The following is a 144179-nucleotide window of genomic DNA, read 5'->3' as shown; positions in this document are numbered from 1 at the left end:
CATTTCCGGTCACAATAACAGCGGTCTTAGGATATTTTCCAGGTACGCGTAGCTCATCTATACCATTTTGCCCTTATCATGCAATGATAACATACTTTCTCTCATTAATCAGTTGCTTGTCATTATTTGCCGTTACCATTGAAAGATATATCTCTGTCGTTTATCCTCTGCGGTATCCATTGATCGTTACTGTACAACGTTCCAAAATAGTGGTTTTATTATTATGGTCATTTATATGCGCGTTTTTCTTCTTTGGCATATTATTGACTTACTTAATATTGCCTCCATCAGCAACTGATTCAAGTATAGACCCCGATTACCTTATATGTTTTCCGACGTCGACGGAACGAACACAGGAATCAGTACAAGGCTTCTTCTGGATATTAGCCGTTTGTGGTTTCATTCCAGTCTTGAATGTTGTTTTCATGTACACCAGGATCTTATGTATTGCTAGAAGACGTATATCTAAAATTCCAGTGGGTAGAACTGGCCACAGTGAGATTGCTGCAATGACCGCTAAGAGACAGGCGGCTTCTGAGCGACGAGCAGCCGTAACTTTCCTGATCATAACAACCGCAAGCATCATTGCTTGGTTGCCAATTACTGTAGTAACATTTCATGAATACATTCTGCTTCGCATTGTTGGACCTCACTGGAAATTCCTTTCCATTCTTTTTCTCTTTAGTGGCAGCTGGTTTAATGTTGTAATATATTATATTCGAAATGGGAGATTTCGTGCAACGGCGAAGCAAATATTGAAAACGTTGCAGTGGGTGAAACCAAACTTTACATAGAATTATTGTCCGGTCATTTACGAAATGAGCAGAGCCGCCTTCATGTAAAATTTGCCTTCATGATCCACTGCTTAAGGTGGTACTACACCCCTTGATAAATTTGTGACTATTTTTGCATTTTTCTCAAAAAACAATAACACACTGGTAACAAAAGTTATGTACATTATAGGGGCAAGGAATCCAGTGGAATCTACACTGGAATTTCAGTGACTCAAGACAAGCGGTACGTTATTTATGATAAGAAAAGAGGTACCGCTAGAATGTACCTCATTTCTTAACATATAGTTAGTCACAAAATTGATCAGGGGGTGTAGTACCACCTTAACTCGACACAAATATGATCCTGAACGTCCATCATGATCCAGCATACTTTGTAGTTTCTTTTCTGACGAACCCACGATCCAGCTTGACTAGAATTATGGACCACTACAATTTTGAAAACAGTTGAAATAAACTTTAATCTTATTTTGTGATTCCGATTCTGAATTGTTTTCAAAACTCCAGCGAGGAAACACAATGTAAATTGCCAAATTAAAATAAATGTGATGCTAAATATGGAAGACTAGTATGGAATTAATATAATAGTGTATAATAGTATAATAATAGAAAACATTTCTTGAACTGCTTGTTGTTTTGAACAACATAAAATGTAATATGGAAAATAGAATATTTCAAATCTCAGATTGGCCCTTCCTTTTAGTTAAAGCTGATGTTTTAATGTCCTTGGGCAAACAAGAATGTTTTGAAAGAAGAAAATAAGTTGATCACATTCTAAATTTAATTGACACATATTTTCAGTTGCATTTGGAAATATTTTGTTATAATTGATTCAAGAAAACCTACATTTCCCTCGCAGCACACGGTAAACTAGTTTACTTATTCAAAATTAATATTTACGGTTACACATCAATGTTTCTACCATAGTAAATAAAACAATGTGATCAAATTACTACAATAACTATTTTCATGTTTGATATCAATATTGCCTGCTTCTCGACCATTTATTTGAAAAGCATTTAGTTTTCACACGTTCTGTTTCACAATCTAAAAAGAGTCATTTGCCATATAAGGCGCACAATTTCTAAGCAGAACGTGCTATTTCCGTGACCTAAAACTTGACATTCCCATGACTTGATGTGTTAAAAAAATCCCATAATATTGGAACATGGTATTAGCAAATTTTGGCAAATTGGCAAAAGAGAGATTCTTATCATGTTGATACAATTTGTACCAGGAATGTGAAACCGGCGTGCAAAACGATGAACAAATATTATGACGTTAATGAAAGTCACGTTTTAATTTGCCTATATTAGCGCAAGCATTAGCACAGGTAATACTCATTATAGTTATTACCAAGCAGGCTACTTGGTGTTGATCAATCGATATCACAACACAAATTACTTGAAATACAGACTTCGGATGAAATTATGTTCGTCAGGTCATGAACCTTCATTTTTAAAACATTTCTCTGTGAGATTGGTCTTCTGATCGCTATAACAGACTCAAGCAAACAAGAAGAATGACAGCCGTAGCCTGATCATAAACAAACAGTGGAAATAATAATATTGAATGTTTTTTCTCAAGAATAAAAAGCTTTTTTTCGTCAATGGAAGTGGTCTTTATCACAATGGAAGCCAATGAGAACATTACGATATCTACTCCGTATGTTAATCGTGTTATCAGATCCTGTTTCATGACAATAGTGACACTGCTGGTCATATTTGGCATTCTTATTCAATGGGTGCGTCTTGTAAAGAATTCACGTAATTTGATTGGTTTTCTGGTGTATAATATCTCACAATAGTTGATAGTGATATTAGTCAGGGCGCGCGCCGCCACGCAACGGCGGCACGCTTGTTGCTCCTTAATATTCGCGCGATAATGCGTTCGCGTAATACACGTGCGAGAACTAAGAACGCGATTCGGCGGCTTAGATGTTCGTAATGGTTTCGTTCATTTAAAACGGGGATGTCCTCACAAAAGTAACTTTATTTTTTCTGAAAAAAGGCAGTTTTTCTCGCAAGTGACGGTAATCCACTACTCAAAATATTGGCCAGCCCATCCATTATGACACGATATTGGATAGGCAAAAGACAAAATCCTATCATTTATTCTCTAAATACATTCTGCCTACTCGTTCTCCGACGGGCTAACAATATTGGTATGAGAGATACGACTAAGATTTTCCTGATATCACTAACCTGCGCTGATCTTTCCTTAGGAATCTTCGGAGCGATTCCGGTGACAATATCGGCAGGACTGGGATATTTCCCAGATAGATCGTTAACACGCTTGTCATTTTGCTTCTTGCATTCAATGATCGTTTCATTCTTGTCATTTATCAGTTGTTTGTCATTATTTGCTGTAACATTAGAAAGATATATATCAGTCGTTTACCCCTTATGATTACCGTTACTTGTTACTGTTCCACGTTCCAAGTTCGCTGTTTTATTCTTATGGGCATTTATGTGCGTGTTTTTCTTAGCAGGCATATTCTTAACTTATATCCTACTACCTTCATCGGTTAGAGATCCAATAATTGATCCCGATTACCTTATATGTTTTCCATCGCCGACGGAACGATTGGAAAATTCAGGATTGCAAGGCTTCTTCTGGATAACAGCCATTTGTGGAGTTATTCCAGCTTTGAGTGTTGTCATCATGTATACCATGTTGTTATTTATTGGCAGAAAACGCACAACTAATATTCCAGTCGGGAAAAGTGGTAAATAAATAAATTTCGGAATTTATATAGCGCATTTTTCCAGAGGATTCAAAGCGCTGTAATTTCGCTGCGTGGTGAATCATCACAATCAGATCGCATCAACTAGGCTTGTTGCAGCCTAACCTGGCGCAAACCTATCCGCACTTAGATTGTAACATCCACCCATTTTCTGCATCCCCCCAAATTCCATTGGGTGATAGAAGCTTTTGATAACCAAACAACTAATCACCGATTTTGAAAGCAGGAGAAAACCGGAGATCCCGGAGAAAACCTGCGAGAACGAGCATGGATCGGGATAAACCAAGTGTACATACAGGCGTTGGGCACGGCCGGGGCTTGAACCTGGGACCTCAGTCGTGCAAGGCGAGGGAACTACCGCTGCGCCAACTAACGCACCCCAAATGCGTACAAATTGTTCCAAATAAGTGTTCTAATTGATAATAAACCATCATGACACGGCTGTATGAAGTATTCTACAGTTATCGAATTATAATAACAAAGGTACCTTCGATAAAAGGAAATACAAAAATGAGTATTACTTTCTATGTAATCAAAATAATGTGAAAAACCATATTGAAAAACAATGTAATTGAAAGAAAAGCATTTAGTTCGCTGAACCAATTTTAAAGAATGAACGAAAATGTGTGGCAAGCCCTCAACCACCCGTCATTCTCATCAATTTTGGACGGTCTACTCTATCCACGGGTAAAATGGTAGGATCAGATTAACAGACCAGTTTTGCAGACTTCGAAGTCTGGCAATATGATCGGTTTGACTTTCTTCCAAAAGAGAAGCGTTGCTTTATGCCGTAATCAAGGCATGATAGACCTAGAAAGCGAATTACAAGTCCAGGTAGCAAAGGGTGCGGGTGATATATATGGTAACCTCTTGTGAATTTATGAATTGAGAATAAAAAATAAACTAATGGGTTTTATGGGTCTACTTTTATTTCCTACATCTATAGTGAAATAATTTGCCGAGTCATTGCAATATACTTATGTCAGTAGTGTCAGTAATATCATCAAAAGATCACACACACGTTTGAAAAGGCGAAGGAAAAGGCGAAAGACACCCGATTATTTTTTTTAAAGTAACCATGGTAATGTTGCATTGTTGGACTGTTTGATATCATATTTTGTATAATTAAATCGAAACCTAAACGCTAGTCAGGCCTGAAGCAGATGACCATTGGGGAACCAGCAATGAAATTTGGAAGCATAACTACGTGAAAACTACAAAGTGTCATGTTAATAACAGTCTCGTATATTATTTCTGATGCAAAGTATTCGTGCTAGTAATTACTTGGCAATCACCCAGGATACCATTTGGAATGCTAAACATCTCGTTCAAACACAAACTTCTCAAAATCATACTGCGAACAAGCTAGATTTCTAACCATGATGATCTCCGGTGAAAATGATACAGTAAGCGTGGTTACCACTCCGTATATGAATCGCATCATTCGATCCTGTTGTATGACAATTGTTTCATTACTGATCGTATTTGGCAATGCATTCTGCCTGCTCGTTCTTCGACGGACAAACAATATCGGCTTGAGAGATACGACGAAGATTTTACTGATATCACTAACCTGCGCTGATTTTTCCTTGGCAATCTTCGGAGCGATTCCATATTGCTGAACCTTACTGGAAATTCCTTTCCATTCTTTTTCTCTTCAGTGGGAGCTGGTTTAATGTTGTAATATATTACATTCGGAATACAAACTTTCGTACAACAGCAAAACAAATACTTTCATCCATTCTATAAAAGTGTTTTATATTGCATTGTTCTCTTATACACCAATCCGAAAAGCATTTACTGTATTTGGCCCTCTATTGACGGCAACACAGATGTATCAGACCGGGAGATTTAATTCGTAATTCAATACGCATGATTGTGTATTGAGTACCACTGTTGTGTACAATTCCCGGGTACAATTCTGTATAGCACACAATAAATAATGAATGGAACCCCCGACCTCGGGACACCGCAGTTTTACATCGGGGACACCGCAGTAATGGCGAAGTCGGATAGGTGTATACCGTACGGTATTACATCAAAATGATCAAGAAGTGGATTTACCGATATATTAGTTAATTGCTAAATTTAGTTCATCTAAGGCATTTTATAGATCTAACGATGGGCAGGGTCGATATCAATCACCCTCTGAATGTTTTCTAAAAATGTCCGATATCTATGATTTTGGCACCGATGAATAGGTATGGTCTCCTCTCCCCAATTGATTAAAAAACAACCTGACAACTTCTGATTAACGTCACAATGATGCACAAACATTGAATCTCAGCCAAATGTCATACAAACCTTTTGCATGATGGACTTGTTGAACCGCTTGTTGATCACCAAGGAGATTACTTGGAAAGCTGAATATCATCATATGACCTACCTATTCAAAGATAATAATTTAATAGATAACAATGCCTCAACTCTAGTCACAACAACATGTAAAGTAAACACAAGGAGGTCATGCAAGCTACTAAAAAGAGAAACGCGACGTTAATGAAAATCTCGTATGATACGAAGTCTCTTAATAATGACACACGTGCTCGTAATTACTTGATCTCCAATGAGACCACTTGACAACCTTAACAGCACAGCTCATTCAAACACAAACTTCCGATGGTTTTATAGTCTAAAGGGCTGCGTGAATATGCATCAGGTTACATTGTAGCCCAAAAATCTCACTGTGAGCAAGTGAGATTTCTCATCATGAATTCTACTGATAATGACACAGTAACCATAGCAACTCCACACTTCAACCGTATCATTCGATCCTGTTGTATGACCGTTGTTTCATTACTGATCGTCATTGGCAATGCATTCTGCCTGCTGGTTCTTCGACGGACAAACAATATCGGCTTGAGAGATACGACAAAGATTTTCCTGATATCACTAACCTGTGCTGATCTTTCCTTGGGAATCTTTGGAGCGATTCCAGTAACAATATCCGCAGGTCTGGGATATTTCCCGGAGAGTTTATCAAAGCCTTTTTCATTTTGCCTCTTACATGCATCAGCGGTTCACTCTCTATCACTTATAAGTTGCTTGTCATTGTTTGCTGTAACCATTGAAAGATATATCTCTGTGGTTTACCCACTGAGGTTTCCAATACTTGTTACAGTGGGCCGTTCCAAACTTGTAGTGTTACTTTTATGGACATTTGTAGGCGTGTTTTGGTTGATAACCATAATGTCACCCTACATGTTGTTTCCATCGGCAAGGGCTTTGACTATGGATCCAGATTATCTCGTGTGTTTCCCATCACTATCGGACCTACAAGATTCAAATTCAAATACAATTCAAAGTTTCTTTTGGATAACAGTCATTTGTGGTTTTTCACCAATCCTAAATGTTGTTTTCATGTATACCAGGATGTTATGTATTGCTAGACGTCGCATAATTAATACTTCAACGAGAAACACTTCCCGCAATGAGATTGCTGCTGCGACCACAAAAAGACAACTAGCTTCTGAGCGGAGAGCAGTTGTAACTTTCCTTATTATAACTACCGCGAGTATCACTGCTTGGTTGCCCTTTACTTCAGTAATGTGTTTAGAACTCGTTGTACTATATAATGTTGCGCCTTACTGGAAATTCCTTTCCATTATTTTACTCTTCAGCGGAAGCTGGTTTAATGTTGTGATATATTACATTCGGAATGCAAGATTTCGTACAATGGCGAAGCAAATCATCTCATCCATTAAATGAATGTTTTCAAACGAGATCAATTTTTCCATGTCTTCAAGAAAAGAACATTGGTTTAAAAGCATAACATACATTAAGATGCTCTTCTTTTGTCACAACATTATTGCATAAACATGAGCTATGCTAAAGTTGCTAGTATCCATTGCAAACGTACGCAAACACATTTTGCGATTACAGTTTAAAAAGCTTTTGCAGAAACTTTTTATCATATCTCAACTTAAACTTCAGACATTTTGGGACCATTTTGAGCCCAATTTCACGACGTCACAAATCTCAGGTGATATATCTTAATGTCTTATATGCCATATTATAACCCCTGATCTGTAGATTTAAAAAAAAGTGTATAATTACGCTCTGGTTTCCTTTGTAACAGAGATATTCCTCTGATTAGCTAAACACGGGAACAAACGTAGCTTAACAACAAGAGGCAAACTGACACAGATGTTGAGTCGATCAATACCTACAATATGTACAATGAAGATCTTTGAAGATCCGAAAAATGTTGCGTTTAAAATAACCACTAACCATGGTGTGTTCGTCCCGTTGCCTTAATCTCCCCTAAACACAACCCCATGTGTAATTACGTTTTGGAGTTACGTATGTTACCGTATTTAGTCATTCACATGCCTTTCTCCGTTACTAAATCTAGGCGTGTGTTTAAAATAATAAAATGATCCCCAAACGAATGCATCATAAAACAACATAGGAAATAAACATATTCATTAAGCTATGTTCAAAAATTGCCGCTTAGCTAGCTACAGGTAGAAAATGTTACTCTGTGTGTATGTTGGGTGTGTGTGGGGAGGTACACGTGTAATAGGTTTGAAAACCATAAAGCATACATAGTAGTCCTGTGCAAACTTCACTGACTGCCAGTTTCCTATCCCATTTATCCCAAACTGAGGAATGCGCTGCCTGAAATATGTGACGTGTCATGTCAAAAGGAGACACTTTTGGGCAGGTTATCAATTTTGAGGTTTTTACATATCTTAAATATAGAGATATTTTGCTCCACAACGCCGATTTCCCCAATGAAATCGGACATTCCTAAGCGAAGATATTGAGTTCACAAGTTATGGTATTAGAAAGTTGGAAATTGAGATATCGGCATTTAAAAATATTATTAACAATGTTGAGAGAAGCAATTACCTTGAAAATGTCTCAAAAATACAAGATGCCAGTTATATTCCGGTCTGAAACTCTCAGACAATATTTTTAACAATAATAACATCACAAATTTGCAACAAACCCAAATTGTGAAAAAATCACCCCTGGGCAGTTTTTTGGCTATTTCTCCATTCACAATCCTGCCCAAAAGTGTCTCCTTTTGACATGACACGTCACATATATGTAAGGAAATAGGGAGAGTTTATTATAAACTGTTAAAAAGCCACCTGTTCAATATTGTATGTGCCTATTTTTTCATCTTATGTACTTCATTCGTATTGTATACGTTTTAAAATGTAGTTTTCCAAACGTAGCATCGAACGTACGTGGAATCTATTCAAAATCCCGTCACAGGAGAATAGATTCCACGTACGCTCGATACATACGTTTGGAAATCGAAATCTCTCTAATGTCTTTACCCCCGGGGGGGCACTCAACTTAAATTTTGGTAGGGGTGTGCGGCGCGGAGCGCCGAACTTTGGGAACTAAGAACTGATTTTCGGGCAAAATAGGGGCTTGAAGAACTGAAATTAGGGCCAAATTATAGGCTGTTGAGCTAATAATTTCTAAATTATTTCCAAATTTGAGCTTAAAGAGCTACAATTTTCAGAGTTTGAGGCTCACAGAACTGAAGCAGATCCAAATGTGGGGCTTAAGGAACTGCCGGAGAGCCTGAAAAAGGGACCCTTGAGTGCCCCCCCCCCCCGGGTCTTTACCCAATACTAATAATTGGGTCAGGCATATTTCAATAAAGTTCTGTCATGAAATAGAAACAAAAAAGAGTAAACCCTTTTCCCCTTTTTAAACCCTAAAGACAAGACTTGTTTTGTTGTTCGCTGAAATTTAATTCTGCCTGTAGATATGACAAATCACGCTTGATAATTATTTTTTCTTACATATAAGGCATAATGTTGTGATTACTGGAGACTTCCTATAAGTGACTACGATCAGTGTACTTCGGTTATATATATATAAATGCGCTTTTATAAATGCGCACGTGACCACCTCCGCCCTGCCATAACAGCTTATAGACAGTAAGTCTCGAAGTGACTTTCTACATAGCGAGTGCAAAGGCGGAACAACATGAGACTGCTGTGCAGCAAAATTGTCTATTTTGTTCAACTTTGTGATTATATTATAAACGTTTCCGTCGTTGAACATTTTTTCCGTCGTCAAATACTTTCAAAATGTTGTTTTTGATAACATTACAAATTCGGAATTGTAAAATGTGTAATAATTTTGCAATTCAATTAATACTTAAATTTGATGGTATTTATCAACAGAGTTCCTATGCCTTTCTGTATAGTGGTCAATGCATGAGGATTTGGTCACGCTTGCTGGTCTTGGTATGTCGTGCCCATGGGTCACGTGCGCATTTATAAAAGCGCATTTATAGATATAACCGAAGTACACTGACGATAGTAAGCGAGTTTTCTTTCATTTTACCTTATTAGTTTGGCAGTTTTCATGGTTTTACTAATAATATTTTTATAATTATTTTGGCAAAGAATAACTAAAATAAATGGGGATAGAAATCGTATATTAAGGCTTTAGTTCTCAATTCCTACCTTCCCTCACTTGAAGATAAGACGTTATATTTGACGCATCATTATACGTACTATACAGTTTCGCGAGTCGTTGAAACTCAATGCCAAAAATACCTTTTCCCAAATTCACTTCAGAATGCACAGTTTATAAGTTAATAATATCTGAATCTTGAATGAAAAGTCAAGTGTGATTTAACATTGATCTTTTAAATAAACATAAATACGTACAATCATTTAGAATCCGTCAAATACATAGATTTAGGAATATTACACTCATATATTCCTTCATACATAGAATGTTTCAGTTTTTACCAAAAAAATGAATTGAAACCCCTTGACACACTCAGTTATTTCTAAAAGATGAATTAAATTAGCGTTATTCTATTTGATTCTAAAAACACTTTCTAGAAAATAAGAAACAAATCATTTTGGCGTTTCCTGCTGTGGTTGAACATTCCGGTTTTCTGGTATAACTAAAACTCGTGATTATACGGAAGTGGGTTGAACTTAGACACGTTTACTGATTGTTTGAAGGTTACTTCAGTATTATGGAATATGGACAACACACGGTGCATCATGTTTCTATTACTAATATTTCTCTCACAACTTGGTATGATTTTACCACAAAGTGTTGATCAAGAAATTGGTATTGTTGACGTCTTTATTGGGGACACACAGCAACTCTGCATTGTGATCTACGGAATGTAAACGATTCTCAGTATATTATATGGTATCACAACAATCGGCAGTTATATATTAGTTATAACGAAGTCGTGTGGTCCAACGTGCCTGATGATATCCGCCGTCGTTTCTCTGTAGTTTGTGGTCTTATAGAAGACTTGTGTTCTTTACTTATTACAGATGTAGCTCTTGAAGATGCTGGGACATATAGTTGTGGATATGGACATTATGATGCTACCATGCAACTTGTTGTGAACTTTTTAGTGACTGGTACCTTACAAGTATCATCGGGAACCCCGCCATCAGCGGAATCGCCAATTTGTGATATATATACTACTCAAAATGGTGATTATATTGCTCAAATTCCGGGTCAAACTTATTCTATAGGTGATAATGTATATCTACATTGTTCCGTAGCAGGAGCATCTCCAAAAGCATCAATGTATTGGATGAGGAATGGCACGGCCCTAAGTGTATCGGTAAAAGGGTTATCAGTATTACACAATGTTTTATTAACTTGTGAAGATATTGATGTTATATTTACATGTGTGATGAGTCATGCATTAATCACTGAACCAAGATCGTGTACATTGATTCCTTTACCATCGGAAATATTCTTAACTACGTCATCATCTAGGGAAACAGAAAAGTCAACTTTGGCCCCGACTAAACTTATTTCACCGCGGGTTTATAGTACGCACAAAGGCGTCACAATCAATAATCTCAACCAATGGTATCACCATCCGCAAAACAATCTCTAACGATTGTGATTGCACTTGTTCTAGTTGCGATAGCTCTATTTGTTAGTGTCTTGATTATAGTGGTATTGGTGTCTAAAAGGAGAAGAAACAGATACGATGCCACTCCGAATCAACCTGACCAACATCGCGTCACACATGTTAGACAAGACGGCACTGACAACACAGAACTGAATATGGAGACTGTAGCTGAAAAACAAGAATACGAAACATTAAAAACAAATACTAACGAAGACGAACAACATGACTACGCATATGCTGACTTGAACGGATGTATAGAAACAGGAGACTACGAAGTGTCGGTAATAACGCATGATAAGCAAGAAGCAGTCAGTTCTCCAGCTAAATATTCAAATCTTCAACGTCCAGTGAAAGCACAAAACTTCACTAACTAAATATACATTGATGTAAGAGAGGTCAAAATGCTGAATAGATAAAATATAGTTTAGACTTTCTTTCTACAGTTCACTAATATTGAATAGACATACAATATAATAAATGACTTGCTACTATAAATGCCAAATTACAAGACTACTCCTCCGGCGACTTACTTTGGCGTGGGACTATTGAAAATGAGAGTAATTCCTTTGAGGCACAAAAGAACAGCAAATTTATGAATATTGACCAAATAAGGCCACAAATATGACTTTTCATAATAATATTGTACAATTTGCCCAAGATGCATTATGGGGATTAACTAGGATTGCCAAATTTAATATATCAAACAATCTATTACAAACATTGCCGGTACACATTTTTGGAGATCTGATAACCCACTATCTCAACTCAGTGAAGACGGTTTTATATAGTTTGCTCAACTTCCCCAAGTCTTGGGCACAAAATGCTCTGGCGATTTCACTCCGTATTTGTATAGGAATCTGAGCCAAATATACACCTATGAAACAATATGTTGGTGTTTGTAAATGAAAATATCTTTGAAGGGTTATTTGCCCTTTTTAGTTTTTTCGACACTTTATCAACTAAACATTAGCAATAACCTACTAAACACATTGCAATTTAACATAATAACATATAACCTGAAACGACTTATCCTTCATAATATTAATTTGTTCTTATTTTCCAATACAAGAAACCTGGGCATATTGATTCTTTCTACTGATAACTAATAACGTATATTGTATAGTCAAACATTTACTTATCTACAGCTTTACGACAATTACCTATTTTCACCACCATTTCGTGTCCTTGGGCAAGGCACTTTATCCTCATTGCCTACTGGGGGATGGGGTTGGGTTGGATTGGATGTTTGTAGCTGTTTGTATAGTTGTTTGTTTCAATGTTGCAATATTGGCGCTGATTAAGCTGCTGCCTGCAAATTGCATTGTGTCTGTTTAGGTGTGTTTAATGTACAATTCTAGCAATTTGACCTGCGGGTCACCATTAGAGTTTGAAATATAAAAAAACCTTCCTTTTTTTAATTTCGACTTTTAATGACCTAGAAAGTGTGCAGTATTTGAATTGGGAAACAAATCTAATAACTTGCCGACAATACCTGATGAAATATTTACGAATTTGAACAAGATAACCTATCTGGATCTTGCTGAATATTATCTGACTACACTGCCAATACAAAATATTACATGACCTGAGACGTCTAGAACATCTGCATTTGGAAAGAAATGGTCTCCTTGTGTCAGAAGATTGGCCATCCTAAGAAATCCTCATCTCAATGAGAATAACTTGTCGGCTTATTTCACAATCTAGAAATTTAGAAAATATTTAACCATAACTTATGGTTTATCATGTTTACATAAATAAACATTTACAACTTCGATCAAACTTGACATATCACACATTGGACGTAACCACTTTAAAACTTTACAAGAAGGGGTGTTTAACAATCTTAAATAAATGACCACATTATAATTACTTGAGTTGCAATCATTTGGTAGCCTTAAATGATGCACTACCGTATTTGAAGATGTAACAAATCTGAGGATGTTGAACATAAAGTTGAACAAGTTAGAAAGCTTATCCGCCGGCATGGTTAAATATTTACCGATCTTACCTGGGTTGAATAGATTGACGTTTATCAGTTCTAGCAACATGTTTCAAAATCTAAATGAGTTACTTTGACTTTAAATGATAATATATTTAGTCAGTTCGTTTGTCGGTTTGAAAGAGCTGACAGTTCTGATTCTGGCAAAAAATTCAGAAATTAAATTTGAAAAAAAGCTCGTTACAAGGGCTAACACAACTTCAGTCTCAAGTTTAGTCATGATCAGGTGTAAAAGAATAAATCAAATGTTTCCCAGCAAGTCGAAATTTTTCATTCCGAATGTAGTATATCACAACATTAAACCAGCTGCCACTGAATAGAAAAACAATGGAAAGAAATTTCCAGTGAGATTTAACTATACGAAGTAGAATGAATTCTTGAAATGTTACTACAGTAAACGGCAACCATGCAACGATGCTTGCGGTTGTTATGATGAAGAAAGTTACGGCTGCTCGACGTTCAGAAGCCGCTTCTCTTTTGGCGACCACTAACAAAATCTCGCTATTTGGAGGATTTGACACAGTTTTAAAACTAGATGAACGTTTTCTGGAGATGATAAGCATTCTAGTATACATGAAGATAACTACTACTACAGGAATGAATATAAAGACGGGTATAAAAACAAAGAAACCAATCAAGCCGTAGTATTCAGCTCCTGACACTTCCTGTCTGGTTATTGAAGGAAAACACATTAGATAATCTGGTTCAATGGTTGAATCTGCTTCGGAAAGTTTCGGTTGCAAAGAAGAAACAAGCGATATGATGAGCACGCATTGGATTGCCCAAAAACATGAAACAACAATCTTAGAACGTAGCACAGTAACGATTAATGGATATCGTAAAGGATATACCACCGAGATATACCTCTCTGTCGACACCGCAAGTAATGAGCAACAACTTGTGAACGACAGCACGTAACATAAAAGTCCTTGATATAAACAGAATGGTACAGGAACTGCTGGAAAATTTGGAAAATATCCAAGAGCTGCTGTAAATGTCACTGGCAATGCCCCAAAGATTCCTAAACATAGATCAGCGCATGATAATGACATCATGAAAACCTTTGTCGTGTCTCTCATACCAAGCGTTTTTACCCGACGAAGAATCAGCAAACAAAAGGTATTGCCTAAAATGACAAGCAAAGAAACTATAGACATACAACTGGATCGAATGACTCGGTTGATGTACGGGGTAGATATTGTGACATTTCCATACGTCATTTTGAAAATTGCAGGCCTTTATAAATGAGGATAGGATAAGGTTCTTCGCACCTCTTGCCTTATCTGAATAACACTACAAACGGAATAAGCAGACTGTCGCTCTACTTGTTGAAATAACGGAATGAAGAACATCGCAAATCATGATAGCATTAATTGTGTCACTCTAATTGGTCTATAATCAAGTTCATATATAATAGCTGGTAAAAGTTTGTATCTACATAGTCGTAATATCAAATAAAGTGCCATCCAGTCATCTTCTTTTCAATTCAATCCAATAACATGGTGAGTGATGTATTCGGATATTTACCCTATACACATTTACCATTCGAATGTAAGTTCATACGTGCTGGTAACAAACAATTTAAAAGAATAAACCGACTTTTAGCACATGAATTGAAAATTTCGACTGCTCAGTGCCAGAAGTGGGTAAATGCAATAGCTGCCATGAGTAGATGAGTACAATATACTGTGTGTAAATTGCCAAATGTTCACAGGGCAGCTATTGCACTTATCCACATCTGGCATTGAGCACTCGAATTAGACGTTGTGACACACGTCAAAAATTCAAGGGTAGTTGAATTTTAAATTGCTGTGTTGAAATAAGTTTAAACTCTTTAGACACATTTACCAAATATCGTTGTGTCACGATTTAGTGAAGTGGGAATTTTATCTGTTGAATATCATCAAAGTGGCGTGGTACACTCTTCATTGAATTAGTATGGGCATGAATGGTACACAATCTAATAAAACATAGTGACAATTGCAACGTAAATTCCACCATGGAAATAATGGATGAATGATTCAATTTTAGAAGCTTTTAGATTTGTGCTAGGGTGTGTGTCGCTAACTTTTGGAATAGCAGAGAATGGTTATGTTGAAGATCTGTCTATAAAATTAAAACCTTCATAATTATGAACCATGGAGGAATTCAAAGATAATATCCTTTCCTGTATGAAATAAATGATGTATAAAACACAAATTTTGTCTTTTCGACAGGAAAAATCGGATGACAAATACAGTTTTTAGGTCCTATGATATAAACATAATTTTATACATGCATAGTATTGAACAATGTACCCTATTTTGACCTGGTAAATATCGTCAGCCTGCTACGCTAATTGCCTAAGTCATTTTTACATGTTTCTCATTTGCAGTTTTGATTTTCTGAGTAATAAACCCATAATTAATCAAATTTCTAGCAGCATTTTTCATTAACTTGTGGAATACATCTCTTTTGATGTATATTCCACAAATTAATGAAGAATGCGGCTAGAAATTGGATTAATTATGGGTTTATTACTCAGAAAATCAAAATTGCAAATGAGAAACATGTAAAAATGACTTAGGCAATTAGCGTAGCAGGCTAACGATATGCAATTATGATCTTCATATAATGGCGTTGTCTTTTTAAAAGACAATTCTTATCTATACGTAAAAGCTTTTAGAGTGCTGGGTGATGGGTGGCCTCTTCCGCAGGCTGAATGGTTATGTGCTGTTGTGGGTTTCATGGTATACTTCTGCACTGGAATTAGTGTTTACACACTGGCTACAATTGCGTTGAACAGATTCATTCTCATAACAAAATCACTTACAACGTACAAGAAGATTTTTTCACCTATAAACATTAAATTGATGATAATGTTCACTTGGTGTGTCCCGTTTGGTTTATTTCTTAGCCTAATGCTAGCCGAAATTGTTGCATTTGGATACGATGTGGGCTCCTCTACTTGCAGCGCTTCCAATATCCATCCAGGCGGTTCATTCCATACCGTGACAAGCTTGTTTGTTTATCCAATACCATTAATAACTATCATCACATGTTACATACTAGTGTTTACACACATCAAGAGACAGTTTAAAAAGAAGAGAGCAAATGAACTAAGAATAATCGCCTCAACTGCTTCAACATCTCAAGTCGAATCTGTAAAAAGTTGCCGACCGATTCCTGCAACTGAAGCGTCAACATTTGCAGAAGCAAGCAGTATTGATCAATCCACTCGAAGGCGCGCTGATGGCATCAGTCAAATGGAACTTAGTATTACTAAAAACCTATTCCTTGTAGTCGTTGCATTCTTTGTTTGCTTCTCACCAACTGCCGTGGTTATTTTGGTTCCCGGGAGTTATTATTTGTTGCTTTATGCCGGAATTATAATGTTTTCTAATTCAGCAATTAATCCTGTCATCTACGTACGTCGTCATCCGCACTTTAAAATAGTTCTTATTGCTCTCATCAAATGTCAGTATGATAAGATCCCAGAACCAACAGATTTCTTGAAAAGATTTCTTGCAAGAAGAGTTCATCCAATTCCATGACATCATAAAAAGCATGAATTCTGCACCATTTTATTGACAATAATGTATTACCATGTAAATATTGCAATGCATTCATAACTTCATATCATGAGTATACACGGTGCACATCAATTCGCTGTTACTTGCACGGTTCCGCCATTATGCACTATGTGCGGGAGAGCCTCGAACTGGCAGCATACATGAAAGGAAGAATTATGTAACCTTACACAGAACGTTATGACTAGTTCAATTCCCATTCATGTATGCTGCCAGTTCGAGGCTCTCCCGCACATAGTGCATAATGGCGGAACCGTGCAAGTAGCGAATACCCGGGATCGATACACGTGAATGTGCTATGCACGATTTGATATTCAGACGATAAATCTTTGGATACCGAGGTAGAAAATGATGAATATCTCCCGTATTTTTTTTATTCTAAAGAAGCCAGATTTGGTTCCTTGCACTTGAATATATGTGTTGAACGGATATGATAGTCGTTAGCTTGCGTCTTGAGAAAGAACCGTGCGTCTTGAAATCAAAAACTGACAAAAATTCTGATTTTATATGTGCCGAACTCACTCGTGGAGGCATGTTTTTATTTTAAAAGACCTCCTGACCTTCGGGGATGAAGGTTGCATAAATCTTGGATCACGTGTCCCAGTGTTTTTAAATGAAAATTGTCGAATTTGCCAATTTGCCAATTTTGACATTTTTTTGCATGAAACCAAAAACATGTATTTCTAGTCTCAAATTAAAAATTAAAAAAACTCCGAAATGATTTTGCTCATAACACTTAAACTGTATCATCATCATCTTAAGATTATGCTAGGGTATGTAAATTGTGCATTATATCATAAAATATGCACAACCTTTCTGAATCGTTATGAGAAGAGCAGTACATTGGTATGGTTTTTTTTTAAAGATTTGAGCCGTTTTGAAATCTCACCCCCTGCATTAGGCCAATTTTGTATTTGTGCAAATTAAGCACTGTTCGATTACTTTGATTTTCGGGGACTTTTGATGTGTTATTAAACATGTTAAATATGCTTTTCTGAAATGAATAATGATAAAATAGGTTCTGTTGCAATTAGTGGTGAGTTTTATTTGACTAGCCTTAATAGTTTTGAAATTAAGCGTGTCCGACGTAACAAAATGCAAAAAATTTTTACAGGTCTTAAATATATTTCAGTAGTAATATAACCTTCCAGGACGTTCACTTCCGGGTCAAAAGGTTAAATTTCAAACCAACGTCAAAGGCCAAGAGGTCCCATCCGTGTCATGGGAAGTGATCTGACATTTGTTGTACCAAAGTTTAAGCAAAGAATTTATCGACCTCTGTCCAAAAATATATACAAGTTTGATTCGATGATTGGTTGCTATGGAATGTTTGATAATTGACTAATCACGTGACCTACCAAAAAGAGGAATTGGATCAAATTGTACCAAATGCCTAAATAGATTCATCAGGTTTGTAGATATACAGTAAAATAATTTTCTTTTGCACAAAACCAAAATATTTTACTCACTTGACGGTTTCGCCTATCATGGTCGATAGGCATCATCAGAATGATGTTGGATGATCCTTACTTCCGGTAGGACGTATCCCGACTGTAGAGGGTGTATTTACAGCCAGGAGAGAATCCCTTGAAGTCATTAAAACCCGACTAGAAAATGACACCACCTTGAAAGAAAGAACTCTACTCTCGGCTACAGATGTGATGACATTGCTTCGGTTTATCCTCACTACTACGTATTTTTTGTTCCGCGGGAAAATTTATAAACAGCGGTTCGGCGCTGCTATGGGCAGCCCGGTTTCCCCGGTGGTGGCTAATTTATATTTAGAGTTCTTAGAACAGCATGCCTTAGCCACAGCTCCGCTAGATTGTAGACCTAGACTCTGGAAAAGATACGTCGACGACATATTGGAAATTGTTAAGGAAGACCAGGTCGATAACCTCACCAGTCATCTAAACCAGAGCGATCCAACAGGTAACATAAAATTCACGTATGAAAAAGAACATGAGGGCACTATTCCATTTTTGGACACTCTAATAGTCAAAAAAGCAGATGGCTCGGTCAAGCTGTTAGTCTATAGAAAGGTCACTCACACTGACCAGTACCTAAATTTCGACTCTCACCATCCCATACACCACAAACTAGGTGTAATTCGCACTCTGTTAGACAGAATGAACAGTGTGGTAACGGAAGACGAGGACAGAAAACAAGAAGAAGAGAAGATCAAGCAGGCGCTCGGGCGTTGTGGCTATCCTAATTGGTCCTTTAAGAAAGTGAAAGAAAAATGGTTAACAAACAGAGCAAGCCCAACACCAAGAAAGATAGTAGCGATCGGACCAAGGGATTTGTCGTGATCCCGTACGTAGAGGGTCTCGCAGACAAAGCCAATAGGATCTTCCGGAAACACGGAATTGCCACTGCTATGAAACCTAACACCACGCTCCGAAAAATACTGGTTCATCCCAAAGACAAAATAGACCCACTTAGCACAACTGACTGCGTTTATGAAATTCCATGCGCAAATTGTAATCACTCATATGTTGGTGAAACGGGAAGAAAATTTGAGACTCGTCTAAAAACACCAGAAAGAGACAGACAGGGTGTCAAAACCCAAATCATATTACACCCGGCAAACCCGAAAACAATCAGCGAGTGAACAATCCAAGTCAGCTATAACAGACCACGCAGTGCAACAAAATCATATCATCAATTGGGACAATGCCAAAATTCTTAGCAAGGAGTGTGATGCAAATGCCAGATATGTCAAAGAATCTATATGGATCAGGAGACGAGGACCCAATGTCATGAATAGAGACGAGGGGCCCACTACCTCAGTCACGTGTATGATCCTCTCCTGGCTGTAAATACACCCTCTACAGTCGGGATACGTCCTACCGGAAGTAAGGATCATCCAACATCATTCTGATGATGCCTATCGACCATGATAGGCGAAACCGTCAAGTGAGTAAAATATTTTGGTTTTGTGCAAAAGAAAATTATTTTACTGTACCAAATGCAGTCTACATCACTACCTTACGACAGCCCGTCTCCCATTTTGAATCACTATTTTACCAATTTAAAGTTGCAGATCATTTGTCCATTCCGGCATGATCGTTTTGAATCTTTTGACATCGAAGATTTTCATAAAAACTATCAATTACGCTATCTTGGCATAAACAGTAGTAATACCAATAACGTTGCACGTATATTTAATAGGTTGGATTCGGAGATCCATCTTTTTATCATTCTGGAATATTACCTGGAATCGCTGGTTCTTCTAAAGAAACTTTTGTGTTGGGAAATAGATGACATTGTCTACGTATCACAACAAGTTAGGATAAACTCTAGCCGACATGGAGAAATCTCCGAATCTCTAAGAAGTAAAATTGAAAATTACAACTCCGCTGATATAAAGCTTTATGATTATTACAATAGAACGTTATGGAAAAGAATCGCAGCAGCCGATCAAGACGGGTTTTGGCGGGACGTTAACGAGCTTCAAAAAAGGGTATCAGCAATGCAGACAATGTGCATTGACAGTACAGGAGTCGCGTATGGAAAATGGATTGAAAACATTGCTACAACTCATAAGCAAAATTGTGATGATTATCTGCGACTTGTCAATGTAAATATCAGATTAAAGAAAGAAAGAATTGACGAACTTGTAACAAGCTGCAAAAAAAATAGCACATTATGAATGCGGAATCAAAAATGATGGCAAACTATGATCAAAATTAATGTATAGTTTATTTGTTGTTCAATGTGTTGTTTGTACTGTTTAACCTGACTGCTCATATTTATAAGTACCAGACTTGAGTCCTGTTTATAAGGGAAGCTCAGTGGTTCGAGCTCTCGCCCCGCAAGCGAGAAGTCTGGGATTCTAGTCCCCGCACAGGCAGGTATATCATGATATATGTTCGGAGTTTTTACTCCGGTATATCTGCCTATGCATGTCATGTTTCCATTTGTAATGTCATGTTTAATTGTACTAGTATGCGATGCATAATTCTTGTTCCCCTGTGTATAATTTATAGCTAATTATTATTTTGTATCCAATGCTGATAAAGGATAGTTAGATTTTTTTAAAGGGGGGGTATTGTTTTGAGACTTAGCCGTGTATCATCTGATAGAACACAGGAGGTACCTCCTTTCCTCCTTTTTTCCCAGGTCCTGTTGTCTGCACTTTAAGCTGCGGATTTTCCTTACCTTGGGATATGGTTGCAGGAGGAAGTCCCGCACCTTGGTTGAATATGTGTGTTTTTGATATTTTAATATATGGCATGCATTGTTTTGTATTGATTGTAAATTTCACATCAATTCAGCTTTTAACTGCGGCTGTGTCTTTTTAATAAACCATGAATCAATGAATGAATACTGGTAACACTGATATCTTTTAACTATCTTTTAGTATCTTTTAATTGGCTACTTGGCTTGGCGAAAGTCCCTATGGCTACCGGTCGGTGATCGTGTGTTTGGCACGCGACCTCGGGTCTATAAAAGTATATACAAAGTGTTTAAAAATGCTGCATGCATATAATCGCTGTAAAAAAAACAAAAAACAATAAACAAAAACACAAAAGCAAGCAGTGTTTAGAAATCGAGAACAGATTGGTTTTTAGAAAGTTAAATGTTAGCATATAAACATTTCAATATTTAAAAACACTTCATAAGATTATGTGTTTAGATGTTTCGGTTGTAAATATTAGAGTGTCTGCGTGCTAGCCATGCGCTTCAATGGAAAAAGTTCAAGTTTTGAAATATTTTCTCAAAATATCAAGAGTTATCTTAAGAACTACTGAATCAATACTGGGCTTGTTTGTACTCATTTTAATGCATTTTTCATGCTGATTCCAAATATGGTCATGAAAATTTACATTTCTGAAATTTTGAATTTCTAAAAATTTTTTTAAACTTGTCGTATGCAGTCGACACCCGCGTGAAGAGAGTTAAATGCGAAATATTTAACTTTCTAAATACAAATCTGTCGCCGATTTCACCCCCACACAGCTCTTAACGCTATGCTATAACGACAGCCTTTACAAAGTCCGTCCGAAAATATCAAGTTCCGTTTGCCGGCGTGCAGTGACTAGTCCCCCACTAAAATGCCCCTGTAATAGATGATGCTGGACTTTATACTCTGTGGAGAGTAATCGAAGTAAATGTGACAATGTTGTTAATAAATCATTAATAACTTTCAGAAGTAACCGAGTAAATTATCTTCTTCGCTATAAATCTATACCGTTCGTTTCTAACGTAATAGATCACTACATTGAACCAACTTCCACAAAAAAGAAATGTTACAGAAAGAAATTTCCAGTGGCCTTCAACGATGCGTGCCAGCATATATTCTTGAAATGCTACCGCAGTAAACGGCAACCATGCCATGATGCTAGCGGTTGTTATGATGAGAAAAGTAACGACCGCTCTTCGCTCTGAAGCCGCTTGTCTCTTGGTAGTAGTAGCAGCACTAAAGTCACTCTGTGACGTCTTCGTCACCATAGAAGATGCGCGTTTTCCAGCAATGATCAACATTCTTGTGTACATGAACACCACGTTCAAAACAGGAACAACAGCAAATATTGCCACCAGACTGAAGAAGGTTGGAACGGTATTCCTGTCACCATTGTCATTAATCACGTGAGGAAAACAAAGCAAATAATCGGGCTGAATGTCAGCATCGCCTCCTGACAATTCTGGCGTTAAAAAAGCCATAAAAGCAATCATAATTACACATTGACTTGTCCATAGCAATGTCACAACGATCTTGGAACGACGCACAGTAACAATCAATGGATATCCTAAAGGATAAACCACTGAGATGTACCTCTCCGTTGTTACAGCAAACAATGACAAAGAGCTGATAAATGACAGAACGTAACATAAAAGTGCTTGGTATAAACACAATGGCACCGGAACTAATGGGGAACTAGGGAAATATCCCAATATTGCGGATATCGTTGCCGGAAGCGCTCCGAAGATACCAATGGAAAGATCGGCGCAGGATAAAGATATCATGAAAACTTTTGTAGTATGTTTTATACCAATGGTTTTTGCACGACGAAGAATTAGCAGACAGAAAGCGTTGCCAAAGACAACGAGAAATGAAATGACTGCCATACAACAGGACCGTATGACTCGCTTAACGTATGGCGTAGAAATTGTGACATTTACATCCATCGTTTCTTGCGTTTACCTAGTCAACTAAAGAACATTTTGATACAACAACTGAAAAACACAAGGAGAGCGTAATTTGTATAGCCATTAAAGCCACGTTGTAACATTTGCATAAAATAGATTTGAATTTCTTTCCATAAAATGTTAACTTTTACTGACAGATTTTTTAATTGTGAGCCGAACAACGGAATTAAAGCCATTATGATATTATAACATTTCTGTAAAAATAGATTAGTATTTATTTTCCATAAAATGTTAGCTTTTACTGTCAGATATGTCCCCTTTTAATTTTGAGCCGAACAAGTGAGGTAACGCATAGAAAATTGGAATTTACTACTAGCGCCCATGCATGTTACTCCCGCGGTTGTAATACGGTACGATCCTGGGGTGTGTGTGTATGTGTATCCCGCACGCCGTGTACATACTGTGCATAGGTGTTCGACTAATATTTCCATCGTAATAATAAAACGTCGGTTCCATCGTTCCATCGTTTTATTCAAAATCTCTGATTTTGACAAAACTACAGCACCTAAAGTCTTGATTTTTGCAGAGTACTAGTATCTTTATTGACTAATGTACATTACAATCGTGTAATCAGAATTTAAAATTTTTTTGAGGGCATCCTCCTCAGCAAATGTTATAATGTGGCTTTAAAGCAGAGACAATTGCAATTTAATTCCGGCGCCGATGTCGTCAAAGCGTGTCACTCTGTCGGTCGTGCTAAAGTCGGTCCACTGACTTGTGTTATGACCATCCCGTACGCAATGTACGCACAATGCACGAGTGTTATGAATGAATAAAAAAGGAAAAGTTATAAATGAATATTACTTGCGGTCGACTATTAAATAAAACGACGGGACACGTCGTTTTATTAAAACAATTCGGGTTTTGTAACAAATACAGCACCTAAAGGCATGATTTTTGCAGGGTACGTCATTAATGAACATTACAATCATGTTGACCAAACTTGAGGGCGTCCTCCTCAGCAAATGTTACAGTATGGCTTTAAGTCGAAATCATTGTCTCTTGTGTTTTCAACAAAATGATAGAGGAGTTCAATTCAATCTATTGATATAATGTATCGCTTTTATTAAATTGCTTGAAAATAAATGGATGCTTTTTTCAGTGTGGCACGGTATTGTCGTCAAATGAATGAAACAGGCAAGTCGTTGCAATTTAGATAATTTAATGATTTCCTTCTTCCAATAGAATTTCTTTTGAATCTAACACGCTCTGCTAGCTGTTAAATATCATAATAAAGTTACAAGTTAAGTTTAAAAAAATTTAAATGAAGTTTTTTAAATCGAAATGATACGTGCTCTTTATGGTGAGTACTACAAGTGGTGACAAATTTTGCTGTGGTATTCATTTTGTTTCCCCGAGTTCTTTTGTTATTGCGACTTATTTAGATTATTTCTGGTTCGATCAAGTAAAATCAGTCTGAAGTCGAACATATTAAATTTTCATTTCATTTTTTATAGGTTTTTAAAGTGCATTTGCAAAGCTACATTTTGCAGAAAACCCCATTGAATGTGGACAACCAGTTCAAAAGATATGAACAAGTGAAGAGTTTCCAAAACAATAGGAAACAAAGGGAATTTCCTTTGTTTGGATATATCTCCAAATCAATATTTCCGAGTTCCGACTGATTTTGCTTGATCACATCACATTTGACCAGTTAGGACGCGGGACTACCGATTGTTATTGTTCTGCAAGGCTCACTCAGTCATTTAATAAGGCAATACAAACGATCGAATTTGGTATTCAAATGAACAAAATTTTGAGTTACACCTTTTCAGTGTAAAATTTTTTTTTCTCGGCCAAATGAAAAGCAATAATTTTCATTTTTTCAGTAAATGTCAGGAAAAACTGTAATGCTTGATACTGTATTTTTTTTCAAATCTTTTTGTTAAACTTAGTCGTAAATTTCAGCCACTTAGTGTTTGATGTTCGATCTTGTTTTGCTTCAACTCTGCCCGCGATCCTTTTTTTGGATCAATCTTTTAGCTTTTCAAAGTAATATAGTTCGCTAAAGAAGGATTTTCCCAACTTTCTAACGCACATCACCGTGAGCGATATATCATAGTTTTGTCAGAATTTCCGTTTTGATTCCATAATTTTTGACTACCAGCTGAAAAATTTTCAAATCCACGCGTGAAATATTAGGCTAATACTAGCATTGTGGATCGATATCTCTGGGTGCCCGGCCTGGATACAGTGTTGCCAGAACTTCAGTATAGCAAAGAAATTACCTACTGTTTCATTAATGAATGTGACTGGGTATAGTGCCTTTTGTTTGTGTTTGTTTGAAATTGCTTAAACCCACCGAAAGTCATAATGAAGCAGCCAAAACAATACAAGGTTAAACATGGAAGTTTATAACAACCTATTATAATGACCTAAAGGAAAAATCATTTATGGCAACAATGAGCCTTGCATTGTAAGTCATGCAAGTCATGGTTAAAATGTGTTGTGTACCCACCCCACCCCCATAGGCCTACATAATATTACATACCGGTACCTTATAATATTTATATAGCACGGCTATAGCTATAGCCTACATTTAGAAAGTAGGTCCTATAGCGCTAAATTATGACAAATAGGCCTACACAAACCCGAACGCAAGTCTGAAGGGTGTAATGAAAATGCCAACCCGCGATGGGGGGGGGTCATTCAAAATTCACCTGGAGATAGGAGGGACAGAAAATTAAAATCCCCTCTAATAACACGCGAATTTTTCTAGGTTTGGACAGTGGATTTTCCCAAGACCTCATCCTAGGTAAATAAACAAACAGACAAAATGGTTTTCATAATCATGGAATCCATAGCCCCTATAAATTGAAATTGCAGGCTATCACGGGAGCAAATTTCCAAAATTCACCTCATTTACCAGAATTGGGGATTTGGGCTACCAAATCGCTGGTCAGGCAATCCTGGTTTTCAATGGAAAAGGGACCTGGTTGACAACAATTGAAATATCGATTATTTCTGCTGGTTGTTCTGGAGATAAAGTACTGAGTTTGACATTTTCGGAGCATGAAGGAAAAAGGGTAAAATAAAAACGGAAATTCTGACAAAACTATAATATATAGACCCACACGATGTGCTTTACAGAGGTGGGAAATATCTTTCTTTAGAAAAACTATATTAGTTTGAGACGCTAAAAAATGAATTCCGTAAAAAGCTCACGGGCGAACTAAAGGCCTATAAAAAACAAAAATATCACACTAAAAGACAAAATATGATGCTTGAATTTTAACACCAGGATTTAAAAAAATGTATATCCAAGCACTATGTCTTTAACTGACATTACTGAAGAAAAAAAATATTGCTTTATATTTGACCGAGAAAATAAATTTCATAGCAAAAGGTGTATCTCTGAATTGTGCTGATTTTAACATGTATCGATCGACTTTTAGCGCGACTATGCATTTCTAAAGAATTGGTAGTCCCGCATCCTAACTGTGACAGCTCAATTATAATAATTGTCATGATCACCTCATATTGACATGACGACTACCATTCCAACAGTGTAAAGTATCCGCATCCGGATGCGGATACTTTACAGTTGGAATGGTAGTCCCTTTGTCTTATTGAACTACAAACATGACAAAGGGGACATTGACGATCGGTGCAAATACAAGTTTGCCCTCATCGCTTCTCGAATCACGTAAGGGACAAACCATTAGACACACAGGTGAGGGTGTAGGAGCTTTACGCAGTGACATAAATAAGACGTATAAGTAAACACGTATATGCGTAGAGTAGATTCTTTATGTTTTCCACAAAATGTTAGTTTTCACTATCACATGTCTCCTTTTAATTTCGAGCCGAACAAATGATATTTAACAAAAACAAATCATCAATGCGTGTGTTAGCTCGCCGATCGTTAGTGAGGAGTTTCACGCAGTGACGTATAAAAAGAGGAAAGTAAGGACCAGTAACGGTATACACACAGTTTATACGTCAATGATTCACGCATGTACGAGACATTTCCGCCGTCAACAACATTTCGATCTGTGAACACATTAAGTAAAATAGGATCAAATTTTATTGTAATTGTAATAAAGAAGTATTTCAGGCTTAGTCTTTCACATGGTATTTTCGTACACCATTACGCATTACATTCGTGCAAACAGTTGAAATTCAAGAGAACTTGAAGGCGTCGCTGTGGAGCAAATCACACATTAGGGCTTTAATAGGTAATAGGGACATTTTATAGTAAACTGTTATTCAACATAATGCAATTAAATAACGACGATGATTGAGGGTGCAATGTTAAATATACATCAAGTCGGTAACTGTAGTAAATGTAGCAACATCCCAGATCATGTCGGTTATGTACTTTAAAGGGCAGGTCTATTGCAAAAACAACATATCATTGGCAAGCTAATATTATGAGGACAATGAAAATGACTCCTTTTTGAGAAAATAAGACGTTTAAAATTGATATTCCGCAAAAACCAACTTAAGCGGTGAGTTCCTTCGAACGAGACAGATTTGGCCTAGAAAAACGGTGACGTCATGAAATGAGATGTGCCCGCTGTGAGAAAAGGGACTATAAACGCTCTCAATGGACAGAATGTATACTGTCCAAATTAAGTATTACAAATTTAATGGTTTTTAAACATATGGATAAAATCAGCCGCTTCTTTTTTTATATTAGACAATTGTGAAATTACAATTCATATGTATATCAATATCATTAGAAATATTAGGCCTAAAAAATAAATACATAATTTGAGCTTAGAATTTCATCTGAGACTAGCATATAAACCGTGTTAAGTCCACAAACTCTAGTATCTGATTTCCCTGTATATTGCAACGCTATAGTTTCAGTTGGATGAAATATTACAAAGCAACGCATAGTAACAATACTGTGTGGCTTTGTTCCCGAAATGAGAACAATAGTGTGCATATTGTTATGCAGCGTTGTTATGGTAAATGATAGTACAACTCATTGTTTCTAATGTCAAACTTGTCAAAGTGATGTGATTGTATGATGAGAGCACGATAAAGTGCCCGCTTCATTTACCTACGTCATCAGCCAAACGGGGGGAACACGTACGCTTCAAACGGGGGAAGAACACGTACGAGGCTGAACTTTACCCACACAATTTCTCCTTTTCAGGAGAAATACGCACAAAAATTGCAACAAGTGTCAACTTGTAATGTAATAATTATTCTCTTCGAATAGAGATAAACTTGTTTTTGCAATAGACCTGCCCTTTAAGTGTTAGTACGTGCAAAGCAATTTAAAAACAAGCTTACACTGAAGAAAACATTGCTGGAAAATAAAAGAATGAAATAAAAAATAAGAAATAAAATTCAACTTCTGCAATTTTGCACCAGCAAACGTGTAGCATGAATCAAGTGCGCGTGGGGACATGAGACAAAAAGTAGTATTTTTTTGTTTACATGTTACAAATTGGAATGATTGACCAAACTTTTGTTTCGTGCTATAAACCAACTGGCAGCTTTAAAATTCAGGATATCTTCACCGTCACCACATACCCAAGTTGGCTCGACTAAATGACCGTGTATATCTTATATGCTAATTTACGTCATCCTGGTCATAGTTTCAAACCGAGGACGTCCTCGTTTGGAGGTGTGTCCTCGTTTTATGGTTTTGGTAGGGACGTGCCGCTGAGATTTTGGAAGTGGACCCATAAATATACCAAATTTTCAAGAAATTTGGACCCATTGATATACCAAAAGTCAAAATTTTAGGCCGAATTTAACCAAAATTGTCTTAGTTTTTACAAATTTTCCCAAAATTTTGGGAAAATTTTGGCTAGATTTTGGCTAGATTAAGGAAAAATTGGGATGTTTTCCGAAAAAATTGAAAAAATCTTGAAAAAAGGACCCATTCATATACCAAAATAAAAAAAAAAAAAGGGGTCATTGATATACCAGAAGGCCGAAAATGCTACCCATGTTTGCGGCACGTCCCCGTATGGTCATTTGAACTGAGTACCCCCCGGGATCCATATGTAGGTCCCCGTTTGGAGGCATTTACAAACGCACAACCACACCCACACACCCCAACAACTCTTAACGCTTTGCTAACGACAGCGTTAACAAAGTCCGTCCGGAAGCTTTCCGTTTGTCGCCGTGCAGTGACTTAACCCCACTAAAATAGCCCCTGTAATAGATGATGCCGGTCTTTTCTTATTTATCTGTGGACAGTAATCTAAGTAAATCTAAATGTGACAATAATTGTCTTAAATCAATCACTAATAACTTTCAGAAGTAACCGAGTAAAGCATCTTCTTCGCTATAAGTCTATACCGTTCGTTTCTAATGTAATATATCACTACATTAAACCAACTTCCACAAAAAAGAAATGTTACAGAAAGAAATTTCCAGTGGCCTTCAACTATGCGTGCCAGCATATATTCTTGAAATGCTACCGCAGTAAACGGCAACCATGCCATGATGCTAGCGGTTGTTATGATGAGAAAAGTAACGGCCGCTCTTCGTTCTGAAGCCGCTTGTCTCTTGGTAGTAGCAACACCAAAGTCACTCTGTGAAGTCTTCGTCACCAACTTATTAGATGATGCGCGTTTTCCAGCAATGATCAACATTCTTGTATACATGAACACCACGTTCAAAACAGGAACAACAGCAAATATTGCCATCAAACTGAAGAAGGTTGGATAGGTATTCCTTTCACCATTATCATCAATCACGTGAGGAAAACAGAGCAAATAATCAGGTTCAATATTAGCATCGCCTCCTGCAAATTCTGGTGTCAAAAAAGCCATAAAAGCAATCAAAATTACACATTGACTTGTCCATAGCAATGTCACAACAATCTTAGAACGACGTGCAGTAACAATCAATGGATATCGTAAAGGATAAACCACTGAGATGTACCTCTCCGTTGTTACAGCAAACAATGACAAACAGCTGATAAACGACAGAGCGTAACATAAAAGTGCTTGGTATAAACACAATGGCACCGAAACTATTGAGGATCTAGGGAAATATCCCAATATTGACGATATCGTTGCCGGAAGCGCCCCGAAGATACCAATGGAAAGATCGGCGCAGGATAAAGATATCATGAAAACTTTTGTAGTATGTTTTATACCAATGGTTTTTGCACGACGAAGAATGAGCAGACAGAAAGCGTTGCCAAATATAACGAGAAATGATATGACTGCCATACAACAGGACCGTATGACTCGCTTAACGTATGGCGTAGAAATTGTGACATTTACATCCATCGTGTCTTGCGTTTACCTAGTCAACTAAGGAACATTTTGATACAACAACAGAAACACACAAGTATAATAGTAGAGTGTAATTTTAATTGTCATTAAAGCCGCATTGTAACATTTGCATAAAAATAGATTTGAATTTCTTTCCATTAAATGTTAACTTTTACTAACAGATGTCTCTTTTTAATTGTGAGCCGAACAACGGAATTAAAGCAGAGACAATTGCAATTTAATTCCAGCGCCGATGTCGCCAATGCGTGTCACTCTGTCGGTCGTGCTAAAGTCGGTCCATTGACTTGTGTTATGACCATCCCGTACGCAATCACTATGGACCACACTGGCCTCATCCCAATGGCATAGTTCACTAACCTCAATTAAACAATCATAGTGCACAATTTGACCTCAAGTTGCAGAGTATGAGTATATTTTGTACCCAACATCTCAGAGGTCATTCAATTGTTATACAAATGTATTAGAGTTAAAGAACTGTGCCCTGCTAGATGAGCATGTTGTGGATCCTAGTGAAATGGACGGACAATGCACGAGTATTATGAATGAATAAAAAAAAGGAAAATTTATAAAAGAATTTTACTTGTATGCGGTCGACTAATAAAACTACAAGACACGTCGTTTTATTAAAAAATTTCGGGTTTTGTCACAAATACAGCAGCACCTAAAGGCATGATTTTTGCAGGGTATTTCATTAACCCTAACACTTAACCCAGCTTTTTGATATCGGAAGTTAAAGAAGATGTGAAAAAGGAGAGAAGATGAAGAAAGAAGTCACTTGGCACCCCGGGATTCGAACCTTTGACCCCCCGCATGCCAACCACACGATCACGGACCGGTAGTTACACGGGTTAATTATCGCTGCTCGGGCAGCAATTCCGTGAGCATATAACACTTAGGGTGATTGTGTCATCGCAGACCCTGGGATTCACGCATGCGCCTAATTTTCCTTTGACCTCCCGCATGCCAACCACACGATCACGGACCGGTAGCTACACGGGTTATCGCTGCCCGGGCAGCAATTCCGTGAACATATAACACTTAGGGTGATTGCGTCATCGCAGACCCTGGGATTCACGCATGCGCCTAATTTATCATCGTGGTATTCTGTGGTATTTTTGGGTGTTAGGGTTAATGAACATTACAATCATGTTGACCAAACTTGAAGGCGTCCTACTCAGCAAATGTTACAGTATGGCTTTTAGTCGAAATCATTGTCTCTTGTGTTTTCAACAAAATGATAGAGGAGTTCAATTCAATCTGTTGATATAATATGTCGCTTTTATTAAATTGCTTGAAAATAAATGGATGGTTTTTTTCAGTGTGGCACGGTATTGTCGTCAAATCAATGACAGTCAAGTCGTTGCAATTTAGATAATTTAATGATTTCCTTCTTCCAATAGAATTTCTTTTGAATCTAACACGCTCTGCTAGCTGTTACGTATCATAATTAAAATGTTTTTTTAATTCGAAATGATACGTGCTCTTTATGGTGAGTATAACAAGTGGTGGCAAATTTTGCTAGAGATATGTACTAAATTTGCCTCAAGAAAACATAATTTTTTCTTCGCAGGAACGACTCAGTTCTTAGCGACAGCTATGATGGTTGAAATTAGCCCTAGCCTGATCCCACTGACTGGGAAAAGATATAGGTTGACTGTCATTATTTTTTACTACTGGCCCTCGAAGTCTATGATGTCCAGGAATTACCTAATATTAAGGCAAAATCATGCCAGTGATTCTGTATAGAAAAGGCTGCTTAAAATCATTAAAAAATACTCGATCTCTCCCATCTGTGGTACACTTGCAGGATTTGATATTACTAATCATGACCGATCCAAATGTAGCCAAAGTTATGCAAATTTCAGCTCATTTTAATGCTTACTTTAAGCCATCTATGGGTTTTTCTGAGAAATGCATTCAGGGCGTGCAACCATTAATACTATTTGGTGGTGTGAAATCTTAAAGCATCCGTATCCTTTTTGTATAGAATTACAGACACAGAAAAACTTGTAGTTTGCACCGATCGGCAATGTCCCATCTGTCGCTACCCAAATCTCCGACACATGCAGTGACGTATAAATAAGACTTATAAGTAAAGACGAATAATGGTATACGGACAGAATATATTCTAATTTGAATTTCGAGGCGAACAAATGATTTAAAACATTTTTCACTATTTCACTCCCTATAATTATCGTCAATGAGTGTATTAGCTCGCCGATCGTTAGAGAGGAGCTTCATGCAGTGACGTATAAATAAGACGTATAAGTTGAGACGAATAACGGTATACGCACAGTTTATATGTCACTGATTCACGCATATACGAGACATAATTCCGCCATCACTAATATTTCGATCGGCGAACACCGTGAATAAAACAGGGATCAAGTTTTACTGTAATTGCGATTTCCAAACGCCGTGATCGTACGCCCTCCTGTCTGCTAAAAAGTACACTCCTGTGATGGAGCAAATTCACTTATGTAGCCAGTATATTAACGTGCGGACAACGTAGACTATGAACAAAATGTTGGTCTTGGTACCAGCTGGCCTGTGCATGCTCCTTTGTGACGAAAAGGCACAATTCAGCTGTCAGGCCCGTACGCAGGATTTATTTTGGGGTGCAATTTTTTTTTAAGTAGACCTTTTTTCCAAGGGGGTAAACTTGTAAAAAGTGGACCTTCTTCCCAAAAGTTGACAAACAAAGCATAAAAAACCTGATTTGTATGGCTCACTAGGACTCTTTTATACTTTTGTCAATTGGGGTGGGGTGTGCGGCCGCAACCCCGCGCCCCATCCACACCCCTTCTGCGCATGGGCCTGCCATCTTGGAACATAGAATAGTGATATTTACGCAGGTACAAACGCCGTATAAAAGCACGGTCCGTACAGGGCGTGTGGAACATGGCAGCGTCTCTGTTATCTTTGGAATTCCAGTTGAAATTTACGGGCTTCAATGGAAATTTACTCCAATCTCAAATAAATTGTTTTACATTTATTGTTGTCATTGCCGTTACACGGCGAATTTAAACAGATCCTTTAAAAAGTACTGTTTTTCAGATTCCGTTGACTGAATAAAAAGAGTCCATATTAGAAACATTGATCAAATAACAGTTGAAATTGAAAATGTCATGGTTACAGTTAAATTGATTTTGAATGTAAAATCAGTTGCACAACGAATTAAGCAGACATCAAGCACTTTCTCTTATTATTTTGCGTTAACATCATATAAAGCGAACAACAAAATTATTAATAAAAGTGTCCGTGTAAGAAACATTGATCAAATAGTTTAAATTGAAATTCCATGGTCAAAAGTATATTGATATAATGTCTTTAACCGTAGAGGGTGTGATATTCAGTATACAATATGCTATGGTCAAACAAAATGAACCATTTGTGGGGACAAATAATCTTTCTTGTCATTTGAAATTCATGAAATAGATGGTTAAATAACCAGAAATCCACCACACTTATGTGTCTTGGACATACGACTATTGTTATACGTTCCTGAAAACACTAAAACACGAAAGAGCTGCGAGCCACAAAATTTTGTTTGAATGTCGAATAAAATCACTTTTCCCGACATGTGACTTATTTTGTTGAAGTTTTATCACACTTGCACATCTAGTGCTGTCAACCCGGTCAAGTTATACATGTAATACGACATCTGATTACTAGTATTGCCAACACTTATAAACCACCTTTTAGATTGATTACATCGACGAGGCGATTCTCTACTGTCATAGACAAGATAAGAACTGAAACTAGTCAAATTGATGACTTCATCATGGCGACTGGAAATCTAACCGTATCTACCTCATTCAATAACCGTGTCATTCGATCCTGCTGCATGGCAATGGTGTCAATACTCGTTATATTGGGTAATATTTTCTGCTTGATCATTCTTCGACGAGCGAAATCACTTAGAATTAGAGATACAACGAAGATTTTCATGGTATCACTAACCTGCGCTGATCTTTGCTTAGGAATCTTCGGAGCCATTCCAGTAACAATATCCGCAGGACTGGGATATTTCCCGAGTACACCTGCAATTCCTGTACCGCTATGCCTTTACCAGACTCTGTTATGTTACGTTCTGTCATTCATCAGCTGTTTGTCATTATTTGCTGTTACAACAGAAAGGTACATCTCAGTGGTTTACCCTTTACGATATCCGTTGCTTGTTACTGTACGACGTTCCAAGATATTTGTGTCATCTTTATGGTCGATTCAAACACTTATTATCTTAATACTTGCAATTTATTTGCAACCGTTAGAAAGTAATAATCATTCAGTAATAGATCCAGATTATCTGATGTGTTTTCCTCCAATGCCAAGTGAACAGGATATAGAAGGCACGGAAGGATTTGCCAGCTTAATCGCCTTATTTGTATTTATACCCATTCTATCCATCATATTTATGTACATCAGGATGTTAGTGATAGCACGAAGACGGACCTTTGGTCTAAGAGCATCGATGACTGCGAGTGAGTTTGACTCTGCTACTGCCAAAAGACAAGCGGCGTCAGACCGAAGGGCAGCGGTGACATTCTTCATTATAACTACTGCGAGCATCATCGCTTGGTTGCCATTTACTGCGGTAACATTTCAAGAATACATATTGAGTAGGAGTGTTAAACCGAACTGGAAGTTTATGTCTGTAGTTTTTCTTTTCTGTGGAAGTTGGTTTAATGTTGTTATATATTATGTTCGGAATGAACGATTTCGAGCCACTGCGAAACAAATAATTATTGCGTCGGTTTCTGAGACCAACTAAAATGCTCACAAAATGTATCCTTGCACTTCAAAATGTCGCCATGTTTTTAAAACCAAAAGCGTATTGAACAAATTAATAAACTAGTTGGATGTACCATTTTATACTCAAAATTTTCTCGCTGTAAACATGGTAAAAAGTTATAAGCATTTGAATGTCAAAAACAATAACGTTCAAAAACAATATTGTTCAAGTTTGCCCCGCAGGGCTTCAGAGAAACAATATTGCTCCAAAAACAATAGCGATCAAGCTTAAACTATAAATTAGAATGAGGGAAATTAAGAAGTAAAAATATAACTTAAAGTTAAAGTTAAAGTTGAAGTTGAAGTTACGCATTGCTTTCTTACCCTGCGGGGCCATTATATATTGGAACTCCTTTAGTTGTAACTCCTCACTATGGGAGTTTCTGGTCTTAACCTTGCCGGGATGTTTTTTTATTGATACTGGGCCCTCTTATTGCCATTGCTTTTCATCGGTTAATCAGACATACGGCAAACATAATTGCTTTTATAGTTTGAATGAAAAGGCGCACATATAAAGCAAGTACCATTGAAATCGCAATGCTCCTTCGCCTCCTATGCTTAAATATCAATGGCAAGTACCGCATTGGCTATTCATCCAGAAACCTATGCAAGAGTCCCCTGCAATCCGCTTTGCAGGTGGTACTGCAACTTTCAACCATCAGTACCATTCAAATGGTTGTCAGAATGAAGGAATATTGTCAATGAATCCTCCAATTACTGTCTGGAGATCTTGTAAGATTGTCAGCTGCTGAGATGATAAACCGCATGTCGAATACACGAGCTCGTGCTCACAAAATTACCTTAGAGCAGTTGGTTATGTATTTTGATCTCGTGCGCTAGTTTGTAATGTTTGAATGTTTCCTTGTTCCGGTGTATGATGCGTAAGCCTCTTCTTCTGTTTGTATGATTATATTAGGCTGGCGGGTAAGCATCATTCATTGATCTCGTAAACCGGTATGTAATGTGATGTTTGTACTGTTTACCCTTGACTGCTCATATCCATAAGTACCAGACTTGAGTCCTGTTTATCAGGGACAGTCTGTATAGCTCAGTGGCACACCGTCATCATCCCTATATCTTCGTGTTAAAAATTGCCGTGATAGTACGATGAATCCTCACGTTTTTCAACAACTACGCATGGTGAATTTGTTCGAGATAGCCCGTGCGACTCAGGCTAGCATACAATTTGAGATTTTGAGAGCCGGCCACACTGTTTCTATTCTATGTTTTACGATTTTCGCATGATCAATATATGGCTGGCCGTAACCGCCACAACGTGGAGCTGCTACGCGTAGCTTACTTTTCGCTTCGCGGAGCTAAATTGACCAATCATGTTAGATCTTTTCATTACGCGGAGCCAGTGGATGTATCCTCGTTCCAGAGAGAAAACTCTTGCCAAAATTAATGTTTACTATGGGGATTTTAAATGAATCGATTGTAAATAAACCACGACCAGTTGTACAGGATCAATACCATTGTTTGATTAGTGTATAGTCAATGTTACCTTGCATGCATGTGTCATGTGTGTGGCGTGTTTGTTTGTTTGTTTGTTTGTTTGTTTGTCTACTGTGTCAGGCCAGGATCACTGACACCCACGGTACTGATACTCTCATACTATCACGGTGATCATATTGTTGAATGTTGTTGACTTTAAAATAATCATGATGCAGTCATGTCTACAGTAGAACTCACCACGACCTTTGAAGGACTAAACCCCTTTGTTTGTTTGTCTACTGTGTCAGGCCAGGATCACTGACACCCACGGTACTGATACTCTCATACTATCACGGTGATCATATTGTTGAATGTTGTTGACTTTAAAATAATCATGATGCAGTCATGTCTACAGTAGAACTCACCACGACCTTTGAAGGACTAAAAGCTATTAAACCAAGATAACACTCAATGAAAACAGCTCAACTATGTTACATCAGATCTTCTCTGGTTAAATACACACTGCACTTGTGTCTGTTTTACCTGTGCAATGAGCAATGAGCTGGTATTATAGTTTCAGTTGGGTGAACGATTATAAAGCGAACGCAAGGTAACAATACGGTGGGCTTTTATTTACGAAATGAGACAATAGTCTGCTTATTGTTAACCAGCGTTCTTGAAAATGAGAAGCTTAATGACTTAACACGGTTTAGAAATAATTTCTTCATATTTTTTGGTGTTATCTGTCGTTTACATATCCTTCCTAAAACACTAAAGTACCAATATTTCCAAACACCTAAATTAGCTAAAAATTTAGGACATGTTACAAAACTATATTTTCTAGAATTTCAGAGAATACTTTAAATATTGGCCGGTTATTTTTTACACAGTGACGTCAACTAGGCAATGGCCTATACTTCTAACATACACTATTTGTAGAGGTCACGCGTCAATGGTGAGCGCACTGAGTATTGTGTATAGGAAAACGGACAGTAACTACAGTATGTATGGCCTACTACTAGTATATAAAGTAAATCCGAACTGGTTTGCAGTTTGCTGAAGGTCGAATTCCGCAGGGACACCACGCAAGTTATACAAATTAGCTCCCGGCGATACACTGCAGATCGCAGAACTGTGTGCATAGTTTACCACCACTCTGCCTAGCTATATAGTTATGTACAATACTGTATGAGTTTCTTATGAGTGCATGTCCATCTTAATAATAAGTCAGTTCGTACTTTTCATAAAGTACTTTTTGAATCATAACTTTCGTGACCGAGGATATCTTGCAACTACGTGACGCTCGTCTGGCAAATTCTTAATGAATAAATTCGCTTCACGTAATGAGTAAGTCGTACTTAATTAGTCAGTTTTACCTCCGAGTAATGAAAAACTCTAACATGATCATGATTGGTCAATTTGGCTCCACGGAGCAAAAAGTCAGCTACGCGTAGCAGCTCCACGTTGTGGCGGTTGGGGCCTACCATATCAGTATCCCATATGATATTTCTATTGCAAGAACATTTTATTTGTTGTCAGGTTTTATCTTAAATACACTAACTGGAAATTAAATACACTAATTAGTGAGGACCGGTATTTTGCTGTGGATATGTTTAACTGCAATTTGCGGGTAAAAATTTGAAATCCTGAGTAAAAATTTTGATCATATTCAACTCTTTGAGAAAAAATTTATATAAAAGAATGCATGTAAAATCCAGCTGCAATACAATGTACATTATTGACACACTATCACTCTCTTTATCTACGGCAATAATAGAATATCGATTTCAATCGAATTGAAAACGATGCTCAGTTTTGAGTTTGTAGTTGACTACTAAGCGACCTAAGCGATCGATTGCTAGCCAATCAGATAGAACTCCTTTTCTTGCGTTCGGTGAAATACCAGTCGCCCGTCGCTCACCAACGGAGTATTAAATTTATATTTATCGTATAGGAAGTCGACACTGTGAGTGGTAGAGCGCTCGCCCGCATAAAAACACGCACGTCTTTACACCCAAACGACTTAAGACAATCGTAGATTCATCCTTTGCGCTCATTTTAGTGATATAATTTTTACTCCAGCACCTATCCTGATTTTCATTTTCTCTTTTTGAAATTATTCCAAAAGATTTCGACTTTTACATTCTCATAGTTAGGATGCAGTAGTCATTTTCTTCTATATTTAGAAGAAAATCTCAATCTGGCGATATTATGTTGGGAATGTGGGTACTTATTTTGGTATCACTGGATAGAGGAGACCCATAGCTATACATTGGAACCAATAAATGACGTTTAATATAGAAAAGTATAATGGGGGTTGCAATAACAACCCTTCGTACCTTTTGTTACAAGTTTTACAAAATGGCGTAGTAGGACGAGGTTAACAATAAAATGATAATATACGCCTCAGCTTTAAGGGATGGGGTATGAACGTTTGGACAGTATTTATTATGGGACAATAGAGCACATCAGACATATCGAATTGCACTCTGAATACGAAGAATGTCCTTCTGATATCAAATAATTTAGATTTTTTGAAATTCGCAATGTAATACACATTTTATGGCAAATGATTAAAAATTGATATTTTTGATATTTAACAGTACTCGAAGTAAACTTTATAAATCTGATGATTTATACTTTAAAAAGTGTAAATTGATAGATTTTCCATCGTGATATTTATACGCACAAAAATAGAATGAACATTGAGCTGGAAGTGATTCAATTTGAAAAGTCATTTCCATTTAGATAGAAAGGTCTTTCTTGGCTGTAAAAATAATTGCATTGTATTATTTCATCAAGAAATATATCCCCAAGTGATTCTCTATATCCCAAGGGATATCAGAGGTTATATAGACAAGAATATTAACATGCAATTCAGAATTATCCGATTGATTCTGTATAGTATGTCTGTGCTTTCAGAGCAAATTTCAAAAAACCTACGTAGATAAATTTCAACATATGTAGCTAACAATAGAGCGAGCTGTTAAATCAATTAATCAACGTTTAATCATTGCTTATGGGTGGCTCACACGGGAGTCGTGATCTGCATTAATACGCATTCTTGGGATGCGTTTTAGTTATGTGCGCCATACATGCAGTAGTTATCGCACCATGATTGCCCTACATTCGCATGTAACGCACATACAAGTAACGCGCTTACTACGCGATCATTCATATCGATTTGTAAGCGCTCTTTAGCAAAGTCATATATAGTTCATTGAATTTACAACCGTATGACAAAACAGGCGAAATCAGTAACTTTTTGCACAAGATTTGCAATTTAAAGAGAATTGGCCATAGCTCATTCCAATGAAGGTCGTATATGGCCAATATAAGTGTGCCCTTTCATTTAATGATATAAAATTTGAAAAATATTGTAAGGAACACTTGAAGTTTTGACTTTTAAAACCTACATTTTGGTCCAAAATTGTGCTTGGATAGGTCGTTTTAAACAGATTTACCACATTCGCCTTGCTATGCACATTGAATTGCGATATCTGTTGACGTAATTAAAATAAGAGTGTTTAGGTGGAAGTGTTAGGATTCGTTCGATGTAAAAAAAATTATGTTTGGATGAAGGGAACACTTGAGGTTTTGACAAAAAACAATCACAAACAATGCATATTTTCCACTAGATCTCACACAGCTCTTGTGATGCTATGCACTCACCCGTGTATATAGTATAAACACAGACTGCGTAGAGATTAGACTCGCTGTGCTTGGAAATATCTGTGTACTCGGGTGTATCGAGGTGGAAACTGTGCGTAGATGCATTTATAAAAGAATCGTTTTGAAGCCAAACCTTTTCATATATAGTACACAGGCACATACAAGAAACGCGCTCACTACGAGATCATTTCCCGGATGCGGAGTAGACACTTTCTATATAATAGATGCGCATCCCGGGATATCGCGTAAAAGTGTTTTAATGTGGATCGTCACAGTCTCGTATGCAATCATCCAATATGTACTACAACTGTACATGTAACATTTCAAGTACTTATTTCCAATTACTGGCGGATTTGAACAAACTCAATAAATGCCCTTGAAGTCATCAGATGTTACGTATTTTCAACATTGTGGTTATTTGAATGTAAATTTGTGTTGATAGGATGACAGGTTTGACTTCTAATGAATACATTCGGTAAATACAACATTATGGTTTGTTGCAAAACATGCATAAGACGAAGAGGTGTTTAAGTTTCATGAAAACATCTAAGGACGAAGTCTAAGTCTTAGGACGAAGCTGTATTACTCAAGTTAAATGCGCTTGTAAGGACAAGATCAATGATTGCATATGGTAGTTGAATATTTTACTGGCCGCATAGTTATACCGATCATTCATGGAGAAGAAACAGAATACGGGACTGCCAAGGAAATCTAATACACATTAATCGTATCTTAAAGGAGTATCTGTTAATTTTGGAATCCTCTTTTAATGAAATATTTTGGATAATATTCACGAAAAAGCTTATTTCAGTTGATTCTGATTTTGCATCCGTGAGTTTAATACATGATTACGTGTGTAAATACATTGTTTACGATATTTTTTGCCAAACGAAGCAATCTGCAAGATATATTTTGCACACAAACATTACGTAGCTCATACATTTCGTAGTCAGTTGTTTCCGGTGGTATAAAATCTCAACGTTTTAATGCGGGGGATAAAAGTACGGGATGAGGCTGCGGATCACGAAATGCCTCTTTAACATGTTTAACATTAACCCCTATTGCAAGGGTTTCATCCATTAGGCAATACTTACTCAATTTTCGATAGGTGTAGAGGTGCAAGTTAGTGCACTTCCATCATTAAATTGCAAGATGTCTGCAAATGTTTCAATATCTACTCCGTACGTTAACCGTGTGATTCGATCCTGTTCCATGGCAACGGTTTCACTACTAGTCATCTTTGGTAATACAACCTGCTTACTGATTCTTCATCGTGCAAACAATATCGGCATAAGAGACACCACAAGAGTCTTTATGATATCATTAGCATGCGCTGATCTATGCTTAGGAATCTTCGGGGCATTGCCGGTAACAATTACAGCAGCTCTAGGATATTTTCCGAATTCTCCAGCAATTCATGTATCATTCTGTTTATATCAAGCACTTTTATGTTACGTTTTGTCATTCATCAGTTGTTTATCATTATTTGCGGTGACAATCGAACGATACATCTCAGTAGTTCATCCTTTGCGATACCCATCTTTAATTACTCTGCGTCGTTCTAAAATCGCGGTGTTGTCTTTATGGGGAATACAATGTCTTCTGGTAATTATTTTGTTGGGATTCTTGCAACCAAAACTTGCTAACAGTGATCATGGTGAAGTAGTAGTAGATCCAGATTACCTAATGTGCTTTCCCCGTTTGGTGAATCAAGACACACAATATTTTGGCTTCTTCTGTCTAGTAGGAATATTCGTATCAATTCCTATGTTTTCAATCATTTTTATGTACACTAGGATGTTTATTATCGGGAGAAAACTATCAATAAGTTTTAGAGCATCAGTGTCGACACCTTCGCAAAGTGAAATGGCATTTATTACTATAATTAGAAGAATGAATTCAGAAAGACATGAAAGAAGAGCAGTCATGACTTTCTTGATTATATCAACGGCAAGTGTCGTTGTATGGTTGCCGTTTACTGCCGTAATATTTCAAGAATATGTAATGGTAAACAAAGCTCGACCGTACTTAAAATTTCTGTCCATATTTTTACTTTTCGGTGGCAGCTGGTGTAACGTAGTGATATATTACATTCGGAATGAAAAATTTAGGGAAAGGGCGAAGCAGATATTTACATTCGCTCTATCGGAGGCTTGATATCTTATCATCTACAGTAGGCCCGACGGATCGAATTTAAAAGTGGTGCTGTGGAAAGTGGCACTTTTGACAATGAATGTACAAATAAATAACTGTTAGTTAATAGACTGCAGTATTATCACAATTTAACTGCTCACATAAAGTACCGTTACACTTGAAAATGTCGTCATGTTTTAAACACTAAAACTATCAATAAGCTTTAGAGCATCTGTGTCGACACCTTCGCAAAGCGAAATAGCATTTATTACAATAATAAGACGGATGAATTCAGAAAGACATGAAAGAAAAGCAGTCGTGACTTTTCTGATCATATCAATGGCAAGTGTCATGGTATGGTTGCCATTTACTGCCGTAATATTTCAAGAATATGTAATGGTAAACAAAGCTCGACCGTACTTACAATTTCTTTCCATACTTTTACTTTTCGGTGGCAGCTGGTGTAACGTAGTAATATATTACATTCGGAATGACAAATTTCGGGAAAAGGCAAAGCAGATATTTTCATTTGTCACATTGGAAGCTTGATATCTAATCATCTACAGCAGGAATCGAATTTAAAAGTGGTGCTGCGTGAAGTGGAACTTTTGAAAATGAATGTACAATTTTAACTGTAAGTTAATAGACTACCGTATTATCACAAGTAAACTGCTCACGTAAAGTATCGTTACACTTGAAAATGTCGTCATGTTTTAAAAACAAAACCCAAAAGAGTATTAAACAAATTAATAAGCTCGCTGGATGCGCCATCCATCGCAATGAATGTTGGTGTGCCACAAGGCTCCGTTCTGGGACCGTTGAATTTTTTCCGCTTATACTGTTCCCATTGGAGAGATCACCCAGAAACATGTTATCAACTATCACATTTATGCAGGTGACTACCAGACCCTCGGATTCTTGACGACATGCAAACACTTAGGATTTCAAGCTGCATCACTGAACTTAGAGAATGGATGGCTGTCGGACTATTTAAAGCTGAACTATGCAAACACTAAGTTTTTTGATGCTGGCTCTACTCTCGCTACTCTACTCTCGCTAAATGACATTACACTTGAAATTGGTTCATCTAGGATCATGCCTTCCACGCTCATTAGAAATCTTGGCATAATTATACTTTGATAAGTATAATGTCACTCACTTCTCATATCGACAGTCGATCTGCGTCACTCGATCCTTTATCACATCAAGAACATCTGGAGAATCCGAAGATTTGTTGATTCTGACACATACCATCATGTTGTCCGTGCGTTGGTCCTGTCGCAATTAGACTATTGCAATGCACTTGTCACTCACCTGTCATCCAAGAACATGATTCGCTTGCAACGCTTACAGAACAGAGCCGCACGGGTCATATATGCCTTGGGTCGTCAGCCTGAAGCTGCGCCCTTAATCATGTACAAAATTACACTGGCTTCCCGTAGCACCAATATCTTTTAAGATCTTGCTCTATGTGAACAAGGCATTAAATGACCAATCACCTGCATACATAACTCAATCATTCTCTTATTATGTTCCCGGTCGCCCTCTCAGATCTTCAAATGATCATTCACGTCTTGTAATTCGCAGATACAACTCTCTTGCTGGAAACGCAGGTTTCCTGCTACTGCCATGACTGCTATCAAAGCATGGAATAACCTACAACTGCACATTAGAGGTGCAAGATCCACAAACACTTTTAAGAAACTGTTAAAATCTCATTTATTGTGAGCATTCGTTAGTTAACTTGTTCTACATGTTCTTCTGCTTTGATGTATTTGAAGAGCTTTGATGTGTTCTCAAAATTGGGCAAGTGGATGTTAGGGGTTTTGCAACAAAGCTCTTCATTTGTAAACGCAATGTTGCCTTGCGGCGAATTGTATCCTAAATGTCTTGTGTATTGTATAAACTGTGAATTTTTAGTTTTTGACACTTCATTTGTTGCTCTACATATACATGTATATAAAATCTCGTTGAAACAAGTACAAGCATTTGAATGGTAAAGGGTCTGATTTTAAAAGTTGCAGTAGCCCCTATACAAAGGATCCTGCAGATGTTTCTGGATGAGTAATTGTTTTATTGCGCGTACCTCTTTCATTCAAATCAAAATCATTATGATTGCCACATGGTTTATTTAATTGAAGAAAAGCAATGGCAATAAAAAAAATCAATGTCAGTGGGGAATAAGAATCATCTAGATTCACATCAAGCACTACAGAAGCAACCACTAGCTCAGTTCCTGTATGCTTCTCCTGATATATCAACGTCCCAATACATGTATATTGGAGAGCCGTAAATTCCCTAAATTGTATTCTGTCACTAGGAACAGCCAATGTCCAGAAATAGGTAGTTTTTGTCCAGGTCTGTCCAGGTTTGTCCAGGGAGGGGATTATCTGAGGAGGTTTTGTGTCCAGGAATGTACAGAAAGCCAAATTCAAAGCAAATTTGTACAGGTTTGACCAGGTTTGTCCAGGCTTGTCCAGAAAATGGATCAAGGATAGTAACCTTGGAGATACCATTTTCATAACATGCATTAGAGCCTATTGTGATAGGTGACTAACAAATGAATGGCATGGATTTAAGCATGTAATTGGAATTATTCACAGCCGACTGGTTACATACTACTAGACAGTCTTCATCTGAATTTTCTGTGGTTGCTGGGTAAACAACACTAATTCTTTGTGTTTGTTGCATGATGCAGTCATGTCTACAGTAGAATTCATCTCGACCTTTGCAGGACTTAAACCCCATTGAAAGCTATTAAACCAAGATAACACTCATTGAAACAGCTCAACTGATTAAATCGGATCTTCTCTGGTTGTGCACAAGTGTCTGTTTTACAGGTGCGACATCGCAATAAAGCTGGTATTATAGCTTCAGTTGGGTAACCGATTATAAAGGAAACGGAAGGAAACAATGGTATGTGGAGCTTTGTTCACGAAATGAGACAATGACTTGCTTTTTGTTAACCAGCATTCTTGAAAATGAGCAACATAATGATTGTTGACTTAACACGGTTTGGAAATAATTTCTTCATATTTTTGGTGTTATCTGTAGTTTACATATCCTTCCTAAAACACAAATGTGCGACTATTTCCAAACACCTAAATTAGCTAAAAATTTAGGACATGTTACAAAACTATATTTACTAGAATTTCATAGAATAATTTAAATGTAGCTTGTACCGTTTTTTTGTGGCATCCTTCAGAACTGAGCGGTCCGTTACCAATATAGCTCAATTTTTCGGTCAAATCTCCATTCAATTAACACGGGGAGTTGGCTAGCTATGAGCTAGCTATGCCTTGCCCTCACTCATATTTTACGAAAGTGCGACTATTTCTGAACATCTAACCTAGCTGTAATTTTAGGTCATGTTAGAAAAATATATTTGCTAGAAGTTTGGAGAATAATTTATATATTGGCTGGTTATTTTTCACACAGTGATGTTAACTAGTCAAGTGCCCATTCTTCCAACATACATCATTTGTAGAGGTCACGCGTCAATAGTGAGAGCACTGTGTATTGTGTATAGGAAAACGGACAGTAACTGCAGTATGGTGCTTTATATTTTGTCAGACCAAGAGTTCTAAATAATTATATCCAAATAAAATTGAGCAAAGTTGTATACCCGGTGCATGTCTAAATGCTGATTTTAGAAAACAAATGTATATGGATAAATATAGGCCCTAGTTAAGGGCTGTGCAATAATTATGAACCCAGGGGGGGTAAAATTTTCGAACGGATCCCCAGAAATCGCTTGCCCCCCCTCCGCCTGCCAAAAATCGCTTGCCCCTTCCCCTCTCGGCCCGCCAAAATTCTTTGCCCCCCCCCCTTACACATGCCAAATTTTTGGGATCCCAATTTGCAAACCTTAAATGGTCTAGATATATGTTGCGACCGCAGCAAGCAGGAAATTTTGCATATTAAAGCACTTCCGTACTGTTTTCCTAAGCCTTTTTAGAGCGTTTTATTTTAAAGGCGCCCCTTGAATGTGTGCCAAAATCGCTCCCCCCCTCTCGGCTGGGCAAAATTGCTTGCCCCCCCCCTTTTGGCTGGCCAAAAATTTCTCCCCCATTTTACCCTCCCCAGGGTCATAATAATTGCACAGCCCCTTAATTGGTGGAGTTTTACTGTATTTATTCTAAATCTCATAATCTTTTAGTATATTTTGGGTCACAAGCTATATCGATAAACAATTTGCTTCATTAGGCTACTTGTTCCATTTGGTTATGGTTTTCTAAGTTTTATTACGGTACAATATCAATAGATAGACCTAAACAGATCATGTCCTTTACATTGTATTTTGCTGTATTGTCATTTATTGTCATTCAACTTGTTATGCCATTACTTCTAAGTTCTAATAGTAATAATATGCGGACTTGTGATACTACACAAATATAAATACATACCTTGTTCAATAGACCATTCACAATAGGATACAGACCACAAATTTGTTCAAGCTAATTGCTTATAAAGTTAACATAAGAAAATGATATGTCCTTTTGTTTTCAGGTGATTTTTGCCTGATTTGAGGTATGTCTGAGATTGAACTTCATTGAAGCACATCTTAAACTTTAAATTTTATGCATGTTATAATTCAAGGTAATACATAAATATTACATCCTTCAAGTTCAATCAATAGTAAGTGTTGAGTAAGTTGAATGCAAAACAACAATTATAATAGCAGTAAAGCAGATATGGAACCAACACTAGTGATTCACATGTATGTTTCATACGCGCTCGTATATTCCCAAATCAGTTATTGTGTGGTTATTCTATAATAATTAATAGTTCTATTTTTATGCTAGTTGCCTCCAGTTCTGAGTAAACTCTGATCATATGATCTGAAATGTGTAAACAATTTTATTTTTGCATGCACTGTTGGTTACACTTTCACAATAGCTTTTGGTCAAGTGGCCTTGTCACTAGTAGAATGGACTATTATCCAATTATTTCTGAGCCACCAATTTGCTTTGTCCTCGCAAACAATACATTGGATTGCTCTGCACACATTTAGTTGGATATGGCAAGGAACCTAATCCGTATCCTGGACATAGTCTGGACAGACCTGGTGAGACCTGGACACATTTTCTTTGATTTTTGCTGTCTGTACATTCCTGGACACAAAACCTCCTCAGATAATCCCCTCCCTGGACAGTCCTGGACAGACCTGGACAAAAACTACCTATTTCTGGACATTGGCTGTTCCTAGTGTGTGTTACGGTGTAAAATGTGTACGAAGGTCGTATTCATCGATAACTCAAGCTGGCCCGACATCCGTCTTATTTTGATAGTCAAAAACGAATCAATAATCCTATTGTTGAAGTGGATAATAAGCTTCTACCTTAGATGGCCGGCTATAGAACTTTTAATAGCTCTGGTCTTTGTTTGCTTTTGCTAAATCCTGTTCAAGTGGTGGGTTACCAGGCATTGTATTTTGTACAGGTATGCATAACCAACAATTAACAATGAGAGAACTTTCTTAAACCTCGTTGACTTGGGGATGATTTGAAATGACCGCCAATTATGACTGTTTGATATATATTGCCAGCAATGTGGAAAAAGAGACACACGTAAAAACGTAAAAAGCTATAATTTTGTTGAAGGAGCAAAGTTTAACAAACCATAACCCCGCTTCTGGATATCGTTTGAAGTCAAATGATATACCATTTTAAGTTTATGATGTTTATTTTTAAACACGAAATAAAACAAAATTGACCGGGGAGGAATTTACGGCTCATTCGCCGTGGACGGTCACATATTAGAGAATATCAGTCTGACCAACCTCGGACTAAAACCATCACATTCAGAGAGAAACGGAGACTTTCAAGAAACAGTGATGAATTTCAGGTTTCGATGACGGAATTAACCAAACATCAAAGAGAGTTAAAGGAGGACGGATCATTGGCCTTTTAGAAGCAAGTGCTTCGGTCAGAGGACAGTCCGTCGAGTTGTAAATCAACCAACCGGCGAGAGATGGAGAGACAGGTATGAACAAGGATGTTAGATATAGAAAGGAGGGGAAATAGATTACGTAATACTTTGTTCCTTCGATGCCGATTTGATTTTCCGCCAAGCTATTCATCGAAAAGTACCTTTTGTTCGGGACAAAGGGCTTCCGCCATTAAATCGTTAAGCTGACCCGACAGCGTATTAACGCTTTACGTAGCAGGCTATGGTCAATAAGTGATCAAACGAAAGTCGCGTGAAAGCGCCTACTAGAACGAAAAGTACCTTTTGTTCCCATACAACCCAAGGTTGTGACTGAGTCTTCGCCAGCACACAAAAGCACACTTTACCGTCGAGAGCACACAAAGCACACTTTACCGTCGATTTACCCAATTCACCCAATTTCGATAACTGGACGTTGAATGTACACTCTCATGAATATTGATTGGCAACATTTTCCATAATGTCAGCCCTCAAATCGGACACAATAGAACAATAGACCCTGCAGTGCGTTGGGTATGAAGATACAGGCAGTAGCGTAGCCAGCAGGGGGGCAAGGGGGCAGAGTGCCACCCCTGACAAAAAATGAAAGAAAAAGTGCCCCTCTGACAAAAAATGAAGAGAAAATCTGGAGGGCAAACTAGAAAAAAGGACAAGGAGCCCCTTTTTCACCAAAATTCAACCAAATCATGGGCGAAAATAGTGTAAAATACAAATTTTTGCGCGCTGCGCTTGCACATTGCACAATAAAGCCCCTTTCATCCAAATCATAGGCGAAAATAGTGTAAAATACACAAATTGTGCGCGCACATCGTCCCAGTTAAGCCTTTTTGGAAGCTCCAAGACATGTACAGTTTTTTCGTCTGTGCCCTCGAAATTTTATTTTGCCACCCCTGACCAAAAAAGCTGGCTACGCCCCTGGATACAGGAAACGTTGACTGGTTGATGACCACGACCTTCCCAGAAGTGACCGTCCAAGTGTTACTTCTACCATTGTCTGCAGGGCAGGGTACAAGCTTCTTATACTCGTATGTCCGCGTTTCTCTCTGATGAATTCTGTTGTGCTTGATACGAATCCATAGTGATTCTTGTTCGACAAAAATTTAACCAACAAAATAATGTGCAAACACCCCAAGGACACATTGACGGGATGCGACAGCAGGCTATCAAGCAGGCAGGATGATCTACAAATACAACAAAAAACATAATGTACAATATTTTAAAATACAATAGCATATATTAATTAGAATTTAACATCGAAATTCATTAAAAGAAATGTTGAAAATATAGGAGCCTACGTAACGCACTGAATTTTATCAGCTGCTGTCATTTTAGCCTTTTCTTTATAGCCCAACATTAAAGCAAAATTTACTATTTTCCGGACGCCCGCAGAACTCGTGACTTTGGTATATTTTGATGCTGCATGTATTTGTCGTCATTTGACGCTCTATTTAAGGCCCAATATAGAAGGTTAGCATCTAGCGTTTGTATCGTCCAATCATCATCTCATTATAATACATAAATCACATTTTCATTTATTTCTCTATATTTTATCCCCCTCTTTCTACTACTTATCCCATTGTTTTAGCCCTTTTTTGTATGTGAAGATGACTATTTTCTGAACCCGCACACAGAACGCGTGCGCGTGGAGTTAGGAATAGGAATGTCTTAGGGCATATTATTTTTGACACTGCATATTTTTCGCTATTTTGCTGTCTACTGAAGATAGCATTTTGAGTATAAAAGAAGGTAATTCATACACTTAGGGGGCTATATCATTTTCTTCAAAAGTGGGTCCCAAATTTGCAAAAAGTCGACGTCAATAAAATTGCGACCCCCTATTTTGGCAACAAAAATCATGACACCCCCCCCACCGATACATCTTACCCACTAAACAGAATAAACAAAACTGTATGATCCCCCAGTATATTTTCAATACACAAGACATCTTTTGCACTAATTTCTCCATATCTTAATTATATCACTTCCCGTCATCTCTTTCTACTACTATTACGTCCTGTTCAAAATAAATTTCAGCTGCTGTCATTTTAGCAATTTTCTTTATAGCATAATATTAAACCTATTTATAATGACTATTTTCTGAACTCTCGCCAAAACCTACATATTTTGATGTTTTGTGTTTTTGCTATCTACTGAAGATAGCATTCAGCAGGGCATATACATAAAATAACATTTAGCATGTAATAGAACGCGTGTTTGCAAAGTCTTTTGGTATATTTTGATGTTTTATAATTATTTATATCTACTGAAGAGTGAAGATAGCTTTTTAGGCATAGACCAATACAGAGGTTAATTCATACATTTAGCATTTAGCGTTTGCATCGTATCTCGATCGTCGTCTCTTAATACGTATAGTCATACACTCTAATTTCGTACTATTTTTATTTTTTGAATAGAATCCCTCATTTATTTTCATTTTGATGAGATCAACTGTTCATTTTGATTAGGTATATTATCACTTTGAACCTACAATCTTATCAAAATGAATAGTTTCAGTTTTATTTTAACAAGTAATTATTCGAATTGACAATATCTCCAACTCATTATTTGACAAGATTGCTCACATCATTTTGACAAGATTCTGATAAGGCCCACTCTGACAAGACAAACTATTCAAATTTTTTTTTTTGGTCATTCATTTCTATTCATTTTTGACAAGGACCTATTCCTTTTTTAAATGACAATGAAATCTTACCAAATTTGATGAGTTCCTTGTCATTTTGAAGATAAATCTGTTCATTTTTGAAGAGAAATCTGTTATATCCCCCTCCGAATAGTTTCCCTTGTAAAATTTGACAAGTTTCTATTCAAAAATGAGTAGTGTATTTTGCATTTATTTCTCTATATTTTAGTTCCACTAGTCTCAGGTATCATCTCTTTTTTATACTATAGTTATTCCCTCATTTTATCCCTTTCTTTATGTCCAATGACTATTTTCTGAACGCGCACTCTGAACGCGTGTAAGGAATGTATTTTGGTATTATTTTTCCCTATTTTGCTGTCTACTGAAGATAGCATTTAAGCCCTCAAAATGTTCTTCCTGAAAAATTTTCAACATCCACCAATCGAGTCAAAATACATGTTATTCTTCCTCTCAACGCAAGGCTTTCAAATATAGTTTCCAATAATATACCATGTGTGATTTTCCAGAAAAGTGATAAAATAGCAATCAATATCAAATATAAAGTGGATACCATTTCCCACCAGTGGCGGCACCAGGATTTTTTTTTTTTCGGGGCAAAATTGATATATTTTGCACAAAATTTTTTTTGGGGATTTTGCCTCAAAACTGGGGAGGGGGGCAAGATAAATATTGGGGGTGGCAATGCCTCCCTTGCCACCCCACCCCCCAGCACGTACTGCTACTGTTTCCCACTTGAGTGTAGATCTGAGACTGAATACTCGGTATATTGAAATATGATTGTGACACAGGCAGGATACTGGGACACAAGGCAAGCAGAAATGGACTACATAGCAACTCTTTGGCTCTGTAAGAATGTCAAATTATTTATTTCACTGTATTTACACTATAATCTGCAACTAGTTTTTGTATATAACATCAAACTATATAAATAATTTTATACAATAGTTACTGACCCCTGCAAGTATTTTTCAAAATCAAAATTTGTGTCTGTACTTCACGATTCTAATCCAATTCATAAATAACTGAAACTCTTAGCAATAGCATGTACGGTTTCTTTGGAAAAAAATCAATTCCAAAGTATTAGAAAAATAAGAGCATCAGTTGATACAAATACAAAAATCTCAATTTTGATGGGTGGTAATATCTTGTGTGAGCTTGAATAAAATTTTCATCAAAACACAATGTTATTTTTTTAATTCATAATTGAAAAAAAAATACAACTAACCTACCTCCCAATTCACTTTAAGAGGATGATAACTGAGACTCGGTACCATTGTTTATTCTGAGGCTCTGTTGTCATTTTGGCCAAGTGAACATTAGATTTGCTGCACAAGAATTCACTATTCTGTATTAATTAGTCAACTTGAGAAATTTTTTTAGCCCAACTTGGGCCAATATGTGACAAAATGCTTCATTTGGCATAGTCAATTTCAAGAGAAACTGTCCGGTACACACAAGTAAACTCCTCAACAAAAGTTTGGAAAGTTTTTTCAAGCATCTGTATCTCAAACTATTTGTGACATATTCATATCGTGTTGCATAGTAATGGATAGCTACAATACTCCCCTTTACAATGACACCCCATTTGAAATAATAACATTTTTCACGGCTGAGTACACGCCTTGTGAATGTAGTGGGGTCTCAAACAAAATTTGCCAAATTGACCATTATTCTGTGCAGCAAGCTGCAATCCCATATCTTCACAATCAGGGAATTAACACAATCCTCCAAGATGACACCGCTCGCCCCACAGAGCCACGGTAGTTAACGACTTCCTACAGAAATGGGAGTAGAGTCAAAATGGCAGGCCATCAGGCCAGACCCGGGGCCCAGACCTCAACCCGATTGAACACTTTTGGGACCAGCTTTATTGTGCTGTGCGTGCCAGAGAAGCCCATATGCAACCACATTGAATGACCTGCAACGAATCCTAGTTGTTGAAGAATGGAATGCCATGCCACAGTAACGTGTAACCAGGTCGGTGAGCAGCATGAGGAGAAGGTGCCCGACTATTGTGGCTGCCTGTGGTTTTTCCACCCGCTATTGAGGTTAGTGGCTAGCGTTGTTTGAGCACAGAATAATGGTCAATTTGGCAAATTCTGTTTAAGACCCCACTACATTCAGAAGGTGTGTACTCCGTCGTGAAAAATGTTGTTTCAAATGGGGTGTCATTGTAAAGGGGAGTATAATTTATTGATATGCAACATGATATGAATTTGTTACCAATAATTTGAGATACAGATGCTTGAAAAAACTTTCCAAACTTTTGTTGAGGAGTTTATTTTTCATCATTGTGCCATAATTTCCCAACCAAGACACAATAAATGAAGGATAAGGCCAAAAAAAAAAAGGTTTGTCTCAAAGCTTGCGCGCGCGTTTGTAAAATTGCACGATTTGATTTTTTTTTATTTCAAAAAATTTGTTTTTTTTAGTTTTTTCCAGACAAAATCGGCGAAAATCAGACTTTTTTCTCAAAATACCATGAAAAAGTCGGGAATAAAAAAAAAATGGCATTTCACATTTGTTTTTAAATTTCTCGTGAGCTTTGAGACAAACCTTTTTTTTTTTGGCCTAAGAGCATTCATACAGTCAGCACTTCAGTAATATTTATTTCCTCACAGAGTCAACATATTTTGGAAGAGCACCAACTCTGGTTACTTTTAATAGGCATATCACCTCAAAAATAATCGCAGCAGAAACATGTTATTTAATGTTCCTACATTAGTGAGCTTTATTAAAGCATCAAAAATCAAAAAACAGAATTGAAATCGGTCAATGCATTGTGACGTAGTGTCAATTTAAAGATGCTCGTAGATGGAATGAAATCCTGCCACAAATGGCTGTAATGACAAAATTGGCACATTTTAAGATTTTGAAGGTATATTTGGACGCTTGCTTGAAAAAGCAGCGTTAATTTAAATATCACATGTTAAATGCATATCTTTCCTGACTTCGTTACAGAAAACAAAATTAAAAAATCTATCATTGAATAATTATAATAAATTGACCAAATATACTATTTTAGCAATTTCGGCCAATCTGCAGACAAATTAAATCTCAAAAAATGACTAAGTTCAGCTAATTAATATGCAAAATTGATGCCAATAGAAAACCGTACATGATATAAAGGTGCAGTTTTTTTTGCACACATATGTATACAAAGTTCTTTCAATTGATAACAAAAAATACATAAAAAGTAATTAATTATGCAAATTAGGTAATTACAGCTAATTATGTATTTATGATATTATTATGCAAATTAGGCATGAGTAATTTTAGGTTTTTTTTTCAATATTTAATGAACGTCTGTTCATTCATCATAAATTTTTTTAAGTATGATCCTGTTATGAGGTTGAATAAATGAACTGAAGTTAATTATTTAAAAACAATACAAAAAAATAAAAAGTTTGACATTTTGACGGTGTCTGGAATATAATTTTCATTTTTACTGTAAACATGGTATGTGTCACCATTACTCAAAGCCAAGTCCGAAAAGTAAAAATTAAAATTCAGTTGCAATGAGACTTTAAATTAACATTTTGTCATCTGGATTAACATGGGAGGATAATCGGTAAAAGCAAAAGCCATTTTACTGTACCGCGTATACAAAAATAGTATGGCCTTGGACACACACAATGGCTTAGAGCTATTGTTGTTTGGAAAATTACTCCCTAAAAATATCATTGATTAATGTTTTGCTTCAACTAGTTTTAGGGAAGTGTTTCATTCGTTGTCGACGGAATTAATTTACATGCTAAGAAAGATTAGTATTTCAGCTAAATGGTGGTAGTTCCTTTACTTCAATAGGCCTATATTTACTGATTTATGAGCGATCTTCAAAAATCCATAAAAACAGGCAGTAGCTCTTAAACAAAACAATTTTTTTATTTAAGGACCCGATGTTAGCCTCGGAAAGGCTTCACACACCATATATTAAAAATTTAAACAATTTGGATAAATGAAGCATATGAAGAAATTCATTTATCGACATGGATGTTTTCTAAAATTGGCCAAATTTGAAGCGCGCCCTTTTCAATTCACTGTTATGCTAGCATGCACAGTGTAGCAGAATTATTGTGCAGCCACTGTGACATACCTACTTTTAAGTGAAAATTCTTTCAGTTTTTACAATAATTAAACATTTTGCATGATTTTTTGTTTTGTTTTTCACTATATACAAATGGATTGCTATGTGTATTACACATATTCTTAAATCTATATACATGTCAAGTACAGGGTTCACAAGTTCAAAGTTCCTACCCTAAAACTTTTTAAATTAATTCGAAACATCTGTGAATTTTGTTCATTTTGAACAATTCCAAGTAAAAACGAAGTCCCTTTGGTATCCGACTCAAAGAGCACCAGAAAGAGGTGGAGAAATTTGAATCAAAACCATTTACTCGAGCAAAACGCCAATCATCTGTCACGGACATTCACAAATCCGCCATCACTGATCATGTGGCCACCACAAATCACTCCATCAATTGGGAGGACTCAAAAGTGATTGATCGTGAAGCCGACAAGACCACCAGGTGGCTAAAAGAAGCCATCTGGATCCGCCGAAAAGGACAAGACACACTAAACAAGGACGAGGGCGCCTACTCACTCAACAACATCTTTGACCAACTCATCACGCCCTCTACGGTGGTTCCTGTTGCCTATAAAAGCAAGCAGTCAGATGTGATGAGTTGCCAGTCTGAAGAAGCCACTAGTGTAGTGGTGAAACATCACTAAAAACGTGAGTAAACCAACTTCATTTGTACTTGGAATTGTTCAAAATGAACAAAATTCACAGTTGATATCAACATTCTTAATGAACTTGTTCAAAAAAAATAAAAATTCGAAACATGTTTTACAAAATAAAAGAATCATGTGAGTCATTGGTAGTCTATTTTGTTTTACACACCTGGTTCAATTTACAATATTACATATTGTTGAGTTCAGTCGCAATGGCTCAATGTGTAAAAAAAGATAAAGTTTGAAAGTTGTACTTTGGTACATTCAACTCTTAAAATGGATGAAACTTTCAAAATTGCGTATTTTCTTACATAATGAGCCATTGTTACCAAACGCAATGACGGACCAGTTATGACAAACACATTGTGCTACCAATAACTTTGATAATTTTTAATGTATTCTAAAAAGTTATAGCAGGGACTTGGAACTTGTTTTTTTGGTTTGTTCCCTTAGGTCACTCACTAATTATTAATATTCACATTATTTAAATTATGGATATATACATATAATGAAAGACAGATAAAAAGTCTACTTTGCATCTGACGTCAGGGCAAAGGCGCACCATGATTGGTTGCCGACCTGCGCAGTACAGCATTTTATGTCTAGTTGTTAGAATTTCAGACTCGATTTAGTCTTTTTATCTCTGTCTTTCATTATAACAATGCTGGGCAGGCTAAATCTCCGATGTGCATTTTCACTGTGACCCATTTGGCAAATACGCTAAAAAGGTGTTTTAATTTTACAGGGGGGTATAAAAAACACTATTTTTGAACAGTTCTCAATTTTTTGGGACCCCTGCAAAATTTGCCAAATAACAGTGAAAATGAACATTTGAGGTTTTGCCCGCCCAACGACGATAAACAGCACAACCTTCTGTTATAGCATGACAGAAGCATGTATAAAACTAAATTTCTTATGGAATGTTTTGTCAAAAACGGGGGGAAGCCCAGTTATCTCAAGGGAAAAACAAGAAGTCTTTAAAAAGACAGGCATCACTCAGCAGGAGTGTAAATTAACGAACAGTAATAATATCAAATCTAGTACCCTTTCTGCAGAGATGCCACTTAGTACCACTCAAAAAAGTCTGATACTTATGAAAAAGCCTGAAATAGCACTAAAACATGCTGAAAATAAATACAAATGTGGAAATTTAGACTGCAAAAGAAGTAAAAGTGGCATCTCTGCTGCAGAACTACTTTTATACTACTGTTGGCTCTCTACACCTATTTGCCAAAAGCTTCAGATTGACCAATGGAATACTTCACACAAACCATGGATCAGATTAATTTTCTGATTTTTACATAGTGAATTCCAGCTCAAATAACTGTAAAATTCAAAATTAACCATGTAAACCTATGCAGCATATAGGTGACCTTGACCTGTTTGGTCACACAATTAAGATGGCTACATAGTTTACCAGTGGGTACATGTGAAGCGATCAAGCAAAATCAGTCGGAACTCAGAATTATTGATTTTGAGATATAGCCAAACAAAGGAAATATTTCCTTTTGTTTCCTCTTGTTTTGGAAACTCTTTATTTGCTCATATCTTTGGAACTGGTTGTTCAATTTCAATAGGGTTTTCTGCAAAATCCAGCTTTGTAAATGCTTTTTACTATCCTACAAGCACCTGAAAATTTAATATTTCTGAGTTCTGACTGATTTTGCTTGATCGCATCACATGACTTGAAGTGCTAAATACTTAGCACACTGCTACAGTAGCAGTGCTACTTACAACACACACAATACAGGATTTTGAGAAATCTTCTCATTATTTCCAGGGCCATCTCAAGAACCACTGAACCAATAATGGGCTTGTTTAGACTCATTTTAATGCATTTTGCATGCTGATTCCAAATATGGCAGTGTATCTTAATAATTTTGAATTTTACTAAAATACTGAAAAATTTGGAAAGTTGTTGACTTCACTCCGAGGGTTAAATAACTCCTCCTCTGTACTAGCCTTAAAGTGAAAGCCCCACTTTTGGTTCAAGTTCCTTAGGGAATTAGTCAAGGTTAAAATCTATTTATGTGAATTCTGTTCTGTTTGTCATTAAAGTAACAGGTGTAAGTCAGTTCTTCTGTGGAGAACTGGCCAAGCGGGGCTTCCTGTTTAAGACCAGATAATCATGTCAGTAGAATCCCCACAAATTATTAGCAGCATAATCCGGCTCCATTCTTCTCAATGGGCTTCCCCAACTAGCTTGTCACGATGACTCTGACCCTAATGTGGGTCGCACATTTTCTTTCAGCGGCGTGTCCACAGATGAAGTTGAGGACACAGATGACAGATGGGAACGATCAGCAGATTTGTAGTGCCCTAACTCGCGCTTTAGATTGCGAAGTTCAGTGGTTGCTTTGTTCAGGTCCTGCAAGAAAACAATAGTTACTTGTTGTTGAGTGATGAAGTATAGAGTTATAGGAATACAGGAAAAGTGAATCACAAAATGGGGAAAATGAAAGTTTTAATACAGAATTTTGAGAGAGTAAAACAAGATTATTGCCTGACAATCATGACTGACTAACAGTGATTGGATATGGTGGCCTGATAAGCTGTATAGTTTTGTCATATTATTTGCATATTTATGAATATTAATGAGCTGATTTGCATATTTTGCCTATATTTTCATTAATCCATTCTGCAGCTGAATCGTAAAGACAGATCAACTTCAAACTTGATATGGGATTGGATATGGTGGCTGAAGTGCTGTATGGTTTTGTTTTAGGGATCAGATTTTCAGAAATTTTAATGCTTTGATTTTTAAATGAAAAGATGATTGATTATAGGACTACACAAATTATGGCCGGATCAACAGCCCCCCCCCCCCCCATCCCATTAAAATGCAGTTTTTGGTACCTACCAGATGAAAGCTCATATTTTTTTCATAACCCTTGTGAAATTTTAGTTTCACTTGGGTAAATATTTGACCCATGTTTCACTGTTTTATTGTGTTTCTTGCTAATTTACCTTTGAAAATTATAATATAGACTGGGTATGCTACTTACTATACTCAATCATGAACAAAATCTAAAGTTTGTTCGGCTTATAATTGGCAACACTTATTAAATAATAAAACAGCATTTATATTTAGCACATTATGAACAAAAATTCTTCAGTGCGTCAGTCATGCATCATGCAACACACAAATATCAGTATTTGTTTTCATTATTTTTATCACCAATTATAAGCCGAACAATCTTCAGCATCGTCAGGCTAAAAACTAACAACAGAGCTATATGGTATTTCATAATATGACGGTAATGGAAAGAAAGTTCAAATGTTTGTTGTTTTTCGGCTTTTCACAAAATTATGACAAAAAGTGAATCAACTCTTACACAAGTCAATCTCTTTCACAATTAGGGGATTAAACTAAAAATCTAAAAGTTCTATTTTGATTGTTTAACTTTTTCTTTATTTCTCACAAACCATGATTGCTTACCGAGAGAAAGCGTTCATCCAGAATTCTCTTGGATGTCTTCATACCCAATATCTGTCACATGGGGCGCTGTTGGCTATTCTGAGCCATTGACACTATATTTTGATTGGTTACTCAGATGGTTATAATCATGTAATTAACCAATCAGGGGCACTGTTAGCAGAAGTAGGTTAAGCTTACCTCTTTCAGCAAGTTGTTCTCCTGTTTAATCTGGAAGTGTAATTGTATTTTCTGCTTGGCGTTCTGGTGGCCAACGAGCTTTACATTTTCATTACTCAACTCTGCATTCTTGTTTTTCAGAATGTCCATATCCTGCAACAGAATCATTGGTATAATGAAACATTACAATAGATTGGTCTTACAATTGAATACCTGAGTGGAAGAAGGGCCCAACTCCATCAAAACTGTTTTTGAGATATTAAGAAAAAACTAAATATCTGGAAAAGTTTTATAGACAGAATGTTTTCATCTTCAGGGGACCTTTAATACAGGAACATACAATATTACATACATTCGAAATTATATATGATGTTTCCATGGCAACGGTACAGGTCTTAATACGAGCTGGAGTTGGGCCCTTCTTCCACTAATATACTGCAAGTGCCAGTTCTGTGAGCAGATTGCTTATAAATAGCCACAGAAATTTGATTATTATTCATTAATTGCACAAGTAAAAGCATGTAATATGTTGGCAAGAAAATTTATTGTAGTGAAAAGCAGATTTCATGGATGAACAAAATTCCTCTTTAACCCAATATTTGTGGAAGAAGGGCCCAACTCCATGGAGTTGGCCCTTTCTTCTATAAAAACCACGATTAAATGTACATGGAAGACTATTTAGAAAGTGGATTTTGGCTCATCTTTCACACACAAGGAAGAACAGTCTGCTGGCAATAAAATGCTGGGTCAAACTCATTTTTGTAAAAAATTGGAGTTGGGCCCTTCTTCCACTCAGGTATTCAATTTAATACATGTTTGCACAGCTGCCTGTATCAGTAATTAGCTGCTCAAAATTCTAAGTGCTTTTGTGGAGGGTGTCTACCTTTCTTCAAAATACACTCATTTAGAGACAAATATGCTTGTGGATGGAATTCTCCGGTATCCCTGATGAAATTGCTGCACTCACATTGAATATGCATATTGGAATTTTTTTTAAAGCGCAGTGATTTATAGTGCGCTACGCACAGGCACAACAAGCCTCAGCACACTTTACAGGTTGTCGCTGACCACTACGGCCCCACATCATTCAATAAACCATTTAACAACAAATCATGGCTACAAGAGCGCAGACATTCCACAATTAACCATTGCAACCAGGATCAGCTCCACGAGTTTTGTACAGGTTACAACAAGACAATTAACAGCAAGTTCCTTGTCCAGGGGAATTTCAAGCTAATTCAATTTTTCCACGAGAACATACTAGGCACCGCCAGGGTTCGAACCCGCAACCTCTCACACCATAGTCGAACGCCTTAACGATTGAGCTAACTTGACTGCTTTTAATAACAATTAAGGGAAGGGGTATGAATGTTTGGTCAGTATTTTTTCTGAGACAGAGCACATCAGACATATCGAATTGCATTCTGAATACGAGAATGTCCTTATGATATCAAATAAATTTGATTTTTTTTTTTTAATTTGCGATATAATACACATTTTTAAACTTTATAAATCTAATGATATGTACTTAAAGTGTATGTAGCTGGGGTGAAAAGCCAACGATCAATTGAAAATTTTGACCTTTCGTATTGAAGATATTAATTTTTCCCCCAAACAACAAAAAAATTGAAAATGACAATATGAAAGGTCCAAATTTTCAATTGATCGTCGGCTTTTCATGTGTGTGTGTGTGCACGGCTGCACGCCATTCTATATCATTACACAATATAAGTTCATTCAAGTGTGATATATGGGTTGTATTATCATAATTTTGGATATGTAACCTTACCTTTATAAGCTTTGTCTTCTCTTCGCTAATTTCAGCAAGTTTGGATTTGATATCCTCTTTCTCACTGAAGTGAGCATTTTCAAGAGCTTTGACTCTGAAAGAAAATTTTAAAAGGGTAAAAATGACCCAAAAGTACTAAAACATATTTAGGTCATTACAAATCAGCTGACTTTTGGGGGAAAAAGGGGGGGAGTATGGTAGAATTTAACAATGAAAATCACAAAGCAGATATCAGCATCTTATCATGCACTTCATCTAAGGTATTGCTTCAAACCCCACCTGCCAGTCTACTGTCAGTGCCAGATCACACCATCGTTGCATGCCTTCGCGTATATGGACAAAATGTTGCGTGTCGTCACATTTACGTGAAAGACCATAAAAATAAGGGATATGTGCGTAGCAGTTTCGTCTGTCGCACTTCATGAACAGACCTGAAACTGCCCATTTGTGAAAAAAAGAGGAAAATGCTTTAAAAAGGAGAAAAATAGCACAAAATCATGCTCAAAAAGCACAAATTGGGCTAAAAATAACAAATAATGCATAAATTTCAGGAATGAAAAGAGAGAAAATCAACTAAAGAGAGGAAAAGTTCCAGGTCTGCATGGGACAATCGGCCCACATTCTCGGGCGATGCCAATACTTTGACGGTTTGTGGTTAATCTGTAGTAGTCTGTGGGTCTTGCACAATGGAAAGCAGCCATGCAGTACAGAGAGGGTGATACAATCCATCTAACAGGGATGTAAAATTGGCAACATATCCATTTCCTGAAAATGCACCTGGATAGTGGCTCAGGGTTTGTGTGCGATATTGAACATTTAGGGGGGGAGGTTGTCCGTGGAATAGGCTGCAGGGTATCACCACCTCCTAAAATGTTTTTTTTGCTCTTCTTATGACGAATTATCATCATTCAATTCCGGAAATGAAAAAAAAAATCTGGAATGCCAGTAATTTCCAGAAGATTTACATCCCTGATCTCCCTGACTTTTGGCCCCAGGGGTCATTCTATAAATATTTACAAGTTAAATTTCTTACCTCTCTAGTTCTTCTGTTAAATGTTCTTGATTTTCATCTGCCATTTCTAGATTGGCAGTCAGCTGGGCGATCCTGCAATGGAGAAAGCAAGGAAAAAAACATCAAAATGGTTACTAAATAAGTGATGTCATCCTTTTGTTATAAAGCATTTTCCAGCCTGATGTGGCAGTGGCAGTTTTCATTTTTTTGAATTTTGACCAACTTCACCAAAAATATTTGAAATTTGGCCATTTTTGGTGCAAATTTCTCAAAGTTGGTCAAAATTCAAAAAAATAAAAAAACAGTCCCCAGATATTTTTATCTAGTTTTTAAAAATTAATAAAAAAAATTTTTTAGCCAAACAATTTTTTTGTTACGCTATGTGAAAAAATTCGGGCCAAAAAACCTGTTTTTTGTGCTTTTCTCCAAAAATGAGCATTTTAGCCCAAATTGGACCTCACAGATGAATTCATCAAGTCATTTCCATTCTAAAATGTATACTTTTATATTCTTTAGACCAATAATTTAGCAGTTATGAAGCCCGAAAGTTTCCATAATTCCAGGGTTAAGACCAACCTTAAGGTGAGTTTGAGCAGTGCCAGAGGTCTGAAACACAATGAAATGTGGGTCTAATATTTACCCTAGTAAGTCTAAAATTTCACAGGAGTTATGAGAAAAGGTGGGTCCAAAGTTTCCATATTATATTGAGGCCTATCGCTTCGTCGTTTTAATATCAGAAGTAAAAACTCGGATCATACACCTTTAATTCTGTTTAAAAAAAAGGCCCTAACTGCAATAGCTGCCAGGTGTACCATTCTTAAGAAGTGTACAATCAATGTAAATGCAGAAATGTCAAATGTGTATAGGACAGCTATTGCAGAAATGGCCTTATTCCATCCACCAAACCCTCGATATAACTTACTGTGTTTCCACAGAGAGCTTCTGTTCAATGGCGTCATCTTTCGTCTTATTGGCACTGTCAAACGCAGCCTGGAGATTACTCACTTGACTCTCTAACTCATGACAGGTGTATTGCAGCTCGGTTTCTCTACAGGTGGCAAATAAATAGACACAAAAATTATTTTTCGAAATTATTTAGGCTAAAAAAGATTAATTGTTGTCTCGAAGGTTTGGCGCACATTGTTGAAATGACCTGTGTTATAATTCAATATTCTCAGCTCTAGAGGTTTTTTTGGGAAAAACTTTACTACCATTCACAATTCTGACTGGTCAAGTATTCAATCATTCTAAATTCCTTTTACACAAGTGATCAAATTGCAGCTGACAAAATATTTATACATTCATAATAATTTTATTGCTTTTAATCACAATAAAAAAATAATGTGATCCTGCAGAAGTGTGGACTTTGTTTTTGTGGGGTTATGTTGTGTGCACTTGCACTCTGTGCACTTAACTCCAAAACAGTTGAAAGGTACTATATTCAGTTTAGTTTCTCTGTAATATTTAAAATAGTATATCAAATAGACGGTATCCAGCATAATTATATTTGCATGGTAATATGCTTAAATTCCATTTCAATAAAACACTACAGCACTATGCAAATGTTCAGGGTACAATATATAGAGCCACCATTACTCAGCGGAGCACCCATAGTGCTATATATGACCCGCTCTAACAAAACCAGGAAGAAGTCGCATTTCATGATTTGAATAAAATTGTAAGAAATAGATAGTAAGCTTTAAAATGATACCAAAATTATATAAATAGCATCAATACTTTTTAAGATATGGATAATTTTGTAAATAATACCTTGATATTTTTGCCAAATTGCTATTCTGAGTAATGGGCCAATTAGTTTCCTGCCTTACACAGGATTACACAATAAGTACTTTCAAGGATTTGAAAGTCCACTTAGTCCCACAGTCAAATACCATGAAATTAAGAGTTCCAAAATTGGAATTTGTTTTATGGGAATGACATCGAAAATATGTCTGGCGACTTGTTCCTGGTTTTGTTGGAGCTGGTCACATAGGAACACACAATATGTGGTGCCTTACTGTTATCAATATTTATGGCCTTATGCCTACCTGTCTGCAAATCTTAATGCTTCGTTTTCCACCTGGTGTTGCAGGGATGTGAATTGTGATTGAAGCGCTTCATTCAAATTGTGTATTCTCTCGAGTTCCAACTGGCGGAAAAGTAAAGAAGAAGAAAATAAGTTACAACATTGGTAGATACTATTGTGTCATGATGTAAATTGACTGCTCCGTGCCATAAGTGGTTAAGTGCAATAGCTGCCATGTGTAGCTGCCAGTGTAGATGAGTACAATATACTGTGTGTAAACTGCCAAATGTTCACAGGGCAGCTATTGCCCTCCACTTCCTTGTCCACAATTGGGCTATTCCAGCTGAAATCCATACACCCCCTATAGAAAACATGACCTTAATCTCCCACACAGGGGGTGTAGATTTCAAATAGAGTCAACCCTTCAGGTAATTCTATTTGAAATTCACACAAAATTTAATTAAGTCTTAAGTTTTAAAGAGCATTAAGTCTTATTCTTTGGCTTACCTTGTAGTTGTTGATTTCTTGTGTCTTTGTATGCCTCATCTCCTCGTACTCATCATAGAACTCGGAGAATCGAGTCTCGCTATCCTTGAAAGTAAGACAGTACAGTCAAGGAACTCAACATTGTATATTCTTTTCTGAAGTCAAGCATACAGCGATGCAACTAAGCACTGTCAATCAAAAACCTGAAACTTGTGACAAATTCCCAAAACAGGCTGAAAATACATAAAAGTACTAAAATGACCTTTGAACACAATAAAGGCTCTCATAGTGCAGTTATGACCCATGTTTGGTTGCAGTAGCATTTAAACTGTTTATATGAGACCAAATTTTAACCAAAGTCTTACATTATGGTATTTTACAAGTGTGACCTCAAATTATCTTTGACCTCAGTAATGACCTTAACACCACCAAGTTTGATCATCATTATGTTTTGGATCCATGGCAATATAACACTTGGATTCATCAAAACATAATAATGGTTACAGTGGGATTTGCACTATTCATATGAGAACAAATGTTAACCAATGGTCTTGCATATTTTATGACACACAGATATACACACCCATCCCCCCAGTCACACAACTCAATGATGATGACAAAATCAACTCTAGACTTTCATATACCATCACATTCACCATGATAAAAGCAGACAAAACCAGATGAAAATAAGTAGCGCAGTGAGCATTATAAGCCTCAAATGCTGTTTCTTCAGATAAAAAAGGGTAAAGGAGTCGATCCTGTATAAACAGTGATCGGAGTGCCCATCTCTCTTTCATTGGCGATTGGGCCAGACTCCTCCATGTAATGTTGCTATGGGGGATCGCTACACCTCCTCTACAGCGAGTCTGTTACCGTCCCAGCATTTAAGAATGCCGGTACCCATTTAAACACCTGGGTGGAGAGGAGTAATCGAGATAAAGTGCCTTATTCAAGGGCACAACACGATGGTGTCGCCGGGGCTCGAACCCGCAACCTTCCGATTATGAGTTAGTGCCCATTCCGCTAGGCCACCATGCTCCAAAATTTCTTCAGATACATGCTCATATTGTATCTATTCATATGATGACCTTTGAATAAACTCACACACCACAACTATATGTCAAATTTTATTGTAACAAGGTTATGTCATGAGATAAGAAGGTCTATATTTCCTTTAAACATGTGAGTAGTGTAAGTCATTTTCAGTCTTATAAAGCAAAGGATATGCAGCAATCTCCACCATCTTATCCTCCAGGATCAACTTGACATTTTGCAGCTCAGAGTTTTGAGACTCATTTTCAACTACCACTGTCGATATGTTACTTTTGACGTCCTCTATCTGGGCTTCATATCGGCTTATAGTATCCTCCATTTCTACATCTTTCTGGGCAAGCTGAAACAAAAACATATATGAGGAAGTTAGCCAGAAGATGATCCACATAGTGAGTTTTGCAGTTCATTGTTTACAACCACTGTTGATATTTTGTCCATTTCCACATCTTTATGTGCAAATTGAGCCATGAATAAAATACAGTCGCACAATTGATTAGAAACAGGAATTTTATTTTGTGTGGAGGGATCACTTGAAGATTTCAAATGCAAAATAAGTTGGTACTACTTGGGGGGGAACAGAGATACAGAGCAACATCACCAAATTGGACTAAAAAAGCTTACATGACTTATACAAGAAATATGTGACAATTTTGCAAAAAGTTAGTTTTTGAAGTAATAGATGTTTACTTAGCTGTATGCATCAGCCTGAATGCATGATGGCAACTGAGTTGGAGTATACATGTAAACAAAATACATGGCATATGGCCACAGCAGCTTTTGGTGGGGAAATATTAATCTTCATACAGGGTGTTCACTATTCAAATTAAAAATGTCCTCATAAAAAGGTTCACTAGTATATAATAGCATCCACACGTTAAACACTTTTATGGATGAAAATGGTTGGATCTGAGCTGCTGAATTTGGTTTGAATTCCAAAATCTTCCTAAGGGGGTGTGGTTTCAATGGAACAGCACAGTCTTACTTTTTGAGCCATTTCATTAATAGTGTGGTCTTTGATCGTAACAACTTCCTGCATCGCTTGAAGTTCAATCTCATTCTTCATCATTTCTTGCATGCGATCATCGTTGCTTTCTGTCATATCGTCCAGGTCCGCCTGTAACATTTCTTTCTGCAAAGAGATTCAAAGAACGAGACAATTATAACGAGATTGGATGAAACTATTTCCGGAAACATACCAGTCTCTCTAAGAACTATTTTGATTGGTTACAAAATATATTCTGTATTGAGCCAATCACAGGTATGGTTAAAGAGGGTTAGTATGGCTGAAAGGGATTAAATGATCTAAAAGCTTTAATTTGATTGGTTATATAGATGCATATATCATGTATTTAACCAATCGGAGGCGCTGTGAAGTCTAATACGAATATTAATACCCAAAGTGTTTCATTTCAACCCCAATACTTTTCCCAATTCCATTTTCCCTATATGTGACATGATCAAGGGGAATGAGTCACATGTCGACCTTAGTCGGAAATGAGTTTTTACCGCATGTTGATACGACCTTTCTTTGCGAAGTTACATAAATTTATCCATCACTGAAAACAATATAAAACAAAAGAATTTAAACACTTTCTTTGCCAATATCTCAAAATCAATATTATCGACATCCGACTCATTTCCCTTGATCGTGTCACATATAGAAGCAACTGAAATTAATTCTTTTCCTATTGTTTTGGTTAATTCATTTTCATTGACATGTTGAAAACTTTGTTTGTTGTTGTTGAAAAGTAATTATGAAGAATAGCCAACAGATATTGACAAGGTCAATGAACAGAATGAAACAATGGAATTTAACTGATAACTCGTCTCTGATGGGCCAATCAAATCTACTCCCTATTCCAGAAAAATATATAACTAATTTTTCGGGATTAAAAAAATGTTATCCTGTTTTGCCAAATGAAACTTAGCTAAATCCTAATCCTTTAGTTAGTCCTAACTAGCAATAAAGGTCAAATTTTAATATTTGGCCAATTTTTTTGAAATAAGGGCCAAAAACATGCTTTTAGGGTGTTTTTCAGATGCTGTGACAATCAAGCCCAAAGACTTGCACAAAGACTAATTTCAGTTTATGCATTCTAATTTTTGGGAAAGGCATGCTGCATTCTAATAACCAACAATTTAATTAAAGTAACGCAAAAAAGTGAAAATTAGAGCAAAATTTCGGCATAAACTCAAGGTTTTGTGACTTTTTGTGACTCGATTGTCAGAAAACACGCCGAAAATGCATGTTTTTTTCAAGAAATTAGTAAAAATGTGAACTTTTTTTTAAATCTCCAGTTAGGACTAAATGAATGATTAGGATTGTGCTATGTTTCATTTGGCAGAGCTTGATAATATTTTTTTAACCCCAAAAAATTAATGCTGTATTTTTCTGGAATAGGGAGTAAGGTTTAGTGCAAGAAAGCACAATAGAGAATACAGAAATTGTCCAATGTCTATAGGGCAGCTATTGCATATAAGGCTTTCTTGCACTCTTCACTCCATATTATGTTGGGTTGAAGTAAATGGTATGCAAGAAAAACTATACAGCTAAAGTTTGTTCGGCTTATAAGGCAAAAAAAACAACTCATAACACTGTGTATTGATAAAGAATGGTGTGCACGCACTTAGGTGAGTTGTGCGTTGCGTAATGCGCAAACTTATGTGAATTTACGCGAGCATGCGCTGGGACTTTATTGACGCGCGCACTCCGCGCAGCAACAAAAGCCAAATAACTTTTGCCTTGTATTAAGCCAAACAAACTTAGGAGGTGGCATTGAACCTCTGATAAAAGATCATACAAGATAGAATTGATCATTGATCATACATCCATCAGTGTTAAGTTTCTTTCTTGTCATCTCCTCCTTAGCAACAAGTTCCTTATGCAATGGCAGAGGTTGGATGGAACCTCAGATAAAAGGTAATATAAGTCTACAAAAGAAACCCCCAACACCCTGTTCTACGGGCGGGCAGAAGAGGCTAAATGACACTACAAAAATCACCAAAGCTTGGAAAAAAATTAAAAACATGTTTTGACATTTTTGCAACAACAACAAAAAAATCAGCTCAAAATTAATCCACTTTGGCCAAAAAGGGGCTGTTTTTATATAGCTAAAACTTTACTGAGCTAAACAAAAGAACAAAAAATAACAACAGAAAATTTTGTTGTTGTTTCTAAGATAGAATCAGTGTTGTATGGTGCAAAAACTGATAGAGGAGCCAATGGCTCCTAACTTTATAAATTTAGGCGCCCAAATTTTGCTCCCAAGTAAAAAAACTGAGGCGCCAACTCATCGTATTCCAACTGCTTGAAGTCATCACAATCATTTAAATCTATGTTCAATTTTAAGTTTTTTAGGCTTACTTCCATTTACAGTTCATGACCTTACATAACACCACTAGTACTTCTAGCTTCATTAATAGTATCAATAGCTGTTGGATTCCCTGATTTTATTGTTTCATATTCATTCTCCTTGTTCCCCAAAAGTTCATCAAATTCAAAGTTGTTTTTGACTTTGATGCCATCTTGAGTACTTAAAAACAATCAAAACTTTTGACCTATCCTATTTGCTGGCGATTAAAAGCTTCAACAGTTGGTCGCCATTGGCGCCAGGGATTGAAGGTTTAGAAAAAAAAAAAAAAATATAGTCGCCAATGCGACTAAAATGGTTTACACCGTAGAAGGCTGCGATCACATAGAAGTATACTGTATACGATATTCGCTATATGAAATACGCTCGTTCGATCAGGCCGAGTTCAGATAGCATACTCCTATGTGAACTCAGCCTGATCGAATGAGCGATATCGTATAGCTTAATACCGTGATACAGTATACTTCTATGTGATCGCAGCCCAAAGCACTGGATAGAATAGAGGCCGTCAGCGTGACGTCATATGCCGCCATCTTGTGGGTACACAATGCGATGGTCGTTCGATCTCCATGCATGAACAGGAAAATCACAGTGTCGATGCATGATAACAGCTGCATGGCCAGCTGCGTGGCAAGCTGCGCCCTGCGTGTAGTGTCCAATGCATGAACATGTGTATCATTTATACCAACAAGATGGCAAAAGGCTGACGGCCTCTATTGAGAAATAACCTACATCCATCAAGTGTTGAGTTTCCTTTCTTGTCATCTCCTCATCCTTAGCAACAAGCGCTTTCTGCAAATTCTCCAATGCCTCTAGCTGTTCCTCCAGGTTCTGTCTCAGTAAATCACCTTGGCAACGCAGGTCATAGATAACGCTCTTCTGGTGCTCCATGGTTGATTCACTCTCCGACAACTTTGAACGCAGGTCTCTGATTGCTGTCATGAAATTTGAAATAGCATCCTACAAAAAGTGGTATAATATGATTAATATTTTACCCAGTAGCAAGCCAGCTCTCTTCCTGGCTCTGTAGTTATGATATTTTGCTTGTAACCTTGGTTTAATTATTTGCTATGATTTGATTAAATTTATGCTTGCTAATCATTAGTAACCAGATTCAATTCTTTATTGTATATATATATATATTTTTGCTGTTTGTCCGTGAGGAAGGTGGGTGAGAAAAACTCACCTGCCAATTTTCAATTTTTTCCAATAATTTTGTGATTGGGAAACCCCATAGAATTTGTACACTGAGAGTTTTTGGCATGTTGCCAAGTTCATCAGATCAGCTTAAATTAGTTATTTATTCATTTTATTTAAAATATTTTTGATATTATATGAGTGTGCTATACAAAACTGTGACATGTGCTATTGTTTGCTACACAATTTGTGTACATCCATATCAAAACGATGCACTTGTCGGCTGCTACATTTCAGGAATACAGAGAACAATTTGTTAACCATGTGACTTGGGGATCATTTAAGTTACCTCCACTTGAGATGAGTCTGGTATCTAATCCTTCTATTATGTGAAATGAGACACATGTAGCAGCCGACAAGTGCATCCTTTTGACATGGATGTACACATTTGTTCACCATTTATTGTGCCTTGCAGGCAGGGTAACATCATTTTACCTTATCAGCTTTCGCTTCTTTCTCCAACTTCTCAGATTTGGCCATTGAATTTCCATATTTTTCTGCCAAATTTTCCAAGTCCTTACTCTGAAGTGGCAATAGAAAAAACACAAGATACTTAAAACAATCATTTAATTCACTTTATATAGATCTACAAACATTTCTTTGCAAGCAACAAAGTTTAAGTGGTATTGATGTGAATGATGAGTCATAAACCATCTGCTATGGATATGATTACTAGAGGTTAATGACGGCACATCAGTTGTTTTGAGGGTATTATGAAAAATCTAAATATTTTGCCTTTGGAACTGATATTCCATGGTCCAAGCATTTCACCTTGAGTTTGGTAACGTTTTCTTGACACGCTTCCAGGACGTCCCTGTAAAGCACCAACATCCCTATCAAACTTGAGACAAAACAAAGTATAGCTAGTCTCTTTCACATCTTACCTTCTTATCAATATTACCCTGCATGGCACTGATCTGTTTTTGTAGCTCACTGTTAGCCTCTAGCGAAGTCAGCAATTGTTGCTGCTGTTGGTCTGTGCTCTCTCTTTGCTCTCTCATCAGGAAGTCATTCCTTTCTATCTCGGATTCTAACCTTTCTACCAGAGTCTGAAAAAAAAAGTATAGGAGACTTTAAGAAGTTCTATTTTGATTGGTTATAAAGAGGGTTATATCATGTATTGAGCCAATCAGAGATTAGGTAAGAATGCCCAATAGAGCTACATGTAAACAGGATTATGCTCAAGACTTAAAAAGTGCTAAGAGATCTAAAGCTCTATCTTGATTGGTTACTCAGATAATTATATCATGTAATTAACCAATCAATGACACTGTAAGAAAGACAGGAAGTCATTGGGCTGTTCCAGTTGAAATCCACACTACCCCTGTGGAAGATTCTGGAAATATCTTCCACAGAGGGAGTATGAATTTCATATGGAATTAGCACATTAACCAACTCTCTTTGAAACACCCTCCTTCTGTGGGAGATTCAGGTTGAATCTTTCTCAGGGGGTGTATGGAATTCAAAATGGAGCTGCCAAATGTGTATATTCCATTTGAAATTCTTACTCCCCTATAGAAGATATTTCTAAAATCTTCCACAGGGGTAGTGTGGATTTTAGATGGAATAGCCCATACCTTTCAATTTTCATCTTCAATTCTATAACCTTTCTACAAGGGTTGTCGGATAATAAAGGTACAAAATGTTTTAATGACATTCAAAAGCATTTTTGAAAAACCTGCTGCAAAACATTCTATCAATGTTATGTAAGTGTTGACAAAATATTTTGCAGAAATGTTTGCCAAAGAATTTTTACAATAACATTTTGACATTTTTGAAATGTTGTTATATAGTGTTTTTTTCATAACCTTTATATAATCCAACATTTCAATATTATTAAAAGGTTATGACCAAAATCAATCCACGTTTGTAACACGTTATTGGCCCTTTGCATGATCATCTCAAAATGAGGTTCTACTTGAAAAGTGTGTGTTGTGTATGCTTTAATTACCGCGTACGCTTTGCAAAAGCCTTCTGGCGCGTTGCTAGAAAAGCGTGAGAAATAAAAATGCACTTTTTGCACATGCGTTTGCATGGAGAACCTTGTTTGGTAGCAAGATGGTAGATCGGCATAGAAGTGGAATGGTCTCCTCCCCTTCTATGTGCCAGTGCCAACAACCAACTTATTTTCAAGACCGTTGATCAGCCAATTAGCATAATTGTCTATCACTTCTGTGTTTAGGCACTGGATGTCAGCGCACAGCACAGACCACAGAAGTAATAAAATAGTGATGAACAACATATCTACATGTTTTCTGTTGACAAGGGGCAGTCTTCAGTAAACGGCTCTTCTCAGAGCCACCAAACCTTTAAAATTAGCAGATAGGCAAGATCTGCTTGTTCTCTGTTGACAAGGGGCAGTCTTCAGTGAACAGCTCTTTTCAGAGCCATCAGTAGGCAAGGGGTAGCCTACATGTCTCATTCTTAGGTACTTTGTCCTGAAGAAGTCAGAACTGCTCCTGACGAAAGCTTGACAGTTCTAAACTTGTCTGACAGCAAACTCGCTAAAAACCCACTAATTAAACATATCCCATGTTTACTTACCTTGCTTTCTGTTTCCATCAGTGTAATTTGCTCTTTGTCCTTCTTAATAATAAGCTCCAATTCTTCCTGACACTGCACTTTGAAGTCATTCTCTGCTTGCAAAGTCTGGCATTGTTCCTACCAAATTAAACAAAATCAAGGAAAATTTAACAAAGTACACTATGGTGTTTTTTTAACTGAAAAATTAGCCTTATTGTGAAAGGTGTTAACAAGCTGCTAGTCTTAACATCGCCCTAATAAGGGGGGCAGGGGATGTGTCCCCCCACCTTCGATAAAATGAAACATTTTTGTTCTTTTCAGCCACTTTTTATCAATTACCACATTCAAGCCGGATTGGTGCTAATTGAGTTAGCTTGAAATTCCCCTGGACAAGGAACTTACTGCTAATTGTCTCGTTATAACCCGTACATAACTCGGGGAGCTGATCCTGGTTGCAAAGGTTATTTGTGGAGGGTATGCGCTCTTGAAGCAGCAATAGTCCCTGATTTGTTGTTGGAATGATGGTTAATGGAATGATGTGGGGCCATTGTGGTCAGTGACAACCTGTAAAGTGTGCTGAGGCTTGTGGATCAACGTCTGGGCATTGTGCCTGTGCGTAGCGCACTATAAATCACTGCGCTTTTTAAAAAAATGTACACCACTTTACCTGCAATTCTGCTTGCTTTTCTAACAACTGGTCGTACTCCTTCTTGTCCTTGGAGACTTCCATTTCCAGTTTGAGGAGCTTTGTCTCCACGGCAGATAGCTCCTTACTATGTTGACTGCAAACATTGTTGTATTTCTCCTTGGCACTGTTCAACTGCTTATCTGCTGAATCTAACATAACCGTTAGATCTTCTGACTCACTCTTGGCATCTGAAAGCCAAAAACAAAATAACATTAATAACCAAAAATAAAATTGACAGAAAAAAAAAAGCTAATGAAAAAAGCAAACAAGAGAATGAAACTAATGGCAAAATATGCCAATTTTGATTGAAAAAAACCTGAAAAGTAGGTGAAATTGCCTTGAAAATGAATTGATCTCGAAATTAAAATAAAAGTGCCGAAATGTGGACAATACCAAACCTCAATTCAGGGTTAATATGCAAGTCAATAAAGTCCCAACACATAAGCATGTGACTGGCACACATTATGCAACACAAATTTGTTTGGCTTATAATAGACACTCATAGACACCATGTATTGATATAGATTGGTGTGCACGCAGATGGGTTGCAGCACTTACGATAGTTGTGCCTTGCGTATTGCGTGACTGGAATATGCTTATGTGAATTTATGCAAACATGATTTGGGACTTAATACCCACAGTAACAGGAACTGAATAATTTTTGTCTATCATAAGCCAAACAAAATTCAGCATAGGTGCTGAGCCCACTTGCATGAACGCCATTATCAGTCCGATCAGGGTTTACTTTAACGCACAAAACATGCATATTTACGCGTTTACGCACTTTGCAGACCCCTTCAAATCCCGGAGTTCAAAGTCCAACGTGTACAAAATCTTGAAAACGTACGCGTTCAAATATTACAAGATTTGAATATAGAAACACCCAATATTGTTAAAAATGGTTTTCCAAAATAAAAAAATACCCCTTGGGCAATGTTTTGGACCCCTTCAGAGTAAAAATTCACAATTGAAAGGGTCCAACAAATTTGAAAATACCCCTTCAGCAAAATGCTTATTCTGAGTCCGATACCAATTTGTCCCTTTAAAATCACAGTACATCACTATATGGTCAATAAGTTGACTGAATCCTTCATCGTCTGCAAAAGTTACATGCTTGTTAGTGATGAGGGAATAAAACCAATAAAATATTTGAACTTGACTTTTGTTACGAACCATAGCGTGACTTCCGATGTGCTCATGTCTTTTTTCATTGTGGTGACAGGATAGGATTGCATGTCGATTGATATAAAAATATACAAACACTGGTCACATGATTAACTTGCATCAGACACGACTGCGCAGAATCATGCCTCCAGATTCTAGTACTGATGAGACACAGCATTTTACCTGAAAGCTTCTCGATTGTCTGGTTAACTACCGAGGGCCAAAATGGTTTGCTGAGCTCAGCCAAGCTTTGCTGCCTTCACTGACGGTTCAGCTTCGCTAGAACCTTCGATTCTTTCAAGCGAACATTATACCAGTTTGGTAATATGTATCAGAGCCTTCAGCAAAGTAGCAGGATTATAAACATGATCGATGGCACAACCATAATCAATTTTCTTTGTGTTTAGTAAGTACATAACGACACTTATGGGCGACTTCAAAAAAAATGACTCCAAAGTGGGACATTTTGTCCGAAAATTCAAATTCGCTATTCAAGTGATTTTTGTGTGTTACTTTGAAGTTAGTATGTTAAAGTTTGTGAAACAGTTGAGGGGACAGTCTGAAAGCATCTATTTATTTTTTTATGGTACATGTACTACAGAATATACCCACTTTGTAAGAAAAGTCACATAAAACTTATTTGTTTTTTAGGTATCTAAAATAATGGTTATCAACACTACTGTAACATTCAGAGGTAATCTGTGACATGGTTAAAGACAAACAAGCCCTTTAAAGTATATCTTTACCATCAAAAACTGAAAAAATATCATTTTTCATATTAAAAACACTGATTTTTACTCACTTGAGGGGCAGAAGTTTTCATTCTCAAAAAAATTAACTGTAGTTAAACTGTTTAACATATCTACATTATAAACAATACCTGTCAGAAACTATTCCAAAAGTTTCAAGTTCATAGCATAATGTATGACAAGGCACTGCAGGATCCAAAATGTATTTATGCCATATTTGTACATTGGTGTTACACTCCTGACATGCCAACTTTGATAGGAAATTGCTATTCTGTGGATCTCAAAATCCTTGTCTTGTTTAGAAATCAAGTATTTAGATTGTCCAACATATATGAAACATAGAAAAGCTCATTCTACAACAATTATTATGGGTGTCTTTGAAATGTTTTGTCCCTTCTGCAAGAATTTATCTCAAGTTTTTAGTATTTTAATGACAATTCAAAACAAATATCAGTAACACCATGTAAACTTGCCTTTAAAATGTCAACAAAGTCTTGTTTAAACCATTCTGAAAATGTGGAGCTAATGCTTCATTCATTTCTAAGATAATTCAACACCAAGACACATAATGTACTTTGTTCACTTTGTGTTACCCTCCTGACACACCAACCAAGTGGTAAATACTAGCAACTCTTGATGATCACAAACATTTGACATTGTTCACAGAAATAACTGTTAGGGATGTTAAAGTAATGCTGACAATCATAAATATATTAATTATACATAAATTAGTTATAAAAAGTACAAATATGTGGCTAAACATAGTGCCTGTTATGGTACTTAGGCAAGGTGAAGCCCTGTTTTTGAACAGAACACATTAACATTACCACGATTTTTATTTTTGTTGGTTATTTGTACTTTAGTTTATATGATTACATGATATATTATTGATAATATTGCCATAAATTTCACTTTACAATTGTGCATTGATGTTGTTTTGTTGTCAGGAGTGTAACTTTAAAATGGTGTTACACTCCTGACAACCAACTTAATGCACAATGAAGCAGACACATGTAACATAGCATGTCTGTTTCCATCATTATTAGTTTATTTGCACTAGATACAACAACAGAAAAATATGATTGCTCAATTTCATCAGCAATAACATTGTCAAAGGCCAGGATAAAATTCAATGTTACACTCCTGACAGTCGTAGGGTACACAGTTTGAACTCAAATTTATAATAAGAAAATGTAATTTACAAACATCAATTTAGCATTGAATGAAAGGTAACAGAACACCTATTCAAAATATGGAAACTGGAATTTTCAGCTGTAAATAAATATCTTTCTTGAGTGATTTTGTTGCTAAATTAGAATTTGACCCTGTTTTTTGAAAATGTTGACTTCATTGGTAGATGACACATTTTTTGGTACTTACAAAAGATAAATTACACAGATATTTGGTAAAATTATAATATAAGGGTACATGTTACTGGAACAAATATCAGGAATCAAATTGAATAGGTCTTACTTTTGCTATAGCTTACAGAAATTTCATGTTGAATTTCAATGTCCACAAAAAACGTTACCCTCCTGACCATTTTTGGCATCAAAAATTCTCATATTTTTTTTCTGAAGCAGCCATAGAAAAAAATTTCTGGTAATGAAAGGTGGGCATCATAACTCATATTTAAGAATAATTACCTGCTCTAAAAATCATTTCACTTTACAAATATAGGGTGGAAACTGAAAGGAGTCATTTTTTTTGAAGTCGCCCTTATCATAAATGCTCATGTAGTCATTAAACAAACATGTCTGGGGCTGTTGTCTGCGGTCAATAGAAAGACAATTAGGTGTCATGGGGTTGACAATTCAAGCATGGTTGTAAAATAGATTTGATCTGATTTTTTGGTCAATAGTGGTATCGGAGCGGGGGGTGTGTGTGTGTGTGAATTCAGCGAAGCCTGCCAGTTTTTTGCTAAATGCCGGGTACCCCTTTGCTAGAGCGTTACCAAAGGCAGGTTGAGCTCAATAAGTCTACATACTCACAGGTATAGCTTTGGATCAGTTCTTCAATCTTGGCAGTGAGTTCAGATATCTGCTTGACGGCAACCTCTTCATTCTCGCTCAATTCATTTCTCTGACTCTCAAGAAGCTGCAAATATTAACAGGATAATAATATTTATAGGTTAATAAATGTGTATCACTTGTTGGGACTTGGGAGTGAAATTGTACAAAATAATGCATGCATAGGTCGGCATTGATTTCACCAATAACCCCCTTATTAATGGGGTTGTCAATTATTTTAATGAGTAAAATTATTCAATGAGTAAACATTACCTTGTTTTCATAAATTTGGATACTCAATGAGCATACTAAGCAGTAATTAACCCCATGAGAACTACCTGCCGATTGGCCAAAAAGAAGTTCTCATTATCAATTGGACCAATCAGCAACATTGCTAGAAAAATTTCACCATGCAAAAAAATTGGGGTAAATTATTGGCAAAGCTCCATTCTGATTGGTGATTAAAGTGAAGATATCATGTAATTGACCAATCAGAGGCAATGTTAGATCGACAGGTAGTGCTCAGGGGGTTAAGTGTTTTGTTTGAAAAGATAAATAAATAAATAAAATAAAAATGGTGAGAGGCAGGGAATAACTCTTACCTGGTTGACGTTTTCAAGTTGGTGTTCCAACTTGGACGTGTTTTGTTTCATTTTCAGAGTATCCGCATCCTTATCTTGTAAATGCTGAAGCAGAGCCGAGTTCTTGTCCTATAAAACAAATATAATGATTGGTTATAAAGAGGGATATATCACATATTGAGCCAATCAGAGATATGGTAAGAACAGTCAGTAGGGTTGAAGGGTAAAAGGGTTAAAATTGCCAAGAGATCTAAAAGCACTATTTTGATTGGTTATCATATAATTATGCATACATTTATATATAACAACAATTTATTATATAACAACAATAATATTGAAAGAGTAGATGAGTTTAAATATCTAGGTGTAAAATTTGATAGCAAGATGTCTTGGTCAGCTCATGTTGATATTAAATGTTAGTAAAACTATTTCAAAAAGAACTGGCATAATAAAACATATAAAATATTTCCTTCCATACAAAACCACTGTAATGTTGTCCAATGCTCTTGTTATTCCCCACTTTGATTATGGCAGCATGGTCTGGTCAAATTTTAGTGTAGAGTACCATAATAGGCTTCAGGTACTTCATAATAATTTAGCTAGAATAATTCTCTCAGCAGATATAAGGACACCAACTAATGATTTAATGAATACTTTGCAGTGGGTTAAACTTGATCAAAGATGGCATAATACTCTATTAATGACTGTTTTCAAATGTTTCAAGAATGAATATCCATCTTACATATCTTCTCAATTTGATTTTGTTCATGATAACCATAATCATATAACTAGAAATCATACTTCTAATACATTGATTGTTCCAAAATTTAAATCAAATTCAGGTCAATGTACTTTTCACGTCAGGGCAGCCTATGCATGGAATTCTTTGCCACCGACAGTAAGAGCTCAGATGGAAAATATGACTTTAGGCCAATTTCAGTCAAAAATTAAAGAAATTTAGGCCTGTCTTTATCTACATTTTGTTCATTTGCTTGCTTGATTTTTGTATAAATATAATTATTGTATTTCTGTATTTTGAATCATGGTATTTATAATTATCTTGTAGTTGATGATACCATTATACTTATTTGTAATACTAGTATATTGTAAATACATTATACTGTATATTTTTGTAAATATTGTGTATTGTAATATATTTTTGTTGCTATAGCATGTATACAATGAGGGCCTGCTTGAAAAGCAGTGCTTGTCACTGAAGCAGTATTACCCTCAATAAAGAAAGAATAAATAAATAAATAAATAAATACAAATTCAATGCATTTTGAAATCATTAATAGAGTATGACATGAGTACAAATTTATTCAAAACACATAGGCCTACAATTTTTTTTTAATCAACCATGAATGATCCTAGCATTTAGCTCTAGGTCCAGGGACACTCCAAAGCCGAAAAAATAAATAACTTAACTTAACTTTTTTTTTTTTAATTGGGGGGTGGGACTTTACTCAAGGTGGGACTATACTCAGTACAGTATGGTAATATGTCTTTTATACTTAAATAATGATTTGGCTGAAAATGAATATGGGACATGGCCTAGTTAGCAAATGTGGTGTTAATAAAAAGATAGATATGTCATGCCAAACATGATAATTATTAGCACATCCTTACAGGCAGTTTTCCGCAAAGAATACAAATATATACATTTATTCTATGAAACAGTTCAAGAGAAAAGCAATAGAGCAAACTCTCATACCTGTAATTTCTTAACCTCTTCTGCAAGAGCTTCGTTGCACTGTTCAAAAATGTGATCAGGTACTTCTTCCCCAACAATTCCTTCCTGCTCGGGTGATGTGACACCACCTCCCATGGCGCCTGCTACCACGGCATCATCGCTGAACACACCATCGTCTGGACCAGCAGGTGATCCAGGGGCAACGTTACTACTTCCATTTGACAGCGAGACGCTACTCATTGCTATCGGACGCATAGGTGTCCCGTCGTAAGTTACAAGACGGGATCGCAGATTGTACAGTTTTCTCCTTGGAGTTGTGATGGTCTGTGTGAGTACAGTCACAAGTATATAAAATACATCAACCAAACAACAAAAACATATGAAGTGTTATTATTTACAAAAGTGTACCACAAAAGGTCAGAATTTGTCGATGCGTATGTCCTGTTTATCGCGTGAAAAGATCTGGTCAAGCCAGTCGCACGCGATGCTGCATGGCTTAGTTAGCAAATGTGGTGTTGGGTTGTGGGATAGGCTTTTTTTTTTTGGTTTTTTTACAACATGGCATAACTGGGCATTAACAGCAGAGACAAAAAATCATTTAGAAGCTGCTGACGAGGAAGCACCCAGAAAGTGATTAACCTGTTCTCAAAATTACAAAAAATGACTATGGCAATTATCGTAGTAGGCTGTCGAAATATACTAGAATATCATTCCAAACTATCAACTCAACACACATTTGTACCCACCTTAATCGTCTGTACGTGAAGGTTGTTCATAGCATCACGTTCCATCTTGTTTTTAACCTTCAACCCTTCCAGACTTCGCTCCAATTCTTGGACTGTCTTTTTATACGATGCCACCTCTGCTTCAAGCTCCATTTTGGTCTTTCTTCCTACTTCCTTCTGCTCCGCCAGTTCTTGTTTTGACTATGAATTTGAAGAAAAATTGAGAATAAATGGATCAAGTGACAAAGACAGACAAAACCATGGCTCAAAGTCAGCAGCTAAGGGCGATTTAATTTTGCCCCCAAATTTCACAAAGTAGCCCCTGTGAAAATATTTGCCAACAGCAAAAAGTACACATAAGGGTTTACTTTTCATAGCTGCTGTTCAAAACAGCCCTCGTAATGGGCTATTCCAGTTGAAATCCATACACCCCCTATGGAAGACATGACCTTAATCTCCCACACAGGGGATGTAGTTTTCAAATGGAGTCGCCCATTAAGGTAACCTCATTTAAAATTCACACTCCCTGTGTGGGAGATTTAGTTTATGTCTTCTATAGGGTTGTATGGATTTCAACATGAATGGCTGGTTTCAACTCATTTTCAATCTTGGTGCACATGTGGATCAGTAGGGCTATGCTTGGTGAAAATCATCATCATCATCCTTCGGCTGCGGAGCAAGCGATCACAAGATTTCTCCATGCACAGCAATCTTTGGCAAGTGTGGTTATCTGTTCTGCTTGAATGCCTTCATCATACCCTAGTACATGTTGAATGTAGGTTACTAAAGAAGTGCTTGGACTTAAGCACTTACTTGCTTGGACTTAAACTCTTACTTAAGAAGAGTTGGTATGTAGAGAGCATATCTTCTAACAGGCTTCTCCTCTGGAAGACGAATAGGAATCTTAGTTGGCGATTCCTTACCCAGTGGATAAGATGCTCAGTGTTGGTCTTGATATATGTGACCAGCTCCAATAAAACCCGGAACAAGTCACCAGGTATGTTTTTGAGTTACAAGCCTTTAAAGATGACATTCCAATAAAAAAAAAATCTAATTTTGGAATTCTTTTCATGCTATTTGACCTTGGGACTGAGTGGACTTTCAAATCATTGAAAGTACTTAATAAAAAGAGGTTTATTTAATCAATATTTGACAGTTGAACTATGATAATCCGTATTCAATCCTGTGTATAGCAGGAAACTAATTAGCCCATTTTTCAGAATAACAGTTCCGCAAAAATATCAAGGTATCATTTACAAAATTATCCATATCTTGAAAAGTATTGATGCTATGTATATAATTTTGGTATCATTTTGAAGCTTATTGTCCGTCCTGTGCTTACATTTTTATTCAAATCATGAAATGTCAAAAATGCGACGTGTTCCTTGTTTTGTCGGAACGGGTCACATATGTGACCGCTCTGACAAAACCAAGTCACGTTTTTGATACTTTTGTAAATGATACCTTGATATTTTTGCCAAATTGCTATTCTGAGTAATGGGCCAATTTGTTTCCTGCCTTACATAGGATTGAATAGGGATTATCATAGTTCAAGTGTAATTTATTGATTAAATAAACCTCTTTTTAACCCTAACAAGGAACATGCTTTTTTGCTATCGGAAGGCAGAGAAGGAACGAAAAAGGAGAGAAGATGAAGAAAGATTTCACTTGGCACCCCCGGGAATTGACCCTGGGACCCCTCGGGTGCCACGCACACGATCACCAACCTCATGCCACGGGGGAGTCACTTGCCAGGCCAGCGACTTGGTGCCCATAAATGATTTGGGGTGATTGCGCAATGGCATCACGTGGAATGCATGCATGCGCAGTGGTTTTCCTTGTAAGATTTTGTAAGATTTATACGTGTTAGGGTTATTAAGGAGGCTGTGTACTCTCAGACATGCATGTAGTAAAAGTGCAATAACTTGTAATTATTCGCAAGACATATAAAAGTATACACATTTTATGAAGGCAAGACATCAATAAATCTTAATATAAATACAGATTTGGTGTAAAAACAATAATTATGAAGAAAAAAACAAAAAAGTGAGTTTTTGGCAATATTTGTTAGGTACATCATAATAAAAAAACACTCTTTCGAAAATATTTTATTTTGTTTTTAGCTCAATCTTGAGGCTCCAGTTTTTAGTTTTTGATATTGGCCTTATTTTTTGAGATATTGACCATATAAGGCATCAAATTGAACTTTTTAAAATTCACAAACGCCTATTTGCACAAAATGATGCCTAAAATCGGAAATAGACCAAAATATAAAAAATGAGAAAACCGTTTCTTGAGTCGATCATGCTTTTTACGATGATCATATTTGCTTACCTATAGATGCTGCATTTATTGAGTTATCGTGTACCTAAATTGTCATTTTACCGAGAAAATGAACATTGAAATAATGGCCGTTGAAGTTTAAAGTGGTCACATTTTGCACTTTCATCGAATCTCGCAGGAGAATGCGGCAGTTTTTATTTTTCTACCTTACATTACATAAACATCGGGTAAATCCACGACCCCTTGAGAAGTTTGAGCGAAATCCATTCATAACTTGATATTTAAATCGGGGGAAAGAACTTGAAAAAACCCATTTTATCAGCTAATAAAACGGAGCCATTTGACCACTAGGTTTTTGTGCTTCCGTGGTGTTTCCATAAGATGCGCCAGCGCATCAGATAAGCGTCGGCGTATGCGTAAGCGTATTTGTGCGTTAACAAATTGCGCGATCACGCAACGCGATGCGTTGTTGCTGGCGTGTGTACCCTGCTGGTACAACAAAGATTTTCTTTCCTTTTCAATTTCAAACACAAGTGGAATAGTGAAATAAAATCCTTAAAATATTGCAGTTGGAGTTTACAAATCTGGATTTTCATTCCTTGTATTTATAAAAACATAACAAAGTACAAACATATCAAAAAAACTCAATTTAGCGAAAGAAACAATGTCTAGAGTACACAGCTGCCTTAAGACGAGTACTTTCAAGGTTTTGAGAGTAAACTTAGTCCCACAGTCAAATACCATGAAATTAAGAATTCCATTTTTTTTATGGGAATGTCATTTTTAAAGGCCTATAACTCAAAAACATGTCTGGCGACTTGTTCCGGGTTTTGTTGGAGCTGGTCACATATGCTAGCATTTGAAACAAAACACTACTACTCACTGATTCAAGTTGAGCTGTTAGCTGCTTAATCTGGCTCTTGTGTTTCTCCAGTGTTGAGACCGGTAGGTTTTCTGCTGATGCTGGTGTACTTGAAGGTGTTGCACTGCTTGCACGCACTCCTCCTGAAACATATGAATAATTCACATTTTAAATGCTAAAATCTGAATTGGCCTGTAATGTGGATTTCATAAACTGAAGAATGGTTTTCCAAAATTCACTTAGTCCAGAGCTGTAATTCTTTAGCATTTTCATTATTTTTCAAACATTTTCAGTATTCTTTAATAGCTGCTCCTGCTACACTGAGTTTCAGGGTCTTTTATAGCACAGTAAAATCATGAGGGACTCCATATTTAACAAATTTGGAAAATGATGTTGTCCATCTGGACCCATCATTTGAGACTAAAATGTGATAACAGTGTTAAAATTTGTGTACAAAGACCCCCCCCCCCAAAAAAAAAAACCACAATAGTTTGGGACCCCATAGTTTTTCAGTTTGGCAGATTATGGGGTCCAACTGGACCCCATTAGAGGAGGCTTAAATACATTCCCACAATGCACTATGATTGGGAAATTTGATCAATATAACCTAATTTTAAAGGCAAAGTCCCCATTACCACACACACAAAATGATAATTTTTAAATTGCAGCCAACAAGCTAATAGCGGAGACTTACAAAATTAAATTTGATTTTCTTATAGAAAACATTCATATTGTCCCGCTGCATTAATTTTATTCATAAGTCTCTCAATGTTTTGAATGTTAAATAATACCAAGGTCAGAAACCCCATTGGGTTATGGGAATGTATTTAAACATCTCTCTCTGGGACTCAATTATATTTGGACCTATCAGAACCCTAGGTGGTGGCAGCACTGTCAGTGTTAGTCCATCAATCTTGCTCATCCACCAGGGGTAAGTTCTTTAACCTCAATATACTTGTACATTCACAAAATGACCTTCAAATATGTTGGGTACAAAAATTCAAATTACCGCAAGATCCTATCTGCAATAGCTGCCCTATAGACATTTGACAACTTCTGCATTCTGTAAAGTACACATAATGACACCTAAAATGGGAGTTGCCCATTCAGGTAACCCTGAAAAAGCATGTGAACGCAGGCCAAAAAGCCCAAAACGGCCTAAAAATAAATAGAAACATGTGAATTTTGACACCCAAAAAACCTGAATTCAGGTTAAAACCTGAAAAGTGACATCTCTGCCTATTTAAAATTCACACTCCCTGTGTGGGAGATTAAGTTCATGTCTTCCATAGGGGGTGTATAGATTTCAACAGACAGTATAGATATTTGAGAGAGTACACCACTAATGCATTACCCTATAACAGTCATGCAATTGCATGCCTACAAATTTTCATTTTCTTTAATGACCAAGATCTACATAGTCATAAAAGATGAAACATCTATAATGTATAATAAATAAAGGCTAACATTTTCAGATACAAGCTGTCAAATGTGATTCATGTGCTGTTACTATATTATTAAGCAAATTTATTTCTCTAGGAGCCTCAAAATTGCACAAGGCAGGGACTGTCTTTTGGAATTTGCAGGAGAGCATTAAATAGCTCTTCTGGAGCCTTCAAGGAGAGCTGTTTAGAGCATTTACAATATAATGTTAGGAGAGAATGGTCAACTAAGGAGAGCTAAAAATCACTCTCCTATATCAGATTTAAGGAGAGCAGTAGAGAGTGATTGCTCTTACTCTCCTCAAAAGGTAGTCCTTGACAAAAAAGATGATTTCAACTCAAATAGTCCTGGAATAGGCCTTTATTTATGATTTAATAACAAATTACCCAAACCTTCATTTTCAAAGAAAATTTTTCTCAATTTGACCAGGCAACTGCTGCCAGATTCAACAGGCTCAATTGCATTCACGTCGTCTGCTAGGTTATTTTTTATTTAGTGGACTCTTAACAATTTCTGCATTACATATAGTACACAACACCTGGCGGCTATTACCACAGTTCCTGCACCTTGATGGACTTTTCAAGGACTTTCAAGGTCCAAAAGCATGATTTTCAAGGACTTACCACAACACAAAAATCATGATGTGGCTCTCCATGCGGCTCATATTAACGAAATTGCAGCTCCTCTCTATTCCCCCAAATTTTGTCAAAATTATACTTTAGACCTAAAATTCCAATTTTCAAGGACTTTCAAGGACCTTGTGCAAATTTCCAGGACTTTCATCAAGGCCTTGAAAAGGTGTTTTTAAATTCAAGGACTTTCAAGGACCGTGGGAACCCTGTATTGCAGATAGGACCTTCTTGATGTAATACTAATACCTTCTAATTCTGCACTCAATTCCCGGAAGAGTTTCTCCATGTTTTGTGCTTTCTCCCTGCTATATTGGAATCCAGCCTGTACCGTCTGCATGGCCTTTAGTTTTTTGATTTCTTGACGTAAATTGTTGTTTTCCATTGCGTACTTGGTAATGACAGGGTTATGTGCCACCTGATCCTGTAATACTTTTATCTCCTCTTTCAGAGTAGCCTGATAAAATAAACGCAAAAATAAGATATAGCCAAAAATAGTATTCAACTTCCTTTGTATTTTGCTGTTCTGAGCAACAACTAAAATGACCATATCAAAATCGCAGGGATCTTGTCACTTTGTAAAAAAAAAGCTTTATACTTGTCTGTTGCACATTGTTTTAGAGGTTAATGACTGCGCGTCAGTTGTTTTGAGGGTATTGTGAAATATCTAAACATTGTGCTCCAAAGCACAATGTTTAGATATTTCACAATACCCAAAAAATAACTGATGCAAAGTCATTAACCTAATTCATAACCGCCACTTTTCACTTTTTAAATTCAAATTGTCTTCTTTTAAATTTGAAAACAAAATATAATTTTAACTGTATCTTTTGTTTTCCCTGTCGAATAGCCCATTAGGGAAATACCCCTAGTAACCAATCACACTCGCGCCCAATCAGGCGATGTCCAAATAGGGGGCCAGCGCCCGCGTAAATTGTTCGAATGCATAACACGTCACGTAACGGGGTCATTGTTAAGCGTACTTTTAGCTACGTCACAAGATGCAGTCATTATACTTTTTCAATGACCTGCATTTGCGTCCGCGGATTATCTGCCATTGGATTGAACACATCACGCTTATTAATGAGGTTATGAATTGGTCTTGAGGTCTTCCGAGACTTGCAAACTTGCATGTAACTGAAAGTGTTGGGTAAACCTGGTTAGAAGTGCCAATGATATAAATGGTAGATAAAATCACAGGATCTTACTATTGTCTTATCCTTGGCATCTTCTACTGGTTGTTCGCCCTTCTTAGCACTCTCAAAGCGTGATATGGTATTGTCTCTGAATCTAACAACCATCTTCATGGATTGTACCATCTTATCCCTCTTCTGTGCCAGATCTTGCAGCTCTGCACACTTTTCCTTCATAAGCTGAAACAAAGGAAATATCAAAAGATGTTAGGAAATGCAAAAAAGGACATAGGTCAAATATTAATTTCTCTTCTAGCAGTCTGCCACACAGTGTCATCATCCCTGTATCTTTGTGTCAAAAACTGCTGTGATAGTAGACCGAATCCACTAGTTCTTTAACAGCCACGCATGGCGATTTTGTTCGAAATAGGCCAAGGGACCCAGGCTATTGCCCAGGCCCGTGTACGACTAAAAGGTACGCTTCAATGCCACTACGAATTAAGCGTTTCCACATATCTCTGAAATTGCTAATTTTTACGATCTGTACATGCTCATTATTGTGTTTAACATTTGAACTCAAGAAAATTTGATTGTTTGTCAGTTTTTGCTTTCAATACCCTGATTGGAAGTTCAATCCCCTGACAAGAAATTACCATTTTTCAACATACATATTCACCTGCAAGGCAAACAATGGATTTTAACATAGACCAAAAATAAAAGGATATTTTCTATGATTTGAGATTATAATCACACATTGACATATCAATGGAAAATGCACACCATCAACATACATTTTTCATTAGGCCTATAGCTAGGAATTGATACCAGAAATACGCTGTAACATGTTATGAATAAAATTATCGTCAAGTGGCGATCTTTTCAAATCATAAGCTCTTGTATGTATTGTATGAATTAAACTGTGTGTGGTATGTGGCTAACAATTCTATAAACACAATGGAGAGTGCAAGCTTCAATTATCCTGGTCAATAGGATTATGACTCTTGATTAGATGGAAGTTGGGAAGATATCTCTAGAGGTTAATTTTATTAATTCAGTTTATTTGTAATCCAGTGCTTGATGGTGCGTTTACATTTTCACACGATTCCGTCTGTACAGATGTAATTATTGACCTGATGGTGACGATGTGTGCCATCCAGGCATGTTATCCCATTTGCATCAAATTTCTGGCGTGCGCTTAGCAACCAGCTTTGTAATGCGGACACACAGCAAGAATGAAAATTTAAGCTATTCCAGTTAAAATCCATACACCTCTATAGAAAACATGACCATAACTATGGGGGAAAATGGCGTTACCTGAATGGGTTAACTCCCATTTGAAATCTACATCCCTTGTGCGGGAGATTAAGGACATATGTTATTTAGTTGTTGTATGGAGTTCAAGTGTGTGATGTGCCCTGAGTAAATTAATTTAATCATTTAACTTTGTTTACAAGCTGAAAGTATTTCATGAGATGGAAACCCCTTGTACGTGCAAGATAATGGTGCGCAAAGTCATTTTTGGAATTCCCCAAAATTATTGTAAACAAAGTCAGAGCTATGTTTGGAACTTGGAAATCCCCAGTTCATTATTGCACCATCAGGAAAACCCCCCAGGAAGTGATGTAATGTGTAAGGTGAATGTGTATAATTAATCTTGGGAAATCCCAAGATTACAGCAATGTTGTGAAAATGTGATTGAAGTAATGGTTTATTAATAGATGATGGGTTTTTTGCATGAGTACTGATATAAAAAGCTGGAGGTTTTTGTTGGGACTTTACAGAATGCCATGGGAGAGTGAGAAACTCCACATGTGTGTGATGGTCTTCGTGCTTCAAAAAAGAAGTACATTTTAACCAGTTTATATAGCCCATAATTGAGCTAATTTTAATACAGCAACGAAGAAGACAGCGAGCACACACAAAAGTGCTCTTCCTCATCAAAGGATTAAAAGTTCTTCTGTCAAATTGCTGGAGTTTGCTGGGTTTGTGAAGGCCACGCATCTGTCAAAAAACAGCGGAGCTGTGTTAAAGAAACCTGTTCCCTGGAAAAAGAGTGATTGGTGAAAGAAACACCATTTTTGGAGAAAGCAGCGCAAGGAGATATATTTGTGGAGAAAGCATCGCAAGGAGATATATTTGTGGAGATAGCAGCTTAAAGGAGATTGGAGGAAGCATCATCATTTTCGTATGAGGATTTTATACGCAAGGATTTATAAATGCAAGTGTACTATGGACTTCGCTGATTTTCGCAGGACAAGTGAATAAGGATATATATTACATCAGTCGTCCAGAACACTGCAAGAACTCTAGGATCACCAACAAGAAGACAGCTGGTTAAGTACTGATATAGTAAAACTGTCATTGTGTGATTTTATTGTATATGCGATATTGTTATTATATGTACCAATCATACTCTGTTTTCAATTAAAGACTTAGATTTTGTTAGCTTAAACAAACAGTGTATTTGTGTTGTGCATTCGTGTGAGTTCAGGAAAAAGGTGATTTTGGCCTCGAGTCAAGTACGACTCGTAACAAGTGGAATAGCCCAATGCTGACACTGCTTTTCATGACTTTCCACTATGTGTGTGTAATCAACCAGACTAAGATAATTAAAATCTTCAGAGATTATCGTTCAGTTATAAGGCAGCTGTGAAGTCTCAGAAATGCATTTAGTACAAGCACTGTAACAAAAGTATACATTTTTAACAAAAGTAAACATTTTTTAACACAAAAAAATCCAACTTAATTGGAATCAAAATATACAGATTAGTAATAAAAACAACAATTTTGGAAAATATCACAAAATAATTCATTTTTGCCCCCCTTTTTCTGACAACAAATAAAGTCAATCAAAATATGGCTTTTAGGGTTTTCTTATCTGGCCCATACACGTTCAATCTTATTGATCAATATCAAAGACCCTACATACAAGAGTGGATACAAAATCTACCATTGAACATGCACAATGGTAGATTTCGTATACACTCCTGCATCTAGGGTCCCCAATATTGATCATTATTATGTCTTCAGAATCTGGGCTCCTATACTTTGTACATAACCTGGCTGTCTGATCAATTTGTGTATCGGTCACCTGGAGCTACAGGGTTTTTTCATATCTGTAGCCTCTTCATAGAGTGCATAGTTCATATACTTTATGTAAAAAGTCTCTTTTGGTGTGATTTTTTTTGTAAATGTGACAAGCCATGACCAAAAATCACATTTTTGACCAAAAATCACATTTTTGACCAAAAATCACATTTTTTACCAAAAATGTTATTTTTGACCAAAAAACACATTTTTGACCAAAAATCACATTTTGTCCAAAAATCACATTTTTCACCAAATATCACATTTTGACCAAAAATCATATTTTTGACTAAAAATCATGTCAAGAATCATTTTTGACCAAGAGTCGCATTTTGGCCAAAAATCACATTTTTGAACAAAAATCATGTTTTTTTACTAAAAATCATGTTTTTGACCAAAAAAAGATTCTGAAGACATAATAATGATAAAATTGACGGATAATTTAGATGATACCTGAATTTATCAGTCTCGCTAGAGTTTTCAAATATCACGCTCGACTTCGTCTCGCATGATATTTGAAAACTCTAGCTCGACCGATAAATTCAGGTATCACACTCAATCCGTCCAATTTTATATCAATATTTTGATCGTGTATGGGCCACACAAAACACAAATCATTGTTTGATTTTGGGCTTAGCCGATAAATGCCAGGAGGGCATACCATTTTGGTCTCCATTGCATGACAGGCAAAAAAACAATATGGCGAATTTGCCATAGCATTACACATGGGGAAATTCTGAGTTGGTACTCTTTGGGTTTAATCTCTATGGTAGATTTACCATAGTGTTACACACATGGGCATTCTGAGTCAGTTCTCTTCGTGTTTAATCTCTATGGTTGTGGCTCACCTTGACCTCGTTATCACTCTTCTCCCTCAGACACATTGCATCTAAGAAACGATGCTTCCACAGGATTCCGTCCTCACTTGCTTTCTGTGGTACACAGCTTGTGGAAGTAGATGCTGCTCCTGATAATGAAGAAAGAGGAATAAGAGAAGAGAATTAGGAGGGCCTGTAGTGTTGTACATGTAAAATTTACTCTGGTGAATCCAGTTTGCTCAATCGGCGCACGGCACTAGACTGTGGTGCTTGAGGGAAATATTATGCACATTGCCTGGGATCGCAGGTACAGGTGTCACAAAAATCTCTTTACCATTTTAGAGCATCATATCTTTCACAAGATACATAATCAAGATACATATTTGGAAGGAAAATACCAAACATGATACAAATTTCATCTTCATAGAAAAGTATTAGCACCGTCCATTTCCAAATCACTTAGATATTGGGTATTTCATTAAAGTTTGGTGTCCTTTTGAAACAAAGGAAACAACATTTCCTGATATTCATGTCTACGATATAAGCATGTAAGGTTTACCAATTTTTGTTTTTAATTCTGCTAATTAATACCTTTGAAAAGAAGGGTATCACTAAATTACCATCATGTCAGATTATTGTGTACACTCCTAAGTTTAGGCTCAGCATTTAGGCTCAGAAAAGGTGATCTAAATCTACAAAAGTAAATTATGCCATTCAATTCAGTATTTGAAGTGTATTTTTCTTTTAATGACCCATATTTGATGCATTGAAATGGTGCCTTGCCAGTTTACGCAGCATTGCATTCCAAACAGCAAAATTAAGAACAGAAAACTTGCAATTGTTTGCATGGTTTTCTTGATTATGCGATGAAATGTTCCTTTAAATTTTGTATCAAAACTTGACAAGAAAACTGACCCCAGTTAAAACTAATTTGACAAGTTTCCTCTTTGCAATGACGTATTCATATGTGGAAAAGATACAGCATTTTAGAATGGTAGAGATTTTGGGGGCAACAAGGGACTGTCTTTTGGAATTTGCAGGAAAGCATTAAATAGCTCTTCTAGAGCCTTCAAGGAGAGCTGTTTAGAACATTTACAATAGAATGTAACGAGAGAATGGTCAACTATGGAGAGCTAAAAATCACTCTCCTATATCAGATTTAAGGAGAGCAGTAGAGAGTTATCGCTCTCGCTCTCCTCAAAAGGCAGTCCCTGGGCAACCTGTATATTGGCTGATTGGTATGCCCCTTCAAGCACCAGAATCCCTTTTTATGATGCATATGGTGTAGATATGAGTAGAGTGGATCTTGTATGTTACCTTGGATTTCACTAGGCATACTGCCTGATTGGTAGGCCACTAGTTGATCTTTGAGCCTTTTAATTTCGGCTTGCAGATGAGCAACATTACCCTGTGTGTCTTCATTAACAACAGCCTGTAGGAAAAACAAGGTATAGGTATTATTATTTTGCTATTTGAATGCAATGCAACTGCAGCTGATCTACATTTAATATTTCTGCAAGTTGTTTCCCTTTAATTTTAAGAATTTTGTTTCAAGGGTCAAAATTTACGCTAATTTGTATGAATTTGTTTTGTTCAGGAGAATGGGTTAGTCTAGTGCTCTTCTCACTCGCTTCTCACTACTGCAGCCTGGGTTCAATTCCCGGCATTGCCACATGTGAGTTTGATTGCCGATCCATGCTTGTCCTTGCAGGTTTTTCTCCATGTGCTCCGGTTTTCCTCCTGCTTCTAAAATCGGACCTCTTGCCATATTCCTGTCCCGTCATATATTTGCTTGGCATACCTTACACTTCTGGGCACTATTAGGCTTTGCCTGACTTCACCCAAATGTTATAAATAGATATATAAATGTAGCAAATTTTTGAGCTAAAGTACTTTTCCTACATTTATGTTATACGCAAAATGTAAACTCCTGCAATATTGAATTTGGTGTAATATTAATGCTCCTAAATGGGTTATTTATGCTACTTCAGCTACTCGGTGAATCTATACAAATTTTTACCTCCTATATTCATTATAAATTACCTTGTTCTTAATCATCTTTGCTCTTCTGGCGAAATTCAATGTAGAGAGAGTTTCTCCGAAGCATCTGCAATAGAAGCAATACACAAACAATTTGTCGCAAACTCTTACGTACAATGGGTGAGTCCAGGGGTTACAGCTTATTAGCTTGAAGTGTCGTTAGTAAAAAAACCAATAAGGGTCACTATAAACCCAGGTACTTACCCTAAACATGGTCTTAACCCTAACTCTAACACTAAAATGCCTTATAACTTTAACCCTTTCCAGACTTGTGAAACTTTAACCCTTTTCAGACTAATGGGTGTAAAAAAGTTGTTCCTATTCCAGGGAGTAGCCAGTCCTTCACACAAGATCAATTAAATCTCTTCAAGAAGCAATTTGAAACACTAAAACTCTCATCACAAAATAAATTTTTTCACAAAACCTTGATGAATATTTGATGGTGCTCACCAAACACAGTCACACCGTCAAATGATTTGCACTTTATTTGGTATCAATTCATAATTCCATTCCCCGCAAAATAAATAAAATACTAGAAACTTAAAAATTTGCAACTGATTTTGCTTTGATGCATCACCATCAATAACATGCGCTTTAAAACTGTCAGTACATAGAGAAAGTAATTCTTGTCTTGTCCTATCTGGTCCAATTTTACTTGTTAAAAACTTGGGCTATTACCCAAGAGTTGCCTTTAAGAATGTGTGATTTGACAGTAATGATACTCACTTGGAACCTGGATGTACGTTTGCAATGATAAAGGTCTTCGAGTTGCCACCAAGGGCATCCTGGAACAAGAATGAACATTAAAATTGGTGGATGTTACAATTCTAAGTGTAGATAGGTGTGCGCTTCGGCTGCAAGCAGCCTACTTGATGCGATCTAATTCTGATGATTTCCTAAATTACAGCACTTTGAATCCTCTTTAAAAATGCGCTATACATGTATGAATCCAAAATTTATTTATTCTAAAATAAATGTCAATTCCGAAGCAATCACAGTAAAGAAATTACTATAGGTAATTTGGCCATATAGGTGAAAAACAAACCGATGAGACTCATGTGCTGCCCTGATACCAGGCACTATCTGCAATAGCTGCCCTATAGACCTTTGACAATTTCTGCATTGTATGCTTTGTCATTGGACCTCATCATGGGCCTCTATAAGGGAGCCAATAAAGCCTCTTCCTATCCATGAGGGGCTTCACAGGGGTGTAGATTTCAAAATGTATCACCCACTCAGGTAACTCCATTTGAGAAATTCACGCTCCCTGTGTATTAGATTAAGGTCATGTCTTCCACAGGGTGTATGGATTTCAACTGGAATAACCTATTCTCTATTCATTGGCGGCACATTTGAGGTAAAACCCCAAGGAGGATTTAAACAATCCCCCCCCCCCCCCAAAAAAAAAAACAAATCTGATGCCTTGCACTAAACCCTCAATACATTGGGTTGATATGCATGCAAGCCACATTGGGAGGGAGGGCAGTTTACCATTACACCAATCTATAATTTGCCAACTTATATGTATGTTTTTACTTACCCTTAACAAGAAGCTAAGCTTGGAATCTCTGTACGGCACATATCTAGACTTGCCATGTTCAATATCCACCAATGCTGTGATGACATTACCGAGAGCAGACAAACTCCTGTTGATACTACCAGCTTCCTTCAGCCTGGCACCTGATGCCTTGGTATCTTTCTGTCTTTCACTACCGGCTAAATCAACCAAGTGCAGTTGGGAAACTCGTATGTTGGATACCCCAGCTTTCTTTTCCTAGGATATACAAAAAAGTTCACAACAGACATGTTTCATTGACTTAAAATGCTTCAAAACACGTAAAAATCAACATCTGTCAGACACTTTTATCCACCAGACAAATGTAAATTTTAAGGTAGTCTATATCCTAAACCAATAGGGTTATGGTTACCCCCCTTAGTGTTTTCTTTCATATTTTGAATGAACTCTTTCATACAATATTAAACTACACCTAGTGTAGCTTCGACTTTTGAGTTTGGTAGCGATGTCACTGCATATTTAAGGTTGCATACGTAGCCTTGAAATGGAAGCGCTGTGATATACAAATCCTCTGTTGGACACTTAAAAATAATACAAAATTTGTTGACATTTTATAGTCGCTACCTACCTTGGACTCTATTGATACAGTGAAGACAGCATGGCTTCTAGAGCTCTCACGGTTCATTGATGTAGCTGCCACACGACGGTTTACCCATCCAGCTGATAACACCTATGAAGAGATCAAACAAGACCACACAACATAGTTAACTGTCATACAGTCAAAATCTTCCAAGGATGCATTGGATTTGAAATTGAGTGCTCTCATCAATGCTCACAAGACCTGAAATTTAATTGTAATGTTACACTGGACCACATTTTGCACTAATGACTCTCAAATCAGCAACATACAATGCCATGGATTGATGTTGAGGTTGGCATTGAGTCCATCTCACTGACTTTGGTGACAAAATTTCATGGGCCCTGCTGGACCGGCTAACCGCAGGGCTCTCCTTATTTCAAGCACTACGTATACACACTTCGACCCAAATTTATTTTACTTTGACTACTTTGCTTGGAATTCCTTTTGTTAAAGAGTTTTTGTATTTCATCATCCCATCAACCAAAATTGTAACACAATTGCCAGGAATATTTTCTCTTGAAATACAAACTTTTGCTCTGAAGTGCATGTACTTCTTGAATCTGTAATAATAATAAAGAGTCTCGCAAACAATCTAACAAACAACCTGGTCTATAGAGTTCTTATTGTGCAAGCATGTGATGATGTGATAAGAGCAGGGGCCCTGAATGAATCTCAACTCTGGTCCACTGCTCCTTTTATAGAGCCTTTATTATTGGTCAAAGTGTGGATGGAGCCTGTGTTGGGTATAAGTAATCCTGCTATATGGTGGGATGACTCAGCCCCAAAATGGTGGGATCCCGCTAAATGGTGGGATCCACTAAATGACGGCTTGCTAAATGGTGCGATCCCACTAAATAGGGGCCTGCTAAATGGTGGCCTGCAAAAGGGTGGGATCCTGCCCTCCCACCAAATAGTTGGGTTTGTATATGATACAATTTTGATAAATAAACAAATTGTGGGATGGTTTGGACAAAACAACAAGATCCAGGATCTCATCAATATCTACACCACTCTTCATAGAGATTGCAGCAGTTCCAAGTTTCTAAGAATTCTACAACTTACCTCATATGCCTCTACTGCGTTATTCACTACAGTTTCTATGAGCCCATCAACAAAGACTCCTTTCTTGATGTTCTCCCTCAATTGTAATCCTGTTGTAGATGCCTGATCCAACAGATCATATACCTGCAGGAGAAATTTTTTAATATAATCTTTTATTTACACGGATTTGGGATATTAAAAATGTGGGTTTCCACAGAGATTTCACACCCCTGTATCTTGGTAGTTATGTGCTCAGTTCTACAGCCAATCAGTCATAATGTATGTAATGATTTACATTCCACTGAAGGGAGAGTTTCATATGTATTGTCTTTATGCAAGTAACAACAATCAACCTGTTTATACACCTATTCATTGTAGATTTCCAAGAATGACACTTACAGAGAAACTCATATCTTTGAACTTTTATACTACATGTACACTGTGGTTCGTCTCGGTAGTTCGGTAGTGATGTAGGTTCGCATTTCGCTGTGAGCAATATTGAACTGCACAGGTCAAATTAATTGTACACAGTGTAGACGCACACGTACGAGGAACGTTTATCCGCACGCTTGCAACACAACCACAAAAAAGCATTGACATCACTATCAAACTTGATGTGAACTACAGTATAGTCAAATATATCATCTCCCTCTCCCATAATTCCACATTCCCTCCCCATAATGTATCCAAGTTTCCTGATGTAATAACAAACAAACCAATAACACACCTGCTCATGATAGATTTCCAGAAAGGAAACCCTGCACAGAAACTCAAACCGATCTCCTTGCATCTCCCTCTCTCTGTTGACCAAATTGAACAGGTATTCAAAACTCCTGGGGATGACTCCACGAAGCTCATGCTCAAAATTATTGCCTTCCTCTGATGGGCCTGAAAACAAAATTTACAATACTCACTATAAAATAACAGTATAAAACATAGAGCCCAAGATGAAATTTTTAACACTTCCTTTCGCAAATCCAACTTTGTGTCCATGACGCAAGGCCTTCGCTAGAAATTGTGGTTTGCCCATCATTTGAATAAAATTACCTGTCATAAAAAAACATTTACCAGAATTCTACAGCCCACTGGGATTCAAAGAGTTCAAATATGCATTGCTCTGGCCTTGTTTTGCAAATCTGGTCCTCTAAAAAGGCCAATAGCCTTTCGCAAAATCTGTCAGAGGCATTAATTTTGCCGGTCCCAGGAGCAAACTCCCCGTCTAAAATGACGGGCAGACAGGTGGCTAGCTAAGACACAACGCAATATTAAATGTGACCCGGTCACAAGCCCATGGCAGCCATCTTGGATGTGCAGGGAAAATTAATTTCAAAACTGCTCACAATTTCTGGGTTTTTTTTTATTGTGGTGTGGGGTTTTTGGTCCGTAAGTATAAATTTGTCAGTTACTTACCCAACATGGTGAACGTTTTTCCGGAGCCGGTTTGGCCACTGAAAATTGGAAGAAAAATATTGATTTTGAACATTTAACTAGAATGATAGTATTAGTGCAGCAGATCACTTTCTAAACAAAGCAGGCCCTGCAACGCCTATACCTGCGCAGCACGCAACTGAGGGAACAGTGTACAATAAGTACCCTGTGTATAGTCCGATGTATACTCCACTTCGCAACCGCGATTTCGCAGGCCGCAAAGAAATTTGAGCTTCGCGGAGAGTTGGATTTGGTTCAACTTTGGGGGGGTAGGCCAGCAAAGTTTCTATAAGAAAGCACAGGGCGATATTTTGATGAAGTACACATGAATGCCTTGGCGCAAAGCTGCAAATTAATATTTTCAATTTTTCATATATATTTCCCCCCCCCCCATTTTCTTGAAATCACAGCTTCTCGCAAATTGGAGTATACATCAAACTTATTACATAGTACTACTCACTGACATATTGGATTTGAAGCAGAAAAATTGTGCTACCACAGGGATGGACTTAGGGTTGATTACATACTTACTAGGCAAATATGGTACTGTTGTACCCAGCAACACAACTTTCGATTGTGGGCTTACCCACAGCTGCAAAAACCGCTTCCTACAGGAACAAACAAATCATGAAAAAAAAATAAACAAATAAATTATTCACGTGGCAATGACTAATTCAGCCTTTTAATTGTCAAAACTTTCATCATAAAGTAGTGTACCATACATGTAGCTACTTTTAAAAGTTCTAATAAGGGGTAGGTTACTGGGTTTATGCCTGGGATGGGCTTGCATGCGATTTTACAAAAACTTATTCATAACCATACCAAATCTGAGGACGTTATTGGTTGGACATGTCAGAATGTATCATAACAAAGGAGGCGTAAATTATACAACTCATGATGCAAGAAAGCGAGAAGGTCCCATCTGTTATCGCTGAGCAATGTGTCGTATCTTCAGTAGTGTACAAACAATACAGGATATGGTAGCTGGGACTGCCTTTTGAGTAAAGCAAGAGCAATCACTCTCTACTGCTCTCCTTAAATCTGATATAGGAGAGTGATTTTTAGCTCTCCTTAGTTGACCATTCTCTCCTTACATTCTTTTGTAAGTGCTCTAAACTGCTCTCTTCAAAGATTCCAGAAGAGCTATTTAATGCTCTCCTGCAAATTCCAAAAGACAGTCCCTGGGGTAGAGCTCTATTGCAGATAGGGCCTTCATGTGCAGACCTTCATTTTTGAGGAGCTCAATTGCACCAGAGCTCCTACAGCTCTCCTAAACAACATTTCAGGAGTATGATTTACTGAGCTCCTCACTACTTGAATCCCTATGTTTTAATACAGATATTAAAAGATTGAGCTCCTTGTTGAGCACTTAGTAAACTCAGGAAAGTGATTAACACAGAGCTCCTGCAATTTTCAAAAATGAAGGCCTGGATGTGCAAACTCCTTGTCTAAAAAAATTTTGAGAGAATCTAATCTATCTTACTTGTGTTGTCTGCGTGTCCGCGACATGGTCAAATGTGTATACTTTTTTTGTCGACTTGAGTAAAACTGCGTTTGGTGGTTTAACATCGAGGATCTGACCATTGTGATCCAAATCACCCTCTGCTGGCGGACGTATCCGGAGATAGACCTTGATGGCATCACCACTGTCGCCAACGCTGTGTTGTTCTAGAATATGAGAGAAAGGCCGACAGGTCATGTTTTTTGAGGTGGGACTAGGGGTGTGATTTTCGGGTAATTTTTTTGTAGTATCCCTGAATCTAGACCTAAATGCTAGGATCATTCATGGTTGACCTAAAAAAAAAAGAGAAAAAAATTGCATGATGTTTTGTGTTTTTAATTTTCATATTAAAAACACAAATAATCATGTAATTTTTAAAAAAAATTTTTTTTAGGTCAACCATGAATGATCCTTTTTTTTTTTTGGAATTTTGGGCACCCGGGCAGGGTATTTCCTGCCCGGGTAATGTAGGCCTAATCTTGGGTGCGTACCCACGAGCCCACCCGAAAATCCCTGGCTTACTCAATTATGTCACATCTTACTCCCGGGATTTTACTATCCTTATTTTTATAGCTCAATATGTTTTCCACCAAATATGTGGATGAAATTAATTACATTTTTTTTTAATTACAGCATATTTTTTACCACGAAACCTGATATTTTCATATTTTGCTAAATCAGTTTCAAATGTCTGAAAAGTTGCCTAAAGGTGATCGCAGAACTGCCATATTTGGTAAAAAGTAACTTTGACTCATTATTTTCCTATCACAATTAATTTGGTAACTATATGAGCAATATGAACAAATTGTAATCTTTCCTCAGAGTAGGCCAGTGCACATAAATGTTGAAGAAAAAAAAGTGCATCCGGCCAGAATTCAGGGGTGTCTATTCTTCCAGAAAATTGAAATTATTCCCTCACCCTACCGCGCTGTGTCATATACGTCCCCAGATTCTTCCCCAACTGAGATCCCCAAAAATGGACCAAAAAGGGAAAATTTAAGGCTGGTTGGTAATGTATCTACATGTACTTTTCCTTATTTTCTTGTTCTCTCCCTTCCCTGCCTGAATATAGGTGTGTTGTCAGACCCAGAAACTTCTTTATACAATTGTTAGGCTAAGTTGTGAGTTGTTCTATTCTGTCTTCCCTAAAAACAGCAAATTCTTTCCTAGATAACAGTCTGGACACTGAACCATTGCATCTAACATGTCTAAGGACTAATGCTCCAAAGGGAAGACAGGCTGGCAAACACCTCTAGGCTCTTTATTATTTTCAGAACTAGCTGTGATTTATTATTTACAGGGGTGTGAGAGTTCAGCTTTTTTGTTTTGATTTTCATCTTTTTTTGTACCAGTACACTTGCTCTGTACAAAAGTACAGGATCTTCCCAAATGTGTTTTTAGCTTTTTCAGCTCTTTGATGTGGTGACTCACATGCCCCTGATTTATATAAAAGCCGTAGAATTAAAATTCTTCTGTAGTAGAGTTTGGAGCTTTCCACTGAATTATTGCATCTAGGCCTAGAGAAGGATAATCAAGGATTCAGTGGCGTAGATTTCTTTTTTGGGAGGATGGAGTTGGAAAAAAATCTTGAAGTATAGTCAATCCAGCACCTTTTGGCGACAGAATAAGTTTATTTGCGCTTCCATCAGCGGTGTTAAAAGCCAAGGGACCACTACATGTATGCTAATGCTATGTACCCATTATAATTCTTCCCATCTATTTCAATAGCCATAAAACATAATAATACATGTTCCAGTTTAATACATTTTCCCCCAAATTAGTTCATTTTCTTTTTAATCTTCCTTGAAACCTGTTGACTTTCTTCTGTTTTTTTCCCTCTATTTTTTTTCTTTTTCAAAATGCAAAATTTTTCCCCAAAGGGGTAAAATTATTCCCTCCCCTTTGGGGGTGATTAACAGAAGAATAAACGCCCCTGGGCCAGATTTGATCTAGCGACCTAGCACGGACGCTTGATGTACGCTTGTTTTGACGACGATTTATGCTTACGTACGCGTATCAAGCATTTCCAAGCGCGTTTGTCAGGTTTTTACTGTGTGATCATACTGTGTGATGCAATTCTGCATTTATTCAAGATGGTGAATTTCTCGAAAAACGTGATGTACGGTATTTTTATTTACAAATTTACTTCATTTCACAAATTCTTTACCACTTTCCACTGATCTGGTCATCTTTTTATGTGACGGAAGTGATGCTGATTTTATGAAGGTAGATGAATGATTGTTTCTTGCTTTTGACCTTTTCCGATAATTTTTTTATTGTTTTTTGAGACAAAAACTTCCGAGCAGAAGGCGTTTTCATTTCTTTTCAAAATGGTTGTTTTAACAGGTTTTTTCCCCATAATTTCCCTCATTAATCGAAGCCCTACCCTCTGTCAAATGCAACCAGGCATGATGGCAGTGATCTGTATTGTATACATTGTATGATACACATGTACAGTGTATTTGTATGACAGTGTATGCACTGACAATGACTGATGCAATGACAGTGTCAGTGATGTGAATGGCACGACCGACCTGTATACATATGAATGATAATATTTATGTAATGATTGATTTTCTTTAATCTTTTCAATTTCTGAATCTAGCTGACTTAACTCACCTGTAGAAGGCATAATTCCGGATTAATCTTTATTTCTACATATGTTGATTTTCCTTCTAAACTAAATTATAACCATAATAGGGAGGTTGTAGCTTTCCCAAATCGTTGTTTTGCTTTTGAAATTGGCGGATGAAGAGTGTCCATTAAGCGCGGGATTTTGTGAGATTTGGCGATAATTGATCAAAAGTTTTTGGATAACTGATCAATTTTCACACAAAAAACATATTTTTTTCATACTGACATTGATAAAATTATTATTTAAAAAATATTTTTCCATATTTAGTAGAAAAATATTTATGTACGCTAAAAACTTGATGAAAAATACAAAATTAGGTGGGTCATAGTTGAAAGGTCAAGATTGTTTTGCACTACAGAGGTCATCATGAAATGACTTACTTCATGTACTTGGTAGCCTCATTTGACAAGTCAAAATTTTATTGAAAACTATTAAAGTTTAAATAATCATGGCAGGAAGTCGAGGAAGATCATTAGATTATATCAAACCAGCAGAACCTAGCTTTCTGAAGAAATTTAAGGAGCAAGTAGGATACAAAGAAGGGCCAACTGTCGACACAAAAGTAAGCTTTTATTTTTTTATTATGAAAATGTCTCATGAAATCCCGGGGGGTACTCAAGTTTGGTTTTGGTAGGGACGTGCCGCTGCGCTGAGATTTTGGAAGTAGACCCATAAATACACCAATTTTTCAAGAAATTTGGACCCATTGATATACCAAAAGTCAAAATTTTCGGCAGAATTTACCCAAAATTGTCTTAGTTTTTACAAATTTTCCCAAAATTTTGGGAAAATTTTGGAAATTTTGGCTAGATTAAGGAAAAATTGGGCTGTTTTCCGAAAAAATTGAGAAAATTTTGAAAAAAGGACCCATTCATAATTAGACCAAAATAGGCTTTGAAAAAGGGTCATTGATATACCAGAAGGCTGAAAATGCTACCCATGTTTTGCACGCCCCGTATGGTCATTTGTACTGAGTACCCCCGGCATGAAATAACATGAAATAAAGGGTTCACAAAAAATAACTCCCCCCTAATAACTTGACATGCATTTCGTTGATTTGAAAAATCTAAAAACCTGTGAAGTGTGAATAAAGGAATCCCTCCCAAGTTTTTTCCTTAAAAAATCTTTTTGTTTTGGCCAAAAATAATCACATTTTCCAAAAATGATGCTTTCAGAAAAAGTTGCACTTTTCCACATCCTATACATTTTTTGTACATTTTGTAGTCCGAATAATCAGACCCAGAACAAAATATTAATTTCTGACATGATCGTGTTCTGGGTCTGAACTGTTTCCATTCGAAATCTTGATGGCAAATTGGACAAAAGAAGCACATGGTCCTACTTCACAGTTTTTTAATCCCCTATTCATGTTGCGTGAATCACTCTATTGTGTGGACCATCCTTTTGATACTTGAGTATTTGGACAAGCGGAACAGTTTTGACAGACCTTTTGTCTTCCTCTCTGTTTGTAAACAAACGAGGAGGTCGAAATTGTCCTCCTCGCCGAATACGAAAGTCAGCGTAATAGTACGGCACTACCGTATACATTTTGGTGGTACTACATGTATGTACACCCTTTGATAAATTTGTGACTATTTTTGCATTTTTCTCAAAAACTAATAAAACACTGAGTAACAAAAGTTATGTATATTATAGGGGCAAGGAATCCAGTTACTACACTGGAATTTCAGTGACTCTAGTAGTTACAAATGTATTGATTTATTGATCAAATATTGGTTTTCCCTCATTTTTGACAGTAACTCCACAACTGTTGTCTGTGCTGAAATAAAAATTTCCAGTGCAGTAGTTGTTGTCCTTGCCCCTATAATATAGGCCTACATATCTTACTTGTCACCAATGCGCTATAATTTTTGAGAAAAATGCAAAAATAGGCACAAATTTGGCCAGGGGTGTTCAAAAACATTCTCGATATCAATGTTCTGATTTATTTAATGGTGTTTTTGTTTTCTTTAATTTCTATGTACATAGGCCTAGATACGATTACCCAGTCACCCATGCAATCATCTTGCAGTTATAGATGAGTTGACATGTGTTTACATTTTATACGCCCTCTGTTGGTCTGAGATCAAAACTGCCAGGCAAAAAACACTATAGTTTACATGGAAGAAGTTGATTTTTATTCATTAACTTTGGTTTCAAAGCAAATAATACTAAAAATGTTATCAAACTTGTTTACAAATGCATCAAGCTATACACATAATATTGCACAAAATTTCAAAGGTTTTTAAAAGTTGAGTTTTGAAAAGATTTAAATGGTCTGCCATAGACATTCCTGTGTTATTTTGCCTGGCTTGAAACAACGGTCTGAATGTAAACATGTGACATCATAGGTCAAACAATGATTACATGTACATGTAATTGACATGTACAGGGTTTTTCAAAAATGGTAAAATCAATTTAGGAGTTACAAAACATTTCTTTGCATAACTTAACATTCATTTTGTTGATTTGAAAAATTTAAAAACCTGTGATTAGAGGCATCTTTTTGCTACCCTACCAAAGTTAAATCCCTTCTCAAAATATTTTTGTTTTGGTCAAAATAATCACATTTTTCAAAAATGATGCTTTAAAAAAAGTTGCGCTTTTCACATGTACAAAACTTTCTCGGTATCAATGTTACGATTGATTTAATTGCTGTTGTTTTTTCCTTCACTTTTTGTCTCTGAACTCTTAGTCACCCATGCAACCATCACGTACATGTAGTGCAAAATAATGATTTGTTGAAGCTAATTTTGACATAAATGAAGATGTTGAAAAGTGCAACTTTTTCTGAAAGCATCATTTTTAGAAAACATGATTATTTTTGGCCAAAACAAAATGATTTTCAGACGAAAGAAAGTTGGGAGGGTAGAAAAACAATTCCTTTATTCATAGGTTTTTAAATTTTTCAAATCCACAAAATGTATGTCAAGTTATGCAAAAAAATGTTTTGTAATATTAGGGGGGGAGTTATTTTTTGTGAACCCTTTATTTTATATGATGATGATACATTATTAGAGCATATTAGGCTGTGCAATAATTATGAGCCCTGGGGAGGGTACAATTGGTGGGGGGCAAGAAATTTTTGGCGAGCGAAGGGGGAAGTAATTTTGGCAAGCCGAGAGATGGGGGGCAAGCGATTTTTGGCACATATTCATGGGGCGCCTTTTAATATTAAAAACGCTCTAATAAGGCTGCGCCTACGGAAACGCTTAAATATGCAAATTTTCTTGCTCGCTGCGCTCGCAACATGTATCTAGACCATTTATTAAAGCTACAGGTCCAAGGTGGGCAAAGAATTTTGGGTAGCCCAAGGGGCCAAGCGATTTTTGGAAATTTATACCTCCTATACGGTACCACCTTAGTCTGGGCTTGTTTTGAGTTCACAGCACACATAGAGTGATCCTGGTTCACAGAACTTACACAGTGTATTCAAGCATTATTCTTGGAATTTATCTAGCACCTAGTCCAAAACATTGACTGTCCTAGATTAGAAGCAAACTGCCTGACCAAAATGATGGAATTTTAACCAAAAGAGGAAGACAAGAAACCTATTATTATTGTAGTCCTAAAAGATGGCGACTTAACTCAAGATGACCCCTGATGACATTGAAATTACATTTTAAATTTTTGTTTTCATTTATCTTATCTTTTCATTTTGAATTTCTCAAACTTTTCAGAGAGAGACTCCGAATTTAGATGAGCTACAGGATAAACCAGAAGAGGATGATGAGAAACCAGTTGTTGTAGTCCTAAAAGATGGTGACTTGACTCAAGAAGAAGCAGATACACTACTTACAGAAAACAAGAGCCACAGCAAACAAGGTATTTTTGAGGTTATAGGAAAGCCATGATTTCTCCATAATACGGAAAAACAGAAATTAACCTTCTTTCTCGAAATTCATGGTTTGCTCACAGAAATTTGAAAATGCCACGAAATATTGTGAAAAACTGCAAAATGTCTACCTTTTGTGTTGATTGCAAAATAAAACAAAGAAAAGTGATTAGGCCAAACAAAAAAAAGGTTTGTCTCAAGCTTTGCGCGCGCATTTGTAAAATCGTGAGATTTGAAAAAAAAGAAATGCAGTAAATTTTTTTATTTAAAAAAAAAACAAATTTGAGCTTTGTTTGAGACAAACCTTTTTTTGTTTGGCCTTATTTAGCAGTAACCAACCATTAAACAATCCATTCTAGCATTAATTCTAGGCCTTCAATGCAAGACTCTGGCCATACTACAGTAAAGGGAAATCATCCAATTTGTAACACGGAAAAATCATGGCTTAAATTATAAGGAGACAGAAAAAGAAAATCATGTTGTACAGGTGGGCGGTGGGTCGAGCAGGATTTTTTTTTTCAAATGACCCATAAAAAATAGCCATTTGAAATATCTGAAGAAAATTACTTTTGGGGGGTACTCACTTTGCCTCACTTGCAAAAGTAAAAAGCTTTTACAAAAAAAAACCACAAATGCAAATATTGGGGTCGCTTTAGCCAGTAGAACAAGATTTTCTTTTATCGTCACCGAAGACCATTTTCAATGTGTCCCACAATGCACTGTTACAGGATCAGGTGTTCAGTGGAAGAAGTTCCTATCTGCAATAGCTTCCCTTTAGACTTTTGACACACATAACACCGACAGCTGTTGCAGACAGGGCCTTCTTGCATTCCAGAAATTGAAGGTACCCACCCCCTCTAAAGAAGACATGGGATTCCCAAAACTTTTCACCATTTTTTGCTCTGGGAACCCCCCCCCCCCCCCCAAAATGGTCGTTATTTTCCCAACCCTAAAGACGACATTGGAAATTCCCAAGAAAAAGACACCTTTTTATTTTAGGCTTGGGAATTCCCAAAAATTTGGGCAAAAATTTGCCTGTCTTCTTTTGGGACACTGGGAATTCCAAATTTTTTAATCATTTTATTGTCAAAATGGGAATTCCCATTTTTTTGGATAAAATTTTGGTCTGGGAATTCCCAAAAATGTATGGTACAAACTTATGTGTCTTCTTTAGGGGTGTCATTCATTTCTGGAATAGCCCATGAACCCTCAATAATTTGTACACAAGCTCATTTTTAGTGTACAAGCTTACATTATTGTAGTTTAACAAGGTCATATGAAATGATAAAGTGAAGGGTAGTTTGAAAAGGTCTATTTGAACATATGGAAGTTGGTTTTTTAGGGGTTCACAGTAGTGTTCAAACAGAAAGGAGGGGCTGTAAGTGATTGGAAATGTGAAAGCCAGTTTCTTTCATCGTTTACGTAAATAATCAATGAAAAACATGTAGTGTATGCCCCAGGAGTGGTGGCACCTCAATATAAAGTTGATACACCACCAGGTTGATACAGGTGTATTGAGACTTTGGTAAGGGGCATTCAGTGAGAGATACAAATGGGGTTTTTTTATGGGTTCATTTGGTAATATAGAACATAACTATGGTATTTGGGTGCATAGAGAGTCAAAATCAGGCCACAGAGAAGCCTATATTATTGAAATTACTATAAATAGCTTCAAATGGCTTTGTCATTTAAAAACCCGGTAAGAAATTAAAAGCAGGTGCAGAATGGAAGTTGCCATTCAATTTGAAAAAAATAAGTGGTCTTTGGGTGACAGTTGCAAGGAGAAATAAAAGGGTCTGCGCTGTGGGCAATAAGAACATGGGTTTGGGAAAAAAAGGGTCTTTGGAGTTTTGGTGATAGATACTGAAAAGGGGGCCTAACATACATATCACCTCACCGCGGTTGTTTGATGGCATGTAAAACAAAAGTCATTTTTAAGAAAAGTTGAACAATGATGGCGCTATTTATCTAAAATCTTGTTTGCATCTTTACAAGGGGGGACACTTGTAAAATGATATTAGAACATCAGCAAACAGACTAACAAATGACAAGGGGATTTTCAACAAAAAAATCATGAAATGTAAGGTATAACTCAAATTATTTGGCTAATTTAAATTTAAAATATATGTATATAGCGCCCTCAATTTGCACATGAATATACAGTCTATAGAATTAAAATTACCACAAAAAAGCAGAAAAAGGTGAAAAATTTGATATAGAAACAAAATTCTATGTTAAAAATTGCTACAAAATGTATGTGTACACAATATACAGTGTATTAGTGTGACAGCTTTTGGTATTATTTAGGTCTAGAATTGAACATTATAATAATGTTTTGTTAAAAATATAAATAAATGATCACACCAATCACGTCACGTCACTGGATGAATCGTAAATGCTCCCATTTCCTTTTCAGTTTGATTTATACCTAGTTGCTGTGTATTTTTCTTTTTCCATCAAACAGATGAGGAGGAGGAAGACTCGCCCCCAGCAGATGGTAGGATCGTGTTCAAGAAACCAGCCAAAAGATCATCAAGCGAGCAAGCATCAGATCACAATGTTACCTCAAGTAAAAAGAAAAAGAAAAAGGACTCGGATAAAGAGAAAAAGAAACACTCGGGAAAGAAGGTTAAGAACTCCAGTTTGTTGTCTTTTGGAGAGGATGAAGAGGAAGAAACATGATGAAACATGATGGTAGGACAATATGTCTCCTTATATGGACAATCTGTTACCTTAAGGAGAATATCATGCCTCTTCTACCAAAGGCACGGCAAGCACTCCATCAAGATGGTGGTAGGCGGCGTTCTAGTAGCCCAGTGTCAAGTCAATGGGAAAAACACCCAAGATCCGACCTAATATGTTGACACTTTTATTGATTCTAAGGATGGAAGCACCCAATTTGGCTGAGATAAACCACTTACCAGTTATCATTTTCACTTTCCTTTTAGTCCCCCCCCCAAACAAAAATATTGAAGCCTCTGACATGGGAGAAGAAAAAAAAGCTGGTTTAGATTCTACATGTAGATATTACTAGTGTAGGGCAAAGCGGTGGAGTGATCAATATATCGGCTTGCCGCTGGTCACCACTAGCGCAAGGCTCCCGCTAGCCTTCAAAAACTATGCATCCGATCGGACGCACAATTTTAAAACCTGGTCGGAAATGTGCGTCCCACAAAATTTTTGTGCGTCCGTACATGTATGTTAATGTGTTGGACAACAGGGAATACAATTTTACAAAGCCCGATTGCCGGTATTGCATCGCAGTTTGATGCAAATATTTGACTATTTCCTTTCAGATTCCTGATGAGATTTTAAAGATTTATGTAAATATTATTGTCAATAACAAATTACGTGAATACAAACTTGCTGACAATGTACGATAGTTTAAAAAGTTGTATTTTCGCTCTCGTGTTTGAAAGCTTATCACGTCTCGCTGCCGTAAGAATTTTCCAATTTTCATTCAGACATTGACTGTGACCCGGAAGTGTTGCAAAATGGGAGTGGTTAAATGTGAAAGGTCAATAACTCGTTTACTGATTGGTTCATTGGTTATGAATATTAATTAAGCTTTATTAGGAGAATTAGGAGTAATCAGTCAACATAATTTTCGCGATTTTTTTTTGATGACGAAGTTGGTAAGCTTATAATCACTCATTTTTGGGCTGAATCAACTTGCGTCCGACTGGACATAACGGGTTGATGAAATTTGTTGAACATTGCGTCCAGTAATACAAAAATGCGTCTGGACGCAAGAATTCGCGTCCAGCGGGAGCCTTGCGCTAGCGTTTCTGGTGCGACTGCACAGTGAAGCAAAATCATCTTCAAAGCAGCAAGAAAGTATGAAACCAGCATTAGCTTTTCCCTAAAATCAAATTGGGGATTTAGAGCCAGAAGGCCTTATCTGCATTAGCTGCCCTATGTAAAATTCTTTATTGGGTACTTCAAAAAAATATGACACCTTGCAGCAATTACAGATGGGACCTTCTTGCAGTACCCCCTCAACATGTAAAGTGACAAACTTCCTGTTGGTTTTTACAATTGAAGTTGGACATTGAAGTATTGCACTCCTGACAATGGTAATATGGTATATAAAAGAAAGGAACTCAAGTTGTCTGAATTCTGTTCTGGGAAATAAATACTTCCATTTCCATGTGGCATGCATGGTTTGTAGTTTACAATACATTATTGAAACGTAAATGCTAAAGTAATACAATAAAGTGTCTGCTGATGTAAGTTCAATGATTTCTATTCCATTGTTGGTACATATTTTAATTTTTTTTTATTCAGACCGTATTACTGTATGCATGTGGTAATTTTCATGTGGTGCCCATGTGCCATACATGTATTTGAAATAGGAGTACTGTTAAGTACATTGTACTTCATATGACACTATCTGATTCACTCAGGCAAAAATTGGAAGTGGTTAAAGGCCCTTTCAGTTTGAGACAAGAATACCAAAAGAGATCGGAAGCACCGGCGAAATCTATTGTGAATAACTGAACCGTGCCAACTCACGTCTGCTTAATAGCGTGGGCTAGAGACAAAATATCTGTAGTAAAGATTTTTACAAAATTTGAGGTCTGATCTGTGTTATCGATACATTCATATTTCATATCATTAAGCACAAGTTTATCATATTTTGATGTTATACACAATTTGTAGCTAAAATGTAGAAAAATGACTGTAATATCGAAATTTGACAAAAATGTAACAAACTTGTGCTTCAAACTACATTATTATTGAGACATCATGATTTTTAACCATTGCAATGCATTAAGGAAATGGGCAACTTTGAATTTACCTAAGTTTTTGCATTAATTTGTAGTTTTTGTCCAAAAATATCACTTTTTTATGCCTAACCGGACATTGCACACAGCGATGAATGGGCTCAGGCTATGCTTACGATCTCTTTTGGTATTCTTGTCTCAGCTTTCAGTGATCCCAGCTAAAGTGCAAAAAAAATCAAAATTGTTTATAAATTGCCTAAAAGTGAAGGATAAGTCATTAAAATTGTTATTAGGTACTTTTGAAATAAACAAATTTGGCAGAAAATTATGAAAACAGCAGTAGGCCTATTGTTAAAGTTGAGGCCTCATTCAAAATACATGTAGCTAATTTATATACAGTGTCAGTATATAAATTACAGATTTCATGCAAATGCCCTAGTTTGTCTTAAATCAGGCCCATACGCAGGGGGTGCGGGGGTGCGACCGCACCTCGCCAAATTTGCAAAAGTATATAAAAAGTCCCAAAATTTCCGAATTTGCGGTAAGCGCCAGCAAAAAAAAATCAGGTTTTTTACGCTTTTTTTTTTCAAAAAGGTCCAAATTTGGAGAAGAAAGTCCACTTTTCACAAAATCGCCCCCCCCCCTTGGAAATAAAGTCCACTTTTTCAAAATCAGCACCCCCCCTAAAAAAATCCTGCGTACGGGCCTGTCTTAAATACACGGCTTTCGGCGGAACCACTAGCAGGCTATGTTAGCACATCTTTGACAATGACAAAGGTACCAAAATCAGAATTTTTTAGATTCTTATGATATCCGGATGAGCAAATCACTGAATGGGCCTTTACAATGTAATTTAAAATAAAGGTTGCCAAAAAAAAGAACAGGGATGTAAGTTTTCAGGCTTTTGCCTGAATTCAGGCTTTTTTGTAGTGCAGATTTACGCAATATTTTTATTTTCAGCCCGTTTTAGGGCCATTCTGGTCATTTTCACACTGTTTTCGAGGCTTATGGGCACAGGCTTTTTGTCAAAAGGGGACTTTCATCCCAGATAGTAGAAAGCAAGCATTTTTAAATGTGAAACTTTACAAGTAAGATGCTACAAATGTATATGTTTAATAGCATTACAACTTACAAATCTTACTTTATGGGCAGTATTCTAATATAACTTAGTTTTGACAATTGCCAATTATTTGCTGGAGTGGATCAGATCATGTCATATTTTCACTTACAATGAAAATGAGCTTGAAGTAGAAAAAATGGATAACTATAAATAACAAAATCATTGAATTTTAAAAAATGAATTGGATTCAAAATGTTGTTCATGTTATGAGCTTGCTACTTGCAAAAAGTATGGTAAGGCCAAGTAAAATAAAATACAAGTTTCTCGTCCCCGCCCGCCTCCTTTTTGGCCGCCGCCTCCTTTTTGTCTCGCCTGAATGTTCAGGGAGAGACTTAGTAATCACTATGGTGTGTGTGTGTCCGTGTGTGTTCGGAAAAAGCTTGTGAACGCGTTATCTTGAGAACCGTAAGAGCTATGATGATGCCCGGGGGGGGTACTCAGTACAAATGACCATACGGGGACGTGCCGCAAATATGGGTAGCATTTTCAGCCCTCTGGTATATCAATGGCCCCCTTTTCAAAGCCTATTTTGGTATATGAATGGGTCCTTTTTTCAAAATTTTCTCAATTTTTTCGGAAAACAGCCCAATTTTTCCTTAATCTAGCCAAAATTTTCAAATTTTCCCCAAATTTTGGGAAAATTTGTAAAAACTAAGACAATTTTGGGTAAATTCGGCCGAAAATTTTGACTTATGGTATATCAATGGGTCCAAATTTCTTGAAAAATTGGTATATTTATGGGTCTACTTCCAAAATCTCAATGCACGTCCCTACCAAAACCAAACTTGAGTACCCCGGTGATGATGAAACTTTATAGGGGGTAGCATGACCAAAGAGTGTCGACCTGATTAGATTTTGAGCGCAAAATATGGTAATTAAGTACCTAATTTGCATAATTTATGCGTAATAAGCAAAATACCTTGTGAACAGATTATCTGGAGATCCGTATGGGGTACAGTGACGTAACTTGGTGGGGAGTAAGCGTGGCCAGATGTTCTCGACCTGATTAGATTTTCAGCGCAAAATATGCTAATTAAGTACCTAATTTGCATAATTTATGCGTATTTGATGCGTATCAAGCAAAAAACCCTTGTGAACAGCTTATCTGGAGATCCGTATGGGGTACAGTGACGTAACTTGGTGGGGAGTAGCGTGGCCAGATGTTCTCGACCTGATTAGATTTTCAGCGCAAAATATGCTAATTAAGTACCTAATTTGCATAATTTATGCCTATTTGATGCGTATCAAGCAAAAAACCCTTGTGAACAGCTTATCTGGAGATCCGTATGATGTACAGTGACGTAACTTGGTGAGGAGTAGCGGGGCCAGAGGTTCTCGACCTGATTAGATTTTGAGCGTAAAATATGGTAATTAAGTACCTAATTTGCATAATATATGCGTAATAAGCAAAATACCTTGTGAACAGATTATCTGGAGATCCGTATGGGGTACAGTGACGTAACTTGGTGGGGAGTTGCGTGGCCAGAGGTACTCGACCTGATTAGATTTTCATGAGGTCAAAGGTCACATACAAGGTCAAAAGTCAACTGAGGTCACCAAATCTTTTAATAATTAATTTTCAACTGTGCATCACATATCCCAATAACAGCTTGATCGGTCATGTAATTAAGGAAATATGACGACTTAAAGATAGTCGCTTTCTTTGTAAAGTATAGCAAAGTAGCACTTTCAATGAGTGATAACTCGTAAAGGAAGCATCTTTCTGTTTTGATTTATTTGATGAAATAGTTCTTTGGTATTGCCAAAGTGGATTTTTCAGCGCAACATACTTTATCCAATTTCGTGAGGTCAAAGGTCACATACAAGGTCAAAGGTCAACTGAGGTCACCAAATCTTTTAATAATTAATTTTCAACTGTGCATCACATATCCCAATAACAGCTTGACCGGTCATGTAATTAAGGAAATATGACGACTTTAAGATAGTCGCTTTCCATGTAAAGTATAGCAAAGTAGCACTTTCAATGAGTGATAACTCGTAAAGGAAGCATCTTTCTGTTTTGATTTATTACTTTGATGAAATAGTTCTTTGGTTTTGCCAAATTTTTGGAAGGTCATTACGGGGTCATCCGAGGTCACTCAGGGGTCATCTGAGGTCAAGTTATTAAAAACTCGTATGGGCATGAAACTTAATGGGTACAGTCAACTTTTCAAGGCAAATTTTTGGAAGGTCATTTTGGGGTCACCAGGGGTCATCTGAGGTTAAATTAGTAAAGACTGTTGTATGGACATGAAACTTGGTGGGTACAGTCAACATTTAAAGCCAAATTTTGGAAGGTCATTTCGGGGTCATCTGAGGTCAAATTAGTAAAAACTGTTGGATGGACATGAAACTTGGTGGGTACAGTCAACATTTAAAGCCACATTTTTGGAAGGTCATTTTGAGGTTACCAGGGGTCATCTGAGGTCAAATTAGTAAAAACTGTCGGATGGGCATGAAACTTGGTGGGTACAGTCAACATTTAAAGCCAAATTTTTGGAAGGTCATTTTGGGGTCACCAGGGGTCATCTGAGGTCAAATTAGTAAGAACTGTCGTATGGTCATGAAACTTGGTGGGTACAGTTACCATCGGCCAGATAATCGTGCCCAGCCGATAACCGCTAAATTCATTTACCTCTCTACCAACAGTTATCGCAAAAGCAGGCGGTCACAAAAGCAGGCGAGACTCGTGGTTCGAGAACCGCCTTGTTTTTACTATTTACTATTAAAAAAAAAAACAAAAAAAAAAAATCGATTTTTTTTCCAAAGTTTTTAACTGTTTTTCCTACCCTTCCCCAACTCTAACCAGTGTTGTAGTCGAGGACCTCATGTCCGAGGCCAAGGCCAAGGCCAAGGACTTGGTGTCCGAGGCCAAGGCCAAGGCCAAGGACATGGTGTCCGAGGCCAAGGACAACCCTCCGAGGCCAAGGACTTTTGTCTCCGAGGCCAAGGCCAAGGACCAAGGACTTTCATAATAATGAACCATACTAAACCACGCCCAATCGGGGGTCATATTGTCGCCAACATAAGGCAATTTTATAGACCACTTGACATGAATGTTTATCAACAACGGCGAGGGATTGGTCTTTCGATATGCTCGAACCAACCGCTTCACTGTTCAATGGCTTTTTGTGCTATCTGAAATGTGGTGGGAGATTTAAAATACACATGCCCTGAGCAAACTACGATGCGCACGCACACTGCAGGGCAAAGAACAATGGAAAGTGCCATAATGCATGCGCATACTGCCGGGCAATGACGTCACATGTCAAGTGGTCTATGCACTTTAAATAACGCTGCACAGTAAGCATATCTATAGAACTTTATAAAATAAACATGCTTAAATGAACTCTTTATCCTAGTTTCAACCAACAAAACCCAACTTGTTCATTATATCGATTTGTTTCTTAGTCTTAGAGAACAACCCAAAAGTTTGATGAAGTCCTATAAACGGAAGTCCTTTCGCTAGAACGCTAACCCCTCCACTCTCCCTCTAACGCAAGTGTCAATTATCAAAAACTCAACCTGTATGCATAGGATACAGTGCCATCGCTATGGTGGATGGGGGTGCGACAATGCTAGGATATTTTCTTCGTACCTTTTTTGGCACGAAAAAAATAATAATTAGGACTTGCTTGATTTTCAAATAAAAAAGAATCAGCTGCTTACAAACAATGACAAAATTAACTTACAAATTACAGGTTGCGAGTACTCTACACTATATTGATTTTAAATCATTTTGAAGCAACCACTGTAAAATTTCAATATTGTAGGCATACTTCAGAAAATACTGAAATTTCATATTAAATCCTTAAAGAACAACTTTGACCGATGTTTTAACGACTTTTTATACAAACATAATCTGACTTTTGACCCCCCTAATGGAAGGACTTTCGTTAATAGGACTTTTGGGTTGTTCCCTTATCTAGACAAGTATTAAAGATTATAATATAACACACTTATGTGTTTGATCCGCATTTAATTCTGTGAGCTGATGAGATTAACCCAAAATAGATGAAATTCATTTGATCACAGTTAGGCCTACCCGGTAATCGAAACATGCCCTACAGTAGTGTCCAATGAGTTTCTTAAAATATCTAAAGAACCTCTTGTGTCTATTCGATATTCCTATTTTAGGAATCATATTAGCTGAGTGGAATTTTTATATAAAACCACATATTTGGCCTCCATGTGCATGTTTTGCAAAGAGCAAATATGATAGTTAAGAGTGTACCAAAATATTGACAAACTGTTTTGTATCTCAATCAGGTACAATAAAAAGCTATCCTTGTCATGTTTCTCTAAATAGTTTTAATTTATAACTAAACAGCAGATCATGAGATTGTACTCTTCCACTCTTTAAACATTTGCCTGCATTTTTGATGATTTTGCCTGTCCTTGTCCGGTCCTTGTTGTCGAGGACCAAGGACTTTGAGGTTCGAGGCCAAGGCCAAGGCCAAGGACTACACGTCCGAGGCCAAGGACTACATGTCCGAGGACCAAGGACTTCAAAACCTGTCCTCGAGGAGTCCTCGAGGCCGAGGACAGTACTCGAGGACTACAACACTGACTCTAACCCACCCCAAACCTTACTACATGTATACAAACCCACCCAAGCCCAACTAGCCAAATACCCTTGCCCCAACCCCCAAAAGGGAATTAGGGGTAAAATTGATTTCACCCCAAAATCGGACCTATATTTAGCTCTTAAACTTAGTAAATGCATGAATACGAATATATTATATTAATAAAGTTTCAATTACTTTATTTAGCCTCATCTCATCAAAATGGCAATTTTTATGGCTAATTATAGGAAGGAGAAACCTTTCACATAATTTTGGAAAAAGCTGTTGCATGTAAGAAAAAAATTCTTACCCAGAAGAAAAAAGCTTTTGCACTCGAATGTATTTTTTTGGTATTTTTAGAATTTTAGAAAAAATTTTAAATTTCCAAAATTATGTGAAAGGTTTCTCTTTTATTTTGTTAGCGATGAAAATAACAATTTCGATGAATTGAGGCAAAATAAAGTAATTAAAACGTTAACACATTCATGCATTTTAAAACATTAAATATAGGTCCGATTTTCAGGTGAAATCAATTTCTCCCCTAATTCCCTTTTGGGGGTAAGGGCAAAGGTTTTGGATTAGGTTAAAGGTTAGTTGGGCTTGGGTGGGTGTATATTTGGCGTGGTGTGGGTTAGAGTTTGTGTAAGGGTAGGAAAACATTTTAAAAAATGTTTAAAATTTTTTTTAAAACAATGTTCAGTATCGGATATAAACCAGGAAATTGGGTAGGCCTATATCGAATATACCTATTGTCAAGCTGAACAAATGTACATTTTCACTGTTTCTGAATTTTGAAACATGCTTAGCATAGTTAGCAAGTGGACTAAAAATTATACAAATCATTTGTTTGGTCATACATCGCATCACATCAGTATACTCAAATAGCACAATATCAGTGATTAAATTATACATTGAACAGCCATATTTGGCATGGTGGCCATCTTGGGAAAAAATAGCAAAAAATTGAAAAATAGTAAATAGTAAAGCCCTGCCTCCTCCTTTTTTGAAAAAGTCCGGACGAGAAACTTGTTTCTTTTTTTACTTGGCCTAATCAATTTACCCTATGTGTAACTCTCTATTTTTGTACTTGACAAAAAAGCAATAACCCAAAATATATATGCCAGAAATCAATTTTAGAGGGCATTTTGAGGCAAATTTTATAATTTTCTGTGAATTTTATCTAAAATTAAGTTAACAAACTTTCTGTGTTTTCCCCACAAAAAGCTCAAAAGTAGAGGCAACCATTTAATTGCAAAGATTTAAAGATGCCTAATTATGGCAACCCTGAGTATTGCTACAAAACTTGTATCTGGCAACACTGTTATTATGTAGGCCTTGATGACAGGTTATGACAGGTTTATTAATTAGTATACAATGCAAGTTTGACATCAGCAGATTATGATTGTCATATTTTTATAGTACCCTGGATTCATGAGTGGTATCATGTTGTATATAAACAATGTGGAGCACGTCCTGGGATGACATCTGTGACATACATGTAGGCCTAATAGCTGATACAACAAACAATGGTATCTGTGAACTTGGTGGGAAATTATAGCTGAAACTCTTCCCATGGTGCATTGCAGGAAACTGACCTACAATCCCGGACATAAATAGTTGGAACACTTGTGTCATAGTAGAACTGTTTGAAATGAAACTGTATTTCTGTTATACATTGTACTTGACATATTAAAATTTTGCTTTCTTTGGTGTGAAGTCTGAACCCTTTCCTACTACTACAACCCTCCCCCTGCACCACTAATCAATGTTGGATGCTTCTATAGGGTGCATGACCAAAAAAAAACTAACTACCATCATTGATTGAGGAGAATGGGGGGGGGGCATATTTGAAGTGGTGTGGAGTCTGAACCCTTTCCTACTACTACAACCCTCCCTCTGACCCACCAATCAATGTTGGATGTTTCTAGGGGTGCATGACCAAAAACACTACTACCATTCCCAACTGTTATTCCCAACATTGATTGAGGGAATGGGGGCATATTTGAAGTACCCATGTTAAAGTGTTCGAACAATTATGACCGGGATTGTAGATCACAATACATGGATCCAACTATATTGCTTTGCCTCTAGAAGGCGGCCATTGTCCAAGGGGTTGTCAGTACCAATGACCATATGGGGATGTGCCGCAAACTTTTGGAATATTTTTGGGTCCACTTTCAAATTCTCACCAGCACACCCCCACCCAAACCAAATATGAGTACCCCACCCCTACCAGGCTGCAATATATTTTTTTTTATCTCAAACCACATAGTCAAACTTGTCTCAATTAATGCTGGTGATTAAGACTCTGACATAATGCATGATGGGAAGGCATTTTGTTTTGTGATGCTGGCAGGTTACCTGTCCTTTTTTGCATAAATCAGCAGTGTCAATATCTTATCAGATCTTGCGCAAAATTGTGGTTTGAAATGCTTGAACAATGTGACACTGATATGATTTTGCACACATTTGCATTTTGTTGCAAGTATTTGTTGAATATTCAATGTTATAATTATTTTGCAGGATAATATATATTTATATACATGCAGGTACAAATGTAATAATGTAGTAGACTTCAAAGTCTTTAAAGAGCACAATAATTTATGAGTGTCACATTTTTATTAAATTCAAAAGACACCTTTGCACAGTATTTTTGTGAGGCCTGAGAGCACACCGGACACACCAAATTGCATCCTGGATATGAGAAATGTCCTGATACTTTTAGTATCAAATAATTTTTTTTTTTTTTTTTGAAATTTGCGATATTACAAATTTTATTGCAAATTGTTAAAAATTTATATTTTTAAGTGTCCTTGAAGTAAACTTTGTACTTAAAGTGTATATAGCTGGGAGGAAAAGCCGTCCATCATATGAAAATTTTGGCCTTTCGTATTCGAAGATTTACATTTTCCCCCAAATCTAAATAGAATGCAATTTGGTGTGTCATGTGCTCTCAGATCCCACAAAAATACTGTGCAAATATTGCTATCCGAACCCTTAAGGTATTTTTGCTAAGCCTGATTAATATGTTTTGATTGCAACTCAAGAACCTTAAGACCTTTTGGAAAAGTCCTAGAAATGTAGCTACTCCCGATTCCTGAGTAGTTTTTCAGAATTAACAAAAATATTATATTTTTTTGCCAGGTGAAATATAGCTCAATACTTTACTTTGACCTATTTTGGAATAAAAGTTGTTAAAGTTCATTTGCAAACAATCAGAATGTATAGACTGAAATTAGTCATTGCAAAAGTCTTAGGGCTTGATTGTCACAGCACACAAAAAAACCCTAAAACACATGTATTTGGTCCTTTTAATATTCCCAAAAATTGGCATTAAAATTTTACTTTTATTGCCAGTTAGGTCCAAATCCTGAGATCCAAATAAAGGAATAGTATTGAGATATGATTAATCTGGCAAAACAAGATATTTGTTTATAAAATTAAAAAATTTTGACTTGGATATTCTGGAATCAGGACGATGTTGTTCCCTCATCCCCATATCAAACAATTATAAGTTTGGTGGCAATCATCAATCTTCTAATGTCCCTGTGACTGGCAGCACTTTTTACATGGCTGCAGAATGTTGGAGTATTTGAACTGGATTTGTGTGCAATGTATGATACTGTAATATGAGGAAAATTATGCAAAAAATAATTTGTAGAAGATGGGAAACATTTAATACAGAATTCCACAACCAAATAATGTTGAGTCGCTTTTGTTGAGTGTCCATTTGTTGAACTAAGGAGTATGGTGGTGGTAGGGGGCATGGGGGCTTCTTCTGCCCTTCAAATCATGCAAAATAAACCAATTTTACTCTCCATCCCCTAAAAAGAACATTTGTCAAATTTTGTATTTGTGTATGAAATGTCGCATTCAATATGAAGGCACAATATATAGTTTATTCGTGACCAATTGATGGTGTCGAATTTAGAAATTGCAAGCAGTCAATGGCATCGATTTTGTTCCCCTTGAAAGTTGCCCTAATCTTGTTCCCTCCCCTGATCAGAACAAAAAAATAACTGAAAATCACAGTAAATTGCCAAATTTTAGGCAAGTATTCACATTTGTCCCCCAATAAGTTTTCCCAATTCTGGAAAAATAAATGATATTTCCTAGAATAAGTATTAATACAAAAAAAAAAAAAAAAAAAGAATAAGTATATACTGGCTTTTGGTATATAAATGGGTCCAAATTTTTGAAAAATTGGTATATTTATGGGTCCACTTCCAAAATCTCAGCGGCACGTCCCTACCAAAACCAAACTTGAGTACCCCCCCCCCCGGGGCTTTTCCATAGTTGATGTGTGTAGCTGACGTTGAATGCATTTTGTGACGTCAAGAACTCGCCAGCTGGAACAGATTAAATAGGGTGCTATAATCCTTGATAGTTATTGATAAAATATACCACTGCAAAAATATTTTAATATACTTTTGCCAGTTTAATTCACTTCTTGTAGCATACTCATGATGTAACAAGTAGCATTTACTGCTGTGAATCAAAATAAATTTACTTTTTTAGACACATTTTTGTTTTTTATTTGTGTGTTTTCATTCCACTCCATCCGCCCAGTAAACCAGGACTGTAGCCATAAATCTGCAAAAAAGGTCTGCATTATCTGTAAAAAAATAGTGAAATTTAGCCATGCCATATAAATGTCAAAATATTAGATAAAATACCTGAATTCATGGACTTTATGTGAAATTTGTCTCAAATATAGGCTCCAAAAATAATTTGTAGAGAGGAAAAGATTTCTCTTGAAAGGTGTGCATTTGGAAAATCGGCATCTCCACAAAAAAATTCTGGCTCAGTGGGCCTGATCAGTGCTGATGGAAACGATCATGCTGTACTATCAAGTAATTGATATTTAAAACTCTGTAAAACTTCTGTAAAACAATCACTATGCATACAACATATGGATATCAACAGTGGCGGCGGCATGGGGGAAAATACCCCTCCCCCATCAGAACTGGTTCCCCCAGTAAGAACCCAAAATCACAAAAATTTCCACTTTTTGTTGATTTTGGATATCAATAGATAAAAACATTATATTGCTTGAATCAAGCTGCCACTTCATTTATGACAACAGCTTGTCTGGTGCTACTTATCAACGTGGGAGGAAATAAAATACGGAGGAAATTAACAACCAATTTCAGAACAAAGATAGACTAAAGATGAATCAATGATGAATCCAATATGCAGGTTCCACAAATATATTTTAGGAAGTGTTCAGAAATAATTGGGGGTTCAGAGAATATGACACTTGCCAGTTAAAACAATTACTGATCCCCCTTACAGAAGATTGAAAAAGAAGTGACCCATAAGAAGGAATCAAATAAACCCCTATGGTCAGTGGCGTAACTAGGGGGGGCAACGTGCCCCGGGCGCCACCCTGAGGGGGTGCCAAATTGACCAATTCAGCATCGATTCTGCGCCCCTCCAAGCGATGAAAGTCAAAATCTTTGTGCGCTTCAGCACAAAAATAGGGCACCAATTTTGATTCTTGCCCCAGGTGCTACCAACCCTAGTTATGCCACTGCCTATGTTACTGACGGGCAACTGCCAGGGGTGTAGATAGGATATTGGTATGGGGCCCCAAATATTTTAGAACACTCCCTTCTGACTTCTGAGGCCTGAGAGCAATTTTGTTTGTTACGATTACAAACATCGGTTATTATAAACCTTTACAACATTTATTACCCGTTTTATTTATAGCTATTATCACCTGGAAATTTGCGCATGAAGAATCATGCTTCCTCCCGTTTGCTATAATAGTTACCAGACCTATTAGGCCACATACCATTGCTATATTTTTTTAAACTAGAAAATGTGCATGTTGCAATACAACATTAAAGGAAGGTGACCTGATATATTTGGAAAATCAAATTCTTTCAAACTTACGTATAACATAAACTGTTGTCCTTTTCAAACATTCATGCAAAAAGAACATGTAAATGTTCCTTGTAAATGTGACTAATTCCTTATGGAATTACTGACATTTAAATAGAGTGGTAGTCTACAGTGTTTTTATTAATGATAATCATGATTATGTAATAATTGATATCAAATAAAAGATCCTATTTTTCTCATTGACATACTGAAATTAGGAGTTCCAAATCGGTGTATTTCCCCAAGATATCATCAAGAAACTGCTGAATTAGTCAAAAACATAAAAACATGGTATACCACATTTGAGACTAATTCGACAGTTTTTTGATGATTTCTTCGGAAATATACCAATTTGGAACGCGTAATTTCAATACGTTAATGAGAAAAATAGGAGCTTTCACCTGATACCAAAATCTGCATTTTGATAGGATAAAGTTGGGGATGAGACTGTCAATCAGGTTACCCACCTTTAATTGGACTCTAAAAAATTTAGACTATTAAAATTTGCATGTTGCAAGACTGGGGAGTACAAATTTGCAATACAACTTTTTAAACATAAGCATCCTATTACATTTCATCCTCGCACTTTCAAATGACGTTGACCTTGCATATAAAAGTACCGCGCAATTAGGTTACACAAGTTGTTAAGTTAATTTGAGGCCTGTTGATGTTACGTTGTCAGAACTACAGGTAAGGAAGAGAAATGTTTTTACAACAATCTTACAGGCTAATTCAATGTCATGCTATGAGCTTGACAATTCAGATCTTGGCTCTGTTTGTATAGTATGGAGTGTATTTTGGAAATATGCCCACATTGAACTGATTTGGATTCAGTTTTTAAATTTGAGATTTCTTCACTGGAAAACCTGTTATGTCAAGCGTGGAAATAAAATAGTAGACTATGTCCATGCGTCAAGCTAATTAGTATAGGAAGACTTAGAGAAGAGAGTTCACAACATGCAAGACTTTAATTTTTTTTTTTTTTTTTCAAGAAGAGGCAGTGAAATTGAAAAGGCATATTTGTTTTCATTTTTCATTTAACCCATCTTTCTTATTTTTGTGTGTGCCTATTCCCTCAGAATGTTTGCTTTTTAAGAATTCACCAGATCCAAAGCAAACTCCTGTTCTTCCAAACATTCCATGTTTCACAATGTCTTTTTAAAGATATTTCTTGTTTGTTTGTGTAACGACATGTATCACCATCTGCTGGAAAAGATTGCATCAGCCCAGAGAAGATGTAAGGAAGAGGAGGTTGATCCAGTTATCCTCAGACAAAATATGTGTGAGACCGCTCATTCAAAGTAAATGATGCATTTCCCTCTATAGCCGCTAAACAATAGAATACTACAATGGGGTTTGAACCCGGAACGGGTGTGATACACGAGCTTACAGGCAACTACTTTTAGGGATAGGTCAGTGATTGCATGTCATCGTACCATGCATACCATGCATGCAGGCCCTGTCATCCAGTCAGATTTCAGATAAAATATGACTGAAGTTCCATGGCAAATTACAATTTTCGTCGCTTGTTGTCACTTTCAGCCTCTATCATTTGTGATAGAGAATGTTGTCAATTATCAGAATATCTTCATTAGGTTTACAGGAAATGACTGGAAAATACATAAAAACTTGAAAATAGAAATGATCAACAATCATCACTTCTCTAAAAAATCCTAAAAATTTCTTCTTTAGAATGTATAATATTAACAACAAAAAAGCGGATTTGGGGGGAAATTTTATAACACTCGATTTCTTTCTTGTATTATCCACATGTGGTATCCCATCAGAGCAGGAGGTCCTTAATACACGCGTGTCATACTTTTCAACAAACTCTCTATAAAAACATTCGAAATATTTCCAATCCTGGAGTGAAAATCGGTCGACCGTGAGCGGTCTCACACATCACATCAAAGGCTACTGCAAGTGGATGTCTAACTACTTGAGAATAAAGGACTATGAATAGGTGCAATCGGATTACCTACGGGATTATCTCAAGTATATAATTCCGTTAACCCTCCTCTTCCTTACATCTTCTCTGATCAGCCAAATAAGGAGTGAATTGAATAGAAACCCAAACAAGATTTGAAGTTTTAAGCACAAGAGCTTAGGGACGCACCATTTCACTTCCAGGACGGGCTGGAAGTTGAGGTCATCAGGGCAATTTTTTTTCGCTGCCAGTTTTTTGGTTTTTATTTAACTATTTATTGCCCAGGTTTTATTTTTTATTATTATCACACATTGTATACACATTTGGTGAGGAAAGTTTTTAGCCTGAGTTTTTGGTGCTGGTGGGGCAAGTTTGTTTTTGTTTTTTGCTCATGACGGTAGTTCTGTGCGGTAGTTTTGTTGTGGGAGAAGTAAAATCCCCCCTTCCCAGAAGTCAAATGGTGCATCCCTTATTGGCATTTTAGTTGGCAAGCCAAAATCTATGCGTTATGCAGTCCATAAAGTCTCAACTGAATTTATTATTTACAACTGAATGAATTATTATATTGAGCCAACATGACATTATTTGATCTCAAGTGACCTCCGCTTTGCTTTCATTCCCTCTTTATATCCACCAACTTTGAGCCCAATCAGAATCATTCCAAATTTGACACCTAAATGAGACCTCAACATCCTACAGGGTATTATAAGGCCCCACCCAATAATCATTATCAAGTTTAGTAGCCATGAATGGAATCCATTTTATGAATAATCAAATTTATCATGCATACAGAAGTTGCAACACAAATTAATTTTCAGTTATTCAGTTTTGAAAGTAACACTAATACCGCCGAATTATGCTTGAATTATGCATCAAAACCTCATATACTTGCAGATGGGTTTTTGTGCACCATATTCTTGATTTGAACGGTTTGGGTCAGATCTCGCCAAATTTTTGGTCATACAACACTTTTATAATCACATCAAATACTGGTGACTGGTACAGCAAGCAAATGATTAGGGGTTTAACACAACATTCATAAAATGAAATCAACAACTTTTTTTCAAGTACAATAATTTAAAAAATAATATTTATTATCATACACGACTCCAACAAACTTCTTTACCTTTACACACAAATTAATACTGTTCGACAATTTGCAGTTCGTACAACTTCCTTAGTAGATATTTTTGGTTAACATGTCTTTAGTGTGTGAGCCTATTTAGGAAGTATTTACTTGTAACAACTTCCTAAAAATCCAAACTCAAGATTAGAATTCCAATATGCCAAATGATAGTGAAATAGCCACCATTGATCCCAATGTGTGAAACAAGACCCAATGAATCAACTTTCATTAGCCTTGCAACGTACTTACTGCAACATATAAAAGTACAACTACACTATAAATAAAGTGTGACAAGCGATAACACGGAACGTAGGATTTACCGATTCATCACATTTGGCTCTTCTATTTGAAATTCACACACCCCCTGTAGAAGATTTTACTGTCATCTCAATTCCAGCTGAATCTTTATTTAATCCAGCTGAAAATTGTTGCAGCTTTATGTTAAATTGCAATTAAGACTCTTAAATTCATAAAATTCAGTAGGATTCTAGTCATTTAACACAATTTGGCTTCAATGCATTCTAAAATCTCCGTCAGTGTGTGAATTTCAAATTTATTTAGCTATAATTAGATTATTAAAATTATTAAATTACCAATAAACTTTTCATTAGTTGCATTTTTGTGCTTTAAATTATATACAAGTTTACCACCATCATTGTAAAAAAAATTATTTACATTTTTTGTATACTTGGTGAAGTTGATACTGGTTCAACTGCACCAGCTTGATTACAATGATTAAATTAACAATAAACTGCATTTTCATGTCAATTAAATACAATTCTGACAATTCCACCAGTTCTCTTGCAAGAATTATTGGTCTTATTGTTTATTTGGTTAAGTTGGTTATATTGATTAATGATTTAAACTGTAGTAGTTTGATTACATTGATTTTTAAAATCAATAATTGCATTTCTTTTATAATTTATAATAGCTGCATTTTGCAGTGCCAATTATATACAGTTCCACCACTTTCCGTGGAAGAATTATTTTTCTATACTTGCCAAGTTGATTCCATTGAATGGATACATTAAAATTGGCAGTTTGAAAGTATGTAATGTATATTTCAACAGGATTGCAAAAATAGAACTGGCACAACATTAGTTTGGTTAAATTGTTTCACACACTCCATAAATGATATTTTACATTTAAGAAAAAAATGACAAACATTAAAATAATATGAACATTAAATTCCCATAATACAGCAACATGTGCACTGGTGAAAACCAATACGTATTGATAAATTGCAAACTCCTATGGCTATTTTCTTTAACTTCATTTTTTTTGTTTAAGGTCTAAAAAAATATTTGATTGCCGCAAGGAGCTTACTAAAATTGTTTTCTAAACTTTTTTTACGGTCTTGTTTCTTAATTTAAAAAGCTCGATATTTGTGCTGTGTTTTATAAGGACATGTCAAAACATACACAATGTGGACATATAAATAAACAAGTGCCGTACACAATATAGAAATTTTGCGAAAGATCAAAAATGCGCCCAAAAATTGGTAATCTGCAAGGTTGGAAGTACGTATTATTAACTACTATCGCCTGTACTCAATGTCAATAATTTGACATTGAGTACAAGATAACAGTTACTGCTCTTTACTACCATGACTACAATATTTTTTATATAGGATTTTAACTTCTGATCTCAATACAAAATATTTACCTCCGAAAGTTTCAGCTGTTACCACTGCAGCCTTGGCCAGCAGAATGACCTGATCGACAAGTTACCAAAGGTCTTTGACCCGATTATTATGTCACACTTCAAGAGTGCTCGATAAGGTCATTCCGCTGACGAAGGCTGAAAATTACTGAGGTAAATATTTTTGGGATTAAGAGTTAAAATCTTACCGATTACCAGAACAGATGAACTTTCATGCTTACTACATCATCATTTTGTGTTAAAACACACAAAAGTTACAAACGCATGGATTATCAATAATAGGATTGAGCAGCTTCTAGTTTAAAACTGTAAAAGAACTTAATTTAGCAAGTACTTGCCTTTATCAAATTCAATCTCAATTTTATTTTTATAGGAACAACGGTGATCCACCCAAAAAATTCTTGCCTCTAAAAAGTGGGCTACATGTATATGAACATAATCAAGTAAATTCAAGTTACAGTTGCTGCAAAATTAAGGCATTTTACAGTAAAGTATACACATTTCAGCTGAGAGCAAGTATTAAGCATACTACAAAATCCCAGCTGAGATTGCAAAAGTCATTTTGGTGCCAAAATACCAACAGTTTATGGCAAGAAAACTAGATGAAGGTTCAAGTCTAATCATATTGTCCGTTAGGAACCTCATCATAGAAATCATGCCAGTCTAAAAATATTGCGGAAGATCACATAATTATGGAATGTTAGCAATCTAATCATCTTGTCCGTTGGGCATCTCATAATAGAAATCACTCCAATCTTCAAGTACTGTTGATCTGACAATTGCTTCTGTGACAAGGTATGGATCACAGTTGGATGAAGGTCTTCTGTCTTCGATGTAACCTTTGCCCTCTTCAGCAACCTGGAATAGACAAATAAACAGAAAAAGTTTTTAGTTGAATGTACTTTAGAATTTATTCTTTGACTAATAACTGAATGTATTATACATTGTAGTAATGTAAAATTCCAAGTATTCATGAACAAGTATTTAGGATCAAAATCATTTTGCAGTAATTATTAAAATACACTCTCATTATGTATGTGTAATCAAACACATCATTCCTTCTAAATGCTCTAGAGTCTAGAAGTTTGTTTTTGTTGTTTTGATTCATAATAACAGAAGCTCATGTAATCACTTATTGTATCCAGAAAGTCAACATTGTGCCCCTGGGCCTTGTGCCTGCTTATTAACACAATCATTCCTATTATTATTATTCACACAAACATCCTTGAATTAAGATAAGAAATTCTCGGAAGTAATGCATAAAGTAACCTTACAGTAAGAAAGCAAGATAATTCACTTTTGAGCATAGCAAAGTGACCAATGGTTGTTGGCCCTTGAAATGTTCTGAAATGACAGGTAAACATAGCAAACCAAGGTGCATTTCACGGCTCTTAAACCTGTAGAAATCTTTGAAATAATTTTGGCCCTCTATGGCCCGCGAGTAAATATAATTGAGAATCACTGCTATAGGGGATTAGCTGGGAATAAGAGGATTATGGTTTTAGATTTATTCCTTTTTCGTAGAAAAACCTTTGATAGTTTTCTTATTGGCCATACACATGGCCCTGTTATATTGATTTTTCAAAGTAAAATGTCCAGGAAATAGATTTGTGTTTTAGGTTATAATGCAGATTTTGATGACATGGGCAGAATGCGAAGACTCGTATCCAATGCTTCAGGGTTGACTACCCATGAAAAGCTTAATACTTTTGACAGGTTTTTGAGATAATGAGATATCTTCCCAAAATTTCAGCAGACTCGGTACTACAATGTAGGCTTGATTAGACTCATTTTAATGCATTTTTCATGCCGATTCCAAATATGGCAATGAATTTTTAATTATAAAATGCGAATTTTTTGTAACAATATTATAACATGTTGTTGACTTCAATCGACATCCTTGCGCAAAGGATAAGAACTTACCTGCCGTGGTATTCTGATACTGGCCCCTCTGTTTGCAACACCTGATGAGAATTCATGTATCGTTGATGTTTCATGGTGACCTGTTAACCTTCTGCTGTTATCTTTGCCTTCTTTGGGGTCGTATAAACGGATGTGTTCTGTGTGGTATTTGCTCAAGCGACCAATTGCTGTCTCTATGTGTCTGGTGGTGAAAAAAAAATCACAAAGTATGTTAGATTGAGCTAGAAAAATGACTTTTGAAAACAATGCATTGTGGGCAACAGGAAATGCAGAGATTGCGGAAGAAAATGGATGCTGCTTGGAATTTGTATAGTCTCGTTTAAATTTTTGATGCAGTCATTTATTATTTTACCAGAGGCGGGGAAAATGCCCCCTGTTTCCCCAGTAAAAACCCAAAATTACGAAAATTCACTTTTTGCAGTGATTTTGCCCCCCCCTGAAATTCACTTTGCCCCCCCCCCCCGAAAAAAAAATTCCTGGTGCCGCCACTGTATTTTACACTAGCTTTGCAGCTGCTTTCTGCATTGTTGGGTTAATTTAAATGGGGCTATTATAGATATCTAGTCAGTCACTCTGTAGAGCGACCAACCCTCCTGATTTTTTTCACTTCCAACCCAAAAATTGCTATATTTTTGTAACTGCTACATGAAGTACGATGCAGGCAGTTGTAAGAAGAAGATGATCAACTTACTTGATGCCGCCATCCTCTCTCATCTGTTTCGTGCTGTAGTTGGTATGGCAACCGGCACCATTCCAGTCTCCAGGGATTGGTTTGGGGTCAAGGGTTATCACAACACCAAAATCTTCTGCCACACGATGTAAGATAAATCTGGCCATCCATAAATGATCTCCCATCTCAATTCCCAAGCAAGGACCAACCTAAAAAGAAAAAAAAGACACCTTTATAAACACCACAGCTCTATACAAGTGCAGAACCCTAAACCCCTAATCAGTTTTAGGTAACTATCGTAACCCCAGTGCGGTCAGCAATTCAGATTCTGCACTGATCTTTTAGCATACCGTGCTGGCATATTACACAAGAGCCTCGCCCGTCGATTGTTCTATCAGTATATATGGACAGATAAAACTGATTTTTTTTTTTATTATTATCTTTAATTGTAATTGACCAAAATTATCATATCAAATTCCTAAAAATGTGCCATTTGTAAAGGTGTGGTCAACAATGCCTGGTGTTACTTTTGTGCACCAAACGTTGCTCAAATGCAGTTCAAATTCATGTTTGCAAAACGTGATTCATGGGTTTATTGACAAAAGAACCACAAATAAATATTAATAGATTAAATACACAAGATATGCATGATTTTCTGTGTGAAGCAGGCATAATGCCATTTTTGAAAATTGCAGGAAAAAATATAAATTTGCCCAAAGGCACCAAACAGGCAGATTGTCTCCTTGAATGAAACTTTGAAACGTAAGAATGAAAAGCTCTAGGTATGGTTTTCAATTGAGGAAGTCAAAATTAAAATTTGCAAAATGACAGCCTGTTGTTGAATGCATGGGTGTAATATATCATTAATCAAATAGACCTCTAATCTATATTCAAATATTTGATGACTAGGGCTTGCAAGTATAGTTTATCATGTACATGTCGTCATGTATCTAGATGTTCAGTGAAAATTGCAAAATATGATTTTTGATTAGGGCTTGATTTGATGACTAAGGCTTGCAACTGGAGTGTCATGATGTAGATGTAGCAACATTGCAAAATATGTCAAAGCTTATCTAAATATTAAAGATCTAATTTGGATTTATAATATTTTCAAGACTGCTAAAAAATATTTATCAATTTAATTCTTTTAAAACAAACATTTTCCTTTAACCCCAATATGCACTACTAGCCGATTATCGACCATCTACAAAATTGCGATTGGTTACAATGAGGGCTAGGAGAATTGTAAAATTAACCATTCAGAGGCATAAGGTAGTAGTGCCCTTAAATATTCTTACCTGGAACTCCCATTGGGATGGCATGACTTCAGCGTTGGTTCCACAGATCTTAATTCCAGCGTACAAACACGCCCTGTAATGTGCCTCTACTATGTCGCGACCGTATACCTTGTTAGCACCAACACCACAGTAGTATGGACCTGTTTATCAAAAAGTCAAATGTGGAAAAAAAGAGTTAATACAAAATTCAAGTATGGATAAGAATTTCACTTGTTTTATTAACATTTTATTGTTCACTTTTAAGCCATCCGAAACAATCAAAATATCTTTACTTCATTGTAGAATGTAGCTATAGTAAGATAGTGCATTTAAATTGTGTGGCACAAAACATGCAATTCATATCAGGCATACATTTATTGGTAGGACAGTCCTACAGGCACTTCCACCCATATGTGAATGTCCTTACCTTTCACAGGTGTTTTTTTACCTACTTTAATATTCTAAGGCTTCCATTTTGAATTTTATATTTTTATATCGTTCATACTCATTATGTAACTTGTAAAGATTTGTTATTGAAAGATAAAAAAAACTTGTAAAGATTTGATCTAAACATGTACACCAGTGATAAAACTGATAGCATAACAAAATAAAAACAAAATATATGTACAGTACACAACACAAGTGTTAAATTCAATCAATATTATTATGTACAACAGATGTTTCCTGAACTTCACTAATTTGTTTCACACATATTGATTGTCCACGCGTCATCTTTGTAATTTACTGTAACAGAAAACAGTATTCTATATTGTACAAGTATGACAAATGGTAGCTACTTATTGCACACTGTAACTCAAATTAAAATGTATCATAATCCCTGCAAAAAGTTGCGTAAGAAGTTAAATTATAGATATCACACCATAAAATGCAATGTATGAGATGATAATACTGGCATTTCATAATCTTGTAACTGTTGGCACAATCAATTTTACTGCACTTTGCATGAATCCAATTGGTTCTCATAACTCGTCTGTCGAGAATCAAATAAGAATCTACTGATCCTAACATTGCCTGCATGTAGAATGGGTGCACTTTCAGTAGCAGGTGTGGTAAAGTCTGATTTGATAATATTAATAATAATGGTATATACCTTGTGGTCCTGGATAGCCCTGATGTGGCCACCCAAATGGACTGCCATCTTGTTTTAAGATTGTGTATTCTTGCTCAATACCAAACCATGGTTCACTGTCCCTGGCTTTGTCCATTACTTCATTGCATGATGCTCTGTAGTTGGTTACTGCAAGATAAATCAAATATGTGGTACCGTAGTTAATATTAAATAGGACGGCGATTTTGTACACTGATTATGCGTGCAAATTCTCTTTTGCAATTTAAGCGATCCATTATAAATTCAGCTTTTGCAAAATTTTACCAATTATATTGCCTCTTCTCAATCTCAAGTGGTTTCTCAGGCGACCTGAAACACATATTGGTTGATTCAAGCATTGAAGTGTTTTCAACTTTTCTACTGGTTTGTTCAAACTTCTCCTTATTTATTTTTTTAAAGTACCGTAAGTAAAATGGGTTACTATGGCAAGAGTCGGGGCTATGGTAACAAATTATTTTGAGGAGCTATGAAATATGATTGGACACTTGAGAAATGGGTTGCACAATCCATTGTTGAAATACACTGCCCTGGAGCTTATGAAAATATAATGAAAGGTTGACTGAACAAAATTTGCATACAATATCTGGATTACAAAACAGGATCAATTTTATCAGCTAGTATCAGACCATGTAATCAGCTGATGTACAGTGTATTGTTCCCGATGTCAGTAGGTTTTTATTCAACTTGCTCTCTTCTTGGAAAATTTCACAAGGAGTTTATTTGGTCAAAATGCATTTGATTTAAAAATCCAACTTAGCCTGATTTCCAAGAAAAGACTAAAATTCTACTAAGCCGATTTGTCTAAGAGGTACTGCAAATTTTTACATGAATACATATGAAGTTATCATTTTAGTATGACTATGGGAATATATGCCATATGGCGAGAAAAACTACAGGCAAAATTCTGAAACATTGGGCCGCTTTATTTTAAAGACATATGATCTGATTTGAAATTGGTTAATTTTTTTCAAACCTGATTTTTATGGCATATTTCATATTTGTAATGTTTACACGTGTCCCAACTTGCATCTAAATAATTGGCCAAATTTGTTGTGTGTAGGTCAACAGAGCAAAGTTCGACATACTACATCTTTTTCTTTCCATTCATGCCATTTACTGGTGTGAAAGTCAAAGTCCCAGCCTTGCATTTCATATTGAAGTTCCCCCCTCCACCTTTATATAACATGCAGACCTGAAACTGACCATTTTTAAAAAAAGAGGAAAATGCTTTAAAAATGAGGAAAATAGCGCAAAATCATGATAAAAAGCTCAAATTGGGCTGAAAATAACAAAAAATGTGTAAATTTCGGGAATAAAAAAAGAGGAAATCGGCTAAAAAGAGGACAAATTTCAGGTCTGAACATGGGTCTTAAGAATAACCTACCGGTTGGTTCATTTCTGTAGTCAAAGACTTCACACCAAACTAATTTGTTGTTGCCTCTTCTGAATGGATCTGTAAACATACTGACTGGTTTGAGTAACATGTCGCTGTTTGATCCACTGGCTTGCTTTGTACTGGAACCATCGTAGTTCCACATTGGCAGCTCTGGAGAGACAAATGAAAATGTGAAAATCTGTTTTACAATTATGTTAAATAAATTCACAATTTAATATAATTCATTACCGGTACCATATTTGGAAATGGCATGAAAAATGCATTAAATGAGTCTAAACAAACCAACTTATAAGTCGTGCTTCTTGAGATGGCACTGCAAATAATGGGAAGATTTCTCATAAACCTTATCAGTAGTGACGGCACCAGGAATTTTTTTGAGGGGGCAAAGTGAATTTTTTTTTTTTTTTTGGGGGGGACAAAATCATCAAATTTTTGTAAATAGTGGAAATAACGTAATTTGGGAGTTCAATAGTGGGGGCAAATTGGGGAAAAGAAAATTGGGAAAATGTCCCCTTGCCCCCCCCCCAGTGCCGCCACTGCTTATCAGAACTTTACATTTTATGATTTTGTACCAAGTAGCTACAGGTGTGTACAGTACAGGTTTGGATCAAATTGCATCACATAGTAAACAATCATTGGTCATCCCTTTCACCCCTTACAGACATCTTTATACACCCTGAAAAAAAATTACATGCAGTATGAGCATGTGATACGCGCATGATCAATATGGTAGCCAACTACCCATCCATGAACAGAAACAGAATAGTCCTTGAAACAATTGCATCATTTTGTGCAGCAGCTGTGGCAAACATCTGATATTTTAAAACCTGTGGCCTGTTAAATTTTGATGGAATTGAATATCTCACAATGAGATCCAGGGCTTTCCAAGCCAACATCTTGGCTTGTGCTGTACGTTGGAGCTCACTAGCTTTCCTTGTATTGCCATTGTATTAAATGTTATTTATTATTTTTAAGGGGGTACTACACCCCTGCCCAATTGTGTGCCTATTTTTGCATTTTTCTCAAAAAATATAGCACATTGGGGTCAAGTAAGATATGTATATAGGGCAAGGACTACAACTACTGCACTGGAAATTTTATTTCAGTACAGATAACAGTTGTGGAGTTACAGTAAAAAATGAGGGAAACCAATATTTGATCAATAAATCAATATAATTACTTGCTTTGAGTTGCTGAATTTTCAGTACAGTAGTTGTAGTCCTTGCCCCTATAATATACATATCTTACTTGTCACCAATGTGCTATAATTTTGAGAAAAATGCAAAAATAGGCATAAAATTGGCCAGGGGTGTAGTACCCCCTTAAAGGAAACACAAAGTATTAATTTAAGTCCCAGGCCAGCGACTACCCAAATAATTATGTTCTTAGAATTCATGAATGAACAGAAATAATCCAAGTAAGGTCTTTCATCAATTGACCAAGTCTTACTCCCAGTACAAATGCTCAGTTATCTTGCTCCCAGGGTGAAAACCAGACTTTTTGGAAATCTGCCATGTTTACATTGTATACAAAAGTACAGGAAATGCAGTACTGTCTGTGGAACATGTTTATCACCTAGCAATTTTCCTGGGGAGTGGGGAAGGGGGACTTGTGAGCCTGCCAAAAAGATCTCGTATCTCATAACAAAGTTTTTTGGGTTTTTTTTTAACTGACTGTTTGCTTGTCCATGGATCCCTTTTCTTACAATGTAGATGAATTGGTCGGTCAGTCTGTTCAGTGTTTGCAATAAGTACGCAGCAGGAAAGTAGCAAAATGCTACACAATTTTCATTCGCTCCCAAATTTGGTGAGCATTTTTGCTACACAAATAAAATCGCTTAATGCGGACCCCAAGTCTGTTGGTTAAAGGTCATTTTGGGCTTTTCCCCAAAAAAAGCGCCCAGCATGCCAACATTCATGTTTTCTCTCTTGGGTCTACAACTTGTTAAGGACCAGAGGCACGATCTGATGCTTCAATTCTGTGCAAACAACACTTAAATTGTAAGTTCTAAAATACACAACGAGGTCTACTGGAAATTGAAAAGATGCGATGCTGCAGTCACGTTTTATTGATATCCGACGGTAACAAATATGCAAGTTCATCAGTTTTGAAACACAAAAAAGGACTTTTCTTTGGGCCAGAAGATGTTTTTTAATTAGGCCCTCTCTACCAATCATGCAAGCTTTAGCGAATATGTATGAACAGAATAATTATTCCAAGATTTGATGAAATACTAAGTTTTTTGATCAGAACATTTGTGTCAGTCGGTCGGACGAAGACAAACAAAATGGGTTTTTTTGGCCTAAATGGTACCTCCATTCAGGAATGGTCTGACCAAGAGGCCACTTACCTTTAATAGATTTCGGTACACCATCCAGCGTTCTGGATTTACATCTTAATCCTTCACCAGTCCCATCCAACCATACATACATAGCCTGTACTTTATCACTAGGCTGCATCATGTCCATATATCTATGTGTTACGGTTTTGTCTAAGGCTCCGGAATACATGGCCATTTTGAGTTTTGTAGGTGTTAAACTTTTATCTGAAAATGTAATAGTAGGTAAAAGATATACAATTAGATGTACATCGTATTTTTTGTGTACACGTTTCATGCATGACTGTATTTAGTATCTTCATTTATCATTGGGACGTTTATAATATAGATTAATGTTATTGTTTAAAATGATAAAGACGGAAGTCTTGCTGGCAGGACCGGGTACGACTGCGAGTCAACTATAAAGGTACAAATACAAGTTACATTTTAAAAGAAAAACTTCACATTTTAGAATAAGTGAATGATGGCATCATGGCAACACTTCATACATGTCATACAGGAATCATAAATTATTATATCATATGAAAAAATTTTTAATTTGAATGTATTGCTTTCAAAATTACCCACTAATAAAATGGCCTGGTAAATGTAAAATGGCAAGAAGGTAGATGTTTTACCTATTTGTAAATTGTACCACGTTGACCATGATTGAACATTTTGATGAATCCATGTGTGTGAATATATTGGATCCAAAACATAATAATGATAAAATTGGATGCTTTACGCCCTTATTTATTGGTCTCGCTAGCCTATGAGTTTTAAAATATTGAACTCGACTACGTCCAATATTTTAAAACTCATAGCTCGACCACTAAAAATGGACTCAATCAATCTAATTTTATATCAAAATGAATGAAATACATACAAATTGAAATCACTTTGACATTAAATTATATAATAATAATGATAAATGTAGGCCTACATCATGCATGATAAATGATATGGCATTATAAAATAAATTGTAATACATGAATAATCATAATTATTAATCCCAAACGTTTTAAACATATTCAAACCGATTTTCATACAATTTACAATACATCTTGATGTTGATATTGTCATTGACATTGACATACAAAAAAATCTCCATGATCTTGATCTTGACTTAATTAAATGAAAATTCGAATTCTATAAGCTTACCCAAATATACTGCAGCAAAACAAATAATTGACTGTCCTTGTTGATATTGTGAATGAAAATCCTATAAATGTGTTACACTTAGGCAGGTCTCAATTTTTACGTCCTCTCACTCCAAATCCAATGTCATAAATAGACTGTTTCATGCGCTATGCAATGTATCCCGCGTGAATTTCCAGCCCAATGAATGAATATGAATGTTGTCAATAAATTACAACCACTACTCCCCCAGCTGATTGCCTCATGTTCTACACCGCCATATTTTAATACATAAATACACACTGTAATTTCCCTACAATAAAAATATGTCGAACCCACGTGCCGCAAACAAGCGTGCCGCGTGCATTAAATCAGCGTAATTTTATTTCATTGTAGCAACAGGTTTAGAAACACGATATACGTGGCGTCCAGCGGTGTATTCATGTACATAATGACTGGCTGTGGATCTAGCCAATGCTTTCACTGGAAATAAGGCCACGTGATAGCTGTCACTCAATGCATGCGTGCTAGACTTATGACGTATAAACCACAACAAAGCAACGTAACGTGTAGACACGACACAGGCGGTCAATAAACTTTCATAAATTTCCAGGAGGTTTCATTTCAGTGAGTCTAAAAGTGGCGAGTTAAAATGTGGCAACGGTCGATCGAGTTGACAACACTTTGTCCAAAGTTATTTTGTCCAATGTCCAATTATGTTTTGTCCAATTTATATTTTGTCCAAATATATTTTGTCCAAAAATATTTGGTCCATCCAAGTGTTACCCGGTATTTTGTCCCATTTAGGCCTATATTTTGTCCAAATATATTTTGGTCCAAGTATTATTTTGTCCCATTTATATTTTGTCCAAATATATTTAGTCCAAAGTTATTTGGTCCAAGTGTTATTTGGTCCAAATTAATATCCACATGTCTCAACTCCACCCTATCATGTTTTAGGCCCTAACCAGGGAGTAGGTAGGTCTACGATGACTAGTGACAGTGTGAAAATCTATCAATTATTGTGCACACATTAATTAACTCAGAGTTTTAGTAGGCCTATGCACAATGGGCAAGTGGACTGTACTAGTACGGAGAACGGGAGAAGTAAGACAAGGGACAAGGAGAAGGCACAATCATGTGGACAATGGGTCAAGAGAAGAGAAAGGAAGTGCTTAATTTCCAAATAGCCAAAAATGCCCCCACCCCCCCCTTCAGTTCGGCCTGCCAAAATTTCCCCCGTCCTCCCCGGCCCCCCCCCCCCCGCGTTCGAAATAGGGCCGGTCAGCCCACTTTTTGGCCTGGCCGGTAACTTTTCTGACTGGCATCTAGTTGAGGCCCCCCCCCTCTTCCCGGTTTGCCAAAATTGCTTCCCCTTCAGGTTCCCCCTCTTTCACCTGGCCAACCCCCCCCCTTCCCTGTTTGAAACTTTTTCCCGTTCGAGTGTGAACTCGCTATTCGCTACTTACTAATGTATTCAATCTGCTTTGCTCACGCACTATCTCCACACGCTTTGATCACTGTAGACGAGTCAATTTGAACTTGAAACTTGATGAGCTCGACAAAAAGTAGTGACTCTATACACACCCTCCTGAACAACATATCCAAAAAGGACAAAAAGGACACAGGGAAAATCCCGGGAGAAAAAATGGCAATTTGACTATAAAAAAGGGCTCAAATTTCAAAATTGGGCGAAGATAAAAACCATCTAATTGTATTCTCTCATTAGGATTCAGAAAAAGTATAGTTTTGACCTATCTTGCACAGTTCTTGAGTTTAGGTATTTAAAGGACAAATGTCAAGTTTTTGGACTCCACCATGTGGTAAAAAAAATCAAAAATGCTCCGATTTTGATCAAGGTGGTCTCAAATTGTTCCGCTTGGAACATGTAGAACAACATTTAAAACAAAGAATAGTTTGCTATATCGCAGGTATTTTGTTAGCCTACCTGGGTAAACATCACAAAATTTTTAACATGCTTTGACTTTTTTGTCTTACCCCAACGAAACACCTGAGATAATAGGCCTACTAGCAAACAACTATTCCTTGGTTAAAATGCTTTTCCAAGCGAACAATAATTTGAGACCACTTTGATATTTGATTGGATCGATTGAGCCCATATTTATTGGTCGAGCTATAAGTTTTAAATACACCTCGTCCAATATTTTAAAACTCATAGCGAGACCGTCGTAAAGCATGATCCAATTTTATCATATTTATGTTTTGGATCCAATATTTTCACACACTTGGACTCATCAAAACATAATAATGGTAAAAATCGGAGCATTTGTTAATACCCCTGTTGATGAATTATGGAAACCAAAATTTCACATTTGGCCTTTATGCCTATAACTCAAAAGCTGTAGGCCTATGCCTATCGGATCAGGGATATCGATGGGTCAAACTATACTCTTTCTGAATCCTAACTGAGAGGAATAGGGGAGAGCGGGGAGTGTTCGCCCTATTTTTTCTGACCAGCCTAGCGATGTCAATTTTAAGGTTAGGGATGACCTGATTAGCCCATGTGAAAGCCCTATGTCTTAGCTATATACGGCCACAATCCCAGAACTATAGGCCTTACAATAGCAACAGGATAGAGCAAACAAAAAAGTTTTGCAAAGTGGCGAACTTGCCCCATATTGGGGCAGGTTCGCCCATATGGTGGGGTAAGTTCACCCTAATCACAAAAAAAGATTTAAACATTGCATAACAATAACATATTCAATGCAAACATTTAGCAAGAGTATACAGGGCATTCATTCTCTTCTGGGGAGTCACTAAATTTGTTGCAGGGTCGGGTCAGGGTAAAATGTAGGGGTCCAAAGTGAGCTTAAACGTATCATGTTTACAACTTCGGGGAGATTATGGATTAGGACATAAACGGTGGTATGAGTAATACTGATACCACATAACTTTAAAAAACATGCTTTTCAGTAGTTTTACCTTGTTTAATGGTATAATTATCAATATTTTGCATAATACGCTAATGGGGCAGGTCCGCCCTCCAGTTTGGGGTAAGTCCGCCTGGGAAGATATAGGGCGAACATGCCCCATCCTCAAAAGGGCGAACGTGCCCCTTGTGCACATTTTTGTATTTTCTTCAGGGTATGCAAAATACAAATCAAATAAGGAGTTTATAACTGCATTAAATCTTTGAGAAATCCCATATGTTCCCAACACAGATTTCCATTAAAACCATCTGTATTTATGTATCAATGATAATACAACATTATTAATGCAACAAAAATTACGTTTTGGTGTAATTTTTTGTTTTGGCTGCAGTTCGATGAAAACGTCCCTATAGCGTAGCTAATATGAGAAGTTTATAATGACCTATGTCACCTAATTTTGCCATCACCAAATCCCCCGATAGCCGTAGTGCTGAGAAACAAGGGGTGGGCGAACCTGCCCCTAGGGCGAACACTCCCCGCTCTCCCCTACAATACAGATGGTTTTTATCCATAGGCCTATATTGTCACGGAGGTATAAGTGCGTTAGTGTTATAGACCTGACGGGGAAGTCCTCTTTTGGTCTATACGCTAGCGCGCTCGCCTCTTAAACCCAGGGTCGTGGGTTCGAGTCCCGGCAGGACCGGAAGTGGCTCGAGGAGGCGCAGGATATTTCCGTGAGGGGTTTGTGACAAAATGGTGGCAGCGGTGTCCCTGGTGTTTCTTAACACCAGGGGGATCACCCATCGGAAAGGGTTAGGCGTTCACAAAAATGGCTGGCCGAGTATTCCTTGTATCAAGGACGACCAGTCTGGCCGAGTATGCCTTGTATCAAGGACGACCAGTTTAGGGGAGAGCGGGGAGTGTTCGCCCTAGGGGCAGGTTCGCCCACCCCTTGTTTCTCAGCACTACGGCTATCGGGGGATTGGCAAAATTAGGTGACATAGGTTATTATAAACTTCTCATATTAGCTACGCGACATGTAGGGACGTGTTCATCGAACTGCAGCCAAAACAAAAAAATTACACCAAAACGTAATTTTTTGTTGAATTAATAATGTTGTATTTACATTGATACATAAATACAGATGGTTTTAATAGAAATCTGTGTTGGAAACATATGGGATTTGTCAAAGATTTAATGCAGTTATAAACTCCTTATTCGATTTGTATTTTGCGTACCCTGAAGAAAATACAAAAATGTGCACAAGGGGCACGTTCGCCCTTTTGAGGATGGGGCCTGTTCGCCCTATATCTTCCCCGGGCGGACTTACCCCAAACTGGAGGGCGGACCTGCCCCATCAGCGTATTATGCAAACTGTTGATAATTATGCCATTAAACAAGGTAAAACTACTGAAAAGCATGTTTTTTAAAGTTATGTGGTATCAGTATTACTCGTACCACCGTTTATGTCCTAATCCATAATCTCCCCGAAGTTGTAAACATGATACGTTTAAGCTCACTTTGGACCCCTACATTTTACCATGACCCGACCCCTGCAACAAATTTAGTGACTCCCAGAAGAGAATGAATGCCCTGTATACTCTTGCTAAATGTTTGCATTGAATATGTTATTGTTATGCAATGTTTAAATCTTTTTTGTGATTTGGGTGAACTTACCTCACCATATGGGCGAACCTGCCCTAATATGGGGCAAGTTCGCCACTTTGCCAAACTTTTTTGTTTGCTCTATCCTGTTGCTATTGTAAGGCCTATAGTTCTGGGATTGTGGCCGTATATAGCTAAGACATAGGGCTTTCACATGGGCTAATCAGGTCATCCCTAACCTTAAAATTGACATCGCTAGGCTGGTCAGAAAAAAATAGGGCGAACACTCCCCGCTCTCCCCTAAACAGAGGAAGTAAGGCGCGAGGACGCGCCTTACGAGGAGGGGGAGCATGTCACGGAGGTATAAGTGCGTTAGTGTTATAGACCTTATGGGGAATTCCTCTTTTGTCTATACGCTAGCGCGCTCGCCTCTTAAACCCAGGGTCGTGGGTTCGAGTCCCGGCAGGACCGGAAGTGGCTCGAGGAGGCGCAGGATATTTCCGTGAGGGGTTTGTGACAATATGCCTAATTTTGATAGTGGCCATTTATGCAAATTACCATTTTCCCCTAGGCCTATGTCCTTTTGGATATGTTATTCAGGAGGGTGTTTGTCTACACTCTAAATTTCAAGGATTTAAAATAAATCCTGAAGGATTGTGATTAGGAACCAATCAAGTATTAGATTTAAAATTAAATCTTACAGATTTAAAATTAAATCTTTAAAATTTAAAATTCAAATCCATAAGATTACTAGTAATTTTAAATCTAAAACTGATTGGTCCCTAATTACAATCCTTAAGGATTTATTTATAAATCCTTGTAATTTAGAGTGTATAGGTGCGCCCATTAGTTGGTCTCGTCTACCGGTGGATTTTGTTGTTGTATGGGTTGCCAACTACGCCAAAAACTTAGGCCTACTCCTCTATGGGTTAGCACTTAGGCTATTTTCTGGAATGGCCCAATTGAAAAGCCCATAGCAGGATAGGCCCGTACTGTGCTCAGCTACGGGCCTGTCATTCTATGGGGTTTTTACGCCGCATTCATACATAGGCCTACACGCTATGTAACAGCGCGCGTGATTGGTCGAGAGCCGGGCATATAGCACGCGCACGGTGGCCGGGCACGGTGGGTTGAAATCGGTCCGTGCATGCCTCCTTTAAATTTCTCTGAAAATCTGGGAAATGTGTTCAATTTAATTTATTTCATTTTTGGAAAGTCATGTGACTATTTAATGCTCTGCGTGCTAGCCATGCGCTTAATGGAAAAAGTTCAAGTTTTGAAATATTTTCTCAAAATATCAAGAGCTATCTTAAGAACTACTGAATCAATACTAGGCTTGTTTGTACTCATTTTAATGCATTTTTCATGCTGATTCCAAATATGGTCATGAAAATTTACATTTCTGAAATTTTTGAATTTTTAAATATTTTTTTTAACTTGTCGTCTGCAGTCGACACCCGCGTGAAGAGAGTTAAATAATATAATGCTATCGTGGAAAAATACTGTTTTGGGGGCAGCAGTTGTATCAGAATACATGCATGACGTTAGAACCTTGCTTAATACTACCCTCAAATATCGATTTGAATACCACGAAAAACCTGGTCTAGTTTCAGGTATCTATTTCTATTTCTAGAACTTTCCTCTTAGACGGAATTCACTGACACTTTTCTTCTGCACATGTACTAAATTCACAGACACTATGATGCAGCTTGTTTCCGTGCCAATTTGCCAATGGCAAGTGGCTTACGTGGGAAGCATGTATGAGCATCTATGGTATGAGAGAGCTGGTTATTCGGAAAATCTGCATTATAAGGGTAGACTATTATTATGTATTGTTGGTCGAATCAGCATTCAAAAATTCGATTTTCATTATCTAAATCAATATATTATTGAAAAATAACACTTTGATGTCTTGCAAAAGCTCATTTTACAAATCATATAGGCCTACTTTGAAAACTTGCTTGATTTATTGTTGGTAATGAGATGTATACGTTTTACAAAAGTGTTGTTGTTTCAGCCCTCTTTACAACATAACTCAAGAACCACAGGACCTACAAAAGTATATCTGTGCTATTTGAAGTCTTCTATACACACTCGCTATGAAATGATCAATGTAATTTTTGCCAAAGCTCACTAGCATTCGCAGGATGCCGTGAACAAATCGCAACAGTTTAAAATAGTTGCTAATATACTCTTAGACGTTGCTTCTTTCGAGGAATTGAGCTTTTTTTAAATTATGCATGATATGCCTGCACTTTATATTTCTATGTAAATACACTCAAAGAAAAAATCAGATTTGTAAACCTTAACTGCATTTGTTATTGATTTTATTTTACTTTTTCAATTGTGTTAAGTTCTTTATTCCGATTTTAATTATTATCAAGTTTTTGAGATTTCGATCAAACTTTTCAGGGGCTGTGGATTGAGTAAGAACAATAATTGTGTTGCTTTATTTAGTCAATATCTCAAATATAAGGCAAATGTCAAAATATTAAATGGGGTCTCAAGATTAGGAAACAAAAACAAAAAACGTTTTGGAAAGAGGTTTTTTTTATTCGGACCATCATGCCTCAAAATGTCTATAATAAGACATGCCGTAATTTGCTCGATTTTGGTACCCGGTGTCTATTAAGCTCCTGCATTGATATTATTTACGGAATACTGCGTTACTTTTTGTGTAGTCTTTAGATAGCACCACTAACCTGGTTCTAAAATAATTGTTGAGGAGACAAAATGAAAACATATATTTAATTCTAGTTAGGCCAATATATTCAGTAGATATAGCACCACTATCACCGTTCTAAAAACATGAAGTGTATTTCGTTCAAGAGTTAACAATAACAAAATGCGTTAAATTTGAGCTATCTTCGGTAGATAGCAAATGTGCATTAATTCAATACAATTGAAAAAGACTCATCTTCAGTAGATACCGTACGCGTAGTAAAAACAAATCATCAAACATGAAAAAAAATACCAAAAGCCTTTTCTTCCGCTGAAGGTATAACTATATTTTCTTCGTTGGTAAATCGTTGGCCCTTATTGCTATCTTCTGACAGAAGAAAGCAAAGCAGAAAACATGAAAAATAAAAATATTCTAAAACATCATTGCCTGACACGCGCGTGGTAATGTGGGGCTTACATAGCAGAGATTATCAGGAACGTGATGGAAGAAAAATAAAGAAACAAAAATGCGAAATGTGATAACTGAGATGATGATTCAGTACGCAAAAAATAACTGGCCTATATCAAAATGCTAAATATATGAATTATCTTTTGTATTGTATAAACACGCTGCAATTGCTATCTTCAGTAGATAGTAAAAACAAATCACCCGAAACATAAAAATATACCAAAAGCGTTATTTTTTTCGCTGAAGGTATTAATTATTTTCTTCGTAGGCCCTAATTGCTATCTTCAGAAGATAGCAAAACAAATAGCGAATAACAGATATAGCGAAACGTGATTGATATATTAAAAAGAGATGATGATTCAGTACGCTTCGGGGATTGAGATGATGATTCAGTACGCAAACAA

At 36.7% G+C, this 144179-nt stretch overlaps 3 protein-coding genes across 3 annotated transcripts; 1 reads left to right on the top strand and 2 right to left on the bottom strand.

Annotated features, from left to right (window-relative positions):
- Window positions 1–57829: 57829 nt before the first annotated feature.
- Window positions 57830–101591, bottom strand: LOC140172494 (kinesin-like protein KIF15). Its single transcript, XM_072195640.1, has 33 exons — window positions 101437–101591; window positions 98800–98984; window positions 97848–97924; window positions 97299–97336; window positions 96616–96776; window positions 95910–96032; window positions 94836–94937; window positions 94232–94465; window positions 93418–93476; window positions 92695–92758; window positions 91969–92083; window positions 90682–90800; window positions 86822–86986; window positions 85863–86070; window positions 83563–83684; window positions 80418–80597; window positions 79693–79995; window positions 78000–78107; window positions 77380–77485; window positions 73455–73663; window positions 72809–72925; window positions 71149–71313; window positions 70700–70786; window positions 69800–70027; window positions 66679–66825; window positions 65871–66036; window positions 64665–64756; window positions 64180–64280; window positions 63054–63179; window positions 62153–62224; window positions 61120–61213; window positions 59352–59483; window positions 57830–58103 (listed from the first exon to the last, which is right to left on the bottom strand). The coding sequence occupies exons 1-33, from the start codon at window positions 101447–101449 to the stop codon at window positions 57942–57944; spliced, it is 4380 nt and encodes a 1459-aa protein (XP_072051741.1). The 5' UTR covers window positions 101450–101591; the 3' UTR covers window positions 57830–57941.
- A 250-nt stretch (window positions 101592–101841) lies between these two features.
- On the top strand, window positions 101842–110483 carry LOC140135736 (uncharacterized). The gene is made up of 3 exons (XM_072157337.1): window positions 101842–102014; window positions 105133–105277; window positions 107752–110483. Exons 1-3 carry the CDS (start codon window positions 101901–101903, stop codon window positions 107967–107969), a joined length of 477 nt encoding a protein of 158 aa, XP_072013438.1. The 5' UTR covers window positions 101842–101900; the 3' UTR covers window positions 107970–110483.
- Window positions 110484–125947: 15464 nt separating this feature from the next.
- Window positions 125948–135246, bottom strand: LOC140135735 (glutamine synthetase-like). The gene is made up of 7 exons (XM_072157335.1): window positions 135046–135246; window positions 132684–132845; window positions 131282–131428; window positions 130192–130331; window positions 128915–129102; window positions 128224–128404; window positions 125948–127158 (listed from the first exon to the last, which is right to left on the bottom strand). The coding sequence occupies exons 1-7, from the start codon at window positions 135209–135211 to the stop codon at window positions 127009–127011; spliced, it is 1134 nt and encodes a 377-aa protein (XP_072013436.1). The 5' UTR covers window positions 135212–135246; the 3' UTR covers window positions 125948–127008.
- Between the last annotated feature and the right edge of the window lie 8933 nt (window positions 135247–144179).

The sequence above is a fragment of the Amphiura filiformis genome, chromosome 16 (assembly GCF_039555335.1).
Source record: "Amphiura filiformis chromosome 16, Afil_fr2py, whole genome shotgun sequence".
Lineage (NCBI taxonomy): Eukaryota > Metazoa > Echinodermata > Ophiuroidea > Amphilepidida > Amphiuridae > Amphiura > Amphiura filiformis.
The sequence above is the reverse complement of the archived record's forward strand: the minus strand, read 5'-3'. Positions and strand labels throughout refer to the sequence as shown.

Excerpts from the sequence above, each read along its gene's own strand:
- LOC140172494 (XM_072195640.1), bottom strand. Across the intron at positions 96,777-97,298 it reads AAAAACGTTCACCATGTTGG|GCCCATCAGAGGAAGGCAAT; the intron begins GTAAGTAACTGA and ends TTTTGTTTTCAG. Across the intron at positions 77,486-77,999 it reads AACTTGAAAACGTCAACCAG|CTTCTTGAGAGTCAGAGAAA; the intron begins GTAAGAGTTATT and ends TAATATTTGCAG.
- LOC140135736 (XM_072157337.1), top strand. The coding sequence starts at position 101,901 with ATGGCAGGAAGTCGAGGAAGATCATTAGATTATATCAAACCAGCAGAA. Across the intron at positions 102,015-105,132 it reads GGCCAACTGTCGACACAAAA|AGAGAGACTCCGAATTTAGA; the intron begins GTAAGCTTTTAT and ends CAAACTTTTCAG. Across the intron at positions 105,278-107,751 it reads CAAGAGCCACAGCAAACAAG|ATGAGGAGGAGGAAGACTCG; the intron begins GTATTTTTGAGG and ends TCCATCAAACAG.
- LOC140135735 (XM_072157335.1), bottom strand. The coding sequence starts at position 135,211 with ATGGCCATGTATTCCGGAGCCTTAGACAAAACCGTAACACATAGATAT. Across the intron at positions 131,429-132,683 it reads CTACAGAAATGAACCAACCG|TAACCAACTACAGAGCATCA; the intron begins GTAGGTTATTCT and ends TTTATCTTGCAG. Across the intron at positions 129,103-130,191 it reads CATCCCAATGGGAGTTCCAG|GTTGGTCCTTGCTTGGGAAT; the intron begins GTAAGAATATTT and ends TTTTCTTTTTAG.